This window comes from Balaenoptera physalus (genome assembly GCF_965194825.1).
Source record: "Balaenoptera physalus genome assembly, chromosome: 18".
In the NCBI taxonomy this organism is placed as follows: domain Eukaryota; kingdom Metazoa; phylum Chordata; class Mammalia; order Artiodactyla; family Balaenopteridae; genus Balaenoptera; species Balaenoptera physalus.
In genome coordinates, this window is record NC_138899.1 from 63,792,099 (window position 1) to 63,936,277 (window position 144,179).

At 40.0% G+C, this 144,179-nt stretch overlaps 4 protein-coding genes and 1 long non-coding RNA gene across 16 annotated transcripts in view; 2 read left to right on the forward strand and 3 right to left on the reverse strand.

Moving 5' to 3' along the window:
- Positions 1-316: 316 nt before the first annotated feature.
- On the reverse strand, positions 317-70,589 carry LOC309647297 (uncharacterized protein). Of its 7 annotated transcripts, XM_082434534.1 has the most exons (7): positions 68,582-70,589; positions 65,813-65,903; positions 62,777-62,900; positions 26,359-26,943; positions 24,261-24,356; positions 14,884-14,973; positions 13,920-14,340 (listed from the first exon to the last, which is right to left on the reverse strand). In XM_082434534.1, exons 4-7 carry the CDS (start codon positions 26,492-26,494, stop codon positions 14,243-14,245), a joined length of 420 nt encoding a protein of 139 aa, XP_082290660.1. In that variant the 5' UTR covers positions 26,495-26,943; positions 62,777-62,900; positions 65,813-65,903; positions 68,582-70,589; the 3' UTR covers positions 13,920-14,242. The 7 variants fall into 7 exon arrangements, with proteins under 7 accessions (XP_082290662.1, XP_082290661.1, XP_082290664.1 ...); XM_082434538.1 differs by lacking the exons at positions 13,920-14,340; positions 14,884-14,973 and adding an exon at positions 826-993; XM_082434539.1 differs by lacking the exon at positions 26,359-26,943.
- A 144-nt stretch (positions 70,590-70,733) lies between these two features.
- On the reverse strand, positions 70,734-86,850 carry SPRYD7 (SPRY domain containing 7). Of its 2 annotated transcripts, XM_082434530.1 has the most exons (5): positions 86,523-86,845; positions 81,287-81,403; positions 78,928-79,094; positions 74,202-74,304; positions 70,734-70,906 (listed from the first exon to the last, which is right to left on the reverse strand). In XM_082434530.1, exons 1-5 carry the CDS (start codon positions 86,626-86,628, stop codon positions 70,809-70,811), a joined length of 591 nt encoding a protein of 196 aa, XP_082290656.1. In that variant the 5' UTR covers positions 86,629-86,845; the 3' UTR covers positions 70,734-70,808. The 2 variants fall into 2 exon arrangements, with proteins under 2 accessions (XP_082290656.1, XP_082290657.1); XM_082434531.1 differs by lacking the exon at positions 74,202-74,304 and having other exon boundaries at positions 86,523-86,850.
- A 5,478-nt stretch (positions 86,851-92,328) lies between these two features.
- The window catches only part of LOC309647301, a 144,171-nt gene continuing 92,320 nt past the window's right edge, over positions 92,329-144,179 (reverse strand). The window contains exons 8-10 of the long non-coding RNA XR_014255919.1: positions 112,400-122,033; positions 105,183-105,528; positions 92,329-104,418 (exon numbers count right to left, since the gene is read on the reverse strand). This is a non-coding gene — a long non-coding RNA (uncharacterized lncRNA). The remainder of the gene's footprint in view (positions 104,419-105,182; positions 105,529-112,399; positions 122,034-144,179) is intronic.
- TRIM13 (tripartite motif containing 13) lies at positions 125,686-137,945 on the forward strand. Of its 5 annotated transcripts, none has more exons than XM_082434486.1 (3): positions 125,994-126,109; positions 126,669-126,797; positions 136,352-137,945. In XM_082434486.1, the coding sequence occupies exon 3, from the start codon at positions 136,360-136,362 to the stop codon at positions 137,590-137,592; it is 1,233 nt and encodes a 410-aa protein (XP_082290612.1). In that variant the 5' UTR covers positions 125,994-126,109; positions 126,669-126,797; positions 136,352-136,359; the 3' UTR covers positions 137,593-137,945. The 5 variants fall into 5 exon arrangements, with proteins under 5 accessions (XP_082290614.1, XP_082290612.1, XP_082290611.1 ...); XM_082434485.1 differs by having other exon boundaries at positions 126,049-126,109; positions 126,379-126,797; XM_082434487.1 differs by lacking the exon at positions 125,994-126,109 and adding an exon at positions 126,217-126,554.
- The window catches only part of KCNRG (potassium channel regulator), a 6,657-nt gene continuing 548 nt past the window's right edge, over positions 138,071-144,179 (forward strand). Inside the window, exons 1-2 of the mRNA XM_082434523.1 lie at positions 138,071-139,859; positions 143,272-144,179. The exon at positions 143,272-144,179 is cut by the window's right edge and continues 548 nt beyond it. Coding sequence (XP_082290649.1) covers positions 139,279-139,859; positions 143,272-143,512 — 822 coding nt within the window. The 5' untranslated portion in view covers positions 138,071-139,278 and the 3' untranslated portion in view covers positions 143,513-144,179. The remainder of the gene's footprint in view (positions 139,860-143,271) is intronic.

Consider the following 144,179-nt stretch of genomic DNA (forward strand, 5'->3'; position numbering starts at 1 on the left):
GCCAGGCAAGTCACTTTACCTTCCCTGAATCATCTTCTCATCTACAAATGAGGATTCTGAATCGTCGGTTTTCGTGAGAAGTTCTAAAATGCATGCAGAAGTGCTTTGAAATTGCTATGTTCATCCTAGTTATTTCTCTTTCCAACCAGGACCCATATCTTTCTCTGATCCTCAGAAGAACTTACCTACTGTTCTGTACTGCTGCAACTTGTGTTGAGTCTTGTCTCTCTCACTCACCTGGAAACCCTTAAAATGGCTTGTACATATTTGTGTTTCCCAGCCGAGAATAACTGGATCTCATGCATGTTTTCTGAATGAATAAATGAATTAACAAGTGAATGAATGGACTCCTTCCCTATGGTCAGATCAAAAAATGTCAAGTAACTCTTTCATGGTCACGAGGAAACAGGGTCTAGGCAATTTGATTCCAGGGCCCACATTGGTAATTGGTTTTTCTGAGTGTAGATGCACAGAGAGATGGGGACAGGAGTAGTTCCACAGCCTGGAGCTGGGGCATCTGCAGGGTCTGGCCAGCTTACCCGTCTCCTGCAGGACCCTTGCCTCTGAGAGCCCTGTGCCTTGTTCTGGCCCACAACACATGGAGACACTGCCTTCATCGAGTATAAATGAAAGGGTTTCCACAGGGCACTGAAGTTATAGTCAATTGTTAGAAAAAAAAAAAAAAAGTCTAGGCAGACTGGTTACCAAGGAAGGAATTAAAGAAGTGTGAAAAGTTAGTCTCCAGTGAAAAGAGATTTTACAATCAAGTCGGCAGAGCTGGAACCTATCCAGACAAACTGTAAATCCAGAGGTCAGACAAAAAAGTGGCTATCATGTAGACTTCTATTAAGTAGGCACCTATGTTTCACTTGCATATCATCCTTCGTAGGAGACCTAGTCTGTTTATTAATATTGAGCAGTACAGGCTCCAGTTTGTAAATATTCAGCTCTAAACCATTCACGGAAAACAGGATAACTGGAGGCAGGAGATGCCTGAAAACAGAAATCAAAAAAGCTTGGTTAATTAGTTTGATTGTAAGCACACTCCTCTGTCTTTACTACTTGGGCCATTCGTGATTTCCTAGATTAGAAGACGCCTAGAGAACTGAATCTTGCAGTAAGACTACATTCTAGGCATTTTTTTCCTGTTTTCAAGTTGCTATGTCCCTTATAATCAACATTGTCAATATATTAATAATCCCTAAGTAAAATATACAGTAGAAGCTTGCCAAAAGGAGTTTTTCCTACCTAAATTTTGTGCGCCTTTTGAGGTCTACCTTCCTTTAAAATCTGTAATTTAAATGACTTTCATTTGGATGAAAGGTTATCTTTTTCTCCAACTACTTGTTCACATTTGCTCTCTTCGATATCCAGATCCACTACGCATGAAATCACAGTAGCCTGAGTGTTTATAGACCAGGCAATGAGATGTCCTACAGCTGTGCAACCACTAGCCACATGTGGCTATTAAATTTAATTACAATTAAATAAAATTTAAAACTGATTTCCTCAGTCACACAAGTGTCATTTCAAGTGCTCATTAGCCACCAATACTGTGTCTACCATATTGGACCACAGAGATATAGAACATTATCACAGAAAGTTCCATGAGACAGCACTGCCTTAGAAAGAACACAGATTTAGCAACTGACAGGCCTGTGTTTAATTCCCATCTTTTACTAGATTTGTGACCACAGGAAGTTCTTAAACTTTCAAAGCTTCCATTATTTACATTATAAAGTAGAGCTAGAAATACCTACACCTGTAAAGTAGTCAGTTAATGCCCAGCACATTTTAATTGCTTAATAAAGCTGTTATTATTATTAATGCTTAGGGATCAAAAATTCAAGCTTTTGAGACTCAAATATTCGACACCAATATTTTCTTCATACCATGAGTACTCAATAAATCTTGCTGGCTACTCAAAAAGATTTAAAAAATTAAAAACATCATAGGATACTTTTGTTTGTCTGTTTTTAAATTTTTGGCCGTGCCACACGGCATGCCAGATCTTAGTTCCCTGACCAGGGATGGAACCTGCGGTGTCCCCTACAGTGGAAGCGTGGAGTCTTAACCACTGGACTGCCATGGAAGTCCCCGGATACACATATGTTTGTTTCTTCATTTATGACATCAAACTTCTATAGGAAAACAACAAGTTGAATTGCCCTGGAGAAACCTAAGGTGTGGGTAGCTGCTTAAACCCATAAATTGACCCAGGAGATTTCTGATTCCCAAACCATCCCTAAAATTTAATTCAGGAACATGTCCAGCAAATGTCTGCATTTGAACAGGATGTCTATTGGTGATCTAAGTCTGGCTTGCAGAGCAGTGAGGCAAAATTCATACTCCCCTCTCCCCACCACCCTTTAGCTTGGAGATAAAACCCATGCAAGTTGCACACTCCAGGACTTTTGAAAGTACTTCAACTTATCTAAGCATCTCTCCAGCCCCTCTCACTCTCCCCACTTTCAGATCAATCTGGAGCCTTGTATAACAGCATCCCAAACTGAAAGAGCGAGCTGTGGATAATGTGCCCACAGAGCTTAATCCCTGCCACTCTCACAGAGGGACACATTACAGCTAGGAATGCGAGCAGCCAGAGCCAAGATAATTCCAGACTCATGGGACAATTGTTCAATCAATCACAACTACACAAAACAACCCAAACAAAAATAACCAGGAGAAGCTATGGGTAACTTACATCTCATCATGATATGAATTGCTAACGTCACACTCATTTGGAAATTTCGATTTTTCTAAGCTTCTCAAAGGAAAAAAAAAAAACAGAGAAGCAAGATTATGCAATGAGACGATAAAAAGATAGAGGACAATACTCTGTCCTTGCTATTCAAAGCTGGATTGCAAAATATTCTAATTAAAGAAAACTTTAGTTTGTTTCTCCTTAGAATTTAGTTGAGCTTTGCTCAGGTTTTCTTTCATATCAAAGAAGCCCAATGAAGGGAGTCATCTCTCTTAGAAGATTATAGCCCAGTGACTGATGGGAACATGGCTGAGACAAATGAATACACTGAAAATACATAGAAAAATACCATAAGAATGTTTTCTGACCCACAGTATGAGCAGATACAGTTCCAGTCACTCACTGCCAAAGCAAAACCTGAACCAAGCCAAGCCCTGCCATTTGAAATAGCCATAATTCTGAAAACCTGTCTTCATTAGTAGCCATTTGTTCACTGTAGAAATGAGAATAATTAATTGAGTACTTAACATGTTCTAAGCACTGTTCTAAGAGATTCACACTTATTATTAACAACCCTACAAGGTAGGTAGATAATACCATTTCCTATTTTACAGATGGATCAACTGAAGCACCGAGTAGTTAAAATGACTTGCCCTAGGTCACACAGTTAATCAGTGTGAGAGCCAGGATCTAAGCTTGGGCCATCTGGATTCATTTTACACTCTTGCCTCTGTGGGCAGCTGGAACAATAATGAACTTAAACAAAGAACAATTCCTTACTACTCACAAACCTATGATCATACATCAAGACTGATATCTTATAGCTATGGATGTTTGCAGAAACCAATTAAAAAGACGAACCCCAAACTTTTTTTTTTTTTTTTGGCTGCGTTGGGTCTTTGTTGCTGCACGTGGGCTTTCTCTAGTTGCGGTGAGCAGGGGCTACTCTTCGTTGCGGTGTGTGGGCTTCTCATTGCAGTGGCTTCTCTTGTTGCAGAGCACGGGCCCTAGAGCACACGGGCTTCAGTAGTTGTGGAGCGTGGGCTCAGTAGTTGTGGCTCACGGGCTCTAGAGCGCAGGCTCGGTAGTTGTGGTGCACTGGGCTTAGTTATTCCACAGCATGTGGGATCTTCCCAGACCAGGGCTCGAACCTGTGTCCCCTACATTGGCAGGCAGATTCTTAACCACTGTGCCACCAGGGAAGTCCCAAACCCCAAACATTTGACTGTAGTCTATTCACCAAAACCCAATTCTCCTTGGTTTTCAAAATCCTCCGTAGGAAGAGTATCTCAGCTGGCAGTAATTTTTAAAAGTCAAGAGGTGAATCCTGGTCACATTGTTTTGGCTCTAAATCAAACTGCACCTGAAGTTGGAATAGTTCATGAAATTTTCTCTCTCTCTCTCTCTTTTTTTTTTAAGTTATATAACTGAATAACTTTTCCTTTCAAAAAACCTGGTTGAGTTTCAACAGAAAGACCCATAACTGGGAATTCCCTGGTGGTCCAGTGGTTAGGACTCTGTGCTCTCACTGCTGAGGGCCCGGGTTCAATCCCTGGTCGGGAAACTAAGATCCCACAAGCCTTGCAATGCGGCCAAAAAAAGAAAAACAAGAAAAGAAAAAAAAGAAAGACCCAATAACCTATACATATCCTCTTCTGCAGCCATGGCCATCTCCCCCCAGCCATAGGGGTTGTCTCAGGGGTGGGCTATGACCTCAGCCAGTCTATTCAGAGTGGATCTCAGGCTTTTGTGGGCAAGACCAGAAAAGCAGCTCAGTAGAAAACTGAATTTGAACCTTCAAAGACATGAGCCTGGAGATGCTGTACCCAAGGTTGCTGGAATCCACTGTTCTGAGTCCAGGGTACCAACCCAACCAAGGGAAGGTAGAGTCAAGAGATGGAGAGAAACAATGTTGTGACATCATTTGAGTCCTCAATCATTTTCAATGCCTTTAGCCAATAGATTCCATTTTTTGCTTGAGTTCTATCATTAGTGATTGAAAGAGTTCAAATACACCCTTTTAATATTTCTCAGATTTATCGTCTCTCTTTCTACCCTGCCTGGGATTAATCTGGCATCACTTCTTTACGGGATGCTCCAGTTATCTATTTTTGCCTTACAAGGATCCTAAAATGCAGTGGCTTAAAACAACGATTTATTATTTTTCCTGCTTCTGTGTGTTCGCAATAGGTGATTCTCCAGATGTATTAGTCAGCTTTAGCAAACTAACAAATGACTCCCTGACTCCCAGTGGCTTGCAACAACCAGTGCTCCTTATTCTGCTATCATGTCTGCCGCCATATTGGTGAAGGCTGTGCTTCTGCTCCATGTGTTTTCACATTTTGGGACCAAGGCTGCAGGAGTAGCTCTTATTTGAGACAAGCCACTCCGGTGCCAAAACAGCAAAGAGCAAGAAAATAGGTGGAAACATACACAATAGCCCTTAAAGCCTCAGTTCAAATGGTGTCTGTGCTATGTCCTTTCACACCCCATTGACCAAAGCAAGTCCCTTGCTTTGAAGGCTCCTCATAGACGTCAGGATAAATTAGGTTGACACCCAAGGCCCTTCTGAGAGGTTAAGTAAGGTAAGGAGATACATACTTGCACACATACAAGCACAGAGAGGAGGAAATTTTATATGTATACATACCCACACACACACACACACATACACACATAGTATTATACCACTCTTTCTTTTTTATTCTTATTTTTTTGGCCTCATCACGCAGCACGTGGGAACCTAGTTCCTAGACCAGCAATGGAACCCACATCCCCTACAGTGGAAGCACAGAGTCTTAAAGTATTATACCACTCTTGAAGCAGCTTGACTTCTACATGGCAGGTTGAGGGTAAGCCTCAACTTGAGCTCTGGAACCAGTAATTTTCTTTCTTTTTTTTTTTGAATTTTTGAATTTTATTTATTTTTTATACATCAGGTTCTTATTAGTTATCTATTTTATACATATTAGTGTATATATGTGAATCCCAGTCTCCCAATTCATCCCACCACCACCACCCTAGTCCTGCCACTTTCCCCACTTGGTGTCCATACATTTGTTCTCTACATCTGTGTCTCTATTTCTGCCCTGCAAACCGGTTCATCTGTATCATTTTTCTATGTGGTTCTACATATATGTGTTAATATACGATATTTGTTTTTCTCTTTCTGACTTACTTCACTCTCTATGACAGTCTCCAGATCCATCCACATCTCTACAAATGACCCAATTTCGTTCCTTTTTATGGCTGAGTAATATTCCATTGTATATATGTACCATATCTTCTTTATCCATTCGTCTGTCAACGGGCATTTAGGTTGCTTCCATGACCTGGCTATTGTAAATAGTGCTGCAATGAACATTGGGGTGCACGTGTCTTTTTGAATTATGGTTTCCTCTGGGTATATGCCCAGTAGTGGGATTGCTGGGTCATATGGTAATTCTATTTTTAGTTTTTTAAGGAATCCTCCATACTGTTCTCCATAGTGGCTGTATCAATTGACATTCCCACAAACAGTGCAAGAGGGTTCCCTTTTCTTGTAGATTTTCTCATGATGCCCATTCTAACCGGTGTGAGATGATACCTCATTGTAGTTTTGATTTGCATTTCTCTAATAATTAGTGATTTTGAGCAGCTTTTCATGTGCTTCTTGGCCATCTGTATGTCTTCTTTGGAGAAATGTCTATTTAGGTCTTCTGCCCATTTTTGGATTGGATTGTTTGTTTTTTTTAATATTGAGCTGCACGAGCTGTTTATATATTTTGGAGATTAATCCTTTGTTCACTGATTCATCTGCAAATATTTTCTCCCATTTGAGGGTTGTCTTTTCGTCTTGTTTGTAGTTGCCTTTGCTGTGCAAAAGCTTTTAAGTTTCATTAGGTCCCATTTGTTTATTTTTGTTTTTATTTCCATTACTCTAGGAGGTGGATCAAAAAAGATCTTGCTGTGACTTATGTCAAAGAGTGTTCTTCCTATGTTTTCCTCTAAGAGTTTTATAGTGTCCAGTCTTACATTTAGGTCTCTAATCCTTCTTGAGTTTATTTTTGTGTGTGGTGTTAGGGAGTGTTCTAATTTCATTCTTTTACATGTAGCTGTCCAGTTTTCCTGGCACCACTTATTGAAGAGACTGTCTTTTTTCTCCATTGTATATCCTTGCCTCCTTTGTCATAGATTAACTGACCATAGGTGCGTGGGTTTATCTCTGGGCTTTCTATCCTGTTCCATTGATCTATATTTCTGTTTTTGTGCCAGTACCATACTGTCTTGATTACTGTAGCTTTGTAGCATAGTCTGAAGTCAGGGAGTCTGATTCCTTCAGCTCCATTTTTTTCCCTCAAGACTGCTTTGGCTATTCGGAGTCTTTTGTGTCTCCACACAAATTTTAAGATTTTTTTGTTCTAGTTCTGTAAAAAATGCCACTGGTAATTTGATAGGGATTGCGTTGAATCTGTAGATTGCTTTGGGTAGTATAGTCATTTTCACAATATTGATTCTTCCAATCCACGAACATGGTATAGCTCTCCATCTGTTTTTGTCATCTTTGATTTCTTTCATCAGTGTCCTAAAGTTTTCTGAATACAGGTCTTTTACCTCCTTAGGTAGGTTTATTCCTAGGTATTTTATTCTTTTTGTTGCAATAGTGAATGCGTTTGTTTCCTTTATTTCTCTTTCAGACCTTTTGCTGTTAGTGTATAGGAATGCAAGAGATTTCTGTGCATTAATTTTGTATCCTGAAACTTAACCACATTCATTGATTAGCTCTAGTAGTTTTCTGGTGACATCTTTAGGATTCTCTGTGTATAGTACCATGTCATCTGCAAACAATGACAGTTTTACTTCTTCTTTTCCAATTTGTATTCCTTTTATTTCTTTTTCTTCTCTGATTGCCGTGGCCAGGACTTCCAATACTATGTTGAATAATAGTGGCGAGAGTGGACATACTTGTCATATATGGCCTTTATTATGTTGAGGTAGCTTCCCTCTATGCCCACTTTCTGGAGAGTTTTTATCCTAAATGGGTGTTGAATTTTGTCAAAAGCTTTTTCTGCATCTACTGAGATGATCATATGGTTTTTATTCTTCAATTTGTTAATATGGTGCATCACATTGATTGATTTGCATATACTGAAGAATCCTTACATCCCTGGGATAAATCCCACTTGATCATTGTGTATGATCCTTTTAATGTGTTGTTGGATTCTGTTTGCTAGTATTTTGTTGAGGATTTTTGCATCTATATTCATCAGTGATATTGGTCTGTAATTTTCTTTTTTTGTAGTATCTTTGTCTGGTTTTGGTATCAGGGTGATGGTGGCCTCACAGAATTAGTTTGGGAGTGTTCCTTCCTCTGCAATTTTTTGGAAGAGTTTGAGAAGGCTAGGTGTTAGCTCTTCTTTAAATGTTTGATAGAATTCACCTGTGAAGCCATCTGGTCCTGGACTTTTGTTTGTTGGAAGATTTTTCATCACAGTTTCGATTTCATTACTTGTGATTGGTCTGTTCATATTTTCTATTTCTTCCTGGTTTGGTCTTGGAAGGTTATACCTTTCTAAGAATTTGTCCATTTCTTCCAGGTTGTCCATTTTATTGGCATAGAGTTGCTTGTAGTAGTCTCTAATGATGCTTTGTATTTCTGTGGTGTCTGTTGTAACTTCTCCTTTTTCATTTCTAATTTTATTGATTTGAGTCCTCTCCCTCTTTTTCTTGATGAGTCTGGCTAATGGTTTATCGATTTTGTTCATCTTCTCAAAGAACCAGATGTTAGTTTTATTGATCTTTCCTATTGTTTTCTTTGTTTCTATTTCATTTATTTCTGCTCTGATCTTTATGATTTCTTTCCTTCTGCTAACTTTGGGTTTTGTTTGTTCTTCTTCCTCTAGTTTCTTTAGGTGTAAGGTTAGATTGTTTATTTGAGATTTTTCTTGTTTCTTTAGGTAGGCTTGTATTGCTATAAACTTCCCTCTTAGAACTGCTTTTGCTGCATTCCATAGCTTTTGGATCGTCGTGTTTTCATTGTAATTTGTCTCTAGGTATTTTTTGATTTCCTCTTTGATTTCTTCAGTGATCTCTTGGTTATTTAGTAACATATTGTTTAGCCTCCATGTGTTTGTGTTTTTTTCCCTGTAATTGATTTCTCATCTCACAGCATTGTGGTCAGAAAAGGTGCTTGATATGCTTTCAATTTTCTTAAATTTACTGAGGCTTGATTTGTGACCCAAGATGTGATCTATCCTGGAGAATGTTCCATGTGCACTTGAGAGGAAAGTGTAATCTGCTGTTTCTGGATAGAGTGTCCTAAAAATATCCATTAAATCTATCTGATCTATGGTGTCATTTAAAGCTTGTGTTTCCTTATTAATTTTCTGTCTGGATGACCTGTCCACTGGTGTAAGTGAGGTGTTAAAGTCCCCCACTATTATTGTGTTACTGTCAATTTCCTCTTTTACAGTTGTTAGCAGTTGCTTTATGTATTGAGGTGCTCCTATGTTGGGTGCATATATATTTATAATTGTTAAATCTTCTTCTTGGATTGATCCCTTGATCATTATGTAGTGTCCTTCCTTGTCTCTTGTAACATTCTTTATTTTAAAGTCTATTTAATCTGATATGAGTATTGCTACTCCAGCTTTCTTTTGATTTCTATTTGCATGGAATATCTTTTTCCATCCCCTCACTTTCAGTCTGTATGTGTCCCTAGGTCTGAAGTGGGTCTCCTGTAGATAGCATATAGATGGGTCTTGTTTTTGTATTCATTCAGCGAGCCTGTGTCTTTTGGTTGGAGCATTTAATCCATTCACGTTTAAGGTAATTATTGATATGTATCTTCCTATTACCATTTTCTTAATTGTTATGGGTTTGTTTTTGTAGGTCCTTTTCTTCTTTTGTGTTTCCCACTTAGAGAAGTTCCTTTAGCATTTGTTGTAGAGCTGGTTTGGTGGTGCTGAATTCTCTTAGCTTTTGCTTGTCTGTAAAGCTTTTGATTTCTCCATCAAATCTGAATGAGATCCTTGCTGGGTAGAGTAATCTTGGTTGTAGGTTCTTCCCTTTCATCACTTTAAATATATTGTGCCACTCCCTTCTGGCTTGTAGAGTTTCTGCTGAGAAGTCAGCTGTTAACCTTAGTGGAGTTCCCTTGTATTTGTCTTTTTTCCCTTGTTGCTTTCAGTAATTTTTCTTTGTCTTTAATTTTTGTCAATTTGATTACCATGTGTCTCGGCGTGTTTCTCCTTGGGTTTATCCTGCCTGGGACTCTCTGCACTTCCTGGACTTGGGTGGCTATTTCCTTTCCCATGTTAAGGAAGTTTTCAACTATAATTCTTCAAATATTTTCTTGGGTCCTTTCTCTCTCTCTTCTCCTTCTGGGACCCCTATAATGCAAATGTTGTTGTGTTTAATGTTGTCCCAGAGGTCTCTAAGGCTGTCTTCATTTCTTTTCATTCTTTTTTAAAAATTCTGTTCCGTGGCAGTGAATTCCACCATTCTGTCTTCCAGGTCACTTATCCATTCTTCTGCTTCAGTTATTCTGCTATTGATTCCTTCTAGTGTATTTTTCATTTCAGTTATTGTATTCTTCATCTCTGTTTGTTTGTTCTTTTATTCTTCTAGGTGTTTGTTCTTTAATTCTTCTAGGTCTTTGTTAAACATTTCTTGCATCTTCTCGATCTTTGCCTCCATTCTGAGGTCCTGGATCATCTTCACTATAATTATTCTGAATTCTTTTTCTGGAAGGTTGCCTATATCCACTTCAGTTAGTTGTTTTTTCTGGGGTTTTATCTTGTTCCTTCATCTGGTACAAAGTTCTCTGCCTTTTCATTTTGTCTATGTTTTTGTGAATGTGGTTTTCCTTCCACAGGCTGCAGAATTGTAGTTCTTCTTGCTTCTGCTGTCTGCCCTCTGGTGGATGAGGCTATCTCCAGTAATTTTCTAATCAGGGGAAATTCAGGAAGCCTCTGTCCAAACAATTCTCAGGCTTCTGTTGAGCCTGTTCTGACTGTAGACCTTAGTTCTAGTAACTGGGATCCTCCCCATTTTTTTAACTGTAGTAAGAAACACATAACATGAAATTTACCATCTTAACCATTTTTAAGTTTACAGTACAGTAGTGTTATACGCCCTTGCTGTGAACAGGTCTCCCAAACTTCTTCATCTTGCATAACTGAAACTTTATACCCTTTCAGCAATAACTCCCCATTTCCCTCTCCCTCCAGCCTCTGGATCCAGCCTTTTGCCCCATCTGTAGGGTCACAATAGCTCTGCTGGAGTTCCCTGCCCACCTGCCAGGGCTCCTGCCAGCAATGCTTGGCTCCTTTTTGTCTTCATACAGCCTTTGTCACAGAGCTTCTTCTCAAAGCCTACTACTGGGTCTTCCCCCAAGCACAGCCCCACCCATGAGCATCTAATTTCTGCCTCCTTTCTGTATGCAAATCAGGAGCTGAGATAATAATACTGGTGGGAATTCCCTGGTGGTCCAGTGGTTAGGACTCCTGCTTTCACTGTTGAGGGCCTGGGTTCAATCCCTGGTCGGGGAACTAAGATCCCACAAGCCGCGAGGCGAGACCAAAAAAAAAAAAAAAAATACAGGTAATATAAGGTAATAATAGCATCTATAACTTATTGCATACGTCCTAAATTCTAGGCATCATTCTAGATGTTTGACAGATAGGATCTCTAATCCTTACATAACCTAGAAGTACTGCTATTCGCAGGTGTGTCTCTGTTTTCATCAGGCACTTTTTTTTTTTTTTTTTTTTTGGCCATGCCGCTGGGCCTGCAGGATCCTAGTTCCCTCAAACCCAGGGCCCCGGCAATGAAAGTGCCAAGTCCTAACCCCTGGACCGCCAGGGAATTCCCCATCAAGCACCATTCTTGATGTAGATTTCAACCCTTCTTCAAGTCCCTCATACAATCCATTAGCACCAAAAGTATTCGCAAGCAATGTGAAATTTACTGATGCCTCCCTAAAGGAGTGGAACAGAGTTCTACACTGCACATCCAATAGAAGTCAAAATCCTCAACAGAAGTGGCTTTTCTCTGACCACCTCTTCTGCTGTGCTACTAGTAGGTCTCCTCCTTTTTCTCCCACCTCCAAGGCTCAGCCGCCTCAATTTTATGCTGAATGTATAATAAAGTAAAGGGTAACAGAATATGTAATATAAATATAGCTTAAATATAGCTTAAACAATAAGGTTTATTATTGCTGGAGGTATCATTTCCAGGTTTGGTTAATTCAGAGGCACAACAATGTCATCAACCACCCAACCCATGTGCTTTCTGCCTTTTCCCTTTGCCATCCACAGCAGGTAGATTTTTAATCCTCAGAGTTGTCCCTCATGGTCACAAGATGGCTGCCATAGCTCCAGGAATTATATCTGCAGATAACTACATCTAAAGATAGAAAGAGGAGCATTTCTCTTCATGTCCCCTACCTCCAACCCTAAATCAGAAAGGAAAATGTTTCCCAGAAATATCTCAGAAGATTTATCTTTAAACTCATCCACCAGGGTTGGGTTACAGGCTTGTAGTAACTAATTGGTGTTTTTAGCCTCTAGAGTTGGAAAGTGGGTTCTGGCAGCAAGGACAAAGTGTGGGGAGAGAATGGTTGTAGAGAAGTGATCCACTAGTCTTGGCCATACAAAGCAGCTTGGTATCCTGCTCACTTCTGTGCTCTGCAAAGTAAAATGCCTGACTATTAACAGGCCATGCTCCCTGGAAGTCTAGTTCACAGCCATCTAGTATTACTCAGGGAGGATATTTAGAGTCCCACCCCTGCCCCTAACCCTAGTGGGATTATCAAAGCAGAGGATGTTAAAACGCCTCCCTAAGAGGACTTCTGGAAATGCCTTTACTGCCCTCTCCATATACACAGCAATTCTGCAGACTGTTATTACCCCATCGTACAGATTTAGAAACTGAGCAGCAGAGTCTTGAAGTGACTTGCCCAGAGTCAAACAACTACCACATTGTAGATCCATGTTTGAATCCAGGGCTGCCTGGCTTCAATGACCTTACTGTCAGTGAAAGAAGAACAAAGAACGAAAAAGACAGAATGGGTTTAAAATTTACCAGAAGGATAAATAACTTCTTGGCCCTGCAATAATTAAAAACCATTACAAGATTCTAAGGAGGAATGTAATTTCTGTCTTTGGCTATCTTTAAAAGATAAAATAGAGCAGTGCTTTTAGCACTTGGCTGAAAACATGGAGGCGTTTTAAAGTGTCCGAATGAATGAACACAAGCCGTGCTTCTGAGTTCCTGACACCCAACCCTTTAAGTGGAGCCTGGGGAGATCTTCATTCAATAGCATTTACTGAGGACCTGGCCTCTGCCCCAAGAAAGGCGGTCTGAGGCCAAAAAACTGGGTAAACATAATTTTGGCCTTTGTGTGGTAAGAGCTATTGTGGAAGTATGAACAGAGGGCTGAGGGAGTGCTAGTCGGGGAAGGGGCAGGAGGGTGGATGTTAGAAAGACCAAGATCATCATCGCCCTGACTGAGGTCATGTCTGTGTTCCAGGACAGTGCAGTCACTCATGTTCACAACAAGGACCCTGAGTCATGAGGAAAGAGCTAAATTAGATTCAGAACACACCGTACACAAGGTAGGGGGTGAGAAATGTTTTGGAAAGATTTCCTTCCAAAATGGTTTACAGGAAAACATTTTAGCAATTCTAAATGTAAATTTCAGGGTTTTGTTTTGAAGCTCGGTTTATGGAACACTTCACGTGGCTTATGTACTTACTTCATGTAATGGAGTAAGTAATTTGAGTACCTTATCTGGTTTTAAAGCTTACAATAATCCTGTGAGGTAGATAGTCCTATTTTCCCATTTAAAAAATGTTCTTTTTAATTTTTTAATTCCCCTCCTCACTTATTCTTTTAGGTGCAGAAACTAAGGATCAGAGAGGTTAAGCAATTTGTCCAAAGTCTCTCTGTTCCTAATTGGCAGAGCCAGATTCTGACCTTTCCTGTCACACGACCAAGATGCCATCTAGGAAATTCATTCTCAAAAAACACATTATGTCGTGGGAAAGGTAGTTTTAGGTTAGTAAACTGTATCCAAATAGAGAATAGGTATCCTGTACTTACACTTCAGTAGAAAATCAACAAAAGTGGCGATCAAGGTTGAATGATCCATCAGTAGAAAGGGGAGGAGAACCATTTTTTTTAAAATGGATACTGTATGATGCTCTATTCTCACATGTATTTCTGTAACGAAGTATTTATTAAGGAATTCAGTTTTTAAAAAATTTTGTTTATTTATTTATTTTTGGCTGTGTTGGGTCTTCGTTGCTGCACGGGGCTTTCTCTAGTTGTGGCGAGCGGGGGCTATTCTTCATTGCAGTGCACAGGCTTCTCATTGTGGTGGCTTCTCTTGTTGCGGCACACAGGCTCTAGGCACGCGGGCTTCAGTAATCATGGCACACGGGCTCAGCAGTTGTGGTGCACGGGCTTAGTTGCTCCGCGGACACGTGGGATCTTCCTGGACCAGGGATCGAACCCGTGTCCCCTGCATTGGGAGGCGGATTCTTAACCATTGTGCTACCCGGGAAGTCCCAGGAATTTAGTTTTAAGGAGAACAATTTTGCCACCTTGATCATCTGTTTGGGTTGTATTTTCTAAATCTTGGGCAAGATGTGCTGCAAAATGTGAATGGGAAAAACACTGAATCAAGACCCTTGCCACTCAAAGAGCTGTCCATCCCCTGACTGCTTTTCAGAAATGTAGATTCTCAGGTCCCTCTCCAGACCTACTGAATCAGAATCTGTTTTTTCGCAAGACGGCCACATATTTCGTGTGCACATTAAGCTTGAGGAGTGCGCTGCTCCAGATAGCTCCCTTTCCCTGGCATTCTCCCTCCCATCCTGGATGATGTTCTATAAGTGTATGAAAATCAAACACATAGTAGGTCATATTGTGGGCTCTAAACGACAAAGTTTATGTCAAAACAACATTTACTATCTCCTTAACTGGATTTGTTTTTACTTTAACTTTATCTAGTAACTCCTCTCGAACAGATTTTTAGGGAGACCTATGGTCATACAAGAAAAAGGGGGAAATAATGGGGAAAAAGAAGCCAGTGGGAAGGAAAAGAAGGGTGTTTCCCAGTGGCACAGACCCATCATGCAAAACCCTTGATGTATTACTGAATTTCTGCACCGGTCAGGCACAAAGCCCGTTACCTGACGTGCCCACTGGGTTGTCTGGATTTTGAACAATGGCCGCTCCCATCTGGAACCCTTTGCAATTTTGCAACCGTTTCAGCGGCTCTGCTGAAAGCAGTGAAACAACAGCTGGTGAATAATCTCATTTTATATTAATAGAGCAGTGCTGACCCATCTAGGTCCCTCAGTACTTTACAAAACAGAACATCCTTTCTTTCCCAGGTCAAGGAACAGAGGTCTCAGCCATACTGCATTACAGCACAAGTAGGGGCCATTGCAGAATCAGGGGCAGAAAGAGCCCTTTTCCTGTAGACAGAACCTACTGGACTCTTTCAGATGAAATTTAAGTTAGGTTGAGAAAGCTGGGAGAAAATATCTGCATTAAATCACCAGACTTTACCTATGGTAAGAAATAGCCACAAAGTTGGGTGATAATCCTGAAAGATAAATCTGGGCTATTTTTAATACCAGGGCTAGCTGGTGGTTTAACATGAGTGGAGTCAAATAAAACAGAACGTGACGACACCACCCGTTAATTGGTGTTCTTGCCTGTGCCAGTAGCATTTTCAACACTGTAGAGAATTGCAAAGGAATAAAAAATAATCTGTGATTTTGAGGTACTTCATTTTGCTGGAGGATTTATTCAACCAATGACTAACTAGAAGCAGGGATGTAAGATATAAGCATTAAAGATATATACCGTAGCCAATTATACTATCATTGACATATACAGGGTGGGAAAGCTAAAGTGTTTTCCTTAAGCAACATTTCTGGAGGTTTTGTCAAAACTTTTTTTTTTTCCAAGAGAAAAATAATGTTTTCTTTTCTTTTTTTAATTTTATTTTTTGGCCGGGCCACGTGGCATGCGGGATCTTAGTTCCCCATCCAGGGATGGAACCTGTGCCCCCTGCAGTGGAAGCACGGAGGCTTAACCACTGGACTGCCAGGGAAATCCCAAGTAATGCTTTCTTTAACATTATTTAACATTTCCTAAAGCTTAATTGGGAATTCCTGAGCCAATTCTTTTAATGTGGAATAGGAGGAAGCTGCTAGAAGGGAATTGTTAGGTGGATTTTCTACATGCCGCCAAAATAAGTAACCTATTCTAGGGCCAGGCACAGAATCTGGGGTGAGCACTGAAGCCTGACCAGAGGGAAGGAAGGAGAATGGTGGAAATTTCTTAGAACCGTAGTTCCTGACCTCTACCCTTTGTTTGGTTCAAGGACCCTGTGATGGTTAATTTTATGCCTAAACTTGGCTGAGTCAAAGCGCCCAGATATGTGGTCAAACATTATTCTGGATGTTTCTATGAAGGTGTTTCTGGATGAGATTAATATTTAAATAAGTGGACTTTGAGTAAAGCAGATTGCCTCTGTAATGTGGGTGGGTCTCATCCAATCAGCTGAAGGCCTGAATAGAACAAAAGTGACCTCCCCTGAGCATGAAGGAATTCTCCAGCCCAACAGCCTTTGGACTTGAACTATGGTATCAACTCTTCCTGGGTCTCTAGCCTGCCAGCTCACCCTGAAGGTTCTGGACTTGTGTAAGCCAGTTCCTTAAAATAAATTTCTATATCTATACATCCTAATGGTTCTGTTTCTCTGGAGAACACTGAGTAATACAGAACCCTCTTTGAGTTTTTAGAAGGAATATTTAACGAATGCCTTCTATGTGCCAAACTACGGTCCTTCCCCCCAAACCCCCCAAAAAACCCTGCAAACACAGGCTTTATTTATGGTCTCCAGCGAATCACCAAATCTTTGAAGCACATCATGGATTCCCTCTCTCAAATTAAAACCTCCTGGGCCTCCAGCTAGTAAAAGGGATATAACTGAATAATTCCTCTTCCAAATTTTCCTGTTCTGAAAGCAATTACCACCTGGCAGGTGGCTTAAGCAATGTAGCTACATGAAATTTTAAAAGCATCAGGAAGGTGTCCCACCAGAAATCTCCGTCTCCCTCACCTCTCTGAGGGGCCAGGGACTATACAGTATACCGTAGTACAGGCTTCCTAATTTAACTGCAGTAAGGCATTGCTACCGCACATGGTGTGGCTCAGACTAGCTGGTTATTCCCAAACATCAGCATTGCCTCCTTGGCACTCTGCTCCTCAACTTGTTCTCGCTGATGGAATGTGAGTGAAGGTTGTATGTGTGGCCTCCGGTCAGAGGCCATTCAGATGGAGAAGCCTTTTCATGCTCTTTCTTCCCTTGCAGCAGACCCAGTGAAGGACTTTTTGAAGATGATGACAGAGGCCCTGGATGGATGGAGCTTGAAAGAGCAAGAGGCCAGATCCCCTTTCTCTCCTACCACTATATTGGACTGTGATAGAAGCAAGAAATAAACCTTAACTTTGTTAAATTACTGAGATCTGGGAGTTGTTTGTCAGCTTATCCTGATGAATACACATGGGGATTTTGTCACTGGAAAAAAGATTTTCGTAGAAATACCAGAGAAATACCAATTTTAGAGAGCTAATATGATTTACGCCATTATTACCCATTGACCTTAGCAGAGACTAAAGGCAGGGTCCTGAGGAAATAGCCCTAGTTAGGACTAAGGAGTCTAAACTCAGAGATGACATGAGGTGACCAGGCTCCTGCCAGAAGCTGCCATGCTGCAGAAGTGCAGAGGGCATCATTTACACAGGCTCTGCAGTTCCCTGGAGTTGTACAGTGCACAGCCTGCCCAGCCTTACAAAGTAGCCCTGCTCCTGGGAGTGGCAGAGCAGTACAAAAGCAGCAGGAAGAATTGAGAGGGGCAGTAGGAGGGTGGTGCAGAGCACTCCATGCCTCTTTCCTGGTTTCATCCTCCAGCCAAGCGTTGGCCCTGTTATTGCTGAGGTACCTGAAAATTCTACCCACACTGCAACTAATCACATTCCAAAACAAAAGGACTGACTTTTAAGCCCTTTCGTCCACAAAAGGAAGCGAATCTTCTCTGAAATAGTTCTTTAGGGTCTACTCTAAGTTACTTGTTACTAAAGGAGAAACTATACTGAAAAATGACTTATTTGTTGGCCCTGCAGTTAGAAAATAGGAATTATTATTCCCATTTGTCATGGAAAGTCTTTCTTTATGACTCCTCTGTACATGGTCCCCCACCCCGCCCCCTTTCAATATACTTTGTATTATGGAACATTTCAAACAATACAAAACAGAGAAAATAGTGTAATGGACAATTGCCAAGCCTCAACAATTATTAACATGTGGAAATACTATTTCCCTCCACCTAACTGGATTATTTTGAAATGAGTCCCAGATTTCTCATCATTTCATCCATACATATTTTAGTATTGTGTCTCCAAAAGATAAGGACTCTTAAAAAAAACATAACCATAATGTCATTATCATACCTTAAAAAGTCTTAATATTATCAAATAGTCAGTGTTCAAACATTCCAAATTTCTCATTATTTATTAACAGTTTTTTAAAATTAGTATTTTATGGTCCATACATTGCAGTTAATATATCTTCTTCATCTTTTTTAACTTACAGGGTCCCCTGCCTTTTTTCCTTTTTCCTTTTAATTTATTTGTTGGAGAAACTGGATTATCTGTTCTGTAGTTTCCCACATTCTGCATTTTCCTGACTGCATCCCTGTGGCATCATTCAACATGTTTCCCCAAGCCCTGTATTTCCTGAAAGGTATTGGTTAGATCTTGATTAGTTCAGGTTCCATTTTTTGACAAGGATACTTCATAGCTGGTGCTGTGAACCTCCAACTGCATCACATCAGCATCACATGATGTCTGATTGTCTCCTCTTCTGTGATGCTAGGATTGATTAGTGAATTCAGGCATTGCCAGCTTGATCCATTCATTTAAAAGTACCCCATAAGCTTTTCCCCTGATAGTTTTTAATAGCCATTGAGGGGACTTCCCTGGTGGCGCAGTGGTTAAGACTCCGTGCTCCCAATGCAGGGGGCCCGGGGTTCGATCCCTGGTCAGGGAACTAGATCCCACATGCATGCCACAACTAAGGAGCCCACGAGCTGCAACTAAGGAGCATGCCTGCTTCAACTAAGACCTGGTGCAACTAACTAACTAAATAAATAAATCTACATTTAAAAAAATAGCCATTGATGATCATTGTTTAGATCTATTATTTCATTAGGGATTAGAAAAGTATGGTATTCTAATTCTGCAATTCTTCCTTCATCTGCGAGCTGGAAAGCTTCTGAAACAAGAACTTTTCCTTAACAACAATTCAGCTATCCTGAGATACAGTTCATATAGAAAAGACAAGACAAATGCTCAATTCTTTCCCTTTTTAAACCAGTTTTTAGAGTGATGAGTTGGTTCCCTAGCAACCTGTAAAGGTGACCTATGAGGAGGTTTTTTTTTTCTGGTGTAATTATAAACTCATGGATTTTAATATATTTGATGAATTTCAATCCATTGGAGATGCTCAAATTATTCCATCTTTGAACACTGAGAGTCTCTTTACATTGGCTCCTGACTTGAGTCTTTGGTACATAACACAGCCATCTCTGAAAGCTTCCTTGCTTTCTAGGATGACAAAATGCTCATTTCTTGCCCTAGCTCTGGAATCAGTGATTATCCACAGAAGCCCTGGTTCCCTTTAGTGACCACAATTGAATTGAGGGACCACATTCTGGGTGCCAGGGGTATTTCTTGCTCCTGGGATTGCCATATGAGTAGGCCTTTTCAGTGGCCAGAGCCAGACTGGCCCCGCTTCTGCTTCATCTCCTCCTACTGCACTCATTGACTTCACTCCGAGCACGCTCTCGTCCTTGCTCACTGTGCCACTAAAAGGAACAGAGCAGGCAACTCCTGCTGAGGGTCACCTCATTGCCTTTGCTGTTCCCCATGCCTGTCATGCACTCCTCCAAACACCACTGCTCACTCCTTGTGTCCTTCAGGCCTTTATTCAAATGTTGCCTGCTCAGTGAGCCCATCCTGAACACCTCATCCAACACAGAACACAGACCCCCTGCCCTCTCCAATATTCTTCACCCCTCTCCCTTGCCTGAGCTTTCTCCCAGCACAATACTATGTAACTTACTTGTTGATATTTTGTCTACCATCCATTTACTCACTAGAATGTACAGTCCAAAAGGGCAGAGACTTTTGTCTATTTTGTTCAGAGCTGTATCCCTGGCATCTAGAACAGGGTCTGGCACAGAGTAGCTGCTTAGTAAATAGCTGTTTAAGAAATGAATTACAGGACTCCCCTGGTGGCGCAGTGGATAAAGAATCTGCCTGCCAATGCAGAGGGCACAGGTTCGAGCCCTGGTCCAGGAAGATCCCACATGCCGCGGAGCAACTAAGCCCACGTGCCACAACTACTGAGCCCGTGGGCCACAACTAAGACCCGGTGCAACCAAATTAATTAATTAATTAATTTTTTAAAAAAAGAAAGAAAGAAAGAAATGAATTGCAGGACATCCCTGGTGGCACAGTGGTTAAAAATCCACCTGCCAATTCAGGGGTCACAAGTTCTATCCTTAGTCCGGGAAGATCCCACATGCCAAGGAGCAACTAAGCCCAAGTGCCACAACTACTGAGCCTGTGCTTTAGGGCCTGTGAGCCACAACTACTGAGCCCACGTGCCACAACTACTGAAACCTGCACGCCTAGAGCCCGTGCTCCACAACAAGAGAAGCCACCACTTGCCACAACTAGAGAAAGCCTGCACGCAGCAACGAAGACCCAACGCAGCCAAGAATAAATAAATAATAAATAAATAAATTTCTTAAAAAAAAAAAAAGAAATTAATTGCAAGGAAATAAGGCTACTGTGACTGATCTTAGCCCATCCAGTCTTTCAGTTATTAGACGCTTTTGGCAAACATTTGTAGCCTCCAAAAATTAGAGGTCTGTGGGGAATGTAAGCTCACCCTGCCCCATTATTTCACCAAGTCTGGAAACGGGACTAAATTCAGTCACACACACAATTGTTAGCCTCATGGGCCATTTTAAGGACTGTGGTTTTTAAGCTGAGTAAGACGGGAGGTGTGAAAGACAGGAGTCAAGGACAACTCTCCAGGGTTGTGTTATTTTGTTTTTATTTGTCTGGGGGGTTTTGGGCCAAAACCAAAACTTTTAGAGTGGTGTTGCCATTTACCAAAATGGGGAAGAAAATGAGAGAAGCAGGTTTTGAGGGACAAATTCTGTTGGTTTTGACAGACCAGTGAGATATTGGAGCTGTCAACTGGGCAATTAGATAGAAGGGTTTCAAGTTCAGAGGTGAGGTCCTGCCTGGGTAGATAAATTTGGGAGTCATCAGTGGAGAGATGGCACTTAAACCCTTGACACAACAAGAGAGAGGAGACAGAATGGAGACAAAGTTTCAGGATTGATCCTTGGGTACTTTAAGGTCTGGGGGAAGAGGAGGAACTAGCAAAGGAGGCTGAGAAAGATTGTCCTGGAAGGTGGCCAGAAACTGTGGAGAACATATTGTTCTGAAACTGTTCCAAGGAGGATGGAGTGAGCAACTGCCTTAAATGCTGCTGATGGGTCAAGTAAAATGATCACTAGATTAAAGATAGTAACTGGGGCTTCCCTGGTGGCGCAGTGGTTAAGAATCCGCCTGCCAATGTAGGGGACACGGGTTCGATCCCTGCTCCGGGAAGATCCCACATGCTGCGGAGCAACTAAGCCCATGCACCACAACTACTGAGCCTGCATTCTAGAGCCCGCGAGCCACAACTACTGAAGCCCGCGTGCTTAGAGCCCATGCTCTGCAACACTAGAAGCCACAACGATGAGAAGACCGTGCACCGCAATGAAGAATAGCCCCTGCTCGCTGCAAATAGAGAAAGTCCGCGCACAGCAACGAAGACCCAACACAGCCAAAAAAATAAATAAATAAATAAATAAAGATAGTAACTAACCATCCCTAGGGGATAAATCAAAACCAGCACACAAATACATACCCCACTCCCCATGCTGATTTATCTTAAAGTAAATCATAAACAATATGACAAGGTTTTTCCAGGTACATTTTACTGGATGGAGGGCAACAATATGGCCCAATCTTACCTGGACCTGAGTGGGGAGCATGCAGCCTGGTGTTTCTGATCTTCAGGGTAACACTCAGGCCATCTCAGACATTAGAAAACCAGAGCATCCCCTTAGGCAGGGTTAGAGAAGTGGCTTCATTCCTGGGAAACACCACTCCAGGGGAGACCACCCCCCCCACTTCACCTGGGTGTTTAGGGGAGGTAGGGCAGCTTCAGAGCGGACATGTGAGGTCGAATGGGCTGCCTTAAAGTGGAGGCGTGGCAGTACCTGTGGGGTAGGGGGGTGGCTAGCCACCCTACCTGGAATCTGCCTGCACCTAACATCCGCTTCTCCCCACTTTTCCATCCTATTTCACGTCAGAACTAGCAGGGAGCCCTCCCCCTCACATCTTCATTCCACCCCACTTTTCCCCAATCTTTTGACTGCCTCAGCTTCTCCACAGGGATCACAAAGGTCAATAGCTTAAAGGAAATTGATGATAATTGAAAACAATGATGGGGACTTCCCTGGTGGTCCAGTGGTTAAGACATTGAGCTTCCACGGCAGGGCGCACGGGTTTAACCCCTGGTTGGGGGGGGAACGAAGATCCCACATGCCCTGCGCAGCCAAAAAAATTAAAAATAAAATAAAATAAAATTGAAAACCATGATCACTTTGATACAGGTAAAAGTGAGACAAATCTCTCCTTTAGTGGAACACATTTAATTCCCCACCTGGCCCTTTCCCTTGGGTATAAGTACCTATAGCCTCCAAAACTATAAGGAGGTAGGGCAGGGGGACGAGGGGACCCTGACACTTAGCCTAATGAAGTTTCATGTCAAATACACGGAGAGCATATTCCTTCACCAGAGCTATCTCCTTGAGCCTCTTATAATCAAAAAATTGATTTTATGGTTTCTAATCAAACATTTTTGCCCTTAAGGTATCACCCACAAATCTACTGCAGGACAGTGCAATATATGAAGTCAGGTTTGGGAAGAGTCCCTGACCTCAGTTTCCTAGTCTGAAACCAAGCAGGACCCTGTTGGGCTCCCAGGTACAAATCCTATCTGTGCCTGAGTTCCAAAGGGCAGGTTCAAACAGTTGCTAATCAGGGAAGGGAGGGGATGCACAAACAAGGGAGGAACAGTCAAGAAACAATAGTGCAGCCTTGGGGCAGGGTCCTGGTTCCTCCTCAAGGAATATATATAGCAATATCTTTGAGTTCTCCTGCAGGAACTAAGGCCCCATCCCAGTGGAGGATGGTAACTTGATGCTGAGCACAATTCCTGGCGCATAGCCTGTTGCCTCACCACTAGCCAATCATTAGAAAAGCATACAGGGACTTCCCTGGTGGTCCAGTGTTTAAGAATCCACCTTCCAATGCAGGGAATGCGGATTCGATTCCTGGTTGGGGAACTAAGATCCCACGTGCTGCGGGGCAACTAAGCCCGCGTGCTCTAGAGCCCATGTTCCGCAACTACTGAGCCCATCCGCTCTAGAGCCTGCACACGGCAACTAGAGAAATCCATGTGCCGCAATGAAGATCCATCCCGTATGCCACAACTAAGACCCAATGCAGCCAAATAAATAAATACCAAAAAGAAAAAAGAAGAAAGTCATACACCTTGCAGCTCTCACCCCAAACTCTGCCTATAAAAACTTTTCCCCCAAAACCATCAGGAGGTTCAGGGTTTTTGAGCATGAGCCACCTGTTCTCCTTGCTTGGCCCTGAAATAAACCTTTCTCTGCTCCAAACTCAGATGTTTTGGTTTATTTGGCCTCACTGTGCCCTGGGGACATGAACTTTGTTTGGTAACAAGTCGATCCATAAAATGCAATGATTTCCAGCCACAAAAATCTTTAGACAAATCTACCTGAATGGATGTGGACCCATCCTCTAGTCATATTAGGTGAAAAACAGAGTATTATGTTACCATTTGTGTAAAAGAAACAAAGAAAAAAAAAAAAGAGGGCACAGAACTTTTCTGAATCTGTGACAGATTGGTGTATAGAGAGAAAGGAGACTTGTATTTCACTATATAACTTTTTGTTGTTTTGCAATTATTAGAATGTACATAAATCAACTATTCAAAAACTAATTAAAAAAAAACTAAAGAAAGCACTTAGGAAATCAATACTATTCATGTGATTGATTGATCTTGGCCTTCCAAGGAGGACTTGTAGTTGAGAATTGAAGAAGGGAGTGCTTTTAGAGGGATACATTGATCTCCTAGGGAAGGTTTTAAAGCTGGGGGCAGGCTTGGGATAAGGAGAGTGGAAAAGGTGTCAACACACACACAGAGACAACTGCACTTGAAAGAACTTGGGAAGTACTTAAGCTCTCGGACACTTAGGAAACTACACCCTAGCTGTGATACCATTATAGAGGTGAGAATGAGCTGATTTAGAAAGCCTAGGGCAGTTACCTCCAGTTCTGAAGATTGTCCAAGGAGTCTCCTCTGCAGTCTTGAAGGGTTGTATCGACTTCATGCACATCTTCAACAAAGGCTGTTTGTCTTTTCCTGAAGGGGAATGGGGAGAATGCACAGAGGTTCAGAGACCCGGCAAAGAGAGGAGGAGTTGGAGGCTTTGGATCCCCAAGTCTGTGACATCTCATCTCCAGTACTTGCCATCTTGGTGAGGAGTGGGAAATAGACAGGAACTTGGTTTATTCTTTGGGAAATATCCTGGGGCTGACCCACAGCGTCAGGTCAGCCTGAATTTGGGATTTAATCCAAATAAAATCTTATTCTGGGAAGCAACCTCAATCTAGTTGTTACTTTTTGGTTGTTCGTTCTAGAATTGCTTTAATCATGTTAAAACCAAGCTGTCCATTAACTTTGAGTGGAGAAAGAGAGGTAAAGAGAAAAGGAGGGAAAGATATTAGTTAAAGCCAAATCACTGATGGTTTATGGATTGCCCTTCAATTTACCCCTCCTATCAATAGCATTTCTAGTGACCTGGATGGAGTTACTGAGTGGGAAAGACCCAGGTTAGCATCCCAACTCTATTATTAGTCCAACGACCCTGGGCAAATTGAACCAGTGTCCTCCTTGGTAAAGGGAGACACTAATGGCTGCTTCAGTGTTATAATCAGATGAGAGCCTTTGTGCAACTTTTTTTTTAATATAAATTTATTTATTTATTTATGGCTGCGTTGGGTCTTCATTGCTGCGTGCGGGCTTTCTCTAGTTGTGGTGAGCGAGGGCTACTCTTCGTTGCGGTGCACGGGCTTCTCATTGCAGTGGCTTCTTGTGTTGTGGAGCACAGGTTCTAGGTGCACAGGCTTCAGCAGCTGTGGCTCGCGGGCTCCAGAGCACAGGCTCAGTAGTTGTGGCACCCGGGCTTAGTTGCTCCGTGGCATGTGGGATCTTCCTGGACCAGGGCTCAAACCCATGACCCCTGCATTGGCAGGCGGATTCTTAACCACTGCGCCACCAGGGAAGCCCCCTTTGTGCAACTTAATCAGCACCTTTTTTTAGCAACTATCATGTGATGGGAAGAGGGATAAAGCAGTCCTTTTGCTAAAGTGTAGGCAGATAGGTTAGGGGGGGGCTCCCCAGAAAAAGAGAAGCAGGAATGGTTTTCTTGACATAACAGAGCCCATTTTGGCCCAAGCCATTTTGTGATCTAAGCCTGGCCACAATGCTTGCCCTTGAACAGGTCTCAGTAATTAATGATCTTAAGGGAGGGGATGAACAAATAAGGAAACAATAGTGCAGCCTTGGGGCAGGGTCCTGGTTCTTCAAGGAATATACATAATAATAAATCTTTAAGTTCTGCAAGAATTAAGGCCCCCAAGCAGGTGGAGGATGGAATGATGTTGACCCTTCCGAATTCAATCAACTAAAGCTTGGACTCTGTCAACCTTTGCCCCAATTCTATGCTGAATTCTCCTCTGCTCAAGCTCCCTCGTGAATATGCATGTACCCTTAGCTTAAAACTTCCTCAATTTTGCGGTTGGGGAGGCAGTGTTGGGAAAGTGTTCTCCTTCCTCGCTGCAAGTAATAAATCCTTCCCTCTCCTGCTCTTTGGCTTGGTTGTGTCTATTGGCTCAACACCAACCAAGAGGTAAACCCAGTTTTCCAATAACAAAAGGGCCTCAGTGACAATCTGAGAGGTAAGTGCTAAGCTGTGGATTGATCAAGGGAAAGAGAGAAGGCTGTAGATTTGCAGAAAAAAAAAAAAAAAAGGTCTGTTACAGCAGTTAAAGCAGATTTCCCCCACCCCTGGAACTCTCCACCACATTGCTCTACTTTATCTTCTTAGCATTTGTCAGTGTTTTGTTTCCATGTTACAGCCAATCCCCCTCCTCTAGAATGCGATCTGCTACAGAGCCCAACCTCTGCCTTGTTTCCTGCTAGGTCTCCCGCGCCTAGAGGTCTTCTTTTCCTTCCTTTCCTGCTTCTTTTTTTTCAGGGGTGGGGGGGTTAGTATATTGATTGGATTTTAAGATTATGGTAACCTCATACATGTTTTAGAGATTTTTAGGGGTTTTTTCCCTATGTCCTGAAATAAGGATACCTGATCCCTGGGAATCTTCGGGAGAATTAGTTCCAGGACCCACTGTGGTTACCAAAATCGGCGGTTGCTCAAGTCCCACATCAGTCGTTTGAAATCTGCGGTTCTGCATCCGCAGATTCAAGCAACCTTGAATCATGTAATACAGTATGAATTTATTTTTAAAAATCCACCTATAACTGCACCCCGCACTTACTTGCAGTTCAAACCCATGTTGTTCAAGGGTTAACTGTAGTTTAAACAACACATAAATTATCTTTTTGTTAAACCAGTGCTACTCAAAACGTGATCTGCAGGCATGAAAATGCAAATCAACTTTGGCACTAAATGTACAGTTTATAGCTCAGCCTATTTTTTTGTGTGCCAGACAAAATGATATTATTTATGAAGCCACTGCAACAGTTCTAGAAGAGTTAATGAGGGGGGGGTACTGGAATGGTAATAATGGATGTTCTCCACTATGCTATTTACAATATATAAAAGTTTAAGGGACTTCCCTGGTGGTCCAGTGGTTAAGACTCTGTGCTTCCACGCAGGGGGCACAGATTCGATCCCTGGTTGCGGGGAACTAAGATCCTGCATGCCGAGCTGTGTGGTCCAAAAAACAAAAAACAAAAACCAAGACATTCAAATTACTGACATGGAACTGATTTTTAAATTATGATACATCCAACCAATAGAATATAATTCAACTATTATAAATAATGTATATCTATAATTGTTATGGGAGGTCATTCACATTTTTAAGTGAAAAAAGCAGACTGCAAAATAGTTTGTGTAGTGTTTAATTTGGGGGAGAATAACCCTGCCTCATGTAGGCTCATGTACATTTACATGTGAAAACTTTCTCAAAGTATATACCCCAAAATACTAATACTGCTTAATTCTGAGTGGCTAGATGAAAGTTGTTCTTAAAAACTACCCTTACCCCCCAACCTATAACAACATCAATACAAAGTACAAAACTGCTGTATATGCCAATCTCATCAGCTTAGATAGAATATAACAAGGCCTTAACACATTTAATATTCAAATGAATATGCCTACATTCATTTGAAAATATATATCCCAATATACGAAAACGTTCATTTTGCTCCAGAGGTTCTCTTTGATATTTCCTGGGACCCCCCAGGTTGACTTACCCAATTCAAAGGGGTTATTTCAGAACACCATTAATAAAATCAGTTGTTTGATTTTAGCAAGACTTTCTTGGCGAGTAGTATGTTGATGTATGTTCTGGCATAAGCTCCTTATCTCTTTGCAGGACAGTAACAGTTTCAGCACTGGCTACCTGCAGTAACACTGCATCAAACGGTAGATAGAACCCAGATCTACTGGCCCACTGCTTTTTCAAAGGTTAGATTGAAATCACTCCTAATCTCTTCCACGAGTTTTGATGGGTGTAGATTTTCTTACTTTTTTGGGGATCAATTTTGGTAAGTTGTATTTTACTAGGAAGCCATTGATTTTTCTCTATATTTTCAAAGATATTGCTGGAATGTTACACAGATTTTCTTATAGTTCTCTAGATCTCTTCCATATCACTTTTGATTCCTAATTGAGCAGATGGAAGAGCAAGCAGTAAAAGCGATTGAGAAGAAAGGGTCAAAAAGATTAGGGTTGAACCAGGAGAGATGAATATTATGCTAGGCACTGCAGGTACAAAGATATGCCAAAAAAAAACCCCAAAAAACAAAAAACAAAACAAAAGATATGCCAAGCGTCATGCGGCTTCATATGTTGTCTCTTTCCATTATCCTGAATTACTTCATTACTAATTGCTATTTGAAGAAGTAGCTACTGCTCTGCTTCTTCTGCTTATGGAAAATCTAGATAGAGGCTTGGCCAAGGGTTTTTTACTTTTTTTTTTAAATAAAAAAAAATTTGTTTTAAGAAAGAACACAAACAAGGAACTTCCCTTTGCATTAAAAGCCTGACCTTAAGATTTATACAGTAAAGTCAGTACTTATATATTACTCACTAGTATTAATAATATTAAAGTTTATTTACTTACTTTGGACTTGAACAATTCATCAGTTAATCAAGATATTACAATTACTCATAAAATAAATTGGTTCAATTTATATTTATAAACATTTTTTTTTTTAAGAATACTTCTATCATTTTATTACAAAACCATTCTTTTGGCATTAGTTGGTAATAGCAAGATACTGTGAGTGTGGCAGAGCAGCTCTAATGCAACAACTGCATTCCCTGCTTTTGGAACGGAAATGTAAGTTACTCATATCCTTTACATACAAGTTACTTGCAATTATTAACGCTGCAAATCCTGACACATATACCATTTAGGGAGGAGTTGATGCTAAGGGGTTAGAGTAAATGTTGAAGGCTTCAAAAGTTCCTTTATGAGACTTTCTATTTCTCCTCACTCCCCCTAATTACTCTGCTTAAAAAGAATCAAATTACTTAGAACTAGTCTGAATAGCAGAAGCTTGTCAGTCTTTTAAGAGACATTTCAAGTCCCACTGTTTCCATAACATATTCCTTGGCAAGTCTAGCCTGAAGTGATCTCTCTCCCTCCACTGAACTTTCAGAACTATAATCCCTACAATTTATTTGTCAATTAATTGTATATTGTACTGGGACATCTCTTTTTGACTTGTTCTCTTTCTCTTCTTTCTTTTTTAAAAATTTTATTTATTTATTACTTATTTTTGGCTGCGCTGGGTCTTAGTTGCTGCGCGCGGGCTTTCTCTAGTCGTGGTGAGCAGGGGATACTCTTCCTTGCGGTGCGTGGGCTTCTCATTGCGGTGGCTTCTCTTGTTGCGGAGCATGGGCTCTAGGTGTGCAGGCTTCAGTAGTTGTGGCACATGGGCTCAGTAGGTGTGGCTTGCGGGCTCTAGAGCGCAGGCTCAGTAGTTGTGGCATGTGGGCTCAGTAGTTATGGCACATGGGCTTAGTTGCTCCGTGCCATGTGGGATCTTCCCGGACCAGGGCTCGAACCCATGTCCCCTGCATTGGCAGGTGGATTCTTAACCACTGCGCCAGCAGGGAAGTCCCTGTTTTTAAACTTTTAAAATAACCTTTATTTTTTAGGCAGATTTACAGAAAAACTACAAACACAGTGCAGACTTATCATATAACTCCCATCTGGTTTGCCCTGTGATTAACATCTCACATTATATGGCACACTTGTTACATTTAATGAACCAATATTGGTATGTTATTATTAACTAACGTCTATACTTTATTCATATTTCCTTAGTTTTTGCTTAATGTCCTTTTTCTGTTCCAGGATTCTGTCTAGAATACCACATTACATTTAGTCATCGTGTCTCCTTTGGCTCCTCTTGGCTGTAACAGTTTCTTAGACTTTCCTGATTTTTGATGACATTGGAAAGTACTGAGAAATACTGGTCAGGTATTTTGTAGAATGGCCCTCTAATGGGATTTGTCTGATTTTTTCTTGTAATTAGACTGGGGTTATGTGTTTGGGGGAATAAGATCACAGATGCAAAATGCTATTTTCATCACATCATATCAAGGGTACATACTATCTACATGATTTTTGACTACTGATGTTGTCCTTGGTCATCTGGCTGAGGTGCTGTTTGTCAGGTGTCTCCACAATAAAGTTACTCTCCCTATCCCCCCTCCTTTCCATACTGTACTCTTTGGAAGAAAGTCCCTATGCACAGCCCACACTTAGGAGTAGGGAGTTATGTTCCACATTGTTTTTTGTTTTTGATGTGGACGATTTTAAAGTCTTTATTGAATTTGTTACAATATTGCTTCTGTTTTATGTTTTTTTGTTTTGGCCATTGAGGCATGTGGGATCTTAGCTCCCTGACCAGGCGTTGAACCCGCACCCCCTGCATTGGAAGGCGAAGTCTTAACCACTGGACCGCGAGGGAAGTCCGTGTTCCACATTCTTGAGGGTGGAGTAGCTACATAGATTATTTTGATTTCTACATGGGAAGTTTGTTTCCTCTCCCCCATTTATTTACTCAATCACGTGTCCTTCTATTTTTTATCAGATAACATGAAAACAGTGTCCAGTTATTGGTCACATGCTTCTAGCCCTCTGCTGGAAGGTGGGCATCCTCAGTGGTCTGCATCGTCCTGACCCACAGAGCCAGCCCTGCGGTTGAAACAAGTAGAGTCCTACACAAACTTCAGCAAACGGTATCCCAAGAAAAAGGACACTTTTCAAAGGAAAGTGAGTTTCCAATATCTAAACTGGAAACTGATGATGAGAAAAATTAGGATGGTGATTTGAATCCATGTAACCCAATAAGTTAAGTATTGTATCATCATCATCATCCTTATTTTAACTTGGTATTCAAGAGAATAAGTCTTTTACCCCAAATCCCCCAAAGCCTCTGCCTCCAAATCTTGTGCTCTTTTGCAATCTGTCCAAATTATATCCACTAATCATTGATTTTTGTTGTTGTTGTTTTTCCTCCTTGGCAGCAGTTAGCAGAATTGAGTTACCTATTGCTTCTGCTTTTGGTCTGTCACTGCCTCTTCATGTGCCTTCCTGCTCCCTTCCTGTACTGTGGGGAGTTTCCTCATGCTTGGAAAGTCTACCTCTGAAGTTCCTTTTCCTTTTTCCTGGACATCTATAACATCTAGAAGAGCTGTACTGCAATAGAAAATTTTGCTATTGTCACTAGGAAAAAATTTATAGAGTAACATTAATTTTCAGGCCCTCAGCTTACCCATCTTCACCTTTTTATTGATAGTACCTCCTGAATCTCCCTCAAACTCTATTTCTCAGTACTCTGGAGCCTCTTCATCTCTTATAAGCCATCCTCCACGGGACCATTATTATATGACGTATTCACCAGGGTATAAACAGGCACTCTTGCAAATTTGTTAACTCAGTAATATTTATTCCATAAGACCTTCTATGTATAAACAGTTGTGCTAGATAACTGTTAGATAAAAACTTCCATGTACCATTTTTTCTTATTAAACTTGCATAAACAGGAGTCAAGACCTTTTGGAAAAAAAAATACTGAAGGTAGAATTTTAGGTAGCAAACAATGAATGAGAAAAGATTCTAGAGGGTAACAGCCTTCCCAGTTTCCCTGAAATTATACTGAGCATGCCTGGGTGAAGGGCTCTGGATGCTACACCTGATGTATCCGTTGTGCTCCTGTTGAGACAGTAGCCTAAGGTCAAGACCTGCTCATTAATATAAAGTCAATTACTTGTTTAGTTTATAAACATTAATATTCAGCATTATGTTCCTGAGTCCACTCAGGCATAAGAAGTACACCACTTTAGGTTCTCATCCTAATTCTGCTTTTCATCACTGAGTGATTTTGGGCAAGTTACTCAAGCTCTCTGATCCTCATAAGCCACAGCTGCAAAATTGAGGGCTTGCTCTAGATACCAATAGCTCAGATCTATCAAGTGCTTGCCATATGCTAAATACTGACCTAAGTGCTTTTCGTGAATTATTTCATTTTATCCCTATGAGGTAGGTACTATTATTTCTTCCATTTTACAGATGAGGAAACTGAGGCCCAGAGAAACTATAACTTGCTGAAGTTTCCTATGAAAAACACAGAATCTAAGTCAAGGCCAAGAGCTAATGCTCTTGAGAGGTACAATTCCAGGGCAACGAGAGTGGGGGGAGAGAGAAGTGAGGCAGGGAAAGTCGGGAAGCAAATGCCAGGTGATGTGTTACCACACTGGCTACTACTTTACCATGAGCCATGAAGCAATTCAACTTGTCTTGCAGCAGGAGCAGCTGCTTGGGCTCATGGAATGACCTCCACACTGGCTGCATGGAAAAACCACAACGCAAAGGGTCCAGTGGAAGGACAAGAGGAGAGCGTTTGCTGTCAGCTCTCCCCTGTCTTTCTCCTACTGACTCAAGTTTGCCCCATAGGGAGTCAATAACCCCACACTTCCGGGGTGTCACCTGGCCTCTTCGGCAGTCACTGCGGAAGCTAGATCCCAGCTTTGTGGGTTGGTACTTTATCAAAGCCTGGAAATGGTGGGAGAAACCATAACTCTAGTTATGTAGCAGGTGGTAGACTTGTGTGGGCCATGTATGGCAGCTGAGGGAAAACAAGAGGCTGAAGAGACAAGTGAGGCCGGGAGATGCATCTGATATACACAAACAGTATGAGATGGAGAGATGATCTCAATCCAGACACTCTGACTCTAGGACTAGAGCACCAGAGATGAGTATGCTACAGATCTCTGAGAGGACTTAAGCGTATTCATTTTTATGTTCAGGTATATATAGGTCGAATGCTTGTCCTCTCAGTGTTCAAGTCTTAGATGACAATATCCCCTCTCTTACCTTTTTTTTGGCTGCACCATGCAGCAGGGACCAGGGATTGAACCCACGCCCCCTGCAGTGGAAGCACGAAACCTTAACCACTGGACCCGCCAGGGAAGTCCCTCCTCTCTCTTATCTTTCAAACAAAATCCTGTGCATTTCTCAAATCCTATTTGGGTAACAATTTTTCTCCTTCTGATTCAATCACTCCCTCCTCTAAATTGTTTTGTGCCTTGTATATATTTCTATTATTGCATATTTGGTATTTACTGGTACATGCCTGCATCATACCAGGCTGTGTGTTTACTGAGGGCAGGAATCTGTTGTGCTTTCAGATCCTATACCCCAGGTCTGCCTAGACAGGGCATTCAATAAATGCCTGTAGAACTAACTGATACACAGTTTTACACTTGAGCAGGCCTTATATTTAATTTTTAAAATTTGGAACTGTTTCAGATTCACAGAAATATTCTAAAGATAGTACAAAGAGCTCCCACATGACCTGTGCCTGGTGTCCTTTATTATTAATATCTAACATTAATATGGTACTTTTGGGGCTTCCCTGGTGGCGCAGTGGTTAAGAATCCACCTGCCAATGCAGGGGACATGGGTTCGAGCCCTGGTCCGAAGATCCCACATGGCATGGAGCAACTAAGCTCATGTGCCACAACTACTGAGCCCGCATGCCACAGCTACTGAGCCTGCGCTCTAGAGCCTGAAAGTCACACCTACTGAGCCCATGTGCCATAACTACTGAAGCCCGTGTGCCTAGAGGCCGTGCTCCGCAACAAGAGAAGCCATTGCCATGAGAAGCCGGCGTACCGCAACGAAAAGTAGCCCTCGCTCGCTACAGCTAGAGAAAGCCCGTGCACAGCAACTAAGACCCAATGCAGCCAAAAATAAATAAATAAAATAAATTTTTTTTAAAAATGGTACTTTTGTCACAATTAATGAACAAATATTGATACATTATCATTAACTAAAGTCCATACTGCATTCCGATTTTTCTTTGTTTTTACCTAATGTCCTTTTTTCTGTTCCAAGATCTGACATAACATGTAGCTGTCACATCTCTCTAAGCTTCTCTTGTCTGTGACAGTTTCTCATACTTTCTTTGTACTAAATGACCTTGACTGTAAAGGAGTGCTGGTCAGCTGTTTTGTAGGATGACCCTCAATTGTGATTTGCCTGATGTTTTTCTTCTGATTAGACAGGAGTTATGGGTTTTGGGGAAGAAGACTGAGAGATAAAAGTGCCATTCTCATCACACCATATCAAGGGTACAGACTATCACTGTGATTTATCCCTGTTGACGTTGACCTTGATCACCTGGCTAAGGTGGTGTCTGTCAGGTTTCTCCACTCTAAAGGTACTCAGCCCCCCACCCCCCTACCCTTCTCACACTGTACTCTTTGGAAGAAAGTCAGATGTGCAGCTCACTTTGAAGGAGTGGGAGTTATGCCCCACCTCCTGGAGGGCTGAGTGCCTACATAAATTGTTTGGAAATCTTTTGCATGGGAGATGTGTCTATCCACTCCCATGTATTTATTTATTCAATCATCTATAAGTACAGACTCCTGGATATTTATTTTATACTTTGGATTATAATCCAGTACTACTTTATTTTGTTGATCGAGTGTTCCAAATTTGGCCATTGGGGGCTCTTTTATTTGACTCCTTTGTCCCTTTCACATACCTCCATCATTATGCAATTTGTTTTATTTTGTTGTGTTTAACACTTTACTTTCTAGCCCTACAGGATGCTCCAGGCTCATCTTATATGTCTCTTGCCCTAGTCCTAGAATCAGCCATTTCTCTGAGGACCCCTTGTTCCTTTTATTGAAGAATGGTACTATAAACCAAGATCTGGGCACTCGATGTGCTCACTGCTACTGCAGTGTTGTTGCTTCCAGGCCCCCTCAGTTGACAGAGCAAGGAAACATATGGGGGTATCCTAACTGGGAATATTCTTTTAATCTTACAAAGCACGTTTTAGAAAATCAGAACAATTTAGACTTCTGGCTCTTCACTCTCAGTCTCTTTTGCTGTCTATCCCCTGCCAGTTCTTTTGTGCCAGTCCAGACCAGTTTGTCCTCCCTCCCGTCCTTGCCTGCCCCTGCTCTACTCTCTGCTGCAGTGAGCTAATCCCTGAAGGCTGCATTTCCTAGGCTCCCACGTCCGCTGGCTTCTGGCTGGGTTCTGCCAGAAGCGGGCGGAGGGCAGCACCTCCAGCAGTAAAGGTATCTCCTCTATGGCTCCAGCTCCTGCTGGACAGGCCCACTGTGGTGCTTCTGTCTTCTAGGCCCTGCTGACATCACCTCTGTCCTTTGTCCCTCCTACCTAGAGGTGTCAGTGACTTCAGGCTGTGGTCTCCCTGTCTCCCCACCCTGCACTGGTGGGCATCTCAGCTTCTTCTATCACACATGCAACCATTTCTCTGAATAAATCTTTCTGTTTAAAATACACAGTGCTGGGACTTCTCTGGCAGTCCAGTGGTTAAGACTTCCACTGCAGGGGGCATGGGTTTGATCCCTGGTCGGGGAACTAAGATCCCACATGCTATGTGGCATCGCCAAAATAAAAATAAAAATAAAATAAAATACACAGTGCTTTCTACTTCACTAGTTGGACCCTGAGACAGATATGTGTGTAGTTTCTTATAAAGTGGCTCCAAGGAATGGGAGTGGGGTTTGGGATGGAGAATGAATCCAAAGCTGTACTACGAAGCCAGTCACTGCTGCGGGCAGCTGGGACTTGATCCCACTGGGGATGCCGAGTTGCTAGGGAAAATGACTTCAGAATTGTAAGGCTGCCTCCAACTGCTCAAAGGTTGCCTAAAGGTGGGTAAGTCCTTGTATCTCCAAGTTTTCACACATATCTGAATGGCTCAGTGGGTCCCCACAGGCATGGGTGGTGGCACAGAAGTCCCCACCTCCACCCCAACAGAAATCTACAGATTCCATAGGCAGCTGAGGGGAGGGGCTGGTGGGATATACGTGCCTGTTTGCTACAGCAATGACTAAACTTTAAAAAAAAAAAAGGGTGGGCCAGGAGGATGTGAGGCAGGCACAGAGGCATCTGATACACTGATACTTTTTTTTTTAACATCTTTATTGGAGTATAATTGCTTTACAGTGTTGTGTTAGTTTCTGCTGTATAACAAAGTGAATCAGCTATTTGCATACATATATTCCTATATCCCCTCTCTCTTGCGTCTTCCTCCCACCCTCCCTATCCCACCCGTCTAGGTGGTCACAAAGCACCAAGCTGATCTCCCTGTGCTATGCAGCTGCTTCCCACTAGCTATCTATTTTACATTTGGTAGTGTATATATGTCAATGCTACTCTCTTACTTCGTCCCAGCTTACCCTTCCCCCTCCCCCTGTCCTCAAGTCCATTCTCTACATCTGCATCTGTATTCCTGTCCTGCCCCTAGGTTCATCAGAACCATTTTTGTTTAGATTTCATATATATGAGTTAGCATACGGTATTTGTTTTTCTCTTTCTGACTTACTTCACTCTGTATGACAGACTCTAGGTCCATCCAACTCACTACAAACAACTCAATTTTGTTTCTTTTATGGCTGAGTAATATTCCATTGTATATATGTGCTGCATCTTCTTTATCCATTCATCTGTCGATGGACACTTAGGTTGCTTCCATGTCCTGGCTATTGTAAATAGTGCTGCAATGAACATTGTGGTACATGACTCGTTTTGAATTATGGTTTTCTCAGGGTATATGCCCAGTAGTGGGATTGCTGGGTCATAAGGTAGTTCTACATTTTAACAGCCAATGTTCCTCATGCTCTTCTCTAGGCCCTCTTTTCCTCTCATTCTTCATTCTTCCTGAACAATCTCACACAAACTATCTACACAGATGTAGAAGGATCAGAGTTTGATTTGTGCTTTAAAAATAATCTATTAGAACCACTGACTTACTTTACTTTTACCACTGCAAAATTCCCTTTGCAGATAAGAAAGATACTTTCAGATACTGTCTAATTAAGAAAATGGACAGTTTTCTGTTGAACTTACACTGGTTGAATAATTGTAACTAGATCAGTAAGGACTACTTAGCATGTATTTATGATGAAGCTGGTGAGAAAATTCAACTTTTTGAAAAAACCATAGTGGTGATAATTTTAAGTAAACAAGCATATTCTTTACCACAGGCATTTTAACAAATGCAATTTTCTCTAACAAATATGCACAGTTTCAAGATTACAAGTCAACAGTCCTTGGCGGAGAACTATTAAAATTAAACTCTGACTATGACATGAATGCTATTTTAAATAATCAGAAACCCAACTACATCATGGTTAGCTACAGAATGAATATATATTTAACTTAAATATTATGATAAGTAGTACTTGAATATTCACTAATGTTCTCCCTTGTCACTCTGAACAGGGTAATCACTTTGCATTCTCTAAGCAAGTGTGTTCTTTTTGTTTTTTTCACTCATAGATTCTCATTAAGCATCAGTGAAACTTGTGGCATAAGATTCAAAACTGGGGAGAGGATTCTGGGAAGATGGTGGAGTAGGAATCACCAGGAATCTGTCTCCCCTCTTAGACAACAATTGCACTGGCAGAATCCATGTGATGTAACTCTGGAATCTATTAAAGGTTTGCAACTTCCAAAGGAAGTCTTGGACAGTAATTGTCATCAATCGCAGTTAATTTTGGTCAATTTAAGCTCTTAGCACAGTAGCAGCTACCCATCTCCCACTGCTCAGCACCTTTGAAGGCAGCTGTGCACATGTTCGTGGAGCAACTTATACACAGCTTGTGGGAGCCAAGGTGGGCAAAAAGCACCCTGATCTCCAAATACTGGGGATCTGTGCTCTGACCACTGATGGCTGCTTCTCATCACAGAGGTGCAGGTAAAGAGATGGGCTGTCACTGTTGCTGACCTCTTCCCACTGTTGTAAGCTCCCCCTACCCAGCTGAAGTGATTTCTGGAGATTTAAGGGACTGGCACCCTTTCTCACCCCCCTTCAGTTTTCTTTTTCCCTTTTTGGAGATAGACATTAAAGACTAGGACATTGAAAAGCAACTGCATATACAGGGAAAATTAGAAAGTGACTGCACATGCTCAGGGAAAGGTGCAGGCTCACCAAAGACCTAAAAATACCTCAAGTTTACACCTCAAGCTGATTCTTGGCACTGAGACACCCTACAACAATAAAAAATAAGCAAAAATAGTAACACAAAACAGCTAACCCTAAGGTAATGTAAAAATATTATTTCCAGAGTTACCCCATTAGTAGATTCAAATGTCTAGTTTACGGGGAAAAAAAAAAAAAAAAAGCACAAGGCATACAAAGAAATAGGAAAGTATAACCCTTAAAACAACAACAACAACAGAAATGGTCCCTGAAAAAACTTTATGGCACTGATGGGCAGATCTCCTAGACAAAGACTTTAAACAGCTGTATTTAAGATGCTCAAGGAACTAAAGGAAGATGTGGAGAAAGTTGAGAAGATGATTTGTGAACAAAATGGAAATATTAGTAAAGAGAAAACCTAAAAAAAAAATTATGGAGCTGAAAAGTACAATAACTGAAATGGGAAATTCACTAGAGGGATACAAAGATAGATTTGAGCAGGTGGAAGAAAGAATCAGTGAACCTGAAAATAAGACAAGGGAAATTATTGAGATGAAGAACAGAAAGAAAAATGATAGAAGAAAAGTGAACAGAGCCTAAAGCACCTGTGGCTTACCATGAAGCAGACCAACATACACATCCTGGAAGTCCCAGAAAGAGAAGAGACAGAAAAAGGGGCAAAGAGAATATGTGAAGAAATAATGGCTGAAAACTTCCCAAATTTGATGAATGATATGAATATAAGCATGGAAGAAGCTCAATGAACTCAAAGTAAGATGAACTCAAAGAAACCCACACCAACACACATTATATTCAAACTTTCAAAAGACAGAGATAAAAATTTGAAAACAGTAAGAGGAGCAACTTGTCACGTACAGGGATCTTCATTAAGATTATGAGCAGATTTCTCATCAGAAAATTTGGAGGCTAGAACAGTGGGCCAACATATTCAAAGTGCTAAAATGGGGAAAAAAAGAAAAAAACACCCAAAACCTGTCAACCAACCAGGAATCCTGTATCCAGCAAAACTATCCTTCAAAATAAGGGGGAAATTAAGACATCCCCAGATAAACAAAAAGCTGAGAGACTTTGTTACCAACAGATTTTCCCTACAAGAAATGCTCAAAGGGGTCCTTCAGGGTGAAATGAAAGGGCACTAGACAGTAACCTGAAGTCATATGAAGAAATAAAGACCTCAATACAGGTAAATACACGGACAGTTATAAAAGCTAGTATTATTGTAATGACAGTTTGTAACTCTACTATTTGTATCCTATGTGATTTAAGAGACTGATGAATTTTTTAAAATTTATTTATTCATTTATATATTTTTAAATTTTGGCTGTGTTGGGTCTTCATTGCTGTACGCAGACTTTCTCTAGTTGTGGTGAGCGGGGGCTACTCTTTGTTGCGGTGCATGGGCTGCTCATTGTGGTGGCTTCTCTTGTTGCAGAGTACGGGCTCTAGGTGCACGGGCTTCAGTAGTTGTGGCATGCAGCTCAGTAGTTGTGGCCTGCAGGTTCTAGAGCACAGGCTCAGTAGTTGTGGTACATGGGCTTAGTTGCTCCACGGCATGTGGGATCTTCCTGGACCAGGGCTCGAACCCATGTCCCCTGCATTGGCAGGAGGATTCTTAACCATTGCACCACCAGGGACCCTGAGACTGATGTATTTTAATGAAACAACTGTTAGTCTAAAAGCTAGTATTATTTTAACTTTGGTTTGTAACTCTACACTTCATTTTCTATATAATTTAAGAGACTAAATCATTTAAAAGAAATATTAGTTTATGTTTTGGGGCACACAGTATATAAAGATGTAATTTTGTGACATCCACAACCAAAAGGGTTTGGGATGAAACTGTAAAGGAGCAGAGTTTTTTTTAATGTTATTGAAGTTAAGCTGGCATAAATTCAAATTAGAGTGTTATGACTTTAGGATGTTAAATGTAATCTCCATGGCAACTACAAAGAATATTGCTGAAGAATATACACAAAAGAAATGAGAAAGGAATTTAAATGTTTCAGTAAAAAAAACAAAAAAACCTAAATACAAAAGAAGACAGTAATGCAGGAAATGAGGGATAAAAAGCTATAATGCATATAGAAAACAAATAACAAATAACAGAAGTCAGTCCTCTTTTATCAGTAATTACTATAAATATAAATGTATTAAACTCTCGAATCAAAAGATTCGATTTGCGGATTTGCAAAATGGATAAAAAAGCATGATCCGGGGCTTCCCTGGTGGCGCAGTGGTTAAGAATCCACCTGCCAATGCAGGGGACACGGGTTCAAGCCCTGGTCCAGGAAGATCCCACATGCCACGGAACAACTAAGCCCGTGCGCCACAACAACTGAGCCTGCACTCTAGAGCCTGCGAGCCACAACTACTGAGCTCACGTGCCACAACCACTGAAGCCCGCGCACCTAGAACCTGTGCTCCGCAACAAGAGAAGCCATCGCAATGAGAAGCCCGTGCACCGGAATGAAGAGTAGACCCCACTCGCCACAACTAGAGAAAGCCTGCGTGCAGCAACAAAGACCCAACACAGCCAAAAATAAACAAATAAATAAATAAATAAAAAGAAAAGCATGATCCAACTATATGTTATCTACAAGAGACTCACTTTAGATCCAAAGACATAAATATATTGAAGGTGACAAGATGGAAAAAGATATTCCATGCAAATAACCAAAAGAAAGCAGGGGTGGCTATACTAATATCAGAAAAAATATACTTTAAATTTAAAAAGGTTAAGAGAGACAAAGAAGGACACTGTATATTAATAAAGCTTTCAATATATCAAGATAAAATAATTATAAACATTTACATACTAATGACTGGCCATCAAAATATATGAAGCAAAAACTGATAGAAGTGAAGTGAGAAACAGACAGTTCTATGACAATAGTTGAAGACTTCAGTACCTCACTCTCAATAATGGATAGAACAACTAGACAGAAGATAACTGAGGATATAGAAGAGTTAAAAAACAATAAGTGAACTAGACCTAACAGACATGCAATTCATCCAACAACAACAGAATACATATTCCTCTCAAGGGCACGTGGGACATTTTTCAGAATAGATCATATGTTAGACACCCACACATAGATTTTAAAAGACAAATATTATACAAAGTGTCTTCTTTGATCAGAATGTAGTACAGTTAAAAATCAATAGCAGAGAAGGAAAATTGGAAAATTCACAAATTTGTTGAAATTAAACAACATATTTTTAAACACTAATGGATCAATAAGAAATCACAAGGAAAATTATACTTAGAGACAAATGTAAACTAAACCACAATGTACCAAAACTTATGGGACACAGCAACAGCAGTGATATGGGGGAAATTTATAATTATAAGAGCTTACATTAAAAACAAGAAGGCTCTCAAACCAACAACCTAACTTTAAAACTTAAGGGCCTAGAAAAAGAACAAACTAAACTCAATCATATGTTTAATAAGGGATTAATATCCAGAGTATACAGAGAACTGAAATTCAACAATAACAACAAAAACCTGATTTTAAAATGGGCAAAGGACATGAATAGACATTTCTCTATAGAAGGCATACAAATGGCCAAGAAGCACATGAACAGATGCTCAACATCACTAGTCATTAGGGAAATGCAAATCAAAACTACAATGAGGGGGCTTCCCTGGTGGTGCAGTGGTTGAGAGTCTGCCTGCCGATGCAGGGGACACGGGTTCGAGCCCTGGTCTGGGAAGATCCCACATGCCGCGGAGCAACTAGGCCCGTGAGCCACAACTACTGAGCCTGCACGTCTGGAGCCTGTGCTCCGCACAAGAGAGGCCGTGATAGTGAGAGGCTCGCGCACCGCGATGAAGAGCGGCCCCCGTTTGCCGCAACTGGAGAAAGCCCTCGCACAGAAAAATGAAGACCCAACACAGCCAAAAATAATTAATTAATTAATTTTTAAAAAAGTCAAGAGAAAGAGATTAAGGGTCAAAAAAATTTTCAAAAAAAAAAAAAAACTACAATGAGGTACCACTTCACACCCATTAGGATGGCTATAGTCAAGAAAAAATTGTTGGAGATGTGGAGTAATTGAAACACGTGTGCAACGTTGTTAGGAATTTAAAATGGTACTGCTGCTGTGGAAAACAGTTTGGAGTATCCTCACAAAATTAAAAATAAATCCCTATGATCCAGCAATTTAATTTCTGAGTATATATCCAAAAGTACTGAAAGCAGGGTCTAATAGAGGTATTTGTACCCTCATGTTCATAGCAGCATTATTCACAATAGCTAACACACAGAAGCAACCCCAGAGTCCATTGATGAATCAGTGTATAAGCAAAATGTGGTATATACATACAATGGAATATTATTCAGTCTTAAAAAGGAAGGAAATTCTGTAAAATGCCACAACATGGGTGAACCTTGAGGACACTATGCTAAGTGAAATAACAAATCAGAAAAATGCACACTGTAGGATTCCACTTACATGCACTACTTAGAGTTGTCAAAATCATAGAGACAGAAAGTAGAATGGTGGTTGCTAGGGGTTGGGGGGAGAGAGCAATGAGGAATTGTTTAATGGGTAAGAGTTTCAGTTTTACAAGATATAAAGAGTTCTGGAGATGGCTGGTGGTGATGGTTGCACAACAATGTGAATCTACTTAACACCACTGAACTGTACACTTTAAAATGGTTAAGATGGTACATTTATGTTACATGTGATTCTGCCACAATAAAAAAATTGGAAAAAAAATGAAAGGGAGAGAACAGGGGAAAAAAAAAAAAGAATCAGCAGTGGTACTAACCCCAACTGAGTCAAAGCATTTGAAAAAGGTTGTTTCAGCCTTTTAAAGATTCCGTATCCAGCCTTGTCCTGCAATTCCAAATGCTGTCATTGAAGGACTGTCCCCACTGGAGTCTGAGGAGGGAAAAGGGTGATGCCTCACAGAAGGGCATGAGGGTGCCAGCTCTCAGCCCAGGATCCCGACGGGCATAAACAGTGTTTGTTTGTATCTAATCCTAGTTAACGGTCTACATTTATAAGTCAGGAGTTTTGCAAGCAAAATCAAATTTCTGGTTTCTTTAGATAAACTGGAAACTCTTTCAACCCTGGGCCTGCAATCTCATGTGACAATGGCAGAAGCTGGCCAGTGGAGGTCCCTTAAACTGGGCACATGCTCTCCTCTTGGACACAGCCCCTGTCTGTGGACACCTGGTCATTCATGTTCCGCTGGCTCCAGTAGGCACTGGAGATAAGGAGATGAGAGGGCATGTCCAAACACAGAGGTGGCCCCAAGAACAGACCAAAGGACCCAAGCACTCAGTACTCTCTCTCATACACACACCCTTGCATCCTAAACTCCAGCCATAATGAAGTCCTTTAGTTCCTTTCACTTTTTCTCCTCCCAGCCTTTGCTCAAATTGTTTTCTTGCCTGAAATGCCCTCCCTCACCCCCTCCCATTCACTTGGCCAATTCCTACGCATCCTTCATGATGTCAGTTCCTTTAGGGAGCCTCCTGGGCCTCCAGTAACTGGGTTCAATTAGTAGACATACAGGTTCAGATGGATGCCAGCGAGGCCCCTAATAACTGTGATTTTTAAAAGGCAGATGTTTATTCTCTTTTCTGGGAGGGTCGTGTCTGGCGTGGCCCTCCCCAGTACCCTGGCTCTTCTAACTGCTCCACCATCCAGGGCTGACTTACCCATTGGGTGGCGCAGCAGGCAGTGCCCAAGTCCTGTGATATTTTTAGGGGTCCATGAAAATGTTTAATTTTAATTTGGTTTAGAATCAGAAGAAAAACATGAGTATAATAATAATGAATACATAAAAATGAATCCAGCCTGGATTACATGTGCCATTATATCGATGCAGTTGTAAAATATAACTTTTAATACTTTTTTATGGAGGAAGGGGTCCACAAAGGCAAAGATGTTTAAGGCTCCCCAAATTCATAGAGTGGCCCGGCCGCCATCCTGGGGGCAGTTACGATTGTCTGTATATCTACTCTGTCTCAGCAGTGCACTGAAGGGAGAGAAGAAGGAAGGAGGGGATGTGACACTTCTCTTTAAAGGGCATAACCTGGGAGTCGCACATATTATTTTTACAACCATTGTCCAAATCTCAATCTCATGGCCACACCCAGCCATAAAGGAGGCTGAAGATGCAGTCTTTATTTTGGGCTGCCTAGTGCCTAGATAAAAAGTCTATTGTGAGACAGGAGAGCTGCTAGTGGGAGAACCAGCTCCCTCTGCTGCAGTGACCTTTCTAGATGTTTCCCTGGTCCTCATCCAGCACATGCTGTCCACTGCCATAGCCCCCCCCTTGTAGCCACCTCACTTGTGTACATACCTGACCAGGCCGTTGGCACTGAGTTTCCCACCTCTGGGCTAAAGAGATTACAGTGTGTCCAAGGGCAGACAAGAAGGTCGGGATGAGCTCTCTGTTACAACTCCAGTACTCAGCATAGAGTCTGACTCACAGGTTACTGAAAAGAGTTCGGATCGATGCTTCTTTCCTAACATTTAATTTTAAAACTTTGTAGCCATGCACATATATAGCACTCATTCAGCCTCTGATGGCTCAAGAACCAACAGCCTAAGTTTTCTGCCCTTTCTTTGCACCATATTTCCTCTTAGCCTGATTTCTTTGGTTTTGATTCTAATTTTTGTTTTATGAGACCAGACATGAAGTCTTCTAATATTCAACATTAAAGTTTAAGTTATACCATACTAGATAGGTAATTTTCCACTTGGTTCGCAATATTACAATACTGACTCATTTTAAAAAAACTTTTTATCAGGAAACCTTCAAACATATCCGAAAATTTAAAAATTTTAAAGGGAGAGAGAATAGTGAATTCCCCTACACATCTATCATCTAGCTTCAACAATTATTAACTGACAGCCAACCTTCTTCAAACATACCTCCACCAACTTTTCCCTACCATCAGATTGTTTTTAAGTCAATCCAAGACAATATATCATTTTATCCATAAATATTTCAGTATGTTTGCCTGTATCAGTTATTCATCACCGTTATAACAAGCCACCCCAAAACACAGCGGCCTATAACAACAATTTATTTGCTCACACTTCTGCAATTTAGGCTGGGCTCAGCTGGGTGATTCTTCTAATGGTCTCCCCTGGTTGATTCATGCAGCTGTGGTCATCTAGTGGCTTGAGTGGGGTGGGCAGGTCTAGGATGGCCTCCCTCACTGTCAGGGGTCTTGGTGCTGGCTTGTCAGTGGTGGCTCTCTCTCCATGTCATCTCTCATCATTCAGAAGTCTGGCTTCGTTCCGTGACAATGGCAGCATTTTAAGAGGATGTAAGTGGAAACTATGAGACCCCTTGAGGTCTGGGCTTCCGAACCCACACGGCATCACTTCCACTTCATTCCATCAGTCTAAACAAATCACAACGTCAGCCCAGACACACGCGGTGGGAAAGTGGATGTCTTCCCTTGACGGGAGGAACTGCAAAGTGCTGTGGCCAGGTTTTTCAATCTACCACAGTGTCTCCAAGACAAAGCCTCTGGTTTTGAAACAACCACAATTACACTGTCAAATCTAAAAAAATTTAACAATATAGTATAATCATTTATTATTGATTTGTAACTTCAGAATTATGAAACAAAAATGGTGTTAATACAAATATAATGGTGTTCTGAGACATTGTTGTTTTTTTTTTTCTTGGTAAATATTATTAATGTGGATTTGAACCTGAAGAGAAAAACAGTGATGTAAATCTCCAAGATTTAAATTTTAATGTGTCTAACTGGCTCCTTGAAAAAGCAATGTAAAAAAAAGTAAATGTTTCATGATTAGAAGAATAGGGAGCCTCTTCTGAGAAATTACGTATTTAGTTCACTGCAATTTGATTTCTAATTTGCTGAAAAATAATGCAAATGGACTATGTTTATTCATGTTGTAATTTCTGAGAGTTTAGAGAGACAAAGAGAAACTAACTGGGGCGGAATCCCCAGCCTCCTCAACAATAATCCTAAATGTGCCTTTGTGATAAGCCACGGCAGCTGCGGACCACAATGACTGCCAGGCTATAAGTGGCCCACAAATCCAGAATGCCAGGAAGTTGGCCAGGTGCGGGCTCTGTCCAGCGAACAGGGCTTCCTCCAATGTCATTTTTAATTGTAGAGTCACTCTATTAACAGTCGAGGTCATAATTACATAACTGGTCTTATCAACAGCAAAAAGGATTCAAAACTAATTTACAAAAAAATAGAGAATCCCTCCCCCCCCCAAAAAAAAGTCTAAGGCGACTATGAGCTCTTCAGAGGGCAAGAATTCTCAAGAAACTTGAGAGGCAGCACTGAATAGCAGGAGTCGTAAGGTTTAAGAGCCCTGGCTTTTATAGTCAGAGGCGGCTTGGCTCCCTGTTACTGTATGGCCTTAAACAAGTTACTTAACCTCTCTGAACTTCAATTTCCTCATAGTATTGCTTTGAGAGTTATATGAGACAATGTGTATAAAGTACTTAATGGCAAGCCTGGCACATTTAATCATGAGATACATAATGGCTATTATTGGGAAACATGTATCACTCATCTTTATATTCCTAAGATCCTGTCAAAGTGCTCAGGGCAATGTAGATGGTCAGTTAATCCGTGCTCAATTAACACTAACGAACTGACTGAATGTCGTTGTGCTAAAGATGCACATTATTTCCTGATCAGCACCATTTCTTTCTTGGAAAATTTGCCCCTGCTCCTCCCTTAACCCATCGGGTCTCACTGCGGCTATTTGGCCAAAATTGATTTGCCAACAGTGGACACCAGCCTCAGACGTAGCCCATCAGATGGTATTGGGCCCTGGAGCTACGATGTCCTGAAGACCCAGAGGTAGGCAATCCACGACTGTGGAGTCAAACACAGCTCACTGCCTGACTTTGTAAATAGAATTTTATTAGCACACGGCCACACCCATTCACTTAGGTACTGTCCATGGCTGCTTGTGCACTACAAAGGCAGAGTCAAGTTGAAGAGTTGCAACAGAAAGCACAGGACCTGCAGAGCCTAATTATTTACTACCTGGCCCTTTATAGAAAAAAGTTGGCCTCATGATGTAGACCAACAACTGGCAACGATGTTTTGCCATTTGTATATTAAAAGGTAAGCAGAAAAGGTCATCTGCAGAGAGAAGTGGGAGAATGGTACGGACAACAGAGCATTTGGCCACAGAAAGCAAGAGAGCAGAGAAAGGAGTGGCAGACACAAGAGAGGCTTGAGGAGGACTGGAGGGTCCACTTCCAAGGGGGCTGCTCTCGAGGTTGGCAAGTAGTGGACGGGAGGCCTTGGTTCCTCCCCCAGTGGACCTCTCCCGGGAACTCCTGAGTGTCCTCGGGAGATGGCAGCTGGCTTCCCCTGGGGCAAGTGACCTAAGACAGTGCCTTTTATGATCTAACTTCAGAAGCCACACACACACTGTTGTTTCCACAATCCTGTTGGTTACTCACAGGTCAGGCCTGTTCAGTGTAGGGGGCCTGTGCACCAGGGCAGGAATACAGGGAGGGGAGAATCACTGGAGGCCATCTGCTGAGGCCCCTCTGAACTCCCCACTGGGATTCAGTGAGACTCTGCTTATCTTATAAGAACTGTCTCCCTCTTTTTCACTTGAGATGACAAGTACATTTCTATATCCTTGCAATAAATGAACCCTAAGAAAGCGATGAAGAATGAAAAAGACATATTATTTGTCCCATCACCTCTTATCAAATGAAGGGGTCTCTGAGGTCTTTGCCTTCCAGGGCCCTTCTTGGTAACCTCTGTCTCTTCCTGGCATGCGGCACTCCAGCCTAGACCTTATTTACGCAACAAGAGTGGCTGTCAGGCCCTGGGGAGACGGCCACAGACAAAACAGAAAAAGACCCTGCTCCCTGGAGCTTACATTCCAGTGTGGGGAGACCAACACTAAAGAAACAGAGAACATACCAGGTGGAGATAAGCGTTATAAAAATAATTAAAGAGTGAGTGAGTGTGTGTGCGTGTGTGTGATTTTATAAAGGGTGATCAGAGAAGGCCTCTCCACTGAAGCGACATTTGAGCAAAGACCTAAATAAAGAGAGGGAGTGAGCCATGAAAATACTGGAGGAAAGGAGACCTGGGTGATTTGCTGGGAAGCTGAGAAGTGGGCAGTAGGAGTGGGATGTGGGATCAGGGAAGAGCCTTTTAAGCTGGAACTAGAACATGTCCAGTAGCCAAGGAGCATCTCATGATTCAGGGATGGAGGAGAGAGAGGGATGAAATCCGGAGGCTAATGAAGGGCAACAGCCTCCAGCAGAGCTGGGACCCTTGTCTCATTGTAACGGGAGGGAAGATGGGATGTGGAAGCAGGTTGAAGATGTGATGGGAGGATGAATTCAGTATGACTGCTTCTGGGATTCTCAATGAAGTGTGAGGCTGAGCGATGGCCACAGGGATTCAGAAGGTTTGAGGAGAAAGAGAAAGATGATGAATGAATTTCTGATGATCAAGAAAGCAAACGTCTAGGACAGCGCTTCTGAACATTTAATGCGGAAATTAATTACCTGGGGACTTTGTTAAAATGCAGATCCTGATTCAGTAGGTCTGGGTGGGGCCTGAGCTTCTGCATGTGCAAAAACTCCCTGGTGATGTCTGTGCTGTTGGTCCAGGACCACCGCTTAAGTAGGAAGGGAAATACATAGGATTTGTGGGCAGTATGTAGGGACTTTTATGGTCTGTGGCCATGAATTAAAGTGAGAACACTCACCCCAGCTGGTGTTCTTTTTTGGGTGATTGGGTATAGGAATAGAGTAGGGGACAGCTGAGAGTTAGTGGTATTTACGAGGAAGTGCTTTTAAAAATATGCCATTTAACCTAAGCTATGATGGGTGATGAAAAAATGATAAGGCCAATGAATCATGGGCCTTGATGAGGTCAGAGAATTGCTGGGATGCGAGTGTTAGAACCAATAAGCCAGAAGGAGAGGAAGAGGTGGTCAGAAGTGAGGGGCTTCACAACCTAAATGTCCATTGACAGATGAATGGATAAAGATGTGGCACACATATACAATGGAATACTACTCAGCCATAAAAAGAAATGAAATTGAGTTATTTGTAGTGAGGTGCATGGACGTAGAGTCTGTCATACAGAGTGAAGGAAGTCAGAAAGGGAAAAACAAATACTGTATGCTAACACATATATATGGAATCTAAAAAAAAAAATGGTTCTGATGAACCTAGAGGCAGGACAGGAATAAAGACCCAGACATAGAGAATGGATTTGAGGACGTGGGGAGGGGGAAGGGTAAGATGTGACAGGGTGAGAGAGTGGCATGGACATATATACACTACCAAATGTAAAATAGCTAGTGGGAAGCAGCCGCATAGCACAGGGAGATCAGCTCGGTGCTTTGTGACCACCTAGAGGGGTGGGATAGAGAAGGTGGAAGGGAAACGCAAGAGGGAGGGGATATGGAGATATATGTATACGTATAGCTGATTCACTTTGTTATACAGCAGAAACTAACACAACATTGTAAAGCGATTATACTCCAATAAAGATGTTAAAAAAAAAAAAAAAAGAAATGAGGGGCTTCAAATTGGGACTTAGAAGTGACGACAAGGTCAAGCATATGACCCCCAGGATGCAAAGCTACAGATCACTCAAGGTGAGGTCAGGAACGTAGAGGCCAAAGTGTTAGACGGATCATTCCCCACATAGTGACAGAAGTGGTTGGTGAAAATGAAGATAGTGAGCTCAGTACTCAAGTCCTTAAGGAACAAGGAGGCGGTAGATGAAGGCAATTGGAGGGTGGCATGAACTTTGAAGGAGCTTTGTGTCAGCACAAAGGGATACAAGACAGACACAGTTCCCTTTCTAAGTGCAATGAGAAGCCATGAAGGGTTTCAGACAAGTGTTATAGACCAAATGTTTGTGTCCCCCCTAGATTCATATGTGGAAATCCTAACACTTAATGTGACAGTACTGGGAGGTGGGGCCCTTGGGAGGTGATGAGGCCCCACCCTCATTAATGGGATTAGTGCCCTTATAAAAGAGCTCCCTTGCCCCTTCCACCATGTGAGGGCAAGAGAAAAGACAGCCATCTGTGAACAAGGGAGTGGGCCCTTACTAGACACAGAATCCGCTGGCACTTCGTGAATTTCTCAGCCTTGAGAATTGTGAGAAATAAGTTTCTGTTGTTTATACGCGACTGAGTCTATGGTATTTTGTTATAGTAGCCTGAACAGACTAAGACAGCAAGGAAGTGACATGATCCAACTGAGATTTTGCAAAGATCTCTCAGACTGCTATGCAGAGAAAGGACTGGAGGGAAGTTCAGTGGCATCTGGAGGCTATTACAGTTATTTGGTTGTCAAAGTGTGGACTCCAGCAGCATCAGAAATGCTCATTCTCAGGCCCCATCCCAGACCCACTGAATCAGAAACTCTGGGGGTGGGGCCCTGCAATCTGAGTTTTAACAAAAGCTCTCCCAGGGATTAGACGCAAGTTGAAGTCAGACAAAAGAAAGTGGTTTGGATTAGAGCAGTGGAGAGAGAGAGAACATGGAGCTATATTTCACTGGAGGAAGGACCAGGACGGAGGAAGGACCAGGACAGAGTATGGGATGTGCGGGTGAGGGGCAGGTTTCTAGGAGAAAGAAAAGGACAGATGCAGTGCTGTGCACCGGAAAGAGGAGGATGGAGGAGGAGCCAACTTACTGGGCAAGATCAAAAGTTCACTTCTGTCCATGGTATGGGGCAAGTATGTTCTGGAGAAGTTGCTGGGAAGTAAAGTTGTGGGTAAAAACCACACTAGTTCCCAGCAGGAAGTTGGAGATGTGCTCCTGCAGGAAAGCTGCACTGGCCACTGTGGGACACAATGTGATGTGTCATCCATGGCTCTCTAACAGTCTGGCCAAGTGTCAATATTTCACACTTGTAGTTGGGGGCATGGTGGAAAGAGCACTGAGTTTGGAATCCAGAGGAGTCAAGCCCCTGGGTTCAAGTCACTTCCTAGCAAGTCACCTCACTTCTGTGATCTCCAACCTCCACATCCCTGCAATGGACATACTATATCTGTCCTGTCTAAAGGGTCACTCTCAGAGTCAAATAAGAATTCATTGATAATTCTAAATCATTTTACAAATGTAAGGGAAGCAGTATTCTACTCTCATCATTATTATGAGATTCTAGTCTCAGAACAGGTCTCTGTTCAGTAGCTGCCCCCTTGCTGGGATACGATGACAGTGGGAAGATGACCAATCCCTCCAAATACATTTTCCTTCCTGGTTATGACCTGCAATCTACTGTACAAGGTCATTTCTTTGACTGGACTTTGTGCCCTGGTGAAATACAGGTACCTCGGGGAAGGAAACACTCTTTACAAAAAAGATTTACCACATACCACATGCTTGTGTTTTACACCCATCACTTCCTGTGCCCAGTAGGAATTCTGTGCACTGGACATTACTATCCTCATTTTACAGACAAGGACGATGGGCCTGGAGACCAGGCGACTCACCCAAATGTACAGAGCTCCTGATGGACAGAGCCAGCCCCTGCCTCTTGTGCTGCCTCCTTCTGGACACTTTGCTCTTCCTGCTCCTGCAGCTTTGGATGGATGGGTGAGGACGCTGGGCACCAGGCTGGGGAAGGGTGCTCAGCCACGCACGGGGAGAAGGAAAGGGTGCTGAGGCCTGAAGATCAGATTCATCAGCACTACCCAAGGCACCGGAATTGTTCTGTAGACTTTCTGCTCTTCTATTATGACTTTCATTCACTAGCACCTTTCCAGTGTCTTTGTTCTCCACGACACCCAATCACATTTACTTAGATATTGGTGATGGCATGTTTGAACAAGGGCTAGGGAGGGCCTCAGAGGCAGGCGGGCCTCCCTGAGGCCACTAACTTATAGAACAAATGCACAGCAAGGGGTGGGGGGCAGGAAGGCTGTCTCGGCCCTGGAGTCTTTTTTCCAGGGATCTCAATACAGTTCACCTTGCACACAGCATTATGCTTGTGAACTTTAGTGTGGGCAGGAGAGATGTTAAAGTTGTTTCAAAGCTGTAGCAGTTGATGACACCAGCTTGTAACACTTCTTGCGGAGCACGGGCTCTAGGAGTGCGGGCTTCAGTAGTTGCGGCACACGGGCTCAGCTGTTGTGGCTCGCGGGCTCTAGAGCACAGGTTCAGTAGTTGTGGCACACAGCCTTAGTTGCTCTGCGGCATGTGGGATCTTCCAGGACCCGGGCTCGAACCCGTGTCCCCTGCACTGGCAGGCGGATTCTTAACCACTGTGCCACCAGGGAAGTCCCAACACCAGCTTGTGACATGAGAGACCAGCAGAGTCAGAAAGGAGCCTGTGTTCCTTGTTGTACAAACACAGAAGCCAAGGGCCTTGTCCACAGGCTCAATTTGGGGTTGGTGAGTGCAATAGAGAGGACCAGAATTCCAGCCTCCTGTAATCACTCCTATACTCTTAAAAAGAATTGCTACAAGACCAAACAACAAAATGTCCAGAAAGAATTGGCATCTTTTTCTTGAGTATGTCCTGCATTAAAGAGTGTTTTCTGAATGTGCACTTGGTGCCAGTTCTCCCATGAGCGCTGCCCTGCTGGATCACAACTGCAGATACCTAGCAAGGTATACCTAGCAAGGTATACTTCTCCATGGTTTGCATGTTGTGGGCCCTGAACTATTGGCAGAGTTCCAATGGATGGGTGGGTGGGTGGATGGATGATTGCAGGAAGGAGCTGGAGAATATCACCTGGACAGCCGCAGAGCACAAATTCAGTGACACAGAACATCAAATTAACAGTAGTTATTTTTTCTGGCACAGGAGACCATGTCTTGGAGGAAGAACTCTGCCGTTGGCCAGCAGTGTAGACATCAGCAGTCAATTACATGTAGTTACTACTGTTGTTTTTTAATGTGTCCTGACTCCTTCAATGGAGAGGCAATAAACAAAACACTTGCTCCTACACTGTCCTATATACTCCTTTGAAGTGACTGTGAAAATCAACCATCCTGAGGGACAGAGAACAGGAGAAAAGAAGGAAAAGGAATTAACCCTCAACACCTTCACTTTCAGAATTAGGGTGGTAAAAAACGAATAAATAAATAATTTAAAAAAATCACCAGTGGATGCAAAGAGAGACAGACATACCTAGGGCTGCAGAAGTAGCAGCAGGTTCTGAGGAGAAAAAGAAAGTATTAATAAAAGCTGTTTTGGTCCTCTTGTCCCTGGGGTCTTCTGCTGGGCCCATGACTAGGCCTGCAAGTCACTTGGCCCCCTCTGGAGAGCTGGACACTTGCGGCTTCTTCTGGCCACAAAAGTGTTTTGCTGCTTTTGGAGTCAGGCAGAGCTGCGTTCTATTCCACTAGCTGTGTGCTTTCGGCCAGTTACTTAACCTCTCTGAGCCTTAACTTACTCATTTGTGAGAAAAGAACAGGACTGTCCAGAGTAAGTGATGTAGCACACGGGGCATCAGGGCGCGCTCAGCGAAGCCCTGGAAAGTGAGTGTTGCCGCTTTCCCGAGTTACTGCGAGCAAACTGCCATGGGGAGGAAGGGGGACAGCTGGAGGCGCGCCCTCTGCCGGGCCTCAGATCCGTCCTCCGCGTTCCCTCCGCCCGAGGGGCGAGTCCAGGCCCGAGCTCTGAAGACAGAGCGCCTCCTAGAGGCCGTCCTTGGGAGCAAGAGTTGCTTGCTAGACAGGGTTGAAGAGAAAGCTTAGGGGCTCCCTAGGCCAAGGCACAGGGTGGAAAGGGGTTGTCCAGAGCCGGCAAAGTCTTTCACTCTGTTTTCTGAGAGCCTAGGGCGGATCCTGTCGGTAGCAGGCTGCATCCCCAGGCTGCCGAGCTGACCACAATCGGGTAAGCTGAAAGAGCTACTTGGTTTATTCACGCAGGAGAGACTCAGACTCAGCTAGCAGTTACTGAGCGCTTACTGCGTTCCAATGTGGGTGCTGGGTGCTCTTCATTTACCTTATCTCGTTCAAACTTCTCAGCGACCCTTTATCCTCTGTTTTCCTGATAAGGTAATTGAAGCACCCTAAGAGAAGTTATTTGCATAGTTGAAACATGGCTACGTCGGAATTTGTATTATTTTGAGGGGGCTGCTATAACAAAGTACCCAAAACTGGGTAGCTTAAACAACATAAATTTATTGTCTCACAGTTCTGGAGGCTAGAAGTCTGAAATAAGGGGGTGTTGGTTCCTCCCGAGAGGGCTGTGAGGGAGGGATCTTTTCCAGGCCTTTCTCTTTGGCTTGTAGATGGCTGTCTTCACTCTCTGTATGCATGTCTGTCTCCAAATTTCCTCTTTTTTAAGGACACCAGTCATACTGGCCCACCCTAGTGAACTCGTTTCAAATTGATTACTGCTGTAAAGATCCTATCTCCAGATAAAGTCATATTCTAGGGAACTGGGGGTTAGAATTTCAACACAGGAATTTTGGGGGACCCAATTCAACCCATAATGGGATTAACCCAGGACTCCTGATTCTAAACCTGGTGCCTGCCTGTATAGTCAAGCGGTAGTTCTCAAACTTGGGTGTATATTGGGTTTACTTGGAGAATTTTTAAAATATTGATGCCTGGGTTCCAGCCCCACAGATTATGATTTAATTGACACTGCGTATGTTTGGACATTAGGATTTTAAAAAGCTCCCCAGGTGGTTCTAGGAGCAGCCAAAGTTAGAACCAGTGGCTTAGAACACCTTTCCATCACCATCTCTAGGTTCCACCTCAGAGGAAGGCAGCACCTCTCTCCTTGCTTTGCTGCCAGGGAAAGGAAGCCAAATTCGTCTTTAATGTTCTAGCCTTGATCCCACTTCTGTTCCCCCGTTTTTAATTTTTGAAGTACATTTGCTCTTCACATCTGTCAGAATCTGGACCTAGCACAGTGCCTGACCCGCAGGAGGCCTAAATAGAGGTCTGAAGAAGTAGGGGAGGGAAAAGAATCACAGAAGAAGAAATGTGAAGGGATGGAATTGGGAAATTCTTGAAAAACTGGACAAAGGAGATTTCCTGGTACTCACTGAAAGAGAATGTTAGCACAAATCTTGCCCCTTGATGGGTAATCTGCCAGGGACTGGCCTCCCAGTGATATGCAACAAATTAGATTCACAACTTTAGATTCAATAATTGTGCTTGGAATGAGGACTAATTCAATGAGGACTATTTTGGGTTTGTTTCCCCTTCCCCTCCAAACCCCCAGGGCTGGCAAATTACAGTCCAAGAGAGTCTCCTTCTAATGCTGAAGATCCCTGAAAGACAAAGAGTAAAGTCCTGACTTCAGTGTTTTGTGGTGGGGAATGAGTGACCCTGGTTTTCTTGTGCCCAGGCTTCTTTCCCCACCTTGGGCCTAATGCATCCCACCCTCTGGGCTAACTGGGGCTCCCTGGGAATGACCTAATTAGGACTGGCCTTCCTCTCTATGCATTACCAGACAGAGAAGCCTCTACCTCCAGGGGAAAATGAATTTACACATCAAAGTAACAAGAGATTTGAGAGCGCCGAATCCTAACCACTAGACCACCAGGGAACTTGTAACAAGAGATTTGAGAAGCACAACTATTTGAAATGAAAAATAACATATTAGATTACAGAATCCAAGTATACATATGAAAACAAATGATTCTAACTTAATTTTGGCCCAATAAACATACAAAGAGATAAAAGAATATATGGCAAGATAAACAAAAATAAGAAAACAAACTGATAAGAAATCTTAGATGTGAAAAATATAATAGTTGAAAAGAACGCATCAGATGGATAAATAACAGAATGGATAGGGCTGCAGAACAAATTAGCAACTTGGGAGAACAGGTGAAGGAAATCTTTCAGAAGGAAGGAGGAAAGGACAAAAACATAAAATATTTTTTAAAAGCTAGGTTATTTGGAAGATAGAAGTAGAAGTACTACCATGTGGCTAATAAGAATCCTAGAAAGAGAGGAAAAATAAAAATGAAGAGGAAGAAATGTCTGAGGAGAAATTGAGATAATTTCTGTAATTATAAAAGATGAAAGATTGAAAGGGTTATAGAGGAGTAATAATGAAAAAATCCATACCAGGAAATTTTATAGTAAAATTAAGAATTTCAAAGAAGCAAATTCTAAAAGACTGTAAAGGGAAAGAGAAGATCACAAAAAGAGGACAGAAGTCAGGTTGACATCAAATTTTTCAACAGCAACAAGTAATTCAAGAAGATAGTGGAGTGGTATTTTCAAAATATTGAGGGAACAGAAATCAGAAACAACCTCTTTCCTATGTCCAGTCTGCCACTCAAAAGCAAGAGCATGATTAAAAAATATTCTCAGGCATAGAAGTCTCCAGAAAATTTATCACACAAAGACTATATTGGAAACTGTTTTGGACCAAGGATTTAAATAAGGGGAGAGAAAATCTAGTAGATATTGCAAGAGATATGTGAAGTAAAGTTGATCAAGTCCACTGGTAAAATTTGTTTGACTTAAAAGAATAGCTATGACTAAAGAAAAAAGAACACATATTCCCAATAAGCTGGCATTAAAGTGTAGGTAATAACATGATGTAGATTTGGGGAGTAGAGATGAAGATATATGAGGGTACAATAAAGCTCTCATTAGGGGAATATATACCTATTAAAGAAATGGTTAACAATAAGTATAGAAAAAGTGGGTCAGACTGAAATAAACTATTAAGATCACAGAAACAGGTCCAAATATATAAATAATTACAGCAAATATACATGAACTAAATTAATCTTTTTAAGAAAATGATTGACAATTTGGATTTTTTAAAAAATCCAAGCATGGGGACTTCCCTGGTGGTACAGTGGTTAAGGATCTGCCTGCTAATGCAGAGGACACGGGTTCAAGCCCTGGTCCAGAAAGATCCCACATGCCATGGAGCAACTAAGCCCGTGCACCACAACTACTGAGCCTGCGCTCTAGAGCCCGTGAGCCACAACTACGGAGTCCATGTGCCACAACTACTGAGCCTGCGCTCTGGAGCTCGTGCTCCGCAACAAGAGAAGCCACCGCAATGAGAAGCCCATGCACCACAACAAAGAATAGCCCCCGCTAGCCGCAACTAGAAAAAGCCCACGCGCAGCAATGAAGATGCAACGCAGCCAAAAATAAATAAAATAAAAAATAAATTTATAAAAAAAAAAAATCCAAGTATGTGCTGCTAACACGAGACAAACCTAAAGCATAAGGAAAATGCAAAGGCTGTACATAAATGAATGCAAAATGATACATCAGGAAAATACTAATCAAAATAAAGTTGGTTTATCTACAGTAGTATTAGATAAAATGGATCTAAAGCCAACAGCAAAAAGATGCATAGCATCTATGTATGTAATAAACAAAGGGATGCAAAATTCATGAAACAAAAATGATGGAAGGACAGACAGAAATGGGTAAATTCACCACTGTAATGGGAGATTTCAACAATCTTCTCTTGATTATTGGTAGATTGAACAGACATCCCCCCAAAATATATTTAAAATTCATTGTAGAAAATTAGAGATAGACACAGTTAAGACGTTGGTATAGGGAAAGATATTGTAAAGAAGACACAAAAAATATTGACCATAAAAGACTGATAAATATTACTATATACAATTAAGAACTTTTGTTCATCAAAGTTACCTTAGAGAAAGTGAAAAGTTATATATATAAGATATTCAAAATACATAAAACTGGCAAAGGACTGGTATGAATATGCAAAGAACTCCTACAGATCAGTAAAAGAAAAAAAAAAGCATAAGTAGCCCAACAGGAAAAAAAAAAAAGAAGAAATATAAGGGCAATAAATATATGGAGAAATGTTTACCATAATTATTAGTTTGGAAGTATAAACCCAGACTGCAATGACATACCATTTTATACTCATTCCGTTGGTAAAAATTTAAATAGTCTGATAATACCAAGTTTTTTCAATGCTGGTGGGAGTGTACATTTTTTAACTACTTTGGGAAATGTTTTGGCATTTTCTTCTAAATTTGGACACTTATATACTGTTATAGGTTGAACTGAGTCCCCCAAAAAGTATGTTGAAGTTCTGACTCCTGAAACCTTATTTGGACTTTGCAGATGTAATTCTCTAAGATGACATCATATGTGAGTAGGGTGGACCTTAAATCCAAAATGACTGATGTCTTTATAAGAGAAGAGACAGAGAAACACACAGAGGAGAAGGCCATGTGAAGACAGAGACAGAGATTGGACATATTTTTGTATTTCTACCATCCAGAACTAGAAAAGGATAAATTTCTGTTGTTCTAAGTGACATAATTTGTCAAGGTCTTAATTTTTGCTTTAGATGGTGAGTTCACGGGTGCTTATCTATATTTACATCTATATTTATATCTATACCAATATAATCATATCTACTGGAAGAGGTCACCTAAGGACCACTGAGGAAAGTATGTCATAAATAGGATTGTGATTAATCCTAATCCATAACTGTGTACCTGAGGCTATCTACTTCCCAAAATAGTTGGGCTTGTCCAGATTGGCTCATGTTTCTACAAACTGGTGCTTCTAACTCACTTTGATTTTCCCAAAGGTCTGGAAGTTGCAACACTTTTTCCAAGCTAACTACGACTAGCAGTATGGTTAATCAAACATGCAGGTCTGGCTTGCTTAGGAGTTAGTGTGCCAATTTAGTTAGAAAGCTCCATTGATTAAAATAAAGGAATCCAGGGACTGAAAGTTCATTGAGTTCAAGTGCAATCAACATAGTAGATGGGAAAAGGAAAAAAGGAAGGGCATAAGTTGATGGGGGACCCTCTTAGATATATAGAGATACCAAGTAGCTTTGGCAGGAAGTGGCAGCCAAAAACCACGAAACCACAACCCTGAGAAAATAAGTATTAATCAGAGGGTACAGCAGGGATAAGAACCAAAACCCAGGTGGAAAAGAACAGGAAAATGGAATCTTCACTGCCCATGGATCAGAATGTAATGTTTCAGGTACGTTCTTCTCAGCAAATATTCCTACCATTTGCTTTTGAAATGATGGAGCTAGTTTAAAAACAATATGTCAGGCACCTCAAGGACCCTACATTCTGTAGGCAAAAGTGAAGATAGAGTTAACAGAGTACAAATCTGTTTCATCTGACTGTATGAGTTTTACGTTTCTCCTTTAAAGGCCTGGCTACTGTGTGGTTGAGAAGCAGTATGACGCAGGGATCTGGGAGGCTTCAGGACACCCACACCCAGAGAGAAGTTTGCCAGTCAAGGAGCACTGAACTGTCACCGTGTAAATTTGCAAAACTTGACAGCTTTAGTGATATGGCATTGGTCTTGAAATTCAGTGCATGGTGATTTAATTTATGGTAAGGAAAAGAATATGAGAAAAGAGAAGGTAGTATAAGTATGTTTTTCAAATTTCTTCCCTCTTCTACCCTCTAAATAAAAGGGCAAAGATATTACTGAGCAAATGTTCTTTACAAAAATTTGATGTATTCTCATGCTTAGAAATTTTGCTATAGGGAAAGTCACTGCTACTGTTTACATGAGACATTCCTACTCTGAAATCTAAACTCTGAAGTATTACTATGCTTAGATAAATCACATATTTTTCCTTGTGAGTACAGCCTGTTCAGGTTTATACATACCACTGTGTAATTCCCCAAGCACTGTTCCCAGTTTAAAGCATGATGCTGGATGCATTTGTGGAAACTGATGTGAAAGGTATTTGCTCTTTAAAATACTTGCTAACTGGCCAGTTAAAAGCATGCCTCCAGGAAAATTGATAAAATAAGAGAAAGAGAAATCAGCTTCTTTTTTAACTTTTTTTTTTGGCCGCGCCATGCAGCTTGTGGGATCCTAGTTCCCCCACCAGGGAGCGAACCCGTGCCCCCTGCAGTGGAAGCACAGAGTCCCAACCACTGACCGCCAGGGAATTCTCTCAGCTTCTTTTTCTAGAATGTGAATGGAGAGATCCAAGACTGAGGATGGGAATTTTGTCATAATGATGGCAAAATTTTAAAAAGAAGAGACACACATGAATGCAGCTGAGGAATCCAGAAACTTTCCTGGTTTCTGGCCCTCCTGAGGCTTTGATTCATGAAATACCCTAATATCTTTCTGTAATCTTCTGCCATGCTCTAAAATGTCTACAAAATCTAAAAAGCCCATGTTATTAGGAAAAAATTATTCAATTGTGAACAGAGCCCAGAAGATGGTAAAAAATATTTCTTTACTGTTCTCATCACATCATTATTCATTCCTGACCCCCAGCTATGCTCCATGACAAGGCCCAGAGCACATCTCCTTCACTAAAGCATTGAGAATTGCATTCATGAGTGGAGCCCCTGCAAGCTCTCTCAAAGGAGAGCTCTGTGGTTGCTTTCCTCGGTAAGCCAGGTAAAAGGTACTACCACTGATATGGTCTTTCCAATTCTAATAGGGATAATGGATCTCAGAGTGGCAGAGGTAGTGGTAGCACTTAATCACCAAAGACAAATTGGATGCATCTACTGTGAGGGGTAATCAGAATGCCTTGGCCTGCCGAGATCTTTGATGGTGGTTAATTTATCATGCTATTCCTAGGAATAAAATAGGTAGACAGTCTGTTAGAGTACTGCTTGATCTATATGAGAGGGGAAAACTTCAGGTCTGGTAGCCAAACACCTGACTTGAGTCACCACCGTGGACAGTCATGGCATCTTATCCAGTGTCCAAATGTAAGTCAATTCACAGACCCAAAGCTCCTTGATTAAAGAGGAGGCAGCAGGTGCCCCTTGGGGAAGAACCCTGCTGTCTCCAGAACATAACCGGAACACATGGTCCAGAATCAAGGGGTGAAAGTAGGAGTGGCTCTTCTTACTGTTATACCCAATAACTCACTCACAGGTAATTTTCGCTTCTCATCCTGATAACCCTGAGCTCTGCTGGCTGGGAGGTCTTCGTCCCCAAAGAGAAAATCTTTCCACCAGCGGAAATAACAGTGGTTCTATTAGATTGGACGGTGAGGCTTCCACCTGGCCATTTTGGGCTCCTCATGCCATTGAACCAACAGGCAGAAAAAGCATTACTCTAATGACTAAAGTGATTGACCTTAATTACCGAAGGGAAAGTGAGTTGCTGCTACACAATGGGGACAAGGAGGACTATGTCTGGAACATGGGCGATTTTCTGGGGTGTCTTTAGTATTTCCATGACCAACGTTAAGGGTTAATGGAAACCATAGAAACAAACAAACAGGAAAACAAGATAATTGACTATTGGGTTCTTTTGGGAATGAAGGTTTGGGTTATTCAAGTAGAAACCCCACCAACTGAGCATCTGACTGAAGGAAATACAGAATGATTCTAGTCTGCTTGTTACCGTGACATATTTTCACTGTAATGCTAGAAAAAACAAGTCTATGTCAGTTTCCTTCTGTTCCCGCTGGTGGAGCGTAAATGTTATGGAGCCATAAGCATGGTCATGTGCTTCCTTCAAGGTGAAGACTGCCTTACTCATCCTTCCATCTAGCCCAGCCTTGTGCTTGGCACATAGTAGATGCTGAAAAATATTTGTTGAATGAATAAGTTCAGTCTTCCCAAAAGAATCAAAAAGAAAATTTTCTACCACCATTTCTGAGAAGAGTTATGGATAATACATAAGTTATGCCAGTAAGTATGCCAATCTTATTTTCCAAAATCCTTAACAAATAGGCAGGAACTGTTTTATAACTAGTGTGACAACTGCTTACAAGAAGATATATGTATGCTTCTAAAATGTGGGAACTTTGTTCTTGTGATGGGTTTAAACATTTTCCCTGTAATTTAACTTCTATTATTATATTTGCTTTAAAGTATCCTTCAAAAAAAAATTTTTTTTTTTGGCCACGCCACGCTGCTTGCGGAATCTTCGTTCCCCGACCAGGGATTGAATCCGAGCCATGGCAGTGAAAGCACTGGATTCTAACCACTGGACCGCCAAGGAATTCCCCAAACATTGTTTTAAAAAGAGGGGCTTCATTGTTTGAATCTTCATAAAGTCTGAATCTGTAAAGTCCAGCAAATACTGAGCCTTTTCTAAAAATGAGTTTAATGAGAGGAACAAGGTCCAGGAAAAAATTCAGGAATGCCAACAGAAGACACGTTGTAGTAAAATTCATTAGTATTTTTTTTTTTTTAAATTAACCGCACACAGCATGTGGGGTCCTGTTTCCCCAACCAGAGATCAAACCCTCGCCCCCTACAGTGGAAGCATGGAGTCCTAACCACTGGACCGCCAGGGAAGCCCCTTCTTTAAAGTATTGTAAATTTCTAAGCCTCAGTGTACATAGTCCAATCTAATTACAATATAACACAAGGCCAAAAAACACGTTTTCTTATTAACTGTCTTTGAGGCCACACCTCCATGTCTGCACATTACCCAGGAATGACAGTCAGTGAATCATTAACTGCTGTTTATTTATGCTAATGGAAAGCTGTCACATAGATAATCCCGAAAGGCAGATATTTATTTCATCATTTTTGGCACCTTTACAAGAACCAGCCACTGAATAAGGGTAATCAAACGTGAATCTATCTAATGGTCTATCCTGGCCTTTGTTCAGTCTCGGACAGTTGTATTAGGATGTGTTTTGTAGGACTGCTAAACTATCTTTCATGTTCTCAGCGTTAAAACGGATATACTCCTAAATTCCTAGCTTCTATCAAAAACCCTTTAGAAACCTTTCCTTTAGAAATTGTTAACGGATTTATCTAATCACATGGCAGTGTAGAATGAACTTTATACAGTGCCTGAAGGAGTAAGTGCTTATATTTATTTAATGAATACTGAATTACCTGGATTTTACTGTTTCACCTTGCCAAAGACACCTAATCTCTCTTGGGCCGCTTTACCCATGGGGGGAGTGAGGATTTGGACAAATGGTCTCCAAGATGCCTTCTGGTTTAACAATTCAGTTTCAAAACGACCTCTCCCTATACCACCTCGCAATCCTGTTTCTTACACAGCATGAAGATAATATGGAACTTTTTGCCTCTAAATATTCTTTTCCTTAAGTTTCAAGGGTTGCTGCCTTAATTATTAGTGTTCTGGAATTCGACAGCAAGTCCAAGTTCACCGCACCCATCCACACTCACCATGATTCTATAGATTGGGATAATGTTCCTCCTCAGCCTTGACTTCCAGACTGAAAGGCTGTTGTGTCTCGTGTGCCTTCTCTGGGTCACTGGTGCTCTTCTTCCTTGAGCTTCTTCAACTCACCTTTTCACCAGAAACGCAATAAGTGAACCAAACATAGGTCAGGAAGGACAAGTTTTGTGTCTTGTTTCTTATCATGGTTGATAAGATTCTCTGCTTAATTTTCAAAACCCTTTCTGATAATAGCATTTTACATATGCTTTTGATTGTGACCACACACTGGGCTGGTACTTCAGAGATCTTTGTGTGACCTTAAATAAGACCTAGGAGACCATCATACAATTTATCCCCAAATATACAATTTCACAGTTTCTTGTTCATCACTGGTAAGTCACTTCCGTCTACTCACAAAACTGTGTGAAACCTCTTATTTACCGTGTTGAACTAGCACTACATTCCTCAATAAACTATAGTATCATCTCCCCTTTTCAGAATTAACACAATTTTTTTTTGCAATATATCATTTTATATTTTATTTATTTATTTATTTATTTATTTATTTTTCCTTGGTTCTTTGCTGTACTTTTTTGTTTTTTTAACATCTTTATTGGAGTATAGTTGCTTTACAATATTGTTAGTTTCTGCTGTATAACAAAGTGAATCAGCTATATGTATACATAACACAGTATGCCCTCCCTCTTGTGTCTCCCTCCCACTCTCCCTATCCCACCCCTCTAGGTGGTCACAAAGCACCGAGCTGATCTCCCTGTGCTAGGCAGCTGCTTCCCACTAGCTATCTATTTTACATTTGGTAGTATATATATGTCCATGTCACTCTCTCACTTTGTCACAGCTTACCCTTCCCCCTCCCCATATCCTCAAGTCCATTCTCTAGTAGGTCTGTGTCTTTATTCCCGACTTGCCCTTAGATTCTTCATGACCTTTATTTTTTTTTTCTTAGATTCCATATATATGTGTTAGCATACGGTATTTGTTTTTCTCTGACTTACTTCACTCTGTATGACAGTCTCTAGGTCCATCCACCTCACTACAAATAACTCAATTTCTTTTTATGGCTGGGTGATATTCCATTGTATATATGTGCCACATCTTCTTTATCCATTCATCTGCCGATGGACACTTAGGTTGCTTCCACGTCCTGGCTATTGTAAATAGTGCTGCAATGAACATTGTGGTACTTGACTCTTTTTGAATTATGGTTTTCTCAGGGTACATGCCCAGTAGTGGGATTGCTGGGTCATATGATAGTTCTATTTTTAGTTTTTTAAGGAACCTCCACACTGTTCTCCATAGTGGCTGTATCAATTTACATTCCCACCAACAGTGCAAGAGGGTTCCCTTTTCTCCACAACCCCTCCAGCATTTACTGTTTGTAGATTTTTTGACGATGGCCACTCTGACCGGTGTGAGGTGATACCTCATTGTGGTTTTGATTTGCCTTTCTCTAATGATTAGTGATGGTGAGCATCCTTTCATGTGTTTGTTGGCAGTCTGTATATCTTCTTTGGAGAAATGTCTATTTAGGTCTTCTGCCCATTTTTGGATTGGGCTGTTTGTTTTTTTGATACTGAGCTGCATGAGCTGCTTGTACATTTTGGAGATTAATCCTTTGTCAGTTGCTTCGTTTGCAAATATTTTCTCCCATTCTGAGGGTTGTCTTTTCATCTTGTTTATGGTTTCCTTTGCTGTGCAAAAGCTTTTAAGTTTCATTAGGTCCCATTTGTTTATTTTTGATTTTATTTCAGTTTCTCTAGGAGGTGAGTCAAAAAGGATCTTGCTGTGATTTTATGTCAGAGTGTTCTTCCTATGTTTTCCTCTAAGAGTTTTATAGTGTCTGGCCTTCCATTTAGGTCTTTAATCCATTTTGAGTTTATTTATGTGTATGGTGTAAGGGAGCATTCTAATTTCATTCTTTTACATGTAGCTGTCCAGTTTTCCCAGCACCACTTATTGAAGAGGCTGTCTTTTCTCCATCATATACTCTTGCCTCCTTTATCAAAGATAAGGTGACCATATGTGTGTGGGTTTATCTCTGGGCTCTCTTTTTTTAAAAAAAAATTTATTTATTTATTTTATTTTTGGCTGTGTTGGGTCTTCGTTACTGCGTGGGCTTTCTCTAGTTGCGGCGAGCAGGGGCTACTCTTCATTGCGGTGCGTGGGCTTCTCATTGCGGTGGCTTCTCTTGTTGAGGAGCACGGGCTCTAGGAGCACAGGTTTCAGTAGCTGTGGCTCTCAGGCCCTAGAGCACAGGCTCAGTAGTTGTGGCACATAGGCTTAGTTGTTCCGTGGCATGTGGGATCTTCCTGGACCAGGGCTCGAACCCGTGTCTCCTGCATTGGCAGGCGGATTCTTAACCACTGCGCCACCAGGGAAGCCCTCTCTGGGCTTTCTATCCTGTTCCATTGTAACACAAATTTTAATGTGACAAATCCTTGTATAAATCCCTGGAGATCCTGCATCTCCTATTTCCTTGTTTTCAATTTAACTTATTTGGAGACTCGGCAATAGTCTGAATGATTCGGAATCACAAAGTTTAAGAAAACATCTAGTTTGGTCTCTAACCCAGCGGGAACCATATTTATGAGATCTCTGGGATAGTCATCTAGCCTGTGTATTGATTATATTTTCTTATTTTCTGTATTCTTGATGCTTTACTGGGGCCTTACTGTCAGAGGAGGGACTGCTTTACCCACAGTTAGCTAATTCCTAGAGAAGGCAAACCACTCGCCCCAAGGAGCCTGCCTTTCATTTGTAAACCAACCAATCCAGAGCCCCCCACCTTCCTTACCTGGCTCTTACATTCCATGTCAATCAATATTTCCTTGTCCTACTCACCCCAGGGCCAGGTACCGGACAATTTGGGACAGCCCCCGTACCCCAGAGCCTGCTGAAACTATTCAAACTAGCCAATCCTGAGTATGCTTACCCTGCCTTGCACATGGAAATCACAATAAGGGCTCACACCCTTGCCTTCCCCTTGCTCCTTCTGCCTCCTGACCAACCCTGATGCTTACCTGTGAGTCCCTGTGTGGCAAGGTGTGCCCTCTCCTCTTGGGAACTGTAACACTATCTTTTTCAACAGCAGTAGTTTCCTGCTCTCCATACCTGAATAAGAACAAAACCTACATTTTAAAAACAACTGTTAAAACAATTCCAGGGACCAGAAGTTCATTTCTTTGCAAGGCAGCAATTTCAGTAGTGAACTAAGTAGGAAAGTTCTTTTCCATCTTAAATTAAAATCTGCTTCCCTGTACCTTCTAATAATTCTTCCTCCAGGGCAATAGAGAATAAATCTACCCATTTTTTTTCAAGTGATGAACCATCAAATATCTGAAACACATCTATGACTGTCTTTCCTGAAATACATTTGTGAGAATCACACACATGAATCTACAGATTATTTTTTTTTTGGCTTTATTTCTAGTCAACTTCTTCAAATGAATAGCATTTCACAAGTCATACCAGCTTCAATAGCCCAATGGATTGAATACATTCTTCCAACATTCCCAGTGTCAAGGACCATTCATTCATTCATGCATGGATTAATTAAGCAGCTGCTCAGCAGCCTGGTAGCCTTTGCTGGTTTATCACTGCCCTTGATTTCAAGTGCAGTGTCTGCTGGAACTGGTCTACTCCACATGTGGCTTCACTAGCACTTACTTGCCTGGGTCTGGGGACCCAGTTTGTAGTGGTGCCAGGCATGGCATAGACTAAAATTTCTGAATCCTTTAAGATGAATTGCCATGAAACACTTTTTATCCTGTACTTAAGTTAATTGTGTTGTGATTCTACTGCAGCCTTTTAGATTTCTAAGTGTGAAGGTAAAATTCCCCCATTCTCTAGTGTACAGGGCTTCCTCCGGAGTCACGTTCTTTCCTCGTTTAAAAATTTTTTCCCCAAAATAGTATGTTTATTGTAAAAAAATTATCAGATAAATTTGCAATGAAAGAGCTAGATCCCTGTAATCTTATTCTCAAGATATGGTATTTTTGATGTGTATATTACATCATATTTTTCTTATACATAAGGCTCTAGTTTTTTGTTTTTTGGTTTTTTTTGGTTGTGCCATGCTTGCGGGACCAGGGATTGAACCCCAGCCCCGGCAGTGAAAGCACTGGGTCCTACCCACTGGACCATGAATCAGATTATACGTACAAATGTTTCACAACTTTTTTTTCATTTATCAATATATCTTGGGTATTACAGAGCCATACTTATGAATGAATTACTATTAACAGAGTTCCTTGAGGCCAGGGACTATTGTGTTTAAGTATTTATGAAACACAGCACATAAATGATTCAAGTTTTGAATGACTACATTGTAATGATTCCTACGGAACTACAGATTACACATTTCAGCCAATACTGGGACAATTTTTCCTTTAAATTTCTATAGAAGTCTTGGGTGGTGTGTGATTCATTTATATTGCTAATTATATCTAACGTTGTGTTTATACTCATTATTTCAATAATTTGGTCTCTTTTTTTAAAAGAGCAAGTTGAAAGGGAGTCTCATATCCTATTGCACGAGTTTAATTGATTCTATTGTTTCCACTCATTCACGTGCAGTCCAGTTAGCTCCCCAAAGTATTTCCCTGCCAGGTTGCATAAATAATGCAAATTAATGTAAGTGGTAGTTGATTATATTCCATTTATGAATACTATGTACAGGGAAACTCCACAGTTTTGATTATAAATTTTCCACTCACAATATCTAGTGTTTTTACATTATGTAAAAGAAATTATTGATTTAATGTAATTTATCAAGATTAGTCTAAGATTTCACTTCCATTTCCAGCTATGCTTTTGCTGGTCCATATCTAGACTTACATTAAGAAGTAAACGTACAGGGACTTCCCTGGCAGTCCAGTGGTTAAGACTCCTCGCTTCCAATGCAAGGGGCATGGGTTCCATCCCTGGTCGGGGAACTAAGATCCCACATGGCGTGTGGTGTGACCAAAAAAGTATTAAAAAAAAAAAAAATCGTTTGGTTAAAAATGTAAACATACAGTAAAAAAAAAGAGATGTGAGCAACACTGTCATACATGTGTCTGTTTTTGTTAATGATTTTAAAAAGCCTTAAATTATATTTTGTACCATTCTTAAATTATAATAGTTTGTAATCCAAGTTGAAAATATATTCAAATAATCTTAACTGATGAGCCAAAAGCAGTTAAAAGCCAAATTCTCTTTTTCTGGTTTTTAATAATGTAAACTTATTATTTATGAGATTTTTATTGTTTCACATATCTAACATTGCAAATCCCTTGCAATGTTTAAATCACTGAAATAATAACATGGATAATAAATCACTGATTAATTTTCAATGTGAGTATAAAAAGCTACACCAGTGTGAACAAATGGATTTTTGCAATAAACAGAATCAAGACAGTGGACAATCTCTTCAGCCAGGAACAAATGCAGGTTTTTGTGTGTTAAAATACAAGAATGTTTTATGTCCCATCCCTGTCTATATTTAGCTATCACTGAATAGTTAGGCTATAGGTATGTATCATACTAATGGTCTGCTGGCTTCAAGAAAGGCTTTATTTTTAAATTTCTCCTAGCTCAACATAGTTTCTTAAATAGACTTTATTTTTTTAGAATGGTTTAGATTTACAGAAGAATTGAGACAATAGTACAGAGTTCCTATATATCCCCTCTCCCAGTTTCTCCTGTTATTAACATCTTACATTATTATGGTTCATCTGCTATAATTAATAAACATATTGATACATTATTAACTAAAGTCCATGGTTTATTCAGATTTCCTTAGTTTTTACCTAATGTCCTTTTTCTGTTCCTGGTTCGCACATTACATTGACTTGTCGTGTTCCCTTAGGCTCCCCGGGGTGTGACAGTGTCTCTGACTTTCCTTGTTTTTGATGACCTTGACAGTTCGGAGTACTGCTCAAGTATTTTGTAGGACGCGCCCCTACTGGAATTTGTCTGATGATTTTTCTCAAGATTAGACTGAGGTTATAGGTAATTTTCCTAAGAGAAATTAGATACCTAGAAATTAAAAACACATCTAGACTTCATCAAACTGTTGCCATGGACATAACTCATGTACCATTTTTAGTATTGTACCTATTCTGTATGATTAGAGGTAGCAAAGATAGTCTTGAGAAACGAATATGATGATTAAAAAAAAAAGTTTGGCTTTTAAAAAAATAAATAAGAGGTAGGTAACATTATAAAGAGAGCAAACAGTAGTTATATTAATTCTCTTTCCGAAGTAAGCATATTCTTTATGAATTAAAACTACTAGGCCAGAAAGTCAGATAAAAATGCATAAACAATATAAAGTTAGTTCAATTCTATGTATCTACAGAGGTAAATTTGGGATTTATGTAAATAGATGTTACTCAGGTATATCTGATTTCAAAACACATTGTCACGTTTGTGTCTATCAAATGAACAATAAATAAATATTGTGCAGAATTCTTTTGTCTATGGGTCAAAAATAGTCTTAAATCCTTAGAAAATTTAGAGTAGGCAATCATTCTCAAAGGATTCTCTCCTGAGCAGTGGTTCTCAGTCTTTCGCGTGGATCAGAATCACCCGAAGGGCTTGTTCAAACACAGATTCCTGGGTGCTATCCCCAGCAGTTTCTGATTCAGTGGGTCGGGGGTGGGGCCTGAGTGTCCATTTCTAACAAGTTCTCAAGTGAGGCCGAGGCTGACGGTTTGAAGGCCACACTATGAAAACCACTGAGCAGTCTACAAAGAAGCTACGTTCATTAATTGCCTACGATGACGAAGGTGTTTTATGTATGCAATATTATTTAACGAGTTACAGAATCTTATCAAGGGTATGATTATCCCTTTTATAAATGGGGAACCTGCGCTCAGAAAGACTGAGGAACTTGCCTGAAGAGATAATGGGATCAGGTGGCAAAACCACAATTCAGATCTCCTTCAGTTCTAAAGCCCTGTTTTTCTAGTACAACATACTGCTCCACGTTGGTAAAGGAGTGAAACGCACGCATCCTTTGCATGCCCATCTGGAAAGGAGACGGTACCAGATATAGAAAGTGATTTGTTCAGCTTAGTAGGGTGTTATCTAAAGGTCAGGGATTCTTCCTGAAAACTAGGCAAAGGCTCAGGGTTGTGGAGAGAATTCACTTATCTCCGAACTTCTGAAATAATCAAGGGTGAAGTGAATTACTGCATAATTAACAGGAAGAACATGTATTTAATATAGTACTGAATAGTCCTTAATTACTAATATTTTATTATTCCTTACAGAAAAATGCACATTTAAATAAAAGTCCTTAAAAGAATAATCTCATTTCCACTTAAGTTGAAAGCATGATACTATTCTAAATGTCTGCTGTGTACACTACATCACCAATCAACCACTACTTACTCAGGTATTGAAGTAACACAGCATGATGGTCTTCAACAAAATACTCTGACAGCTACTACGACACTTATCTCCTTTCACAAAGAAAATCAAAAGCAATGACATACAAACAAAATAAGCAATTTAAATTTTAAGAAAAGTGGTACATTTTATAGTAAATAAATCGCCAGAAATGAAGTTGCCAATAACATAAATTTGTCACCTTGTTATACTCTATATAAAAAAGACACTGAGACACAAAATTATTGGACTGCAGACTTAAAATAGTTAAGGAGGTCTACACTTCAGCATGACAAAAACCCCCACCCAACTCTGTATCTCTATCAAAACAAATATTTTATCTTAAGAAAGATTCCCTTTTAAATATCTATATACGTATTTCCATTTAATACTGTTAATCAAACCCACAGTTATATTTAAATAAGAATTAAATAAACTGCCCCAAATGCTGATTTCATTATCACAAAACCGAAGTATTTTAAATCACAACTTCAGGATGGTATATTGTATACATTGGTTCCTTAGACAACATTAACGAGCATATTTTTAAGGATATATTGTCATCTGTAGGTCAGGTAAAGCTTTATTAAATGGTAAACACTTTTAACAGTGCAGAAATACAAGTTTCAAAAACAAATACATTCAGAAGATCTGCTGTTCAAATAATATCTTTTCAAAACCAGGTGGAGGAGTATGATAAAATTCACTGAACTGGCAATCCAAAATTGCACTGTCATCAACTAGAGATAGAAAAAAAGAAAATAAATTAGAAGCAAACACCTTAATTTGAATGAATACATAAATTATAAACTGTTTTCATAATGCCATAATATTAATAGGCAGGAAGAATAAACGCATCTGCTATCCAGGTTACAAAACATGATCCTATTGGGTAAAAATAACCACAATGAAGAATAAAATCTATCAAGAACACTGAAAGGAAATACATCAAAATATTATTAATAATTATTTCTAGATGATGTAAATATTGGTAATTTGAGTTTTTCCTTATTTACCTACCTGTATCTTCTCAATTTTACACATTAAGATAAATTACTTCTTAAAAAATATTTTATTAAAAAAATTATAGATTCACAAAGAGTAGCAAAAATAATACAGAAATTCCTGTGTACGCTTCACTCAGCTTCCCCTAGTGGTAACATCTTACACAACTACAGTACAATATCCAAACCAGAAAACTAACACTGATACTAACACTGTTCATTAGACTGCAGGCCTTATTTAGCTTCTACATATTTTTACCAGCATTTACTCAAGAAATGAATGCATATATCCCCACAAAGACTTGTACATGAATGTTCACAGCACCTTTATTTGTAATGGCCAAAAACTGGAAACAACTAAATAGCCATTAACAGGTGAAGGGAAAAAACAACTGTGATATATCCACACAATGAACTATACTACTTGGTAATAAAAATCAATGAATTGTTGATACATGCTACAACATGGAAAAATCTTAAAATAATTATGCTGAGTAAAAGTAGCCAGACAAAAAAAGAATACAAATTGTATGATTCTATTTATATAATACTCTAAAAATGCAAGATAATCTGTAGTGACAGAAAGCAGATAGTGGCTGCATGGGGTGGGTGGGGAGAGGTGAGTAGAAAGCATTACAAGGGGGCAGGAGGAAACTTAGGGGTGATGAATATGTTCATTATCTTGACTATAATGATGATATGGGTGTTCACTTTATAGCTACTTGTTAAACTGCACATATATGTTTAATACACATTAGTATTTTACACTTCATAATAAATGCAGAAAAAAAGTTAAGTACTGGATTTGACATTCATGAACTCACTAGTGATTTTAACAAGGGTGGCTTCAGTGAAGTGGTGGTAAAGGCAGCCACACCAGTTGAAGAATAGGTGAACGATACAATATAAACAGTGACGGAAGCTATTCTATAAGAAATGCAGACATATAGAGAAGGGTAAACAGAGGACTGGTGAGGGTACGAGTTTAAGGGAGGGTATTTTGGAATGAGAATGATTCAGAATGTTCAACAGACATTGAAGAGAGAGGTTGATGACATGAGACAGAGACGAAATAATGACAGTAAAGTCCCAGAGTTGGGGAGTTTGAAATCTAGACCAGAGACAGTTTTTTGAACATGAAGGGCACCACTTCCTCTAAGATGGGATAGGAAGAAGACAAGACTGGAGTAGATCCAGAAAAGCTTCAGGAGGATGGGGAGGAAAGCTGGAGTTTACCACTGATGGTCTGTTTCTCTATAAAGTGGAAGGGAAGGTCAATCTATGGAGAATGAATAGGGAATTCAAGAACTACAATGAAAGTCTGGAACGTGCAGAGACGTAACAACACTTTTCTTCAGTGTTATGCAGTGTTGTCTCTCCATAGGTTGAATGTAAGAACTGACAAAATGAATGACTGGATGGATCTAGCATTAGGGATGGGATAGAAGACAAAGGGTAAGGGAATTTGAATTTTATTTTTATCTTTGATAGTATCTGGCTAAAATATTTGATTTAATTGGACTGATTTATCAATTTCAATTTATAAAATACATTACTATATATGATTTACTACCTTTAACTTTATTACATTAAAAATAATGCCAAATCAAAGAAACAATTTAGAATAAAAATCTCATTTGCTATATTCATTTATAACTCAGTCATTCTACTGATATTTATTTCATTTCTCAGACTAAACTATTTTGAATATTAAGCTACGTTCCCATGTATTTAAGTAAATACATTTCTTTTAGGCTTACCCAATATTGCAAATAAACTAACCTATATCAAGTTTAAAAATACACCTTTACATGCAAAGACATGCAAAGGTAGAGAAGGCAAAAATCACTGAAAAGTAACAATTTAGGAAAAAAGAAGATAAATGAAAACCTTAAAATAAAGCACAGGCTATGACTGTTATCAAATTATTAAATATTTTTATTTGTTGCTGTATATTTTTCTGCCATCCCGAACAAACACTGTTACTTTTCCAGTAAGTTACTACAAAAAAGTTAACAATTAGTTTTTATTATGGTTCAAATCCTTAGATTAATTGATTAAAGTAATTAAATGAGAAAATGTTTTTAGAGCAACTAAAACCACAGGCAGAAAAATCATATACCTGTTGATTTAAAGTTGATAACATAAAAAATGAAGAATAGAGTGATAAAGGCACAGTGCTTATGTATATTTTTTATAGAGAGATACCTTATTTTTTAGAGATACATATAAAATAGTTAAGAATAAATTGGTATAATGTCTGGCATTTGCCTCAAAATACTACAAGGAGGGGGAGATGAAGAACAGGAGGACTGCAGGGAGGAGATGAAACGTGATTGGCTGCTAGTTGATAATTGTTTGAAGCTGAGTGATGGGTACATGAAAGTTCATTATTCTATTCTCTTTACTTCTATACATGTTTGAAATTTTCTGTAATAAAATTAAAGTAACTAACTGGTACAGAGTCATCTCTAAGTAACCCAATTCTTGGAGGGATACACTTGTACAGGAACTATAGTACTCACACATACATGGCTATCAAAAGCAAAACAATCAATATGAAACCATTCTAAGTCAATATTTGTCTCAGAAGAGTTTTAACATTTAGGTAATTTTATAAAGGTAACCAATGCTCAATCTACATGAAATTCCCATCCCTATTTCCAAAATATTCTTTACAATAACATTTCCTGGCCATCTAACCCTCTCTAACAACTGGCAGAAATATCTTTTTGTAAATTCCGTAAAGCTTTTTGGAACTTTCTAGAATATAAGACTATATGATATAAAAGGGAATATGGTTATTGCATATTTAAGTATAATCATTGTATTTAGCAAGTTTGTTTTTTAAATATATGGGGAATAAAAACTTTCCTTAGTCCTGCCAAGTGGGATTGTGATAACCTACTGAGTACACTACAGAGGTCCTTATTAACTTGTCCAGCCTTCTGAATGACAGCTATAAAGTTAATGAAAATGCCAAGCAAAAGTTAACATATATCTATTAATGTTTAGAAATATTTTAGCTTACCATAAACAACTGGATACACTGTCCCTCGTATACCTGATGCTGGACAATGCATGTTTTTCCCATTCAAATATACATTTAATTCTACATGGTCATATGTAATACCCTAGGAAGCAAAGTAAATATTAAAAAGGGTAAAAATATACATGTTCCATAAAAACCTGAACAGTCAGAAAGCACTGATTGGGGAGGATGGAAACACAAAAAACTAAGCAAAAGGTCACAATAGCTTGTATTAAGGTTTACAGTTAGGTAGAATTCACTTGAACTGAGCTAAAAAAAATTAGTGGTGATTATGTGGGGGGAAAAAGGTAAAATCCCAAGAGTCCACATTAAAGGTAAAACTAAATCCTAGTATTATATTCAGATAATCTGGATTTTATATTTTGAATATTAAGATGATATAAGTACTATATACTGTAAGCAGAGAGACCTTTTAAACTCATATAGAATACACTGTTCTTTATATATAGAATTTGATCTCAAGGGAGGAAAACAGTGAAGTTTTCACCATTAGGGATTATTACCTGTCACTGCTTTCAATTGTGATGAATTGTCTTTATACAACATATTTCCAAAAAGAAATGATATATTTCTGTGTCTCTTTACCTTGGCTTCAAATATGTCCAGTGAATTACCAAGGTAAAGTGGGTATTTACAACTGCATATAAGTGGTAATTAGTATCAAGTTGAAAAACAGAAAAACAACAGCTCAAAAGACTTTAAAAAGACAACAGGGGCTTCCCTGGTGGCGCAGTGGTTGAGAATCTGCCTGCCAATGCAGGGGACACGGGTTCGAGCCCTGGTCTGGGAAGATCCCACATGCCACGGAGCAACTAGGCCCGTGAGCCACAACTACTGAGCCTGCGCGTCTGGAGCCTGTGCTCCACAACAAGAGAGGCCGCGATAATGAGAGGCCCGCGCACCGCGATGAAGAGTGGCCCCCGCTTGCCACAACTAGAGAAAGCCCTCGCACAGAAACGAAGACCCAACACAGCCAAAAATAAATAAATAAATAAATAAATAATTAAAAAAAAAAAAAGACAACAGAATAAAAATATATTACTTTGTACTTTATTAATGGTACAAAAATCACAATAACAATTATTATTATTAAAATGCTGGAAAACAAATAATCTGTATTATGTACCAAACACTATTCTAGGCACTTCATATTTACTCATTAATCCTTGTAAGATAGGTATTTTTATTATCCCCATTTTACAGATGAGGTAGCTAAAGCACAGAGAGGTTAAATAATTTACCTGAGTTTGCACAGTTAGGAAGTGGCAGAGCTGGGATTTAACCTCATGCAGTATGGCTTCGGAAAACTTATTCTTAATTGCCATGCAATTCAAAACTTCAAAACTTTTAAGAACTTTTAAAACTCTCTTTAAGACTTTGTACAATATTTACTAATTGATGACAAAAAGAGCTTTACTTTGAAGAATTAAGAATAGACAGTGGAGACCTTTCGATAGAAACCATCACAGTCCAAGAAGCAACCACTTCAAGGATTTCTGACTGTGGATAAATTATATGAACCTACAAGCTTTTAAAGGCAGAAAAAGATCTTACAGATGGTCTAGTCTTAACTCCCTCACTTTCCAGTTAAGACAGCAAAGGCCCAGATGAGTCAATGTGTTAAGCGCTATAAAAGATTCTCCTCAAATCTTAGCAAAGCCAGGGTTAGACTAAACACAGAAAGATAAACGCTGCTTTTGTTTCATTTCAGTTTACGTACTTAAATAATAAAGCTAAGTGATGGCTAGGATTAGCTTTTTTAATGAATAAGTCTGTTTTCATTAAAAAAACATGATTACAAAAATAAATAAATAACATGATTACATAAAAAGCAGTGTGTTACTCTCTTTACAGGATTACCGGGAATCCAGCAGTTCAGATCAGCAGGCTGTAGTCTGGGCACCCTTCCCCACCTGGTGGCAGCATCACCTACTGCAAGCAAGCGAATTTTCAACCCTGCCCTCCAGCACCAACACCCAAGAAAAAAGCGAGGAAGGATGTGAGAACCTCCGCCCTCCAGCAGCAGAGTTTAAGTTCGAGTATTTTCTAACTTACTCTGTCTTTTTTTTTTTTGGCTGTACCAAGTGCATGAGGGATCTTAGTTCCCCGACCAGGGATCGAACCCATGCCCCCTGCAGTGGAAGCGCTGAGTCCTAACCACTGGACCGCCAGGGAAGTCCCTTAATCTGTCTTTTTATATGCTCTAGAAACTAGGTTTGATTCTCTCATAATGATACCGAGAAATGTGATGCGTTCTGAGGATTTATCAATAATTATTTGCAGGTTTGGTGAAGCGACTCTGAAATTAGACTGCCTGAGATCACTCCAAATAAGAAGTTATTACTTAACCTTTAATCTGTAAAATGGTAATAATAGTACCACCTATTTCACAGGGTCATTAAGAGGATTAAACAATTTAATCCCTGCCAGGCACTTAAAGCCGTTCTGGCCCATAATAGATGCTAGAGAAGTGTTTGCTATTATTATTATTGTTACACAGAATGTTTATGAAACTTCTCTGAAATTAAACTGAAAACTGCAATTTTAAAATGTAATCTGCACTTTTCAATACTATATATAAAAGGAAAAAATAAGCATAAGCTGTTTCAGGAATGCCTCCCTGGTGCTGTAGTAGGCCCTGTTAGTACTGTATGATTACTGTATAAATACAATCATTTGGTTAGATGTTGAAATCTTGTTTTTCTTGATTCTCCTGAGAGAATGGTATATGACTGAAATTCTACACATATGAGAATGTTTTTCCTGTCTTATAATTCATTCCTCTTTTCCTATGCTATTGTCAGTAATTTAGTGAAATTTGTTCTCAAATGTTTAAACTAGGAAGATAAAGTTAATAGAGTAAGATAATGTTTTACTTTTCAGGGTTCTGCTTATATTTCATCTTTTTGAGTCCTCCTTTTATCAGAATGGGCATAAAAACTCGAAGTCTAATTTATTTATTTATTTTAATTTTTGGCTGTGTTGGGTCTTCATTGTTCTGCGTGGGCTTTCTCTAGTTGTGGCGAGCGGGGGCTACTCTTTGTTGCAGTGTGTGGGCTTCTCATTGCAGTGGCTTCTCTTGTTGCGGAGCACGGGCTCTAGGTGCACAGGCTTCAGTAGCTGTAGCACGCGGGCTCAGCAGTTGTGGCTCGCGGGCTCTAGAGCACAGGTTCAGTAGTTGTGGCGCACGGGCTCAGTTGCTCCGCAGCATGTGGGATCTTCCTGCACCAGGGATCGAACCCGTGTCCCCTGCATTGGCAGGCGGATTCTTAACCACTGCGCCATCAGGGAAGTCCCTCAAAGTCTAATTTAATAATGCTGACAGACTAAAAATGACATTCTTAAATCTGTCAATTTGAGGTATCAGTCACCTCAGGGAATGAGACAGGAAGGCAAGAATAACACACAGAAGTTCAGTAGATCAACAAAGAAAAACATTTGTTACTGATTAACCTTTCTTATGTTTGAATTTCATTTTTTAGTATAAACAGGTTGATGGCAACAACTTGACTTCAAGATTCTCTTCCATGAAATAACCATTTGAATAAGGGTGTTCTACATTATGGGCATCCGGCAATGACCTACAAACACAGAAGCAACTATTCGAAAGGAAGAACAAGGAAAAGCAGATTTTAAAAATGGTTTATGCCTTTAGTTTCCTTTAGTTAATTTAGGAAAAACATACTTTCAATAATTTACCTATTTAAAGACTCTTCTTCACATTTTTTAAATTGCATAAAAGATCAGACCAAAATTAAAAATCTTCATTTCCACATCTTCCTTCACTCTCTTCAAAATATTGTATACTTCTTTAATTTAATAACCTGGATTTACCTCGTCTGTTTTATCTTATTATTAGAAACTCTAATTATTTACAGATTCCTTTCAACTTGGTATGAGAGCCAGGAACCCAAGGCTCTGCGTAAGGAGACCCAAGAACTCTGTTCTCAGTCAATAGCTAATGGCCTGAACTCAGTGTGTAAGGTTCTTGGACAACACTGTTTGAGAGGAAGTATCTGGAAAAAGACAGAAAGGGATCTTTGGATTACATTTTCAATAGGGTGGCTTTGGTAGAGACTTAAATATATCTAGTTGGGAATAAAAACAGAGAAGTCAATAATATGTAACTCCTTCTATCCCCTGCTTTCCAAAAAATGTTTTCTACAATCAAGCCTTAGAATATTGAGTCAGTTTTTTGAAGAGTTCTGAGAGTGAAGGAAGTTTAATAAGGTTATGTTTAACGAGGACCAACACTCCTGATAAAATGCTGTACTTCTTTAACAGAAGTTCATAACAAATTAAGCAATAAATGTCAAATTTTTCTCTAAGAGATCTCCAGCTGCAAAAATACCTAATATTTTCTAATATAAGGGTTAGCAAACTTTTAAAATTGTGGGCCAAGATTTCTTTTATGTGAGAGAAGCAGGAAATGATCAGCAGCCAACCTGTCATCAACTCTCCCTTAAATGGAAATAAGGGTTCACGCTTATTTTCCTGGCCAGTGGCAGCTCTAGAAAGGAGAAGGCAGTTAGGTAAGGCAGCAGCATCTACATCAAGTGCTCTCTTTGGAAAACATACTACCTCATTAGATCCAATTCTGGTGCTTTGGAATTCAAACCACAAACTCAGAGGCAAAACTAGAAATACTAAAAGCAGTTCAAGTTTAATAATTTACAGTGGAAAACAACTCCACAAGAAAACTCACCACCACGTCTCCCTCCTGTGGAAGGTTGTTTGCTGGCAGCCTATTTTTCTCCTCGTTGTTGTGATATAGGGCGCCATCATTTCTCATCACCAGACTGTGCACATCTCGGCCAAGAGGGATCTGATTCAAGTTAACTTTCTGAGTTGCAACGCCAATACCCCAGATTCCTAAAAATATAATAGTTTAAATGCTCCCCAAATCTGCAGAATACAAGTATGAAAGAAGTTGTTTTTAAAGAAAGTGGCATATTATCACTAAACTATTTTTTTGCTAATCTTTAAAAAAATTCTTTTAAAAGTAGTTTGCAAACTATACCATGTTCTCTTGCAGATGTAGTACAGCTTGGGAGATAAGCGAGTGGGCCCTGGAGTTGTACTGCCTAGGTTTAAATTCTGACTTTGCTATGTCATCTGGGGCAAGTTACTTAACCTCTCTCCGCTTCCTCACCTGTGAACTATGGATTCTAACAGTACTCACCTCTTAAAGTTATTAGAAGATACAGCAAGATCATCCAAGTGAAGCACTTGGAACAGTGTAAGCATTAAAAAAAAAATGGGTAAGTAAAGCACAGAGGAAGTATTTTTAAAAGATACTAGCTATTGCCATTATTATTATTATTCTCTAAAAATACTATTAAAAGCTACACAATGAATTTAAATGGCCTGGGGTTCTAGTTCAAGCACCACCTTTGAGAAGCAGGAATTTACTGTCTTTACTTTTTGCATCTATAATATGTGACATATAATATATGACCCAGTCAGTATCATGGAGAGGAGAAAAATAATGATAAAGTGTAAAATGATTTTCTTATCCAATACCTTAAGTCCATGAGTTTAAAACCTTTTGGTCTAAATTGACTTTTAAAGCAAGCAGCTCTCTTCTTAATCTAACAGAATACCTACAGCCCCTGGTTACATCTCAAACTGTTTCCTTCTCAGTTTTTATCAAAATTAGGTAGGAGAAATTCTATAGATCAAAGAATGTTTGAAGACCATGTTGTCAATCAATCAGTTTTCCTGGATTGAGTGAGACCATCAGAAAGCTGCATGCCTGGACTTCACTGTCTTGGCCTCCTAAATAATTTGATTATATAATTTATCCTCCAAGGTGGGACAAGAGTGACAGCAGGTGATAATACTAATTTCATGGGACAACAGTTCTGCACAGGGTTACAGAGTCCCCTTACTCCTAAAGAACTGTGCACACTGTGATACACTTGGGCACAACTGCCTGAAGCTTTCATTGAGGGAACAATGCTACAAACTCCAATAATGCACTTATTCTAGAGATATTATTGAGGATAGCACCCTTTATAGAAAATCCACATAAAAATTTGTATTACATTTCAGGCTCAAGGAACTACTCGCTTCTCTTGAGAAAAGGTATGTTATACTTGAGAAGATTACAGTAACCAGAGACATTTTGCAGCCAGTGAGTTAACTTACAAAAGAATGGAATGGAGGACAGATTCAAATTTATTTCACACACTTAAGAAAAATCAGTATTTAAAATGAATTTAAAAAACAAGCCCCAGAGGAATATTTTATGTCATTCAAGTAAGAGTAGGAGCAGAATTAATATACTCCACTCTAGATTTCCTATTCTGTACGTATATTACTCATGCCATGTTTCACTAGACATTTCTTTATAATAAAGCCTTAAAAAAATTTCCCCATATTCAACACTGCCACAAGTTAACTAATTAATAACTATCATAATACTCATGTAGAATTGCTATACAACTCAAGAAACTTCAGAATTAAAAAAAATTTTAAAAAAATTTAATTGAAGTATAGTTGATTTACAATATTGTGTTAGTTTCAGGTGTACAGATTCATAAATTTTTAAAGAGACTTTAGACTTCTATCAGAATTCTAAATCTGCCAATTGCTTCAGAAGACATTGAATCAGGGAATCTTAACAAGAGTTAAGAGAAAAACTCAGGGTCATAAGATTAATTTTATCCTAAGATAAAACAGCAAGAGTCTACACCTTATATGCTTGACCAAATGAAATGGTTTATCTAGCTGCCACTAATAATTAACCATATTAATAATAATGCTTGTGCCTTAAACTGAACCAGTATGTCCTGTCTTTAAAATGCTTTCATACATATAGCTCATGTGAAGCAGGAAGGGCAGCTCCTGTAATCCATTTTATAGATGAGAAAACTGAACCTAATATAACGAAATTGACTAATTAAACCAGGATCACACAATAAGATGTGGAAGAAAAAGGTCTTCTAAGTAAGCGTTTAGTGTTTTTTTAATTACCTCATTAATCTTTTTCATATATTGAAAATTACTCCTCATATTTAGAATAATTAGGACTTTTAATAGTCAAGTACCATTATACCAACCTGTGGACTGGATTTTGAATTCAAAGTAGCTTTTGTTTTGATGTAAAGGTGCACTGGCTAAACAACCTCCTGTTCCACATATTCTTCTTCCATTTTTTACAATGACAACATCCGTTCCTAAACAAAAGAATACAGACACTGTGTAAAGTTTTGTATTCTCTTATCCAACAATCAAGGTTAATTTCTGTTTCACTTTTAACTCTTGGTCTCCAAAAAATAGGGAGACTATATATACTTTGAAATATAAGAATATTGATAAATTATTTAAAATATTTAATTTACTTTTTTCCTGGGAGAACATTAATATTAATTTGTGGCTAGAAATCTTGTTTAATTAGGCAGTTTCAAATAAACAGTAATTCTTAATTATACTGAATATTTAAAACACTTTTAAGGTAGAAGTAGACTTTTGTTTTTTTGGCTGCGCCACGTGGCTTGCGGGATCTCAGTTCCCTGAACCCCGGACCACGGCAGTGAAAGCCCAGAATCCTAACCACTAGGCCACCAGGGAACTCCCAGAAGCAGACTTTTTAAATTTTAGCCAATGAATCAATTTGATGATTTCATAAATATCTTGATTTAAATAAAAACATAAACACTTAAAAGAAACTGGCAAATTAGTACCATTTTCAGTTCAATCTAAACAAATCAATCTGCTAAAAACTGACTGAATGTCTACTAGGTACAAGGTCCTATACTAGTGCATTGGTCAAGTAAGAACTGAAGATGAATGGAACACGGAAAGGAACATACATCTATGTTCTTAAAATAGCTGACACGGGGCTTCCCTGGTGGCGCAGTGGTTGAGAATCTGCCTCCCAATGCAGGGGACACGGGTTCGATCCCTGGTCCGGGAAGATCCCACATGCCGCGGAGCAACTAAGCCTGTGCACAACTACAGAGCGTGCACTCTGAAGCCCAAGAGCCACAACTACTGAAGCCCGTGTGCCACAACTACTGAAGCCCACACACCTAGAGTCCGTGCTCCGCAACAAGAGAAGCCACCACAATGAGAAGCCCGCGCACCACAACGAAGAGCAGCCCCCACTCACCACAACTAGAGAAAGCCCGCGCGCAGCAACAAAGACCCAACGAAGCCAAAAGAAAAAAAAATTGGGGCTTCCCTGGTGGCGCAGTAGTTAAGAACCTGCCTGCCAATGCAGGGCACACGGGTTCGAGCCCTGGTCCGGGAAGATCCTACATGCCACGGAGCAGCTAAGACCGTGAGCCACAACTACTGAGCCTGCTCTCTAGAGTCCGCGAGCCACAGCTACTGAGCCCGCGTGCCTAGAGCCTGTGCTCCACAACAAGAAGCCACTGCAACAAGAAGCCCACGCACCACAACGAAGAGTAGCCCCCGCTCGCCACAACTAAAGAAAGCCCGCGCCCAGCAATGAAGACCCAACGCAGTCAAAAGTAAAGAAATAGCTGTCATGGAAAAATGCTAATTTTAGGATTTAAAAAATGTTTGTAAGATAGCTGCTGTCAATCATATTGCAAATATGTAAACAAGATTTTAACATCATTAAATGCACTGTATTTTCATGGAAAATTTTAGTTCAAATAACATTTGATAAATGAGAGTGAGAAAAAGTCTCTTGATAATGTGACTCCAATACCAATTCTTTTCCAAATATTGATTTAGGAAAGCTTATCAGAGAACATGAAGAAAGTTAACAAAATTCTAAAATGTAAGAAATATCCCGTAACATTGAGGCATGTGATTCCCAAGATCTGTACCAGTATGACTTTTCTGGTAATAAATGTACAAGCCAAGCAGATCTGGCTGTGAGAACTGTAGGGAACTCCTCCAGAGGGGGTTAAATAAAACTAGAACATAGTAACAAAAGGTATGAACAGGGAGGCAGGTCTCTCATTAACTCACTGTTGAATTCATACTTAAAAAATTATTTGGGACAAATACATAAGAGAAATACCAAATTTTCAGATTTTATCACAATTCTAAACTGGTTGATTTAAGAAAGACACTCTCTTATTTAAGGTAAAACTAAGATCCTATTATATGATTATTAAAAATTTATTAGCATTCATTTTTTTTTCTAATTACAAATGTTAAACCGCAAATTCTGGGAAAGTGTCTGTATACATAATTTACATCCTGCTGCCCCATATACCTCAGCAGTTTCAACTGGAGAACATCCAGGGCCCAGCTCCTCCTTGATGGCAAAGACCATGGAGTGCTTGGCATCCAGCAGACGCTCGACAAATAACTGATACAGAAATGAATGAATACACTCTGCTAAGTACTGTGTAGTGGACATGTAGCATCTGTTTTCCCTTTGCCAACAGACTTCCCTTTGGAGATCAAAACAGTTCCAAGGAAGCTGACTCAGTCTCTGGTTTCAGGGGTACAGCTTTGACCTAGGTTAAGTCAATCAGTGCATTCCACATTTCCCGGCCACAGTGACTGAGTGAAAAACGGTTATATGACCTAAGCCACTACCATCAGAGATAGTCTCAGGACTTTTGCAGAGAGAATGAAGGGATAAAGATTCTCTCATTCTTGCTGGATCTGAATGAGGAAGCCTACAGCCCAGGGAGAGGCTGCAAGTTATCATGGATGCCAGCCTTCAGGAAGAAGCAGCAGAAGACAGAGGAAAGAGAGGAAAAGAAGCTCAGTCCTTAGCAGCACTGAGTCTTCCTGAAGATAGTGCTGTTTTTGTACTTTTTAAATTTACATGAACCAATAAATTTCCTTCATTGTTTCAACTATTTTGAGTTGCAGATTTTACGGCTTGTAACTGAAAGCATCCTAAGTGAAAAACATTTCAAAGAACTATGCAAATAAATGGTATTTTTTTTTCCAAACCCAGCAATACTTTTTGGTTCTCATACAAAACTCTGAGTTGGAACCACAGAACCAACTCTGAATATGCTATTATTCTCTTACTTCAACCTCATTTCTTATCTCCAAGGCATTCTGCTAGGTACTGAGATGTTTTATACGGAAAGATGGATATATTCACAAAACATTCTAGAGTGTTTGTGAATCACTGGGGAATTATCTTAAGCTTATTCCATTTCTCTTTTTTAAGTACAAAGATATCTTATATTTGGATCTATGTGATTTGTACAGTTTCATTAATTATCAAGATTGTTTAGAAAGCCAAGGCAAATTTGAGTTTAGCCAGAACACATATAAACATAGCCAAAGTGTATTTTTTAAAAAACATTAGACATTTCCAAATGAATGGCATCCCTTTCAAAGTAGCTACCTTGGAAGACATTCATTTCTAAAAAGTCAATTCACAATTAAATACGGAGGTTGTGGTAAAAATGAAGATATTTATAAAAACTACTCCACAGAAAATCCCAAGAGGAATTCCAAATCGTTTTAAGTGATGCAGCATCACCAAAATAAGTGACAACTTTGAAAGAGACAACATTCATTTGCATATTACATGTATAGACTATTTTCTAAACAAAAAACGGCAATCACATTCTTTAGGTGACCTAATACAGCCTTTCACATATCCAAATACAGGCATATTCACTCAGTGTGCTTCTCATATTTCAACTTAAGATCAACTGATGCTTGAAACCTGTTCCTAACTTGATGAGCCTCTCCTCATATTATTTGCTTTCTAAAATCATGCTTCTTCTGTGACTGAAGAATTTGAATTTACTGGCAGACAGGTTAAGAAAAGTTTCCATGCAGAAAGTAATGAGGGATGACATTACTCTACTGAAAGATGCTGGGCAGCTTTGGAAAAAGGAGAACATAGTGGAATGAGTACAAGTGACCGGTTCTTCGTGGAAGAAGAGACCAGAGAAAAGAAATCCTTTAAAGAGCAGATTGTAGTAATTCAGGAGTTTGGCAGTAGAGATAGAAAGAGCTAAAGATGACCATACGCTCTAGGAACTACGTGTGGTTTTCCTTTACTGTGTTCCTAGCATCTAAAACAATGCCTACCGCGTAACATCAGTCAATAAATATCAGCTGGGTGAATGAATAAATGAAATGGAAACATTTTCTGAGGGAAATTATAGAATTTGAACATCTGTCTATAAATGATGAATAAGAAATAAAGAGATACACATACATATATATTTATGTATCAGGGTTCTATATTATACTTGGGAAATCTAAGAATTAAAATACCCACATACAAAGTGGTAAACAGTTATCACATTTGTGATTTAGTACATGCTATAGACATATAATGAGCAGAGTATTTCCAGAATTATAAAGAATCTGGGCGGGAGAGGGTTTTGCTATAAATATTAAGAATTCCCTTTGTTATTTCAATGCACTGTCCTTTAGCCAAAGAGAGATGTGGGAAAAACTGTAAGTGCAGATGTATACTTTGAAGAGAATTATCTGCAAAAAAGACAGTACTCTGAAATTATTATAGTGGGAAATCTCTCCTTCTAGAACCATATTCCAGAAGCACGGAACTACATGGGACAAGCCTAAGAACAGACGTAATAAGGTGGTGAAAGAAGGTACAGAGGGGAGGAGAAGAACGTTAGGAGAGAAGCTGTAAGCTCATTCGACATTGGAAGGAAAAAACATAGATGCGAAGAAGCAAAGCGCTGTTTTATTTCTGCAATAGCCTGACCTGCTGGGAAGAGGCCGGTCAGGAGAAATTACAACACCTCTAGGCGTGACTAACAGGAGTGGGACAGTGGGAGGTTTTCGTTGAAATGACAGGTTCTGACCTGAGCGGTGGCTTCAGGCTTCTGCAACTTGCCTTCTTTTGACTTTAGGAGGTGAGAGGAAAATCATTTCCAATAAAACAACCAATAAATGATGGGCTAAGAGAAAGCTCTCAGGGCAGAGGAAGGAGCCGAGGACAGCGAAAGCTTTCTGAAAATGTGTGGGACTGGATGGAGCTCGGCGGTGGAGCACCGTAGGAGGAGCACGGAGTCCTCCCCACTCCCCTCGAAGGTGACGTCTTACGAGTCCCAGGAGGCGGCAGCCGGGAGGACACTGCTGTGGAAACGGGTAGGTCCACACACCCATCTTCCCAAGACAGGACCTGACAGGGCTGCGCCGCTCTGAACGCAGAGCCGGGCCGAGGTGGGGTCGACCGGAGTCTGGAGGAGACCCGCGAGGCCAAACCGGGTCGAGGGCAGCGTCACAGGGTGAGGGACAGGGGGCGGAGCCCGGCGGGGCCCGGCAGCGTGCGGTCCTCGTGACTCCAGGCTGACCCCGACCAGCCGCGCCCGACCCGGGGTGGGCCGTTGGGTCTGGGGAAGGGAGAGCCCTTACCCATGTGCTGCGTGTCCAGCTGCACGGCCGGCATCTCCTTCAGAGGGATGTGGCCCGTCCCGCCATCTCTGCAGCATCGCAGGCAGCAGAACACCGAGGCGGCCATATCTCAGGGACCTCCGACGCCGCCGCCACCGCCTGCCGCGCCTAGACCGCGGCGGCACCACCCCCCACCCTCTGCTCCGCCTCCCGCCCCCTCCCGAGCGCCGGAGGGCGTCTGGGTGGAGCGCGGAGGCCGGTACCGCGACGCCGCAGGCCGGGAAGGCACAGCGTAGGCTGAGGCGAAGTCAGCCTAGGCGGAAGATACTGAGGACCGGCTGGAGGGGCGGGGCCGAGACGGGGGGCGGGGCTAGTGGCGAGGCGAGGCGGAGCGCGTACCGGACGAGCGGGGGACGGCGTGCGCCTGCGCGCGGGAGACTTTTCCTTTCGGGCCTCCCCGTCTGTGTCCCGATATTGACGGCTGCGCGAACTTGTCTGGTCTCTACAGAAGCTCAGGGGTCTTCGGGTGCTGTATTCTTAAAACTGTGTCCCCCACTTCGACGTTATCTTTAGGGATGAGTTGACAGAGGCAAATCTGGCTGGGGGAGTGGGAGCTGATTTAGAAGAGCCCCAAAGTTTCCCCTGCGCGCCCAGGAGTGAGAGAACTTTGCCTCCTCGGAGAGCCTCCGCCACACCCCCCCATCACGGCCCCCCTACCGTGGCGGGTTTCTGAAGAGTTTTCTCAAGTCCTAAACAGACGCACAGGGCCCTGGAGTAATGGCTGTTAGTGACTGCACCGTGGATATGCACCCGACTCTGTAAATTGTCGGTCCTGCTGCATTTTAGGTGCAGAGATGGGCGTTCCGTGACCTTTGGTGCCGCGCGGTCGCGGGAGCCCAGGAAGCCACCCCGGGAGGGGACCCCTGGGGCGGGGCGGGAGGGCGATTCTTGACGGGCCTCTTCCAGGCTCACCCTGTTCGTGGACAGAGGATTCGGATTCTCATGAGTGTGATGGGAACTCGGAGGCAGCGGGAAGGCTGCGGGGCCTCCAAGGGAAGTACTCAGTTCCTACCGCCTGTTCTTTCTTGCGTCCACGTAGGATCCTCCCGTGGCGAGCGCCTGTCATCTCCGTGCTTACTTAGATCATCCGCCCCTGATCCATTTTTGCATCTTATGATAGCATTTGGCGTCTGGAGATGGTCTGGGACGACCTCTAGAATTAACCTGGCTCAAACCTCTGTTCCCAAATAAGGTTTCCATCCTGAAGTCTTCCCCAGGGTTCAAGTCTTGGGAAACTGGATGCGAAATGCCCCCTTAGTATGTAATGGGTTCCTCTACACAACTTTTTAGTGACCTGAGTACAAATATCCTTTATGGAGAATTTTTCTCCTCAGAATAGGAGAATTTTTTTCAGGGTCCTGGGTCTCTTTGATGTTTATACAAATGGTGTTTTCATTACAATACTTATGGAAACCTCCAAGTTTTGTACTTTGAGATTTAGTTATCATAGGAATGGTAACCAAGGTGATTACTGAACCCCCTCACTGCCTATAAAGTACTTTCTTGGTAATCATTTTACACATGAAATTTTCTTTTACTGAAAACCTTGACCAATATTCTGAGAAGTGTTAATGTTCTAGTTTTTTCCATTGGGAAGGAGTGGGGAGTTGAATAGAATGCTGCAGAGACAAAAATTTTCTGCCTGTGGGTGAGGTAGGCACTCTTTCACATCCGTATCTAATTGAATTCTTGAAAGGTTTGAGAGTGAATATTGTCTCTACTTACAGATGAAGAAATAGGCTTGGAGGGATTAAATAATTTGTGTAGCCTCAGATGACTAGGAAATAAACAAGGTAGGATTCAAAACCCATCAGTCTGACTCCTAAGCCTGTATTTGCTCCACCAGCTCATGCTGCCTCAAACTCTGAAGTTCTAACTCTTGCAATTAATGCTACAATCCTCCTAAATGTGCTCTCAGTTCAAAATGCAGATGTGCACTTTATTTTTGTATGTTTCATTAATCTCTAAATTGGCCATAAACTTCCATAACTCACGTATTTAGACAATAAAACAAAATTAGTTGTTATAAGGTAAAATATTCAGAAATATTATTAAAAGTAGTTAGTACATGTATTAAATATATAATAAACATTCAGGCCATTCAAGTTAGTCACATCTTCAATGAAAAGCCAGACTCTTAGATGGCTGTGAATTGGCCATTACTGTAGAGGCAGAATTGCCCTAGTCTTTCCTGGCTAGAAAAGTAATTTGCTGGGGCACTGCCCAGTGAACTTTGCCCCCATTATAGCAACTCAAGTGTACTCAGCAGTATGAAGCAAGCAAAACCAGTTAACTCCTGAGACAGACTTCCCTGTCTTGGCAGATGAATGCCATCCATGAGCTCACAGACTTTATTCCTTCTTATATATGCGATTCTATTATCCTTTCATTATTATTTTCAAAGAAATTAGCCTTTCTTTTTGAAAAGCACAATGTTAGAGCTATTTTGACAGTCTTTCACAGCTATCACTTTAAATAACCATCACAAATAAACCCTACAAAAAGTTTCCTAATAGTCAGTTAGAAGGTCGTTTATCTATGTCAAAAGCAATAACACAGAATGACTACTTGAAAAAAAAGTCTGTCTGCTTCAGCGACACATGCCAGGAACTCAAGAACTGATAGGACAATAATGTAAAGCATGTGTTTCCGAGTTGACTTTAACATCGTGCTCAGGATTTTCTTTAATGGTTTTTATGCCAGCCAGACATCTCCTGTTAGTCAACTCTACTCCCTGTACTGGGTCATACAAAATGGTTTCTTTCTTAAAAACTCATTTATCAGTGTATTAAGCCAAACTTTTTTTCTTGGAGTAATCCAAGCCACATTTGTGATCTTTTAAAAATCAGAAACATTACAAAAACTCAGACTCCTAAAAACTAACAATGTTACTAGAGCCTTGATCTATTCATTATTATAATTTTGAGTAATAGTAACTGACATTTATGTGGTGCTTACTGTTGCCAGGCACTGTTCTAAGTACTTTTTATAAACTAATTTAATCCTTGTAGCAACCCCATGAGGTCAAGCTGTCTTCCACTTTACAGACGCAGAAGCTGAGGCAAAGAAAAGATAAGAAATGTGCCCAAAGTCACATAGGCAATAAGGGAAGTTGGATTCAAACCCAGGCAAGTCTGGCTCTAGAGTCTGTGTTCTTAGCCGCTGTGCAAACTGCCTCCCTAGGGTGCTACATTTAAGAATAAATACCCAATTTTCTTTTTGTTTCCTTCTCTCCCTTACTTCAGAAGTTGATATTTGATATTTCAATTTACCAGGCAGGGACTTCCCTGGCAGTCCAGTGGTTAAGACTCCTCACTCCCAATGTAGGGTTTGATCTCTGGTCAGGGAAGATCCTGCATCCCGCGTGGCACAGCCAATAAAATGAAATGAAATGAAACAAAATGAAATGAAATGAAATAAAATAAATTTACTTGGCATTAGTTGCACTCATTTAATCTGGGTTTGCTGAATTATAAGGTATATTACCGATATTCAACAACCAAAAATAAGGCAAATAGCATTGAGACCCTTTTACTCACAACAGATTGACATTAGTCATCCTGCAGCTTTATTGTCAGCAGCAGCATAGAACATTTTCCAGCAGTGTCCTTCATCAGGTGTCTCTAGATGGCCCAAAGAAAAGGACATTTAGTACTTTCAATTGTTAAGACACTTAAGCCAGGTTGAGATGGAAAATATAGAGATCTGGCATTAGGAAGGAAAAAGAAGATGGGGTAAGATAAAGGAATTTGATAGAGGTACAGGAAAATAAGAATAATAGAGGATAAAGCAGAACAATTTTATAATATTAAAAAGGAAGAAAAAGAAGCCAATAGCAAGTGTTCTATAAATAAGGGGCCAGGGAGTAAAAAGTGTGATTTACCAAAAACTTTCAACCTGGAAGAAGTGTACCTTCATCTCCTTCCCTTCTGTGGATGATAAAGCAGGCTATCTTTATCATGAAGTGCCTGTTCAAGTCTTTGCCTTTTTAACAGAACTGAACTGTTGTTTATTCATATTGATTTGTAGGAGTTTTTTTTAATGTATTCTGGATAAAAGTCTTCTGTCAGGTATAAAATTTTATGAGCATCTTTGAAACTGAGCAGGACCCTGTGGGTCCCTCCTGGGCACAAAAGCCTTTCTGTGTCCTCCATTTTTATATTTGCAGGAAAAAGGCTTCTGCCTCCTAGACCGACCTTCGTGAATACCAAAGAGCAGATTCAAACAGTTGCTGATCAGGGAAGTAAGGGGATGCAGAAACAAAGGAGGAACAATCAAAAAACTATAGTGCGGGATCCTGGTTCCTCCTCAAGGGATATACATGTAACAATACCTTTGAGTTCTGCAGGAACTAAGGTCCCTACCCAGGGAGAGGATGGTAACTTCAGGCTGAGCTGCAAGATTCCTGGAGCACTGCCCTGTTACCTCACCACCAACCGATCAGAAGAAAGTCTCACACCCTGCAGCCCTCACCCCAAATTTTGCCTGTATAAGCTTTTCCCCCCAGACTAGGGGAGTTCGGGGTTTTGGAGCACGAGCCACCCATTCTCCTTGCATGGCCCTGCAATAAACCTTTCTCTGCTCCAAACTCCAATGTTTTGGTTTGTCTGGCCTCACTGTGTGTTGGGCACACAAACTTGTGAACTTGTGTTTGATAACATCTTCTCCCAGTCTGTGGCTTGTCTTTTTGCTCTTTTAGTGGTGTCTTTTGATGAAGCTCTTAATTATAATTAGATCCAATTTATCAATTTTTTTCCTTTATAGTGAGTGCCTTTTGCATCTGTTCAAGAAATCTTTCCCTACCTATGAGTTTAATCTTAATTTTTAAAAGTCAGCATTGATCACCACATTCATTGATTTATGGAATCTTTCACTAGGATTTTTGGCTAATAAGCTTTGTTGATAAACAGTGCAGGCTCAATAGTTGTGGCTCACGGGCTCTAGAGCACAGGCTCAGTAGCTGTGGTGCATGGGTTTAGTTGCTCTGCGGCATGTGGGATCTTCCCGGACCAGGGATCAAACCCCTGGCCCCCTGCATTGGCAGGAGGATTCTTAACCACTGCACCACCAGGGAAGTCCCTGGTGTTACATTTTAGGTTAGCTGTAAATCCTAAATTTTGATTGCTGATCAAAGTAGCTTAGTATTTCATTTGTTGTGCACTCAATAACATTGGGAAAGAGTATACTTTTTCAATGAAATAATTTTTAAGGGTTCACTATTTGACAAACCCTATATGTCTATTGTCAGTAAGTTTTAAAATAACATTTCTTTTTTTATATATAGGCAGTAAAACCTCATAGTCACATAGGTTATGTTTGTATACTTATATATTAACTATAATTCATCATACAGGTGATTTTTGACATCTTAATGATTTATTTCAAAGCTGTATCATTGCTTAATGGAATAGAAGAAATTATTTCATGTGAATTTCCTTTAATTATCGTACCAATAATTTATTTTCATATAAATTCTTCTCCAACATTATGTGGCTCTTCCCATTTTGTGATTGTGCCATCCTGTAAGGAAAAAGACTTTTATCCTTTTAATTAGAAGATTGAAAAAAATTCCAATCAGAGTATGATGGTTTTCTAACATTTCCTTTAAATATCAGAAATATTATATATTTTGCCAACTTTATCAATATTTCTCTGTAAAATGTACACTTAATCTTGATGGTTTCATTGCTTCACTAGAAAGGCATATTGGCACAATGGGTACTTTATCTGTGAGCAAAGTTATGAAACACAACTTCAAATAGCCAACTGAATGTTACCATCTCTTTTTTTAATATTAGACATTTTGAAATAAGAGCCAACTAAGAATGTTCACATAGGTATATATTTACCATATATAAATGTATATAAGTGTCTTCATCTCAGCAGTTCTCATGACAATGAAAAAATGGAAACTATTCTGGCTAATGCAATTGGATGGGTGTTAATACTAATCACCAAGACACCAATGTTTCTCATTTGTTGTCTTATTAAACCTTCACAACGGCACTGTAGAAATTATGATCCACATTTACAAGATGTGGAAACGGAGATTCAGAAAGATTAAGTATCTTAAGCAGATGCATAACTAATAAGTGCTAGAACCAGAAACCAGGACTACTTGCTTCTTAAGCAGGTGTTCTTTCAGTGTTATCTTTTGGCATTTGAGGGTATATAGAGTAGAGCTTAGATCAGTCAGACTAAGGCCATGAGTATACATTATGACTAAAATCTTAGATGGATTAGTTGTGGGGGAATTTCTTAGTTACATTAAATGGAGGTGATTATTAGACTTGGAAATTAAGTAACAAAATTTCTGCCCTTAGATTTAATTTAATAAACTCACACATGATGGAGATTAGCTTCCCAGGAGAAGTAAATAAAAAGACCATATATGACCAAAGAACACTCAGGTGAGATGTTCTTGATAAAATCCCACAGAGACCAAACTGGACTGAGTTGAGGAAGAAAGGCAAAGGTGGGAATTCCCTGGTGGTCCAGTGGTTAGGACTCCCCGCTTTCACTGCCGAGGGCCTGGGTTCAATCCCTGGTCAGGGAACTAAGATCCCACAAGCCGTGCGGCGTAGCCCATCAAAGTTGTTCTGTGTGTAGATCGGTAAATAAAGCTACAATTGAAAAAAAAAAAAAGAATAGCAAAGGTGTCTGAGAAGAGGCCAGTGAGATAGGATGAGAAGCAGGAGAGATTCTTATGTCAAAAACCAAATGAAGAAAGGGTTTCAAGAAGGAGGGAGTGAACAATTGTGTCAAATGCTACTGAGAGGATGGATAAAATGAGGACTGAGAATGGCTGCCTGGATTTAAGAACATGGAGGACATTGGTGAACTTGATGAGAGCTGTTACTGTAGGGTACAAAAGCCTGACTAGAGTGGGTTCAGTAGCAAATGGGAAGAGAGGAAGTGGACATAACAGGAATAAACAACTTTTGAGTTTTTTGGGTTTTTTTTTTTTTTTTTACTGTAAAAGAGAGCAGAGAAATGGCATGGTAGCTGGATAGAGATGTGTGAGCCCAAAACATTGTGAGGTCTAGAAGTTTTGTTTTAAAGAAGGGAGACACTACTGTTTGTTTGAATGCCGATGGGGAGGGATCCAATAGTGAAGGGAAGATTCCTGATTCAAGAGAAAGAATTGCAGGAACCATATCCTTGAGCAAGTGAAGGGGTGGGATCTAAAGCATAAGTGGTGGAGTTGACCTTCAGTAAGAGCACGGATGATTCATCCTTAGTAAGAAAAGGGAAGGCAGAGCATAGAGGTCTATACAGTTGAAGTAGCTTTTGATACAGCCACTTAATAACCTCCTTGTCAATCATTTGGTTTCTCAGGGATTCTGATACCAGGAAGAAGGTACCTAGCACAGCAGAAATGGGATATTTATGTTACTGGAAGGGACTATTACATGTTGTAAATTAATAAATTGATGTTCTGGTTGGTTAGTGAGTGGCTTCGAGTCCTGACAAAGTACTGCAAAGCAATTTAGACAGCTGACAAACTGAACACAATCTTGCAATGAATTCTCAAGGAGTTAATACTCTAATATTTAAAGAGCTCCTAAAAATTGAGAGGAAAGAGACTAACAATTCTTAGAAAAATAGGGAACAGACATGAACAGTCAGTCCACAGATACAGAAAAGCCAATGGTCTTAAACATGTGAAAAGATACTTAACCTTACTTATAATAAGAGAAATGCAAATTAAAGTTACTTGGAGGAAATACTATGTTTCATATTAATGATATTTTATACTTAAAACATTTTTCAGAATAGCTTACAAAAAAAGGATAAAAAATCAATATGCCATTTCTTAACAACTAGATTGTCAAAAGCCCAAAACTTCGATGATACACTCTGTTGGAGAAGCAGTTACTCTCATACACTGCTGATGTATTGATAAATGCAGAATGATATAATCACCACGGAAGGGAATTTGGCCAAATCTAGCAAACATAAATATGCATTTACCCTTTAACTCAGCAATCCCACTTGTGGGAATCTAGCCCAAAGGTACACCAGCAAAAATGCAAATGATGTTTATATAAAACTCATTGTTGTGACTTTTTTTGGCCGCTCTACGTGGCATGCGGGATCTTAGTTCCCCAACCAGGGATTGAACCCATGCTCCCTGCAGTGGAAGCGCTGGAGTCCTAACCACTGGACGGCCAGGAAATTCCCTGTTGTGACATTATTTGTAAGAGTAAAAAAGCAGAAACAACCCACATGTCCATCAATAAGGGAATTGATTGAATAAACCATGATATGTTCACATAATGAAATGCTATGCAACTCTAAAAAGGAGTGAGAAACATTCCTATATATTGAAATGAAGTAAACTCCAGGATATATTGTTAAGAGAAAAAAATCAAGCTGAAGGATAATAAAGTATGCTGCTTTTGGTGTAAGAAATAGCAGATGAGAATAAGAATATATAAATGTATATGACTGCATTTTTTGAAGGAAATAATGAAAGGATAAACAACAACAACAACAAAATAATTACTTATAGCAGGAGGGAAGAAACAGGGTGGAGGGGATGACATGGAAGAAAGTGAGGCTTCTGTGAATGTGCCTTAGTATACAGTTTTGACCTGGGGACCATGTAAATATTTTACATATTTAAAAACAAAATTAAAACAAAAGAAAAAAAGTAATCCCTAAACAAAACAAAACAAAAACTTGAAACTAATGAACCCAAGTTTATGACCAAACCATGTCCCATTCTGGGTTTGGGGCACCTCACCTGGTTGGCCCTGCTAACCCTGGCTGGTTCCAGGTACCAGAGAGAGACTTAGAAGAGTTGGAAGAAGGAACTCCAAAGTGTGAGGTTCCCTGAAACAAGGGGCCCAGAGAAGAGGCTTAAAGGGATGAACTGATTTTAGGGCAACCAAATAGTCAATGATAGAAAGTTCTCCCTTACCGAAGAATCACAGAGGGTAAATGGAAGAAGAATGATACCATTTAAATGTTACCCTTAAAAAAAACACAAATGAAATAAGGGATCAGGGCAATGATCATCAATGAATGCTAAAATTATTAGACGAAATGCTGATGGAGAACTTTATACTGTACTGAAAGCAACTGAATCCACTGGCTAGGCTGAGCATCACTAAAACTGGAAAACCTGATGTTACATCTCCTAACATGGTGTAACAAAAAGGACACATCACCAATGCAAAGTGTTTCTGCCATAAAAGCTGAGCTTGAATCTGATGAAACTTCTAGATCTGGCTTCCAATTTATAGGCGTAGAGAACAAGTTAAATGACTCCACTAGAGCACCATCAGCCAAATCCAAATATAGGACTGTCAGGATCTGTGCAAAGCCTTGGATTGTACCCTGCTTACAAGCGGTCCTGTTTTGTGGATGCTGGCAGAAGACCCAAAATTCCTGAGTCACAGACAAAGGACTTTATTGCTCACAGCAAAAGTAGTATTCAGAGCTTTATGTTGATTTGTGTTGGTTCTCCATGTCCCACAAGCCCCACAAAGGTGACACAAAGGGTCCATGATGGATGTCTGGGAATGCAGTGGGTTGTACTAGAGGAAAGAATCATGGAGCTGGGGAGATTCTCTGTATAGTAAGTGAAAGCCAGCCTGCTCTTTGTCTGGGAGAGACATTACCCCTTCTTCAAGGTTGCTTGCTACAAATACAACTCTGAAAAATGGCCCTGGGAAAGAAAGGTCAGGGGTTTGCATTCATGGCATACCCAGCAGGAACATGCAGAGACACCCAGGGCCCATGGCAGATTCCTCTCCACCTCTCAGCCCGGAATAATGCAGTCTTGGCCGAACTTGAGTTTTTACTCAAAGTGTGCCACTCCACCAGCTACTCTGATTAATCTGACCACAGAGACTGGGAGCAAATTCATTTAATTTGTCTCATTCGACATTTAATCAAAACTACTATCAACAGGACTCCAAGCAGCAGGATGGGACCATCTTGCAGTCTTTACCTCAGTCACACTCTTCCCCGCCAAGGGTGCAGACTCAGCCAACTATGAGTAAGTTCCATAGGGGATCAGTAGGTCTTATTTCAGACAGCCAGGATGAGGTCCAAGGTGAAGCTATAATCCATTATGATCCACACAAGGGGGTTTAGACTGACCTTCTGGTCTACAGTGTCATTGCAATAATTACAGAGTGCAGTAGTTGGGCCAAAAAGCAATCCCATCCCCAACAGAGAGATTGTGGCCCACACTTTCCCACATACAAAAATATAACCTGAGCACTCCACTTTGAGATTTGTCGCTCAGCGTGGTTTGTATTACCATTACTTTGGTTAAGCCAGCAAACCAGTGTCACTAAGTAGTTATAGTCTTGATCACCATATATGACATAACCAAGGCCACTTGGGCATCAGGAGAAGCATATGATTTTCTTTTTTTTCTTTTGGTTTGCTGGCAGTTTAATGAATGGATTCCTCAAGTACAGTTGAGTAAAAATAGGTAACAAAGGATCATTTGATCTACATTTTTATTTGTCTTCTGATTACTTTAATGGTCTTTCATTATGAGAAAATGGAGAAACTCCCTGAAAAAACAAAAAAAGTACAGTTATCTTGCTCCATTTTACTCATCATTCTGTTTTAGTGAAGAGAATAACTTATTCTAATTGAGTTTGGGAATGGGCGTTCCTGAGGCCTAATTAATGTAATTCTGGAATTCAGAAAGAAAAACTCCCTTTTCCCAGACAAGTCGGACCAAGCTATTCAAGTCATATGCAAGATTAAATGTGTTGAAAATGGCCTGGAGTCTGAAGGGGCGAATCACCATCACCATTGTACTCAGTATTTTGGAGGACCTACTGTGTGCTAAGCACAGTGCCGAGTGAGCCACAGGCCTTCTCCCCAGTCCTCCCACTGATCCTGTAAGGGGAAGTACCAGTGTCCCCATTTACAAATAGATTTCAGAGAGATCGGTGGCTGTCCAAGGTCAAACAGCTAGAGAACAGCAGTGGCAGCCTCATGACTCTGACGACCCCATCTCAGTGCCTCTCAATACTTCTCATACACATGAGAAAGTGTTTGTTTTTCAGTCCCCAAAGATGACCTGAGTCATGGTAGAAATTATGATTTGGGTTATTGAGTAGGGAATTATGACAAATGCTTCATAGCAGTTTCCCTAAGGACTATGTCTCTCTTGCTCATAAGACTTCTGGGCTTAAAACACTTTTGCCTAGTAACTGCATCTGTTTATGGAAAATACAATGTGGTGGTAAAATTGTACCTTAAGCGTCCTCCAAGCTTCTGTGCAAACCCAGTTCCCAGGTACCACCATATATATATAAACAGAAAATTTACCATCTTAACCATTTTTAAGTGTATAGTACAGTAGTGTTAACTATCTGCACTTTGTGGTGTAACAGATCTCTTGAAGGTTTTCATCTTGTAAAACTGAAACTCTATATCCACTGAAAAACAACTCCCCTTTTCCCCTCCCCCAGCCCCTAGCAATCACCATTCTACTTTCTGTTGCCAAGAGTTTGACTATTTTAGATACCTCATGTAAGTGGAATCATGCAGTATTTGTCTTTTTGTGACTGGCTTATTTCACTTAGTGTAATGTCCTCAAGGTTATCCATGTTGTAGCATACAACAGGATTTCCTTTTTTGTTAAGGCAAAATAGTATATATATGAATAATTATACATACACGTATATTCATACATATATATACACATTATATATACACACACACCCACATTTGCTTTATTCATTCATCCGTTGATGTACATTTAAGTTGCTTCCACCTCTTGGCTACTGAGAATGCTCCAGTGAACATGGGTGTGCAAATATCTCTTTGAAATCATGTTTTAATTCTTTTGGAATATATATACCCAGAAAGGAATTGCTGAATCATATGGTAATGCTACGTTTAATTTTTTGAGGAAACTCCATATTGTTTTCTATAGTAGTTGCACCATTTTTAACTTCCCACCAATAGGGCACAAGGGTTCCAATTTCTCTGCATCCTCACCAACACTTACTCTGTTTCTTTGATAGTGGCCATTCTAATGGGTGTAAGTTGATATCTCATTGTTTTAATTTGCATTTCCCTGATGATTAGTGATGTTAAGCATCTTTTCATATGCTTGTTGCCATTTGTATATCTTCATTGGAGAACTATCTGTTCAGATCCATTGCCCATTTTTTAATCTTTTTTTTTGTTTTTTGCTGTTGTTGAGTTGTAGGAGTTCTTTATATATTCTAAATATTAACCCCTTATTAGATATATGGTTTGCAAATATTTTCTCCCATTCTTAGGTTGCCTCTTTACTCTGTTGACAGTTTCTTTTACTGTACGGAAGTTTTAAAGTTTGATGCAGTCCCATTTGCCTATTCTTGCTCTTGTTGTCTGTGTTTTTGGTGTCATAGCCAATAAATCACTGCCAAACCCAACATCATAAAGCTTTCCTTCTAAGAGTTCCATAGTTTCATACCTCATACTGCATACAAAAATTAACTCAAATGGATCACAGACCTAAATATAAAATACAAAACTGTAAGACTTGTAGGAAAAAAAAAAACGAGACCTTGGATCTGGTGATTAGTTTTTAGACATGACATCAAAAACACAATCATAAAAGAAAAAGTTGAGAAATTGAATTTTATCAAAATTAAAAACTTTTCTTCTGCAAAAGAATAAAGAGAATGAAATGACAAGCCATAGGTGGGGATAAAATATATGTAAATCACATATCCAATAAAGAACTTGTATCCAGAATATATAAAGAACTTTTACTCAATAATAATAAAACAAATAACTCAATTTTAAAATGGGAAAAATATCTGAAAAGAAACTTCTCCAGAGAAGATATATGGATGACAAATAAACATATGGAATGGTGCTTAACATCGTTAGTCATTAGGAATACGTAAATTAAAATCACAATGGGAGGAACTTCCCTGATGGCGCAGTGGTTATGAATCCGCCTGCCAGTGCAGGGGACATAGGTTCAATCCCTGGTCCGGGAAGATCCCATACATGCCGCAGAGCTACTAAACCCATGCGCCACAACTACTGAGCCCATGCGCCCTAGAGTCCGTGCACCAAAACTACTGAGTCCGTGTGCTACAACTACTGAAGCCTGTGGGCCTAGAGCCCGTGCTCTGCAACAAGAGAAGCCACCGCAATGAGAAGCCCGTGCACCACAACCAAGAGTAGCCCCTGCTCGCCGCAACTAGAGAGAAAGCCTGCACGCAGCAACGAAGACCCAATACAGCCAAAAAGAAACAAAAAATAAAATAAACAAATAAATTAAAAAAAAAATCACAATGGGAACTACTACACACCTATTAGAATGGCTAAAATAAAGAAAAATAAAGAACTGAATACAAAATGCTGCCCATGATGTAGAGCAACAGGACCTTTCATTCATAGCTGCTGGAAATGCAAAATGGTTCAGACAGTTTAGGAAAAAAAATTGGCAGTTTCTTATAAAGTTAAGCATATATTTATCATATGACTCAGCAGCAATCCCACTGTTAGGTATTTATCCAAGTAAAATGAAAACTTATGTTCACACAAAAACCTATATGTGAATATTTATTCTTAATTGCCCCAAAACAAGCAATCAAGGTGGAATGAATAAACTGTGGTAACCCATACAATGGAATACTGCTCAGCAATAAAAAGAAACAGACTACTGATTCATGCAACAACATGTGTGAATTTTTAATGCATTTTACTAAGAAGATAATTGTTGGTGCTGGGTGATGGGTACATGGAGATTCATTATTATTCTCTCTATTTTTGTGTATGATTGAAAATTTCCATAATAAAATTTTTAAAGGATATTTTAATGACATCATAATGTCCAGGTACTACAAAGTTCCATATTCTGATGCCATAAGCTGCACCTGAAATGTTGTACAGCAAACTGCAAGTTAAATGAAGATCAAATCTGGTAATGTAAATAATTATATTTTATTATCTTAAGACATATAATAAGACGCTTTTTGAATGGTTTTCAACACACAATTTTGAGGGGAAATAAGACGTACTGGCTTATTGGTTTTAAGAATTTCATCTGTCTGGGTATTAGAGAAAGTGCAGAAAGCCACCCAGCATAGTCTGGATCATAGCAATGAGACTCAGGCCGTCTGAGCTCCAGGACACAGGCTGGGGATGTGAACTAGCTCTGTTCCTTCTGTGTGTGTGTCAGTGGAGGATGTGAAAGTAGAAAGGTTTGCTACAAGCTGTATGTTTATATTGGTCTTTTCTTTAACTTGAGGCTGTCTGAAGTTTGAGAATAGCAAGTAATCAATTATTCTCATGGATCTCATTACTGGAGATCATTTCTGAAGGTGATGCTCACGGAGTTCCATTTACTCTTTTTTTTTTACTTCTGAGATATACATTTTAAAGTAATAACTAGAATTATGACTTATAACATTATACCCATTTACTCTTGATATAGGACCACCACTAAGTTTTTTTTTTAATTTTAGAATTTCACTTATTTTTGTATACAGCAGGTTCTTATTAGTTATCCATTTTATACATATTAGTGTATATATGTCAATCCCAGTCTCCCAATTCATCACACCACCACCGCCACCACTTTCCCCCCTTGGTGTAGGACCACCACTAAGTTTTTTCTAGCTATTTTAAGCTGTAATCAGCCCACACTGAAGTGTCAACACTTCTATTATCCTCCCCTCACCAAAAAAACCCCACAAAAAACAAAAAACCAAAACAAACAACAACAACAAAAAAAACCTCTTAAAAATTATGAGAAGTGTCTCAGGGGACAGTGGTGTTTTATATATTGAGAGGGATTTGGGTTATGAAGGTGTAAGCATTTGTTAAAACTGGGTTATTTACACTTATGATTTTGTACTTCATTGTATATAAATTTCATTCAAAAATTTAAAAAAATCAGCAAATCTTTAGCTCTAGTTAATGATATGTCAGCTGAACTATTTAGGGGGACATCTCATGATGTCCCCTTTTTAATGCATAAAAAATAAGAATGATTGATGATTGGATAGAGAAATGAATATATATGTGATAAACCAAGTATAGTATAATATTAATGGTAGAATCCAGATGGTAATTACACAGTATTCACTATAAAATTCTCTCAACTTTACTGTATATTTGTAAATTTTCATAATAAAATGTTTGAAAAAAATATCTAGAAATTTAATCCCATCCTAGTTCAGCAGGAAATGCAAAAGAGGCCACTGTCATGATTAGACCTGTATTCTGATTTCCAGGTTCTATAGCCTTTTAGACGGAATCTAATTTCCTGGATTCTGATCTCTCAGGGTTTTTATTACTTAAAACTAGTTACCTCATCATCCTTCTATTTCGATTTTCTGGTTTATCTTTTTGTTTATTCATTTTCAAATACTTATCTTCACCTACTGTGAACCAGGCCCTGTTAGGTGCTGGGGATATGGTTTTGTCCCTGTCCCCCTGGAGCTTCCATCCATGGCTTATTTCCAGCAAACAGTACCTTCGGTCTCTTAATTCTATCAGGAATGCTGGTTCTTTCATCTCTGGCTGAGGCTAAAGCTGACAGAACCATTTTATCCATTGAATACTACAGACTCCATGCCTAGGGCCTAGAAGGTTTTTTTTTTTTTTGGTGGGGAGGTCATATCTCCAATTTACAAAAAAGAAACTGCAAAATCTTCTATACTCCCTAGGTGGCAGAAACAATTCTTAGTCCCCTTGATTCTCCCTTTTTCACAACTCTGGATCCCAAAGGACTGTCAGCCAGCATTTTTGGTCCCAGTGACAAATCCAGCTCTATTGTAGATTCTGTAGGGGAATAAGATACTCCAACAGTAAGATGGGTGCCTAAACTATCACAGCCTTGTGCCACTGCAGCTTTATGCCTCGGACTCACTTGGGCTGACTCCTTGTTCACCGGGCTACCTTCTAATTCCCAGGTAGGTCTGAAGAGAGAATGGAGTATTTCTTTGAGTATTTCTGGTCCTTGTGACAGTGATTTCTCAGGTAAACCAGAAAAGTAGCTTTTGATTAAGAGCTGTTGCATCACATGTGTAGAATTCAGGGAGAAAATACACTAATCATTCCATCATCATCATCATCATCATCATCATCATCATTATTTTGGTTGCTTGTGGGCATAGATTCCTCAGTGTAAATTAAACTGGTAATATAGTGACTAAAAAAGGGGGATGGGGAATATTCTGACCCACCTTGTCATCCAGAGCCTTAGTTTTGAACTGTTCTGGTTGATTCAGTTCTCATAAAGCCTTGCTTTGTCTTTTTCTCAACTTCCAGGTTCTAATCACTACTGTTTTCCCACTGTTGACTTTACTTGCCCTCTGACCTCATGCAAGGCCCATCTTATCAGCTGAGATCTTAACTTCTGTTTCTCCACTTTTAGCTGTGTTACTTCAGGGTCCCTTGGGAAAGGCCCAGCCTATCCAGGCCCTTGGGCCACAAGGATGCTCCCGTGGCCGGTGCACACTGCACACCCAGAGCTGGGACCTGTCTGGGCAGCTTTTTACACATAAAATTCCATGATTATAAAGATTTCCACCTAGTACATGTTGACAAATAAAGGATATTGGTTTTAAAGACTTTGTTTTAACCAAAGCAAACAATAGAACAATGACTTATAAACCAATATCTAGTGAAAACTGAGAGTATATGTAATATTTTATTTTTATTGGTTGGTAATTATGCCTGGATGATTCACAAAATTATTACAACATTCTTGATTTTATGGTCCCCCCAGGAAATCCTTCCCTATTTTAAATAAAGTGCATTTTATCTATTGAATGCATTTGATACCTCTATCCTGTTATACAATTACAACACTGTAAATAAATATAAAGAGCTATTTGGTTTGACTACTTCAATTATATAGAATTAGCTCCCTAGGAAGAACAGTGTTTTTATCCTTTTCCCTTTAGAATCAAAAGGCGTCTGATGACAGCTCTTTGAAAGGATGATGCTGAGATGACTGAATCTTCTCAAGCCTTCATATCTCTATTCTGTTGTGTTAATTTGGATAACTATGAACAGACTGAAATCTATGTCTCTGCTAGGGACCCCAAAGAGCTCACTGCATAAGACCTACCCCAGCTTGGCTTTATATTTTCTGCATTTTTCTTCTGTTGCTGTTCAGAAAAGCTATGGGGTTAAAAAAAAAAAAAAGTGTGTGTTTGTGTGTGTGTATGTGTGAGAAACCATTTCAGTTACCACGTGTTTTAGTATTTAGTATTATTCAAATATATTCATCTAATATTATGACTGCTCTAACTGGCACACAATTTTTATATATACTTATATACAGCCTAATAGCATACAGTTGAAGACTACTTAGCACCTCTGATGTGAAAGGCACTGGGCAATCTTAAATCTCTTGTGCGACAAAGTAGGGTATAAATCAACCAACTAACAAAGTATACAGAAATACAATCTGGGCAATGCAATGAGAGCTGTTCTAGTCCTAACCTTGCTAGAACGTGGTAGATATTCTAGTTAAAGGCCAAACTCATACTTTAATAATTCATAAAGAATTATTATATAAGGGATTATTACTAAAACAACAACTAGAGCTCCCTTTATAACTGCATGAAGGAGAATCTATGTTTACTATAAATATCTATCATTCATTATTTATTACATAAATAGTATTTATCATTATTTCTATAATAGGTAAAGTACTATATGTTACCCATTCTTCGGGATTAACTACTTTATGTTAAAGCTAAATGAGAAAATGCTATTTTAACCTCTCTACAGGATGTGTGAAATTCTAACATACCTGTGGAAATTCAACATTTTCATTTATCACCAGGCACACAACATTAGCCTAACACCTTCTCCTCTCCATCCTCATCCTCATTCCCACTGCCACCTCCTGTGCATTAGGACAGAGGAGAGAGATACTGTATAAATACAACACAACTGGGTGAATCTTCCGGTCTGCTTTTATTACCATACACCAGCTGACCCAGGTCCAGAGAGAGACATTTGTATATTTGTTGTACACACTTTCACTCAGTTTACTTCACAAAGCTTAATGCGCTCTGTTCAAATTTGCTACAGGTACATTCTTAACATTTCAGGCATGCATAAAAATAGAGGGTTTTTTTTTTTTTTGCCAATTAAATCAAATAGGGAGGTGGCTGTTGTTTTTGGCAATAGGTCTCACATTTGCTGAGAATTAGGTGAGGATTTTTAGGGGTGGGAAGCCTGTGTATGGGCTTCCTGTGAAGCCATTAGCTGAAAACCTTTGGTTTAAACCACAGTGTCCAGGGCTGGCCTCCAGCGGGTCAGCGTGCAGCCACTGTCTCAGGGGCACACGGCCTCCCACCTGTCCCCACCCCCTGCACCTCTCCCACCCCTATTAGTGGCTATGCGCTGAGGGCAGGGAAGAGGCTTTCACTTCAACATTATGCTCTCTGCACTGTCCGCATTTTCACATATTTACTGTGTGTGTGTGTGTGTGTGTGTGTGTGTGTGTGTGAGAACACTGAAGTTCTACTTACTTTGCCTGCTTTTTACAAAGCCATGCATTTCTTACATTGAATTACAAATGTGAGATGCTCACCCTGGTGCAGCCCAACACCCACACTTGCCCCTTCCTCTCCACCTCCCACCTCCTCCTCTCTCCCTTCTCACCTTTTGCTTTTTCTCTGCTCTCATGAGGTTCCACTTTTGTCTTTCTTCTTTTGCATAGATTTTTCTGAACTGCACTCTTTGTAGGAACCGTTCTAGAGATTCTTCCAAGGTCCTTATTTGTAATTACATCCACCTTTTGTTGCCATGATGGCTGTCCTTTAGGACTTGATTCCAAGACACTTGTCCAGAGTGACTCCTGCATCGAATGGCATGTTTCTCCGCTTCTTATATTTTTTTCCCCCTCATATATTTTGAAAAGAATTTTGAAAAATGTGTTCTTCCTCTTCCTTCAAGTCCTTTTTCCTCCTGGCGTGTAGAGCAGGTTTTGTTACCAGCAGAACTTTCTCTAAAGTGAAAGGAGACAGAGAGTTAACTAAAAGACACAATGAATTGCTGGGTGTGTCCAGAGTCTGATTAGGTTTGAGAAGAGGAACAGAAAGAATTTTTGTGTTTTAGAAATTGAGGAGGCCTCCTGGCCTAGTGTGAAAAACTCAAACAGATAAAATTCTCTTTTAAAAAATCCAACAAAGTCTAGTTGGGAAGCTAAGTTAGCATCTTGTTACTAAAAGCATTAGAGGTCTTGGTTATATATTTTTAATGCACTTGTTACTTATTAATTTAATATCAAAATGCTTAGATCTCCTCCTGGCCCCGTTCTTAACCTCTGTTCTTTCCCTGTTAAATCGTGACCTTTCCTTGCAGCCCCTCACCCTGAAGAGCCGGCTTTCAGGACTACTCCCAGGTAGCCTGGGGCTTCAGGGGAGCACCGATTAGACTTGTCGCTCCCGAGCAGGCCGTAGTTTCTGCGCACAGAGAAAATGCTGGGGTGAGTCATACTTCTCCTTTCCTAACAAAAGGGCATTGTACTGTGCTGTTTGGTTCAGGCTCTTCCGTGCCACTTGTGGTTGCAAACGTATGGGACAGGAGGCTGGTTCCAGAGACGCACCGCTCAAGTTGTATTCTAGTGCGCTGCTTTGAGCATGCCCCGATAGACAGTGAGATCGTTTAAGGCTGCGACGCTTTGATTTATCTTCGATCCCCAGCCCTAAATGCACTTGTGCCTAGCTCAGGGAATGCTAAGCAAGTGTGGCTTGGTTGGAACCCTGCAGGAGAAGGGGGAGGGAGAAAGTTTGCTCTGTGCCCCAGGAGCAGAAGTGGCGCCCTTAGGAAGCCTGCTCACCTGCACATAGCCGGCAGGGGGCGCAATTGCATCAGTACTAGATAGAACGTGTTTCTTCGGCCCCACTTGTTAACTTAAGCCTTACCTGTTTGGTGAACCCAAAGGCCAGAGTCCCTAGAAATTTAAACTTAAACCTGCACATACGCATTAGAATATCACCTGTTGTACAGAACAAACCCACATTATATTTAGTCCAAAAGGCACAAGAATAGTCCAGAGTTAGCTTACAGAATACTGAGTCAGGACATCTCACAGAGTCAGATGTAAAGAGGAAAAGTACCTGGTCAGTCTTACAGGAAATTTCAATAATTTTGAAGTTGGAGGCTTCTTACACTCACTTGACCAACCTGTTCCTCTAATCTAGCCACCTCATTTCTTAGATGAGAAGCCGAGGTTTATGAAACCAGTTATCTAGGCTCCTCAAGAAGATGTAGCTACAGAAAAAGTATACAGTACTTTTCTGGGTTTTAGGCATGTGTTGAAAACATGCGGAAAGGTGGCCATTTGGAAAAATTGCACCTACAATCCTCCTTTCTCTCTCTCTCATATTTACATATGTACATACATATACATGTATAAAACATGTAACATTTATGCACAAAAATATATGTATATAATATGTATTTTATATATAATAAATACATATTAAAGTATCTATCTATCTATATATATATATTTTCAGGCCTTTTACAGAGGCAGCATAGCCTAGTGACCTCAGCATATGGCTGTGACCCACCCAGACTGTCTCAGTTTGAATTCTTGGTTCTGTCACTTAGCTGTGTGACCTTGGGCAAGTTACTTAACCTCTCTGTGACTTAATTTCCTTGTCTATAAATGAGGTTAATAACAGTATCCGTTTCATTAGGTTATTTTAAGGATTTAAAAAGTTAATCTTTGTAAAGCTCTTAGAACGGTACTTGGTACATAAAAAAGTACTATAATAATTTTTAAATAGAATTCATATAATTTTGAAAACACCATTTTAATAATGAATGTAGATAACACTGCAAGGGTACTTTTTAAATGGTTGGAAGTTGGCTTTTGATATATCTTTTTTAGGGAAAATTGATTGTGTCGTAAATGATAGAGGTGTGAGAACGAATGTGTAGCTAGTGAACCTGCCCACCAGATTGAGTCTGAAGCTTTACATTATGATTCCAGGCGAGGCTCTGGTTTCCAGTGTGCAGAAAAGTATCTGACATTTTTTTTTCTCATTTTGGAAAGCTTAAAAAACAACCACCCCAAATTCAAATGCCCAAATCTTCAAAGAATTGTGTGCTTGGAGCATTTTAAATGTACCTGCCCCTTGCAGTCTACTGTTTCAGAGAAATCATGACTATTTCTGAAGCTGGCTCTTAATCAGCTTCCTCTCCTTTTCCTGAGTGTCTCCATCTGAACCAGCCATTGCTGTATTCTGCTTGTCTGTTGGGGCCGCAGGGAGTGGCTGGCAAGAAAGATGAGCAAGGATAGTCTGTCCAGGCCACGTGGGACATCTCAACTCCAGGGTCGGCCGTGGGAAAGGTGGGTCCCTGCCCTGCGATAGGCCACTAGGATCCAGCTGAGGACCAGGTCGGGGCAGTCGGGCCCAGCTCTAAGGGGCTGTCACTGGATAGTTCAAAGCAGCTCTAAGAGGGCAGAAGAGACAGCTCTTGGATTGGAATTAGAGGCCCTACTTGGGGAGAAGCACAGCAGAAGAAATGCCCTAGGGTCTCGCTTGAGGAGAGGAGTGGGGGGAGGTCTCCAGGAAGAGAAAAGGGTCCATAAAAGAGGTCCTTGCTGTGAGGGGTCAGGGCAGAGAGGGTGTCTGGGAAGATGAATGGCTGGTCTTCAGTTGGGTGGGGGGCTCAGATCACCAATAATCAGGGAGATCTGGTGAAGCAGAAGAAGATGCTAGCAGGAAAGTCCCTGAAGGGCCCGAAGCAGCCCCTAAATTCCCCACAGGCAGCTCTTCACATGCTACTTGGAGGCCACCACTGGGAGGCTTTGAAAGAAGATACCGGGTTACCCATACAAGCACTCGCCAAGCCAGGGGACCCATTGAGAGAAGCTGCTAATGGTAATAGAGGCAAAATGTTATCTGTACTAAGTTCAAAAGAGTTTTCCAGGGGGAAATGAGGACAGGCCAATGCAGCCAAAAAGAGCTGGGTGTTGGCTTTGCAGAAAGCTAAGTTACACTGACAAAGAGGGTTGCCAGGTGTCCTGTATTGAACCAGACAGCATGGTATTTTAGTTTCTGGTGTATTAAAATGCAGCAAATACCTGTTTTTTAAAAAAATCACTATTATTTCAGATATACTTTTTCTTACATTTTGATTGATTTTTAATCAGCAGAGGTTTGTAATTTCAGCTTTTATTTACTCCTTCTGCTAACTATTAAATGGACAAGCACTACTTAAAGGAGGCTTATGACCCTTTTGAAATGTGAGGAATTCTCTTAGGTATCTGTGTGCAAGTAAACTGTGCCAAGACTAATGTTAAGTATTCTGTTAAATAAAGTAAATGTCTGTCCCTTAGGAGGGGAGGGTACACTCTACAAAACAATTTTTTCCCTCAGTCTCTGTGGTGTGGATATTTTTGTAATCCTAGGAAACAGTTATCTTTAGGGCAATAAGAAGAGCTAACATTTATTGAGTGTTTAGCATGTGCCTGACACTGTGTGAGCAACGGTCGTCCTCTACTCTCTTTCTCACAACAATCCCGAGAGAGATGCTCTAATTATCCTCATTTTACAGAAGAGGAAACAGGCTCAGAGAGATTAAGTATTGAGGCCAAAAACCTAGATGTTATTCTTTTTTTTTGTTTATTATTTTTTAAAATTTATTTTTGGCTGCATTGGGTTTTCATTGCTGCGTGCGGGCTTTCTCTAGTTGTGGCGAGCGGGGGCTACTCTTTGTCATGGTGCGCGGGCTTCTCATCGCAGTGGCTTCTCTTGTGGAGCACGGGCTCTAGGCACACGGGCTTCAGTAGTTGTGGCTCTTGGGTTCTAGGACGCAGGCTCAGTAGTTGTGGCGCACGGGCTTAGTTGCTCTGCAGCATGTAGGATCTTCCCAGAGCAGGGCTCGAACCCGTGTCCCCTGCATTGGCAGGCAGATTCTTAACCACTAGGCCACCAGGGAAGCCGTAGATGTTATTCTCAGTTCCTCTTTTTTTTCTCAGACGCCTCATTATTAACAAGTTCTGTCAGCTGTAACACCAAAATATATCTAAAAATCTGACCTTTCTTCACCCTAGCTCAAGTCCTCATTATCTTTCTTGATTGGATGTTGCATTAACCTCCAACTGCCCCCGAGGCCACTCTTACCCCCGGTACAATCTTCCCTCCACACTACAGCCGGAGTGGTCTTTTTAAACTGTTAAGTCAGACCACGTACTCTCCAACGACTGTCCTTCACATATAAAATAAAGTGGGGGACTTACAAGGCCCTACATGAGCTGGTTCCTGGTTGCTGTGTGCAGTCTTCATTCATTTAACAAAAAATTATTGATGGCCTACTATGTCCCAGGCACTGTTCTACATGCTGGGCATATTGTTCCTGTCCAGAGCTTACATTCTAGTGGGAGGAGACAATAATCAAAGAAGTATGTAGGATGATACCCGTTATCTTGTAATAACCTATAATGGAGCATAATCTACAAAAATACTAAATCACGATGCTTTACACCTGAAGCTAGCACAATATTGTAACTCAACTATACTTCAAATAAGAAAAAAAGAAATATGTAGGCTATCAGATGGTGGTGAGTGCTATGGACAAAAGTGAAGTGGGAAAGGAGAATAGGAAGTGTGAATGGCCCCAGTGAGGGGCCACTGGGGTGGCTGAGCAGATGACCAGGAAGGCCTCCTGAGAAGGTGACAAGGGAGCAGACACTGGAAGAAGAGGAGTGAGTCAAATGGATTCTGGGAGAACATTCCAGGCAGTGGGGATGGCAAGTGCAAAGGCCCCAAGGAAGAGGTGTGCTTGGCATGTTTGAGTAACGGCAAGGGGGCCGATGTGGCGAGAGCAGAGAGAGTAATGCAGGGGGTAAGCGGAGGTCAGAGAGGTCCCGGGCGTGGTCGGGGAAAGGGCAGACCATGTAGGAACTTGTAGGTCCCTCCTCTGCTCCACTGTAGGCATGGGACTTTGAGTGGGTGGCTGGGCAGCCCCGGGAGGAATATGAGCAGTGCAGTGATGTGACTGGGTAGCAGGGCAGCAGTGGCTGCAGGGAGACTTGCTCAGAGTCAGAGGTGGGAGCGATAAGGGTGGCGTGGGCCAGGATGGTGGCAGTGGAGGAAAAGGGCTCAAAAGTTGGTGATGCGCCTGTAAGTGAGAAGCGAGAATTAACCGTTGGATTTACCACGGTGAAAGATTTAGCAATGGAGGCAGGTTCAGTGGAATGGTGGCTCAAGCTGGGCTGCAGAGGGTTCAGAGGAAATGGGGGGAGAGGAAGTGAAGACAGTGAGTGAAAGTGGTTGTGCTGTAAAGAATGTCAGAAAATGGGTGGTGGCTAGAGGTGCAAGTTGGGTCAAGGGAAGCCTTTATTGAAATGGAAGAAATTACAGTGATTTCTTATGCTGATGGGACTGATGGAAGAGGAGGAAAGAAACTTGCTAGAGCAGGAGAGGAGGTGAGTTTGTGTACCTGTAGGAAGGCCTTCAGCCCCCATGATAGGAGGGGAGGTGGGGATATGGGCACAAGCACGGGTGGGTGGGCAGGTGTTGGGGTGGGAGCTTGAGGACCTCCTTTATTGTTTGCTTCTACTTTCCCAGTGAAATAGGAAGCTCATCAGTGAAGATAAGGGTTGGGGAGGAAGTGTTGGAAGTTTGAGGAAAGAGAAAATGGTATGAAGCTAAAAGGAGTTGAATGTTTATGCAGGGGAGTGATTATAATAATGGACCTCATATCTAAGCTGGTTAAAGAGGGAAGTGAGGACATGAGGGAGGAGGGGAGCAAGCAAAAGGTAGTGAAACAGTAGACTATAGGATCGAATGCAGTTGGGGAATTTTTGGAGTTGGGATTGGAAGACAGGAGGTGATGGTGAAAAGTGGGAGCCTTCACGTGCCACCATTCTCTCTCCTACACTCTGTGTCAGCTCACTAGGCTTCTTCGGTTCTTCCAACACTTCACGTTTGTTTCTGCCTCAGGGCCTTTGCACTTGCTCTTCCCTTCACATCTTTGCATGATTTGCTCCCTAACTATGCTCAGCTTTCTGCTCTGTTGTCACATCCTCAGGGAGGTTTTCTCTGCTCATCTAGGTAAAAGGCAGTCTCTGTCCCCTGACCCTGTTTCATTTTTCCTTGTGGCATTTCTTGCCACCTGAAGTTATGCTATATTCATTCATATGTTTACATTCTGTGTCTCCCACTAGAATGTAAGTTCCACAAGGGTAGGAACATTGCCTTGTATACCATTGTATCCCTGATATGTAAAAGGCACTCAGTAAATAAATAAATTTAAATGAATAGTGAATACATGAACTTCCCAAGGTCACTCAGCTAATAGGTGATGCAGTTAAGATTCCCACCCAGCACTCTGGCTCTAGAGCTTTTGCTCTTAAACACTCAACAGAGAGAAAGAAGAACTAGAAGGAGAGAGAAGCTGCTGTAACCCTCTTGGAGCTTTCAATCTCTGAGATTTTAGGAGCTTCCCTATGGATCGAGTTTGAGGGGAAGAAGGAAAATACTCCTCTACTGGAAGCTTTATTGGAAAAGGCAGAAGGTAGAAAAATAATTTCCTGGATAGAAAAACAGAAGGACAGAAATAAACCAGTAACAATGTACAGGTCTGAGACTGGGGTATTGATCGAAGGCCACTTAAGCCTTATTTATGATTTTTTTTTCCCAAAGAAAATGCATTAAGGCAGTGCTTTTGGAATTAAAAATTAAAATTAAAAAATTACCCATTTTTTAAAAGAAAGAAAACTGCAGTCAATCTGGTGGTGAAAGCAAAGGGTGAAACTTTAAGTTCATCTTTCCTGGGAGAGCAACTGGTTTAGAAGATAAAGCTATGCAGATGTAAAGCAAAGACTTTGAACCATCCATTTTCTGGGTTACACTTACATCTTTAGTTTCATGAAAGATGACTTGAAGCAGCCACACTTGTGATGCAAAACTTATTCCTCCGTGTTATTTTCCATTTGCAAATTGGTTGGATCCACTTGAGTCAAACTGTGCTTTTGTAGACTTCATTGCTTCTTTTGGAAGTGTTCTTTCAAATTAGGTTACAGAAACAAGAGCTGAATTATGTACACAGCTGCAGAAATAGACTCTACTTTCAAATGTAAGATGAAAAATATGAAAATTGAGAGAGTTCCTTTAGTGTTGAAACTGACCAACGTTCTTGGTAAAGTTCTGTTTCTTAACACAGTCAGAAATTGGTGGGTGGGGTGGCCACATGGCCTGAGGAGTCAGGCAGGCCCCCTTTAGAGCAGAAGTTGCGGTCACTCAGATGGATGTTTGAATCCAGTTCTGCTCCTCATAGTTGGATGACCCTGGTCAAGTCATTTAACCCGGTTACTTTCCTTACCAGCAAGAATCCATGTGCCCAGAGCTCCCTCATGGGGTTGCTGTGAGAATTAATTGAAACGATGTATGCAGTGTCACAGAGTGATTTGCTTGATAATTGGAAGTCATTGTGTAAATTGCTGGCAGACTACTTCTTGCTTTTGTGCACTTGTGTTTTTGTTCTCACTCTGTTCATAGACAGCATGACGATAGGATTTATGCTCCACACTGGGACCCTTTTGAGAATGAAAGGGGACACCAAACCAGAGAGAACTCTGGGCTTAAGTCAAGACTCTCCCCCAGGCAAACCAAGATGTAGGGTCACCCTCCCGAAGACTGAGAAGGCTGTAGGAAGGAGGGGGCTGCCACCTCCAGGTGCCTGCCTGAGGGACAGAGAAGAAGGGCATGAGGTGGGCAAAGACGGGTCTTGTCTGTATTGGCATGCTGGTTAGGAACTAGTAGTCAGTTTGAAACATATTAAGAACAAAAGAAGCCCTCTTTCCCTTCTCTCCTGCCACCTGATAATTTGGCGATGGACCTCCCTCTATTGTGCCCAGATTGGGCTGGAGATTAAGCCAGCACGTGCCAAGATGGCATCAAATCACAGGGGTAGGCTGGGGACCCCAGCATGGTTATGAGTAGGCCGTTTCTTTTGAGCCAGACTACGGGGATTTATGCTACTGTGTTTATTTCTCTTTGTTACTTGCCAGCACAGTGATACCCAACCCTGCAGGAATTTAAGGATAACTGGCATTACTTTAAAATACCCATTCCCAGGCCCCCACCAGAGAACTGAATCCAAATCTCCTGACATTCCGTATATTTAAATGAGTGTCTGGGGCAGTCTCTGTGACCGGCAAGGTTAGGAAACATTGCCCTTGCCTTGAGAAAGGCTGTTTACCAGTGGTCCCCAACTTTTTTGGCAGCAGGGACCAGTTTTATGGAAGACAATTTTTCCACAGACTGGGTGGGGGGAGGGTGGCTCAGGCGGTAATGGGAGCGATGGGGAGCGGCAGATGAAGCTTTGCTCGCTTGCCCGCTGCTCACCTCCTGCTGTGCGGCCTGGCTCCTAACAGGCCACAGACCGGTACTGGTCTGCGGACTCGGGGTGGGGGACCCCTGGGTTAAACTTTCTGGCTTTGACTTGATTGTGCCACGGGATATTAAGAAATGTCTTTTGTCATCTCACATATGGGCCTCAAATATGAAAGGAAGAATGGATCCGAGGAGGCTCTGATGGAGCAAAGATAATGAGTGTCCCAAAATACAGACAAATCTCCAGGACAGGGTTTAGGGTTCTGTGGTCTGTCTGCTTCTGGCCCTGCACTCACTGGGGCCTTTTTCAATGTCAACTTTGGAGGAGCTGAGCCTTATATTTATTATAGAAGCAGTGATTCCATGTCCTCATACTTTATTTAGTCATTGCTCTTTCTCTTCTTTCCCTATCATGCTTCCGGAAAGAATTGTTCATACCTCCTGTCTCCATTTCCTTAATTCTCATTCACTCCTGACTATAGTGGAATGAAGCCTGGCCTGGGTGATCTGCCCTGTGTGATCCTGAGCAGCTTAATGAATCACTCCAGCCTTAGTTTCTCCACTTGACTTCTACACGAGGTAATGCATTTCACGCCCCCTACCCACCTCTGCCCCGCGTAAGGAGATGAACTTTCTCTTCCTGAAAGCATTAGAGACCTAATTGTAAGATTCAATTATTCAGTTATTTTTCAGGGCTCAATTTACTTTTCTCATCAACAGCTAAGACCATACTCAGTTTTTGAAATTATTATTTTTTTCTTACATTTATGTCATTTTTCCCAGTTTTTGCCTCCTGGTTCTTTTTCCTTTACATATACCTTATACTTAGTTGTATTAATGGAATTATGCAGCCATTAGAAAGTATCTATAAAGACTGTGGAAAGATGATTACTTGAACGTCTTAAGTAGAAATAGTGCAGTGCAAAATGCTACATGTTAAAAATAGGTAAGGTGCTGTTGGTCTTAAGAAGGCATTATGGCCACATGACCAAAGATAACAGAATCTTACCCTAGACTGTGGTCACACCCACACTCACACCTAAGATCCCTCAGGGACACAAAGGGAACTAACAAATGAGAATTAAAGTATCACTTGCTATGTGTACTCTGGTAAGCTGCGCATGAGCACTGCTTTGGGCTTCAGATCTGAAGACTTCCTCTATCTTCCAGGCATAAATAAACTCTTACCTCAGCAGGAGCACATCAGATATGTATGCCTGGTCCTCTGCCTGAGAGGGAACAGATCCTGGTTTCAGCAGTGAACAAAGAGGCAGCAAAAAAGACAAATTCTTGCTTGAGTGTGCTGGAGCAGGCTCACATGACTTGAGAGCTGATTCTGATAACTCTTCCCAACTCTGCAGTCAGCATTCAGTGAACTCAAGTTGACAGCTTGCAGTCAGCCATGGTGGGAGAATTTACAACGTGGAAACCGGTGAACACTGCAAAGTGTGGCTCCCTATCCCCCACCCTTGCCCAAAGCTGCGTGTTAACTGTTGATTAGCACACCACTGGGAGAGGGCAGAAAACATTTTACTCCCCTATCTGAGCTGGCTCTGGTTATGTGCACCACTCTTTCATTACAACATCTAGAGCAACATCTAGATTCATTCTCTGCAATAATAAAGATGATGACAGGGCTTCCCTGGTGGCGCAGTGGTTGAGAGTCTGCCTGCCAATGCAGGGGACACAGGTTCGAGCTCTGGTCTGGGAAGATCCCACATGCCGCGTAGCAACTGGGCCCGTGAGCCACAGCTACTGAGCCTGCGCGTCTGGAGCCTGTGCTCCGCAACAAGAGAGGCCGCCATAGTGAGAGGCCTGCGCACCGCGATGAAGAGTGGCCCCCGCTTGCTGCAACTAGAGAAAGCCCTCGCACAGAAACGAAGACCCAACACAGCCATAAATAATAAAATAAATGAATAAATAAATAAATAGCATTCCCTTCAAAAAAAAAAAGAGATGATGACAATGATGATAAACACTTAGTGAGCACGTCTAGATGCTGTGCTTCACTGTACCAAGTGCTTCCCCTGCATAGCCTTAATTTATACTCAAATGACTTTATGAAATAGGGACTGTCATTACCTCTATTTTACATATGCGGAAATTGAAGACCAGAGTAAGTAATTTGTCAAATGTTCCACTGCTGCTGAATAGAAGATTCTGGATTCCAGTCCAGGCAAGGCCTCTCTAGAGTCTCAGCTCTGATCTCCATGATAACCCCTTCCTGGGGAAAGTAGGAAGAGAGGTTGGAAAGTTTCATCCCCAACTAGCAGTTGACAGCATGTATTACTATGATAGAAACATTAGATGTTACGGAAAAACCTGAACGAACCTTCTGACCAACCCAATATTTAAAAGATGCATCCTTGTGTATTGTGATACAACTTTTATATAAGATTTTCAAACTTGCAAAATAATACAACATATTTTCATGGATATTTACATATGTGGTAAAAGTGTAAAAACATACATGGAGATAATGTGGGTACCTGGCTATTTTTTATGTTACCACTTTTTTGTATATTTAAACTATTTTGTAATAAAAATTTAATGTATTTCTATATAAGGTAATCAGATTGGTTTTAATGTGAGATTATAGGTAGTTCTACTCATTTATTTTATGAAAAAAAATTTTTTTAAGATGTTTATTTATTTATTTGCAGCGCTGCACAGCTTGCGGGATCTTAGTTCCCTGACCAGGGATTGAACCCGTGCCCCCTGCAATGGAAGCACGAAGTCCCAACCACTGGACCATGAGGGAATTCCCTCTAATCATTTATTTAACATTTTTTAATATTGTTGTATTGTCCTTTCTTTTTTTTTTTTTTTCTTGGCTGCATGGCGTGGCATGTGGGCTCTTAGTTCCCCCAACCAGGGATCGAACCCATGCCCCCTGCATTGGGAGTGTGGAGTCTTAACTGCTGGACTGCCAGGGAAGTCCCAGTATTGTCCTTTCAATTACAAAAAGTTTTAAAAGAGTGACTGCATGCTAAAACTGGTAAAACCTGAATAGCCTGTAGTCTATTTAGTTGTCAATGTTAATTTCCTAGTTTTGGTACTGTACTATGGTTATATAAGATGTCATCATTGAGAGGAATGAGTAATGCAATGGATCATTATTATTTTAAATGGATTAATAAATAAAGGTTATTTTATTTATTATTCTCAAAAAGTTCAAGAATCTCTGTTTTAATGGAAACTTCCTCTAACCCCCAGGTACTGTTAGATTTTTTTTTTTTTATGTTCCATCCCTCTATCATAGCGCTAACCATATTGTAGGTTGTTTATATATAAAGTACTCTATACATTTAAATGCTATTCTTTTTTTCCAGGAAACTTTGATGGGCCATAAACTTTTTTCCATATTTAAGAATTGAGATATAATTCATATACCATAAAATTCACCTTTTAAAAGTGTATAATTCAGTGGGTTTTAGTACACTCACAAGGTTGTGTGACCATCACCACTATTTAATTCCAGAATTTTTTCATCACCCCAAAAAGAAACCTTGTAACCACTAGCAGTAACTTACCATTCTTCCCTCTCCCCAGTCCTGGAAATCACTAGCTAACTTTCTGTTTATATGGTTTTGCTTCTTCTGGACAATTCATCTGAATGGAGTCACACAATATGTGGCCTTTTTGTCAGTTTCCTTTCACTTAGCATGATGTATTCAAGGTTCATCCATGTTGTAGCATGAATCAGTATTTTGTTCCCTTTTTATGGCTAAATAATATTCCACTGTATGTATATACCACATTCTGCTCATCCATTGATGGACATTTGAGTTGCTTCCTTTTTTTTTTTTTTTTTGCTATTCTGAATAATGCTGTTATGAACATTCAGGTTAAAGTTATTGCGTGAACATATACTTTCAGTTCTCTTGGGTATACATCTAGGTGTAGATTTGTTGGATCATACAGTAACTCTATGTTTAACCTTTACAGGAACGGTCAAACTTTTTTCCAAAGCATGGGCCAGCAACTTTAAAAAAACTTCTTTTTTATTACTATAAAAGTAATACATTATATAACCATTATAGAAATGTTCAAAAATTCATGAAAGAATCAGGACAAAATAAAAATCATTCTCACTTTTTACTACTTATGGATAACAACTGTTAATACTGTGATGGCTTTTTAATATGTGCATATGCATGCACACACATACACACAAATAATCAGTATCATGCTACATATAGTTTTGAAATTTGCTTTTCTTCACATAATAAAAGAATTTTTCAAGTTGTTAAATAGCCTTCTAAAACATGATTTTTAAATGGCTACATATTATTATTTTGTTTGAATGTACCAGGATTCATATAACTCATGTCCTTTAATGGATAATTAGGATAATTTTCCCTTGAAAGTTCCGTAACAATATCCTTGTTATATAAATTATGTTTTTGATTCTTTTCTTAGGATACATTTCTAGAAATTGAAATAAGTATATATATTTTGAGTGTTTTTGATACAGATTACCTAACTGTCCTCCAAAATGTTGTATCCATCTATGTTGGTTTCCAGCAGCAAACAGGATGGCCTGTACCACTCAATGCTGGCCTACTTGTCATTAAAAAAAGGCTGTGTAAGTGTTTTGCTTGGTATTTCTTTATCAATGAGAATGAAATTTTTTTCACATGCTTGTCAGTCATTTGTATTTCTTCTTTTTGTGTCCTGTTTTTCGTGTTCTTGGCTTGTTTTTCTACCTTTTGTTTGATTTGTTATTCATTTGGAAGAGAACATAGTTATATATATTGCATGTATTTGTTCTAACTGCATTTGTGTTTTTTACAAATTTATCTTTTTTCTTTTTTATACAGTATAAAAGTAATAGATGCTCGATGTAAAAATACAAAAAAATTATAATAATATAAAACATACGTACTGAAAATTTCCCATTTCCATCTTCTCAAATTGATAACTTGGTGTATATTCCTCCAAATGTTTTTTCCTATCAATATATTATGAATTACATTTCCTTTCAAAATTGGAATCATAGTATATATACTGTTTTTAACTTGATTTTTCACTTACTATATCTTATACATATCTCATTGTTAATACGTACTGCTTTATATCTTCTTTTAATAGTTATATACTACTATCACTATATTGTATTTTTAACATAAAAGGTTTTTTTTACATTTTTATTTAGTCATATCATTAAGTCTTTTTTTAATGGCATATTGCTTAATTTTTATGCTTAAAAAGAAGGTTCCCATTTTTTTATAAGAATTCTCTGATGGACTATTCAAGAAATTATCCTTTTAAAAAAATTTTTCTCTATTTTTTTTGGCTGTGCTGCACGGCTTGCAGGATCTCAGTTCCCTGACGGGGGATTGAACCCAGGCCACGGCAGAGAAAGCACCGAATTATAACCAATAGACCACCAGGGAACTCCCAAATTATCCTCATTTTTAAGAGACAAGCTCTACCGTAAAAGACTAAAGACTACTGACACATCTGTGTAAGCTATAGGAGGAGTCTGGAAAACTTCGCTCTGCAGATAAAGAGGGAAAATATTGTTTTGATAAAATAAAATATATTAGAGTGCCTATTTTAAGTGAATAAAATTCAGAATACATTACCATTTCAGCTGGTCTTAACAGGTAATTTTTAGAAGTTTGAAATATACCACTAATCTCTGAAAAAGAGAATTCTTACTTCCCTAAAACATTCATGAAAAAATAATTATTATCACTGGGTTAGGAGCTAGGGCTGCAATGATGAGAAAACACAGATAAACACACTCACACAAACGCACACAATCTCTGACCTTATGGACTTTACAGTCAAGTGGGGAGAGAAACATTATTAAATTATTACACAAATAAATATATAATAACAAACTGCAGCGTGTGCAATGGAAGAAGAGCATAGGATGGTATGAGATGATCATGAGGGATCTGACCTTGGCCTGGAACTTCTTGGAAAGCTTGACATACCTGGGATGTGTCAGTTGTGCTGTGCTTGGGGGATGAGGAGGAGGAGGAGGAATCTGGTGGCCGGTGAGGGGGTTCCTTCGGGAGAGAAGGGACTTCGGGAGCAGGAATCCTGAATCTGGAAGGAGCAGGGGCCTCGAGCAACAACACAACGGCTAACACAAATGCCTGCAGAGAGGGAGGACTGTGGGAGAGGAAGAAGGAGCATGCCTCGCTAAAGTGTATTTAAATTTAAAGATGGTGTAACTACGGGCTAACAGTTTGTGATCCCTGCTTTACAGGGAATGTGAGAGTCATTAAATGTTAGCTGAAGTCCTGACAGTGTCTTGAACCTGAGTGTTTAAAGAATTACAGAACTTAAATGCTGGGTACAACCCAGCAAGAGTCCCTGAAAGAGTTGGAAAAAGAAAAGCCCGGTGTGAGCGTGATGTTACTAAACGCCAGGGAAAGAGGGCCTTTTAAGGAGGAGGCAGTGAGAGCTGCTAAGAGATCAAAGCAAACGAGAACTGAAAATTGTCCACTGAATTTCACAACACAGAGGTCAATGACCTTCACAAAATGCCTAACCTGTGTTCATATTGTATAACGAGTCTCACACATCTTCTGGATTGTCTGTGTCTTTTGCCTGACTGGGAGGGGTGTGGGCTGCTTTAGATCCAGCGCAAGTTCCCAGAGATCCGGCCACATTCTAGCAACAATTAGCATAGTGTTATAAACAACAAGACCATTATAAGATAAATACATTTTTGACAAGGCATTTATTACCACATGCTTTGATACCAGAGAGACTCAATTGGACTCATGTTAAAAAACAGAAGCATGTATTTCTTGTGCAATGCTGTATAGGTAGGTATCTGATAAATTTAGACCTTCAGAACCAAAGTTCTATGAGATATACTACTGCCTTTACTTAAGATAAAGAAAGTACAGGAATCTACTAGTTATTGAAAACTATAATAGAAAACTGTTGTACCCTTATTTGTAGAAGAAATGTTCTAAAAATGTCTCATAGAGCAGGGCGAGAGTAGTTTTCTAAATTGAAATTATAAAATTTATTATTATAACTGACATTTTTCAAGATAAATCTAGAGCACATAATGATTAGTGAACACTACAAAAAGATTCCAAAATAAACTGTTTCTACAAATCAAGTTCTCTTAAACAACTGCAAATATTTATACAACAGTAGTCTTTACCTGAATGAGTCATTTCTTAAGGCCCTCATGAAGTGACTTTCATCAAGAATAAAATTCTACATGTATGGGAATTAAGTTTAGAGAAAAAATTATTAACATAATTGAGTGTAATCATTGTTAAAAATATCAAAACAGAACACTACATTTCAGAGTATATGTAATGGTTTTTAAAGCTCTAGTGAGGCGTATTCTAAAATGTAGTTAATATTTAAGCAACATACTAACTTTAGTCATACAATATAGTTAAGATCATTATATTAAGATAAATTATATAGGACTGATATATAAATATATATATATATACACATAATTTCCTCTCAGAGGACTTTAGGAGTATTTGTCATCATTAATTCTTTCTACATTCATTACATTTTATTTACAAATTGAAAATTTTAGTAAACAATACACTTGAAATTAAATGGTTCAATGGAATTTAACCTAGGCACATATGTTGTACTTTTATATACATAACTGCATTTAAAAAAATCTATAATTTTCAATAACCTCAAAACTATTAAAAAAAAGGAAATTTCTTCTCCCTTAAATCTTGGACCCTGTTATCAGATTAGTCTTCCCCAAATTCTGTTTTCATCTTGTTAGTGCCATATACATAATTATTCAGTGGCTTCCCATTTCCTACAGAATGAAGTTCAACTCTTTATTCTGACATCAAAACATTCCACAATTTGGCCTCAAACTTTTTTTCCAAACTAGGCCATGCTCTTCCCTGACTCAGTATCAGTGAAGCTCATTCTCACCCTGAACTTGTGTTCCTCACCTCCAATGCTCTTCCTCTTACCTTCAAATCCTATGATCTTTAAGTCTGTTTGACTCCCACCTCCCCTGTGAAATCTTCGTGATGCTTCCATGCCTTCCTCTGATCTTGTCTTCACCACACCACTCACATTGACTCTTAAACAATTACTATTACTGAACTAGTTCATGCTGTTAAGACTTGTCTCTTCAACCAAATGGGAAATTCCTCAGTTAGTGTCTTCGGTGCTTAGCACAATCCTGAGTATATAATTATAAGCATATGTTAATATCATCTTAATTACCTCTGACATTTTATTCTTATAACTTACTTTTCCATCTAAACAAACGGCACAACTAAAGGCCAAGTTTACTGTTGTTTAAGCATCTCTCTTTCTCTCCCAAAGCTAACTGATCTTGCTGTTTGCTCCATCTAATGCACGATCTTCACTGTGCAATTGAAATATATGCAACCTGTAATTTTCTTCAAACCACGGACTAATTCCTTTAATTTCATCAAGTCTTAGGTAAGTTTCTGTCTTTTGTGATAAATGTATTTTTACAGGTAGATTCTTTTCCTTTTAATGGAATGTTTTGGATGTTCCAACAATTTCACTGAAATTGTAAAGCTTTAAAAAACACTGCAGAGTCTTCCTTTCATTAAGTGAGATTTTTTTCCTTTTCCTCTCCTTTCCCTAAGCACAAGGAAGGAGGTACAGCAGTGGAAAGATACGTGCTTTTAAAAGGCCCACCCTGGGGACTTCCCTGGTGGCGCAGTGGTTAAGAATCTGCCTGCCAATGCAGGGGACACGGGTTCAAGCCCTGGTCCAGGATGTGGAGGAACTAAGCCCATGCGCCACGACTACTGAGCCTGCACTCTAGAGCCTGCGAGCCACAACTACTGAAGCCTGTGTGCCTGGAGCCTGTGCTCCTCAACAAGCAGAAGCCACCGCGATGTAACAAAGAGTAGCCCCCACTCTCAGCAACTAGAGAAAGTGTGCACGCAGCAACGAAGATCCAACGCTGCCAAAAATAAATAAATAATAAATAAATAAATAAATTCATAAAATAAAATAAAAGGCCACCCTGGGCTGGGTGTAAAAAAAGCAGAAATTATGGTGCTAGCTTCCTCTACTGCATAGGCAGTTTAGCTCTGCTTAAGACTATCGTGCTTAAGCCTCACATTACAAATCCAAAACAACTGTTATTCAAAACCAGCATGGTTTTCTTCTCCCATATAGCAGTAGCAACTGTTTATTAAGTACCTCCTATATGTCAGATACCATGTTGGTTGCTTTGTATGTTATCTGATTTTCACAATCAAGTGAAACATGATCCCCATTTTACAGAAGAGAAAACTGAGGCTTAGAGATGCTTAGTAACTTGAACAACTTGTATATGGCAGAGCTAGAGTTTGGATGCAGAATTCATTCCAAAGTGTCTGCTCTTTTTGCTACACCTTGCAATGTCAGTGCCTTGTATTGCCAGGAATTCTCGTTGGGGAATGTTGGGGCTTGCATTCATGACTTTGGCAGCTATTGGGAAGGGAAGGACAGAATAGTAATGAAATGTTCCAGTATATCTAAGGAGGCTCACCAGCACCTCTCTCCTGCACATAACTGCTCCAGTCTTAATTATTAGACGTTCCCCATTCTGATAATTTACATTGCAGTGTACACCAAATTTGGCACTGTCCCTTTTGTTATGGAACATCTGATCATGTCTTGGTAGGTGGAAGGAAAGCTGGTGGATTTCACCTTTGTCAAGGCTCAGGACAAAAACAACACCATGAAATAAATCACAAAAATAAGAATATATATGTGTGTATATATATATATTTCAAATATATAACATTAGAAATTCTACCTGTAAAAATATATTTTTCACAAAAGACAAACTTACATAAGACTACATCTTATTGCTGTGGTGACATATGAATTCCAATCTTAAGCTTATTCTGCTTATTTGAAGAACAGTCAATAAAAGGAAATTCCAGTGTGATAAGAATTTTGACAGTCCCTCGGTATGGGATCTAGTTATAGTGTGCTCTTCCAGGAAGGAGGTAGCTGTGTGCGTGGGTTTTAATCCGTGTATGTAGGGTTTTTTAATTTTTAAATTTATTTTATTTTTGGTTGCGTTGGGTCTTTGTTGCTGCGCGCAGGCTTTTCTCTGGTTGCGGCGAGTGGGGGCCGCTCTTCGTTGCAGTGCGCTGGATTCTCATTGTCGTGGCTTCTCTTGTGGCGGAGCTCGGGCTCTAGGCACGCAAGCTTCAGTAGTCGTGGCACAGGGGCTCAGTAGTTGTGGCACACAGGCTCAGTAGTTGTGGTGCACGGGCTTAGCTGCTCCGCGGCATGTGGGATCTTCTTGGACCAGGGCTCAAACCTGTGTCCTCTTCACTGGCAGGTGGATTCTTAACCACTGCGCCACCAGGGAAGCCCCGTGTATGCAGGTTTTAATCTCTTTTTCTAGTCACACTATATGTGGTGATTCCCTGATTGGCTGATTTATTAGGACCATGGGAGGGAAAATAGGTTATTCTTCCTTCCCTATTTTTCTACACTTAAGAGAGTTTAATATACGATGGTCTCTTAGTAGTTAATTTTTTTTTTAAAACAATCTAGGGATTTCTATGAAGATTTAACCAATGTTTTACATTTAGTTGGTTAGAAGTTAATTGCTATCTACCAACAACCAGATACACATATGTATTATATAATTACATAAGGACAATTTCTGATTTATGAGTTAATAACCTTTCACTCTTGTATCATTTTAATATTAGGGTATTCAAAATATTTCTACAAATCAGGTGTTTGATTTTCTTTTAATAACACTTATTTAGTAGGAGACTGGGGTGCAGTTTTCGTTGGCACTGACAGTTACCGTGCCGTAGAAAGAGCGTGTACCTGGAATCTGACTTGAGAGTCTCAGCGCTGCCTCTTGTTTTTTGCCTTGGAGAAATCACTTCATCCGTTTCCTCATCTATAGGATGAAGATCATAATTTCCATTCCACAGTGTTCTTATGAAGACAAAATGACATAAATATAGGAACTGTTCTTCAAAGGCAAAATTGGGTTTAAGGGAGACACACACAAAACTGGATTTAAGGGACCCCGGGCATGGTGAGGAACTGGACATCTCAGAAGGGAGTGGGGAGGAGCTTTTTATGGGGTTTGAGCTAGCATTATTAGTCACCGGGTCCAAGGACTGTAAATAGACCTCGAATACCTTTTCCCCCAATTCTACTTCCAAATCCCAGACTTCCCCAAGTGGGGCGGGGGAGGGGGGGCGAACTCAACCCCAGGGCATATTCTGTGATTTTTGTCCTTGCTTCACATCCCCCAAGATGGCAAGTTTTGGAGAAGCCATTCTCTCATCTTTGCAATCTTCTTGCAACCGCTCCTTGGTAAGTGCTTAATGCGTTTGCTATTAGAGAAGGTCCCTATACAGGGCGCAGGACGTCAGAAGAGTGAGTCAGGCTAGCGGCTGATAATTTAGAGCCATACTTGAGTTTTTCCTTCTCTCCAAAGAAAAGGGCGGTGGTGTTTTTCCTAAAAAGAAACCTTGAATTGGGTGGCTAGTGTTCGGCCTAAAGCCTGCAAAGAAATACATAGATGCAAGGTGTGGGTGGGTGCAGTAGTTAACTATTTTGACTGTGCTGCGGCTGGAGCAGCGCGGGCGCCCGTCCCACCCACCCCGGGTTGTGGGGTGCGGGGCGGACAGTCGTCTCCGTCCCCCCAAGCCGCTGTGGCCGGGCCTCTGGTCCTGAGAGATGCAGATGAAGCGGTGTGAAGGGTTGGGCTTTTTTTTTTGTTCCTAAAAATTCAACGAACAAAAAAAAAAGTACAACAATCCAAACCCAACCATCTTGTTGCGCGCCGGCTTTCTTCCCAGGCGGCTCCACCGGGGACAACGCCGCCTCCCGTCGCCCGCGCTCGGTCCAGGCCGAGCCCGCGGGTCTGCGCGATCCACGTCCCCTTCTCGGCGCCCGGGGCACGGCGCTTCGCGGGCGCGCGCAGCCCCTCTGGAAAGCAGAGAAGCCAGCAGCCAGGAACCCTCCCCTCTCCCAGGCGCACTGCGGCCAGCGGCGGTCGTCGGTGGCGGTTGGAGATACCGGAAGGACTCCCGCCTCCCCTCACCCACTCCCTCCGCGGGGGAAAGGGGAGGCCCGGCCTGGGAGGCGGACCGAGGTGCCGGGGGAGGAGGGCCTTGGGGCGGGGCCCGTCGGCGCCGCGAATCCATTTTGCAGCCGTTCCGCCTCGTAGCGCGCGGTGCCCGCGGCTGGAGGACTGGCCGCTGCGCGGCTCCCGGCGGGTCCTCTCCAGCGGTCCCGGAGGTCCGAGATAAGTACCCGCCGCCCGGGTCCTTACGGGAAAGGGGGGTGGGGATTTGCCCTGGCCGGGCAGGCACCTGCGTGAGTGGTGGGGTGGGGGGGGCCTGGCGGAGAGCTCAGTCGGCGCTCCAGTCCCGGCAGCACAGCCGAAAGCAGCCAGGCCCCGGAACGGGGGGATGGGGAGCAACGGCGTGCGGGTGGGCGGCGGGGGCAGCGCGCCCGGGCTGCTGAAAACCAGCTCCGCTACCCAACACGCCTGGCTTCACTTCCAGCGCCTCGGGATCGCCTACAAAAGAAAAGGCGACCATGAACCGGAGTCAGAGCACGCGACCATCCCCTGGCACTGAACCTGGGGAGGCTGCTTGGCCCCGTGGGAGGGCGCCCTAACCGAGACGCTCCTTAGCACAGAGATGGCCAGCCTCTCCCATGCTCCTGGCTTTTTCATCAGGTCCTAGCAGGCTGGCTTTATTTGTGGGGAATGATTGAAAAAACTGAGGGTGAAGACTAAGGACCCTGTGCACATAAATGCATAATACCCTCGTTCTTTGTTCTTTCTTTACAGTAGCCTCCTTTGATTACCAGTCACGACGTGCAAAAAAAAAAAAAAACCAAACAAACAAAACCAAAACCTGATTGCTCTGCCCTGGGAAATAGTAACCCTGACCAATACACCTGCTTGCAGGGGACAGAGGTAAACTACAATACTTTTCCCTACGTTAAAAACAAATAAACAAACAAACAAAAACCAACAAAAAAAGAAAGCATCCAATTTCGTCAGGCCCAGAACCTTTCAAAATTGAACTGTGTGTAGAATGTATGTGTTCCCACCCTCATGGGTGGTCTTTGTTCTTTTCATATTTTGTCAAAACTCAGAAAAATTGATTCCATACTTGGAAATTCTTTATGTGACAATTATTTGAAACATACTATAATCCAAAGATTCATACTGCAAAGGAAAAGAGGCTACAGCAGCTTTTCTTTCTTTTTTTTTTAATAGGTTTTTTTTTTCCCTTCTGTGTCACTGCTGCTAGGGCTTATACAACAGGGCTTCAGTTTTCTGACTCTAGAGACCTTTATATAAAAGGTATTTTAAAAGCAGAATTTCTTTTACATAGCCACTCCCTCTGGTAGAACTTGATGGAGCTATTGATTAATTGGTTATACTTCTGTCTTGCACAATAAGCACATATGTTTCTTCCTGCTCTCCTATCTTTCCCTAAAAATACCATCTTTTTTGCACCAGCTGATGTACTAAACCTCTCTGGCAAGTCCTTCCATAACACCAGGTTATTTTCATTCTCTACATTTATTGGTTACCTGGCCCTACTTATGCCATAGCTGTTGTTCAGCTATGCCCATTTCCACGAACATGCTTTGTACCTGCTATGCTATGTAATACTTACTTTGTCCTCCCTTGAAATTACAGTTCAAGGGAGTCCAGCTCTCCTTTAGGACCTTTCTTGGTTAATACACTCATCCTCTAACATAACACTGTAAATGAGTATTTACAGTTTTCACAGTATCTGTAGACATATGTAATTAAATTACCTTACACTGATGTAGCTCAGTAGTTTACAAAATTGTCACACATTACTTAGTCTTTCCAAGAACATTATGAGGTAGGTACTGTAAAAATCCTCATTCCATGAAGGGTAAAACTAGTGCTTAAAGCTAGGTATTCAGATGCAGGTTCAGTGCTCTTTACCCTTCACTGGAGAACCTGTTACAACCTACTTTGTAAAAATTATAGAATTTTAGAAGGGATTTAGAGAGCTCATGATTAAATTTCTCCATTTGATGGATGAGGATACTGAATTCCTGACCCACTTTCTGGATAGTGCTAAGGTCTGAGAATTGGGAAACCCAGGTCCTATGCCTTGCTTGCTGTGTACAATTTGGGGGAGCAGGGGAGGCTCAGTATTTTCACTTGTAAAGTTAGGTGTTTAGCTAAATGATCTCTAAGATGTTTTTAAGCCCAGTACTTCTGTTTTATTCCTACCCCATAACTTTTTAGCACCATATATTTCTTATATATTGGTAATACGTAGACACATACTAATATTAACTGCCTTAAACTGTTTTATATGTTAAACTTAGGTAGGTATGGTAAAAAAGTGTATGGTAAAAAAGTATGCCTTTTTCTTATTTTTTTACTAAGCTCTATAAAAGTACGATTCTGTTGTAAGGTTGGGAATTGCATGGAGAGGTGGAGCGGTGTCATACATCATTGGTCAGAGTTCAGAAAGTGGTATGCCCTTTCTAGAGGGGAACTTGGCAGTCTTTTCAAGAGCCTTAAGAATGCTCCTACTCTTTGACCCACCTAACAATTGGACTAAGACTTTTCTACAGAGTGTTCATTAAAATGTTATAATCCCCCCAAAACAAACAGTTAATAAGAAACAGCATATCCATAAGATAGACTGTCATGTTTTAGAAGAATTTATAACAATAGGGGAAATGCATATGATAAAACAAGTGAAAAAAGTGGATACAAAGTTGTGTTATGCTTCCAGTTTTGTTAAAATATGTGTGTGTGCAAACACACAGGATTGGGAGGCATGTGCCAAAATAATGTTAGAAGAAATATACCAAATAATGATAATGGTTATTCCTTGCCGATGTAACTATGGGTAATTTTTTTCCTGTATTTTCTGAATTTTCTATAATCACAAATTACTTTTATAATTTTAGAAAAACAAAGTCCACTTGCATGGATAACCTCTCCAACTTCGGTATGGTGTCAGCTTTCTATGTCCTTTTGTAAGGCAGTTATCACATCTTTTATAGTAACAATACCTTTTTAAATGTGCTATATTTCTGAATTTAGGGCAGGAATTTTGGCTTATATTTCATATTTTAAAATATCATTAGATCATTGGATTATCCATTTTTGTTATTCGTGAAAGACACTGCCATTGTCATTACCTTGCCTTGGGACTCTTAGATACTAGAATGGTGCTAGAGGAATAGTACTCATAACAGTTAACCAAAAACAGGTGTCCTTCGACATACAGAATAGTTACATTCCAGTTAAGCCTTCTGTAAATATAAAGCAAATTCCCATAATGTGAACGCTTTCTAATTCATTTGCATTATAGATGTAAATATATTTCTAAGAAAATGTTGAACTGAAAATTTTTGCCAATAGTTCAAATTATTGTCTTTCCTGTGGCATAAGCACCACAAGTATATCTCCTTGGCAGTAACCTGGCTCCCCATTTAAGAGTCCCAGAGGAGCTCTTCCTTTCTTCCCCTGCATATGTGCAGTATTGAATATGAGTGAGGAGTGCCAACATAGTATATAAAATATAGCCAACCTAAAAATTGCTTAAAGTTTAGCATAATTAGCTTTCTACTTGAAATATTTTCTAGATCAGTTTTACTTAGAATAAAATGCGTATGTAATTCTACACTGAGCAAAAGGAACTTTGTTCAGACCAATTACATTTCCATCTCAGAAGTTCTTATTAGCAGGTAGGTAGTACTTATTAGTTATCCACTAAATACTTGTTTTCACTTGGCACAGTATTACATACTATGTAAATAATTTCACTTATCTACGTAGATCTAGCTTACTGTGTACTGAATGCTAGACTTTGATAGTACTTTCTGAAAGCTGGAATTAACCTCAAATGCAGAGCTACATGATGAAAACTTTTAATAGATACCAACCTGTTGGGGATAATAATTTAGGTTAATGATTGCCAAGTTTATTGTTGTGAAAGAAGACAATTTGTTCTAGGGGTAGAATTTTGCCACCTTCATTTAAACCTGTTTATATTTATTTGGGAGAAAAGAAACCAGACATTTCTAGTTTGTAAAACCTTTGCAGAAGTCAGTAGTTCCAATTTAAGTTAATTTTAACTCTTAACAGGTAAAGATAAGTAGTCTGGGTTTGGTTCGTACCAGACCAGGAGAATAATTTGGGCTATATGTATGTTTCCTTCAAATTCAGACCCTCATTATATTCAAATTGATTTCATCTGGGTGGGAGAGAATGGGATTCAACACCATTCGGTGTCCTCTTAGATTTCTCAGTAGTTGTACAAAAATGGGATAGGGATATCTGATCTAGCTGGTATCCTAAAACTATTGATTTAATGCTGCTGATTTACAGGATTACAGAATAATATCTTGGGTGATTAGCAGGTGATACAGGGAAAAGAAAATAGGGAAAGAAACATAAGAAGTAAGGTAAAGAGGAGGTGTGAGATAAGGAAGGAATAAGAGGAAATCAAAAGATTGCATTCCTTGAAATAGAATGGGGAAGATGAGTTAAAAGAAGAATAAACAAAGGAAAAGTCGAGGCAAAATAGTGGCACAGAGAAGAGAAAGAAGGAAAGGAAAAAACTAATTTTTTCCAAGTTTTTCTGGACTATGAAGGTAATGACCTAGTTTTTTGTTTTTGAGACTGTCACCTTAGTCCAAAAACTTGTGAATTTTCTGAGTAGGTAGGCCTTCCAAGCTGCTGGACCTTCTGTACTAGGTTTATTTTGCCCTACTTATCAGGAATTCTACTAGAAATACCTTGGAGGAAATTTTGACTACTACTTATTCTAGGATAATGCCAGAAAAGGTAAGTTACTTATGTCTTATATGGACACAAAGGTAAATTATATTGTGTTTGCAAGGGCCACATAACAATTAGATAAGCTATTTTAGATGCTATATGTGGTATATTTATTTTATTTTATTTTTTATGGCTCCTTAAATTTCTTTTTAAACATCTTTATTGGAGTATATGGTATATTAATTTTAATATTCCTTTTTTAAGTTTTCAGAAATTTTGTCTTTTTCTTAATCTCACTTTATCCTGTTTGGATCATACAAGTTTTGGAACAGTCTAAAAGCCAGAATGAGGTGTTAATAACACATTGATACAGAGTATTAAAAAAAAAACTTGGTAAATAATTTTCATATATTGTTAGATACCTTTCAAAACACTTATTCAATGAGGAGAAAGACTAATATGTATAAGTGGTTTGTCAAAGGTCATAGACTGAGAGCAAAACAAGTACGTCAGTCTCATCACAGGCCTTGATCCAGAGATTCCAATAATATATTTTTTATTTTATAAAAGATAAAACAATATTACAGCAGATTAAGCTCTCTCTGAAGCTTATCATAGTTAGCTAATGTTTTTGAAGTTTTACTTTTTTAGCTCAATATGGTTTTCTTATTATTGGTCCCCTCTTTAGTTTTTTTTTCCAATTTTTTATTGTGAAAAATTTCAAATATACTGAAAATTAAAAATATATTACAATAGATATCCTTACATCCTCTACCTAGATTCAGTAGTTGTTAATAGATTCTTAGTAAGTTTCAAGAAACGATTATTAGTGGATCTCATACTAAAATATCAGTATACTACTTGAAAATACAGTATACAACTTGAAAATAAGATTAACTAGTGGGATGAGAGGAAGTGATACTTTTTAAAGGTGAGCTCTTTTATTCTAAGCTTTGTTCCAAGATAAGGTTGATTGGTGGCTGTCTGTTTAGTAGAGCTCACATAATTTAGTTTTGTCTATGAAGTGAGTTTCAGAATTTGCTATCTAGTTACTTGTTAGGTATTTAGATACTGCTTTAAAATTCCTGAATTCAGAGATGCCTCGAAGCAGGATGGAAATTTGATTTAAATCTCTCAGATATAAGGTATAATATATTGGCTTTTCTTTTTCTTCTGTAATGGGATTTGGAAAAGAAATCATGGGTATTATTTTGAACTTTATATTGCTATCAGCTAATGAAGTTCAAAGATTTAATAGGAAAGTTTCTTTTAATTAAAAGGTTTTATTTATTTTTAAAATAAATTTATTTATTTTTGGCTGCGTTGGGTCTTCATTGTTGCACACAGGCTTTCTCTAGTTGCGGCGGGTGGGGGCTACTCTTTGTTGCGGTGCACGGGCTTCTCATTGTGGTGGCTTCTCTTGTTGCAGAGCACGGGCTCTAGGCGCGCGGGCTTCAGTAGTTGTGGTGCACGGGCCTAGTTGCTCCGCGGCATGTGGGATCTTCCCGGACCAGGGCTCAAACCCGTGTCCTGTGCATTGGCAGGTGGATTCTTAACCACTGCACCACCAGGGAAGCCCAAAAGGTTTTATTAAAATTACCTTTTAAGAGTGAATAAAATGAGTACCTGTTCAATTGTAATCATTTTGGGTTGATCATATAAAAACAAAAGGGCTTCCAGGAGGGAGAAGTCATATATATTAGCTTTTACTTCTAGTTTATGACTCCTTTGTAAGTGTTGGCTTTTCCATTTTTAATATTCTGGTTATTGTGTTACTGTTTTCATTTGCAGAGACTGTTGTTGCTATATACCCATTCAAGGTAGTATTGATCAAACAGTTTTCATAGTCTTCCTTAAGTGTGGATATCTTGAATGTTTGCTTAAAAATAAATCTGTGGTGGTGTTATACAACTGTGCATTTGTCAAAACTCATAGAACGGCGTACTGAAAGGAGTGAGTTTTATTCTACATAAATTAAAAAGTATATTTTAAAGTATAAATATGGTAGGAAAATAAAGTTGAAAACCAGAGAGGTGGTAGATAACTAGGTATATATTTGGCTACTTTCTTTGTTGGTATAAAACTTGGGAAATTGTTGGGAATTCCCTGGTGGTGCAGTAGTTAGGACTCCACGCTTTCACTGCTGAGGGCATGGGTTCAATCCTTGGTTGGGGAACTAACATCCCAGAAGTTGCATGGCGTGGCCTAAATAAGTAAATACATAAGTAAGTAAGTAAATAAATAAATCTTGGAAAATTCTTAATTCAAAAGAAGAAATGAATCTTGGAAAACTTATTTGCCTTTATATACTTAATTTGACATCGGTTAAGTTGAAATTTTATCACTGGTGAACAGTAATTCTGTTCACATAAAATTTCTTGATATCTGTATTTGTCCCCCAGAAGGGGGGGGATATGTACTTTGGTTTTGTCAAAGGAGTAAGCTCAATTGATTTATTTAGATTTTTATGTGTTAGCCACACTTTAAGAAAAGGATCTATAAGTTCCTTTACTGTGAAAAGCATACCCTTCACTTAGTGAGACTAAAAACCTTATTATGTATTTTCCTTTAAAACTTTTAAGGCAGCAAACTTGCCATGGTTTCTTGGGTTGTTAGGCTATATGTCTCAGTTTTCTCTAAAAGTCAGCTGTGGAAGTGGTCACATAGTTTTGTGATTGTAGTTTTGAATATAAAGCTAAGAAAAGAAAATAGTGTTTAGTTTTAATGTGGATTAAAATGAGAATCTTTAAATTATAAACCAAAATTTTTAAGTTATATCACTAAAAGTGGAACAATAGGATCTACCATGATTTTGATGCAATTTTCTTAAAAAAGGGACTTTCCAAATACCAACTTTTTTCCTCTGGTTCATTTTAAGAGCTGTAAATTGATTGTGGCTTTGGGATGACTGTTTATTATTTCTAAATTTTCCTGTGTGTGACATTTTCCTTTTGATCATACTTGATTGCCTTAAAATTCTTTTTGGTCCCTCAGTTTTCTTAAAAGTTTCTCTTTGTCTTGTGTGCCCTTTTTCTCCTTCTCATTACAAAACTTGGTATCCTTTGTTTTTCCTTTTATTTATTTAATATGCTTGGATAGGATTCTCTGGAAGTATTAACCTTGCAAGGATGAGTAAATTAGGTTTACTTTATTGAATGCTGCTGCCACTACTTTCCTGTTTCTACAGTTTACTCCAGAATCTAGCCTTAGCATAGAATTCTTAGGTGAAAGATGACAGAGATCAATGGAGGTGATAAAGTGTAGAACCCCAGGACTAGTGATGGAAGATCATCAAAAGTTTTCCTTCTTTGCTCTAAAGAGAATGTTTTATAGCTGCTTGATAACTTCTTAGAGAGCACACTAACCTCAGTCTCTGTAGCCGTTCTCTTCTCAATGCTTTTCAAAGGTTGTATGATTTGCCATGTCACAAAAGATTTTTCAGAAAAATAAGCTTCACCATTTTTGCCGTGTAACACTAAATTTGACAGAATACTCTTTGCTTTAATTCTACATATATATGTATTATATATTTGTTATACATATATGTCTCACAACCTAATAGAAAACCATAAACTAATTAGTCTTGCAAGGTCAGCTTATCTTTTAAATACTACTTATCTTCTAGATTGTAGCTCCAATTGTGATTCTTAAAATTACTGTTAAAATTTATTTACTTACTGGGACTTCCCTGGTGGCGCAGTGGTTAAGACTCCGTGCTCCCAATGCAGGGGGCCCAGGTTCTATCCCCGGTCAGGGAAATAGGCCCCACATGCATGCTGCAACTAAGGAGCCCACGTGCCGCAACTAAGCTGGCAAGCTGCAACTAAGGAGCCCGCAAGCCGCAACTAAGGAGCCCGTGAACCGCAACTAAGGAGCCCACCTGCCGCAACTAAGACCCGGCACAAGCAAGTAAATAAATAAATAAATAAATATGTTTTTTAAAAAGTATATAATAAAAAAAATTATTTACTTTTGGTTATAAGATGGCATAGAGATTAGTAGACCCTATTTTGTTACTTTGGTGGTAATGTGATATGTGTGTGTGTATATATCAGTAAACTGAATGAGGACATATTTAGCACTATTTTTGGTTCTAAAACTTCAGGGATAAAAGTTTTAAAATGTACATTTTAAAAGAATAAACTTGTATTGAGAATTGGTATTCTCTATGGTATTCTCTAGGTCAGAGATCTCAAATATTTTGGTCACAGGACCCCTTTACACTTAAAAACTAAGGCTCCCAAGAGCTTTTATTTACATGTGTATTATATATAGATATTTAACTGTATTAGAGTGTATGATTTATAACATACATTGGTGATTTGAACCAATTAGTTCACTGTGTAATGTAGATCTCCAAATAGTGACATATTTCATTATACATGATCTCTCCTCTAAAAAAGCCAAAACCCACATGTTAATTTCACCACTTGTTTCATTACAAGCTCTTAAGTGGCAAATATGTTTTCCAAAATCCAATTTTCACTCAAAAATTCAACTTTTTATCATTGGTGAGAAATACTGTCATTTGTTTCCCTTGAAGTGATGGGTTCATTTTGTTCATTTTCAAAAAAATATCTGCCAGATACCTAAGTCTGCACAGCCATAGTTCGTCATTTGTTGTTTCAAGTAAAAATGGTGTTCCATGAAAAAAGCAGCTGATTTAGCTTGTAGCTCAATCAGCTAATTGCTTTTCCTCCAGACAGTATCTGCTGGTATGCAGTAGAAATGCTTTGTGGTTACTTCATATTTTGTCACACAAAATATTAAAAAGACATGTCCACAAGGATCAAGATTTAGTAAAATGAATAATTTTTACTGCTTCATCTAGAACATTCTAAAATGAAACTGGCTGCCCTCACCCCTGCCCCCACCGTGGGTACGTGGTGGTGAAGAATACAATAACCAGGAATCCAGTTTGGTGCTACCTGTTGCCTTGTTTGATTCCTGCTAAGGCTCCAGCAGTGTCTACTCACCACTGCTTTTTTTACAGTGCACTGTCAACATTGTGCCAAAAGTAAATAACATCTCAGTATTACTATGAAAATAGTACTGTCCTCACAGATGCCCTGCAAGAGTCTTAGGGACGCCCAGGTTTGTCCCCACTGGCTTTGATTACTGTTCCAGTGGTTTGAAAAAATATTCACTTAATTCTCTAGGGAAGAATGAATTGCAGCTCTCTCATTTTATGTTTTTACCTCTGATTTTAATAATTGTAATCTTGCCTTTGAAATAGAAAAATATGCCAGTTTTTAATAAAAGTCTACGTGACAGTGCATGCTTGGATTTATATTTCTGTGCTGCTTTCTTTAAATAGCATACCATTTTATAATTGTGGACCCAGACTAAAGAGCTCATTCTCTTCAGACACTGAGTGGCTTTGTTTCTGACAGCTAGTAGTCAGCTCTGTTTTAAAACAAGCAGTTGGGTCCTGCTGGCTCAACTTGCAGTTGTCCTAGTCCTAACCCTGTCTCAGCCAAAGACTGTTGTTGGAAAGCCCACACAAAGGCCTTGTGTACAGGGAGCCCTACTAATAAGGAGCGTGTTCTAGTCCCAGCAGATTAAATCTGCTTTGGTGTGCATTCCCTTCACAAATTTCTCACTTATTTCCTTTGTTTGGTTATTTCAGTGAAAAATCATTTTTAATGGCTATGAAGATAGTTTCTTCTAACTAGTCCATAGTCCAAATGAAGGGGTTACAGGAGTAAAATAAAATGTTTCTTTCTCTCTGGTAGGAGATGTGATGGAGCTGCTTGAAGAAGATCTCACGTGCCCAATTTGTTGCAGTCTGTTTGACGATCCTCGAGTTTTGCCTTGCTCGCACAACTTTTGCAAAAAATGCTTAGAAGGGATCTTAGAGGGGAACGTGCGGAATTCATTGTGGAGATCATCTCCATTCAAGTGCCCCACATGCCGCAAGGAAACTTCAGCCACCGGGGTCAGTAGCCTGCAGGTTAATTACTCCCTGAAGGGTATTGTGGAAAAGTATAACAAGATCAAGATCTCTCCCAAAATGCCAGTGTGCAAAGGACACTTGGGGCAGCCTCTCAACATTTTCTGCCTGACTGATATGCAGCTGATCTGTGGGATCTGTGCTACTCGTGGTGACCACACCAAGCATGTCTTCTGTTCTATCGAAGATGCCTATGCTCAGGAAAGGGATGCCTTTGAGTCCCTCTTCCAGAGCTTTGAGACCTGGCGTCGGGGAGATGCTCTTTCTCGCTTGGATACCTTGGAAACTAGCAAAAGGAAATCTCTACAGTTGCTGACTAAAGATTCAGATAAAGTGAAGGAGTTTTTTGAGAAGTTACAACACACATTAGATCAAAAGAAGAATGAAATCCTTTCTGACTTTGAGACCATGAAACTTGCAGTTATGCAGGCCTATGACCCAGAGATCAACAAACTCAACACCATCTTGCAGGAACAACGAATGGCCTTTAACATTGCTGAGGCTTTCAAAGATGTGTCAGAACCCATCATATTTCTGCAACAGATGCAGGAGTTCAGGGAGAAAATAAAAGTCATCAAGGAAACTCCTTTGCCTCCCTCTAATTTGCCCTCAAGCCCTTTAATGAAGAACTTTGATACCAGTCAGTGGGAAGACATAAAACTAGTAGATGTGGATAAACTTTCTTTGCCTCAAGACACTGGCACATTCATTAGCAAGATTCCTTGGAGCTTTTATCTGTTATTTGTGGTAATCATTCTGCTTGGCCTTCTCATTTTCTTCAGTCCTACCATATTCCTAGAATGGTCTTTATTTGATGAAATCACAACTTGGAAAGACAATCTTTCAAACTTTAGTTCCTACCTGACTAAATCAGCTGATTTTGTAGAACAATCAGTTTTTTACTGGGAACAGTTGGCAGATGGGTTTTTCATTTTCAGTGAAAGATTAAAGAATTTTACTTTGGTGGTGCTGAACAATGTGGCAGAATTTGTGTGCAAATATAAACTTATAAAACCTGTTTAAAGTACATAGTTCTGTGTCTTTTGTTAGAAATTTGTCAGAGTACAGAGTGGTAGTTCAGATTTGGTCAAGATTCCAGTCAGATATTTTCCTCTACAAGTACTCCTTTCAAAAACAATGTCCTACACATGTTGTTGAAATTAGGTAGTATAAAGATAAAAGTGAAATTTAATAGTGTAGTCCTGAACCCTCCTTCCTTTTTTAAGTGCTTTTGAAATAAGCATCCTACCCCTAATACTGGTTGTGTTTATGCTATGAAAAAAGGGGATGTGAGAGAGTACATGATTTAATATTGATGAGGTAGTGTAATAATGATTGTTCTTAAGCATGTAATAAAGACTACTCTTGTAAAGCAACTTTTTTGTTTTGAGTGAACATTCTTTAAAAAAGGAATAAGATATGGATTGAATTTCCAACTTTTTCTGCAGACGGTTGATTTCTTTTTTTGGTACAATGTAAATCTCATGTAAACAAAAACTGGCATTACCTTGTGCGAAGTTTACGTTTTAAGGAGGGTGGAGATTTATTTCAGCTTGCCTTTTATCTGCTTAGGTTTTGTAAATTTACCACCAAAGGAGTTTGGAGGTAAACTACAAAACTGTTAGGTGACTGCAAGCAAAGGCATGGGTAAAAACAAACAAAAAAACACATTGCAAGAGCAGGAAATGGACAAGCCACCTTTTTACTGGCAGCTAAGTGTTGTTCCAAAGTATCATGGCAATCTTAAGAGTAGTAAGATTAATTTAACGATAGATGAAACTATCAGCTATTATAAAGTACAAAATAATCAGCTAAACAATAAGGCTGTCCTATCTGCTCACATGAGATAAAGATGCCCTGTCTCCCACAGAACAAAAATACTTAATTTTTTCACCTTGTTTAGAATTCAGATGAAAACAAGAAGTGACTTTATCTTAGAACTGCTTTCAGTCAACCTTATTTCTGTCATGGGACAAGACATTCCTTGACAGTCCAGAGGGTCTTTACCCCAGTCTATTAATTTGGTTGAGAGGAGGTAATACAAGCAGGGACAGGAAAAGAAGGTGGCAACTAAATTTCAAGTACAGAAGAATCATTCTAGTTATGAGAAGAGTAGTCAAAATAAGCTGCTAGTTGAGGTAATGACTGCCTTATCCCCAACTGACAATCCAAGATTAGCCACTAAATTGCTAAAGGGATAGAAAAAATTAAGACAATGTTTATCTATAAATATTACCTCTGCCATGAGGACTCATAGTAGATAAGAGGTTTGGAGAGGGGGAATGCTTTTCTGCTCCCAGTATATATATATATATATATATATATTTTTTTTTTTTTTTAATATAGATTTACAAGAGGTTTTTATGAAGGTTCTTTTTTTTTTTTTTAAATGGGATACAGTAAAGGGATCTATTTGACACATGTCCTCAGACATATTGGCAGTTTTCCTTAAACTATGGAGTTCCTCATCTGTTACTTTTTCATTCTGTATACTGTACGTTCCCAGGCAACTCTCAAATTTGTAAACACAGCTATGGACACACTATTTGCTTTAACAGTAGTTACCTGGAAATCGAGGTCTCTGTTTCTGTTAAATTCCCCTCCCCTACATTTCTTAATCATATGTAACATTTGTGGTTACAGGTTGATTTTCAAGTTCCTAAGTCTGTGCCTGATGGTTTGTAGCCTCTAGTGTGAAGCAAGAGGAAAATGAGTAGTCAGGAACTGGTCACTTTGAACGTGGGAGGGAAGATATTCACCACAAGGTCTTCAACCTTAAAGCAGTTTCCTGCCTCTCGGTTGACACGTATGTTAGATGGCAGAGACCAAGAATTCAAGATGGTTGGTGGCCAGATTTTTGTGGACAGAGATGGTGTTTTATTTAGTTTCATCTTAGATTTTTTGAGAACTCACCAGCTTTTATTACCCACTGACTTTTCAGACTATCTCAGGCTTCAGAGGGAGGCTCTATTCTATGAACTTTATCCTCTGGTGGATCTCTTAAACCAAGAACACCTGCTACAGCCAAGACCTGCTCTTGTGGAGGTACATTTCCTAAGCCGAAACACTCAAGCTTTTTTCAGGGTGTTTGGCTCTTGCAGCAAAACAATCGAGATGTTAACTGGGAGAATTACAGTGTTTATAGAGCAACCTTCAGCACGGACCTGGAGTAGTAACTCTTTCCCTCCTCAGATGACCTTACTTCCACTGCCTCCACAAAGACCTTCTTACCATGACCTGGTTTTCCAGTGCGGCTCTGACAGCACGACTGATAACCAAACTGGAATCAGGTATTTTGTATTTTGAAGCCTCTATTCTACACCGGTTCCTGATGTTTCCCCTCAAAATTGAAATTTTCTCATTTCAGTTTTGGAAAAGAATGATTACTCAAAATGATTTTTTGGGGGGAGTAACCAGCAGAGTTGGGTGGAATGACCAGATAATTATTGTCCAAACTGAGATACTTTTCAGAGTGAAAGAAGGAGTTGTTATTATGTGGGACAATAGGAATAAATCAAAATTGTCCAGGGAAAACTGGGACTATGGTCATTCAAGTTGTAGGAGGAAACAATTTTATAGATTATGTTCCATTTCTATAGAATGAGAAGCCTTTTTCTCCCCAAGGGTTTCTTTTCGTTGCTGGTATATAGTAAAGGCTCAACAGTTTGTCATGATTTCCTTACACTATGTACAGTTCTTTCAGTCCTTCTGATTTGGCTACTGATTTTTCTCCATTCCACTTTATTTTTAAACACCATTAAGGCAGATATATCTCATGGCAAATCTGGTCTCCTGTTACATTGTTGGCACTCTTACACAACTCAAAATATTGGGATAGGCTGTCAGTATATTAAGGATAGTTGCTTCTGAGTCAGTCACTTTCTACCCCTGTTATTCTTGGCTGGACCCTAAGGCGGATTTCCACTCTACTGTCACGGACACTTTTTTTTTGCCCCTTAGAAATGTCTTAATGCTGTCCCACTATTATTTTACTGTGAAAGCTGGCCTTAATTTTCAGGAGGGGAAAAAAAAAAAGTCTGCATATGTTCTTTACTGACAGTATTTAAATAAGATACACGTTTTTGGGGTCAAGGTAGACAGACATATTTTGGGATATTTTCTTAACTTTTGCAGTAACCATCAGAAACGATCAATGTTTACCCCTCCCACAACATACCCCTTGGTCCTGCATACCAGCTGAAGAACCCTGGGCAGTAGGACAATTCTTAAGTTTTTACGCTTTATAATTTCCTGCCTTTCCAAAGAGGCATGAAATGTCATTTTGGGGAAAGAGATCCAGCTAACAGGCTGATTGTGGAGAAAACCTAAGACCCTATCTTCACCTCAAAATGTTTTAAGATACCTCTGGTCACAGTTGGTGGGGTACTAACATAAATAGAAGGGAAATTACCAGTTTTTTGTTTTTTGTTTTAAATTTGTGTGATTAAGATCTTTGGGGATCCCTTTCTAAAAAGTTAAAAAACTAAGAAAAAACGGTGTCATTGATTTCAAGAAGGAACATGCAAGATAAAAAGGTATCCTGGAAATACTAAATGCTCTTTAAAAGCTATGCATTTGGAGAAAATGACTATAATCTTGAAAAACATTAGAAACTCAAGTTGGGATATTCTTTGTGTGTACACAGTGACAGTAGTTTTCCCTTTGCTGTTAAGTGTTTGTGTTTTACAAATAGTACAAAAAAGTTTTTTCATCTTAATGAGAGAATGACATATTTAAATTCCAAAATAGATAATTCCAAAACCAGAAGCTATTTTTAAAACTGACTTTTTCTTGCATCACCAAAGAGTATTCTTTTCAGTTGTTTGAAGTTTAGAATTTTTTTCAGCCTATAAGTGGTCGTGATTTTTTTCTATAGTTCCAATTTCAAAGTAGAGGTAGATAACCCAAATAAGGTGACATTATTGGGAGTTCAGGTGATCGGATGAAAACTCTTGGTCTTAAGAGGCCCACCTTAGGTATATAATTATTTAGCTAGCAATCATTTTTATTTCTTGCTCACTCCTTGTGGTCTGAATCTGTCCATTCAGATGTTTTTTTTGAAGGTGGAAAGTGGAGGAGTAAGCTTGAATGGCTCCTCAGAGTCTGGTGTATCATCCAGCTGTTCAGTATGTTCTACTAATAGGATTTATCACTCTGAGGTCTTGGTAATCTAGCAAGTTGCTCAGTTATTATCTCTCAAGTTCACAGTACTAGAAATACTTGGCGTGCATCTTGCAGAGGGCCATACCACATTATCAAGTCAAGTTATGGTCACAGGATTCTAGAGTCTCTTTGGTAGCCATCTTCTATCTGACCTTTCCTTTATAAACTAGCTCAAATGGAAAAGTGTACTTGCCTTTTAAGTTTTTAAAATAAGTTTTGATTTTCCATTTCCCATGAGTTTCTTTTATCTTTTTCTTATGCCTTGAAATCTTCCATTTTTCATTTTGGCCTCTTAGGGAATCAAGTATTTAGGCCAAGTGATTTCTTGCAAGTACATTCCACTTTGTTATCACCTACTATATACTATTTGCATCTTAATTTTGTGAGATGTTCTGTAACATTTTTTCTCTTTGACAAAAGTTTCTAGGCTATAAAATCAAGATCTGGGGTTTGGGGGTAGATGAAATGATTTACTAATGTTAAAAATTTGCTGTATTAAACATAAATGTGCTTTTGATATGTACTTTGTAGTTTTATAATTCTTACATTTTATTATTGAATTTTTTTCTTTGCCTAGAATGAGTTTCTAAATGTGAGCTACAATAACCACTCTATCAATCATAATTAAAAGGAGGCCAGGGATGACCCCAAGGCTCTTTTTATCCCATAAAACCACAGATAGTTCAGGTTGCTGCCTGGAACTAAAGCCTTTTTTTTTTTTTTCACATCTCATAAACAAATGGTGGGAGGACACAAAGGATATAAAAATATCCTGATGGTAGATAAAGAAGGGGCGATATAGCTATATCTTTATGGACATGTTATGTTGACATTATTAAAGCAACATATAGTCAATCTGAAAAGTTCAGGTATATTTTTCTTGAATAATGTGTATCTATCAAGTTTTCCAGAAAGTTTTGTCATTTTGACTCCAGAAGCCTTTTGACCCCATGTTTTGCTCTTCAACAATGGACAGTTATTGAGAAAAATTGACAATAAAGTCTTCTTGACATTTAACATCTGCAAAATTTCACCTGAAAAATGCATTTGATAGGAGAAAGTCACAAAAGAAAATCTGTAATGTCAGTGCTGGTAATGGGTAAAATTAGATCTAGGGGGAAACTGTAAATGTATCAGATGTTCATTAAAATGATTGAATCAATTAATTAAATTGATTAAAACAATATTTAGTAAGTTGAAAACAAAATTTGGAAATAGTTAAATTGCATTATATGAAAATTAAGCTAATTTAATTGTTTGATCAAATTGTTTGCTCCAGAAAATAATTTCTCAATGAAAATTCATCAATGTTAGCTATATTCCTAAATGTAGAATTAAAATGACTTTGGAGATCACAGCAAGGTCTCTGTTTTCAGTAGCCTGAAAGTACTGGCTTGGATTTATAAATGAAGTCTTTAAAAGTATCTGATCAAAAAATGGTTTGATACCTTTATTTGAGGTTATAAATCAAATATTTCTGCTTAATTTTGCTGGTTATTAAAGGGCTGTTTTATAATTGAACATTTTTGTGTGTCCTAGGTATGTTTCTATAAAACCTGATAACCGAAAACTGGCCAACGGAACTAATGTCCTCGGCTTACTGATTGACACTTTATTAATGGAAGGCTTCCATCTGGTCAGCACCAGAACAGTATCCTCTGAAGACAAAACTGAATGCTATAGCTTTGAAAGGATAAAAAAGCCTGAAGCTCTTGCCATGAACAAAACACTGAAACCAGAGACTACCCTCATGCCAGAGCAATCTCAGAAAAAGAAATGAGGTTCTCTGTTCTCTTTTAGAGTAAAAAGAAATTGCCATTTTCTTGTTTGGAAATTCCATATTTAGGGCATATATGTTAGTCAAATATGTACTCACCCTAACTTTCTGGGCTTCTACCATGCCATCTTTGGGCAACCACAGCTTAACAGTGCTTAAGCCACACTGACTACTTGCTGCTCTAAACAACACCGTGCACTTGGTGCTTTGGCGCACGTTCCTTCTACCTTCAATGCCTCTTTCCCTTTCTCTTCTTCATGAACACTTATAAAGTGTTCAAGAATGGACTATGGAATCAGACTGCTTGATTTCTAATCCCAACTAAGTCACTTACTAGCTATATGGCTTGGGCAAGTCATTTAACTTCTCTCTGCCTCAACTTTTTCATCTATCAAATGAGGGTAATAAATATATCTCCCTTATAGGATATATGAGGATTAAAGGAGATAATGTAAAGCACTCAACACACTGCCTGGCACATGGTAGGCACTCAGTAACTATCAGTGGTGATAATGATGAAGAAGATGGGTGACCCACTTTCAACTGTACCTCTTCTGTAAGGCCTTGTTTTCCTTCTTTCCTAGGCATAGTAATCAGCCCTTTCCTCTATCTAGACTTACATGCCATCATAAAAACAAATTTTTCTCACTTGAATGTGAGCTCGATCCAC

Bases quoted from the DNA above. Each gene is read 5' to 3' on its own strand.
- LOC309647297 (XM_082434534.1), bottom strand. From the start codon at position 26,494: ATGATTCAAGGTTGCTTGAATCTGCGGATGCAGAACCGCAGATTTCAA. The intron at 24,357-26,358 runs GTATCCTTATTT...ATTCCCCTTCAG, and splicing joins CGAAGATTCCCAGGGATCAG to GAAAAGACAAACAGCCTTTG. The intron at 14,974-24,260 runs GTAACTGCCCTA...CACTGCTTTCAG, and splicing joins GACAATCTTCAGAACTGGAG to CAGAGCCGCTGAAACGGTTG.
- TRIM13 (XM_082434488.1), top strand. From the start codon at position 136,360: ATGGAGCTGCTTGAAGAAGATCTCACGTGCCCAATTTGTTGCAGTCTG.
- SPRYD7 (XM_082434530.1), bottom strand. From the start codon at position 86,628: ATGGCCGCCTCGGTGTTCTGCTGCCTGCGATGCTGCAGAGATGGCGGG. The intron at 81,404-86,522 runs GTAAGGGCTCTC...TCTTTTGTTTAG, and splicing joins GCTGGACACGCAGCACATGG to GAACGGATGTTGTCATTGTA. The intron at 70,907-74,201 runs GTAAGCTAAAAT...TTCTATCTCTAG, and splicing joins AGTGTATCCAGTTGTTTATG to TTGATGACAGTGCAATTTTG.